Below are 144,179 nucleotides of genomic sequence, written 5' to 3' on the forward strand. Positions count from 1 at the left end.
ACCAAGTACGTACCGCACCCACGGTTCGAGGTACTTATTTCAAATTCATATAGATTGATTGACACACCGATCAATAAAAAGAATTGAGGAGCTACTGTAAGTAGGGGTGAAAAGGTGGGCAGTTATTAACCATCCGCTAATCGCATTAACTACTAACCGCTTTTGAAGGCGGTTAGAAAAAATCGCTAACTATTTAGCTGGTTACGATTAGTGATTTTAGGTTTTTTCCAAAACCACTAACCGCTATATATATACACATGAAATGGTGTCATTTTTATGTAGAAATATATATAAAAATGTATAAAAATTTAGAAACGATATCATATGTAGTAGGATATTATCGTATTACCATGTCTTTTTGTTTTTTATTTTTATTTTTTAATTTTTAATTTTAAAAAACGGTTAGCGGTTAGTAGGATTATTAATCGCTAATCACCGGTTAACCGCTTAGGCGATTAGCAGATAAGGTAGTTAGTGAATTTTACTAACCACCTAGGCGGTTAAGGTTAGCGATTTTAACCAATAACCACTAATCGTAACTACATTTGCACCCCTAATTGTAGGGCTTGGATACTGACTGTCTTGAGATGACCCATCCACTAAAAAGCCTAGCCGACTTCCAAAAGTATAAAGGATCACAAGTCATTAAGAACTCAACGGCCGAACAATTTGACAACGAGCCCAATCACAACCTAGCCAACTATCATGATTTGGGTGCACCTTCACCAAAAGGATGTCACCAAGCTAGCAGCTGATTCATGTTACGTCTATCTCCTAATAGATTAAGGGAGAGAATCTCCACGATAGATAACAACTTCTTGGCAGGAGTGCCTTAAACAATAAGGGGGACATCGACCTATGTAATAAGTCATTAGTGAACCTCAAACATATGCAATCTCACTATTAGCTAAACTCTGTCAAAATATCCTTTCAATTTTCTCTTGCTAATTTGGGCGCCAAAGTGACCAGATCCTACCAGTAAACCATTTTTCTCTCTTGTAGAACTCCTCTCTCAAGGCGGTATCCAACAAGTTGATCTAGTTCTTCTAAAGCCGAAGGAAACGTTTTTATACATTAATGCAAAATGCTGAAAAATTAAGACTCAGGCTCCGTTTACTTCGAAGTAAAATGGTTTCCAGAAAATGATTTTCACATTTTACGGTGTTTACTTCGACGTAAAATAGTGGTCAACGGAAAATATTTTCCTTTTGACCGAAAATTCTTTTTTAATTTTCCGACTTTGAATATCTCATTCTCAAATCGACGGACCTTGCCAAGAACCTCGCTGAGACTTGTCTGGGACCGGACTGAACTTGCCTGGGACCCGCCCAGGACTTGACCGGAACCCGCCCAAGACTTGACCGAGATCGGACCGGAACCTGCCCAAGACCCCCCGGGACCCCGCCAGGACCCGCCGAAACTTGACCGAGACTTGCCCGAGACCCTGCCGAGTCCCGGGCAGGTCTCGGTGAGGTTCCAAACAAGTCTCGGGTGGGTTCCAGACGGGGTTCCGAACAAGTCCCGGGTAGGTCTCGGCAGGTCTCAACGGGGTCCCGAACAAGTCCCGAGCAGGTCTCGGTGGGGACCTTACTGGAAAAAATATTTTTTTAAAAAATTATTTTCCGTGCAGGTTGTAAACGCCATAAAATGTTTTCTATGGCTTTCTTAAAAATATTTTTCGACGAAAACTATTTTATATCGAAGTAAACGGAGCCACAATAACAAATGAAGAGATGAAGATGGGATTAATTAATGGGAATGTAAGGAAAGATAGGAGAACGATAAAAGGATGGACATCCATGCAAAAGTGACGTCAGTTGATGAGGGATATATATATATATTAAGCCGCTTAGATGGAGATGGTTTCTCACATCACGTGCATGCCATGCCAGGAAGAGCTACTGGTCAACATTAAGAAACAGGCCAGACCAGTTGTTATTTGAAGTTGAAGAAAGACAACAAAAAATGACATTTTCAATGTATCCTCATCAATGCATATGCCAGCCAACAAGAAAGCAACAATGTCTCTATTAACAAACCCAGAAATGTCAACCTCTTTTTATATGCTTTCATACTTTGAATTTTTCTTTGACGACTACGTACCAAAAACCATAAACATACAAGCAAACCAATTCCTTGACGGCAACAAACAATGTTCGGTAACAATCGCCTTTTTTTTTTTTTTAAAAAAAAAAGGTCAATCATATCAATCAATTCCTTCGTTCTTTTACTTCTCAAAACTTTTTTTCAAACACGATATCCGTCGTCATTGACTGATCAACAACATATTCCTCTTTAAATTTAAAAGACAGAATTTTTTTACAAATTCAATGGTAAGAATTTCTAACCAAGTTTATGTGTCGTATATTTAGCATGTGAAAAATACATGTATTTTTTAGTAGCACATGCTTCTAACATAATTTTTTAATTGCACTAATTAAAAAAATATGTACTTTTTATATGCTCAATAAACAAATGACATTTTTAGAGACAATTTGAGAAATCTTAGAATCTAATTTATAGAAAATTTATATCCAAAACTAAAGATCGGTGGACGTGGTCGATCCCCTGAACACTCTGAACATGTTCCTTTCTTTATCGATCAGCATAGAGCATATTCCACACGCCTTAGTCAGTTAAATTATTCTTGCCAAACATGACCCAATTAGACTTTCAGGTGCACCTCTCTATGTTCCTTGCGTTTTCGACAAGTAAAACTCTAGGTCTAATCAACTCTACCTTTCCCAGCTTTTCTATATTGCATAAGGAAAAGTCGAATACGGCTGCTTTTTTTTTTTTTTTTTTTAGAAAAATACATTTTACTCCCTGTATTATCTATTCATTTGCACTTTGACCTCCAATATTTAAAAAGTGACAATTGACCTCCCCAAACTTTCAAATTGTTGCAATTCGACCATTCTGACTTTTTTTTTTTTTTTTTTCCAAAATGCCATCATCCCAAGTTAAAAAAAAAAAAAAAAAAATTTAAAATTTAAAATTTAAAAATTAAGGGATGGCTGGCCACCTCAGTTGGGTCTAGGGGTGGCTTCGGCCACCCTAGATCGGACACCCCTTAATTTTTAATTTTTAATTATTTATTTATTTATTTATTAACTTAGGATGTAGGCATTTTGAAAAAAAAAAAAAAAAAAGAGTAAGAATGGTCAAATTGCAACAATTTAGAAATTTTTGGAGGGGGGTCAAGTGTCACTTTTTAAACATTGGAGGTCAAAGTACAAATAGGTGAATAGTTCAGGAGAGTAAAATGTATTTTTTCCTTTCTTTTCTTTTGGAGCCTACGTTTAACTTAATGGGATCAATGAGGCGCATAATATTTTTGCAGGAGGAAAAATATTCCTTCCGATAGCCTCTATGTTCCTAAACTCTTTAGTTTAGATTAGGATTTAGGAGTGCCAATTAATTTATGTTTATGTATCAGAGTCAGACCGTGTCGAAATATGAATATATGATTATATAGGTCAATTTTAATCCGATCCATTAAATTAAAGGAATTGAACCTATCAACTTTAACTTACTAATCTTATATTAAATTCATCGTACCAAATTCACATATTAATAATGTAAAAAAATTAGCAAGCCTTGCGATTTACCCTCAAAACCCCTTTCAACAAGCTAGTCTTAGGTCCGACAACCCACCTTGCTTGATAGGTCATCTTTTATTATTAATTTCATTTTGTCCTTCTGAGCATGATGGGTCATCTTGATTTTAGATTAACATTTGTTCCAAATTCCAACCAATGATGTGACCCTTTTAGTTTTTGAGTCGTGCCAAATGTGTAAATCTAGGTCTTTGAGGGGGGGAAGAAAGAAAAAAGAAAAAAAAGTCTAAAGGCTTATTGTAATAGCCCTGCCTCAAGTGCACCTTAACCTGACACAGTACTGCATCCTTTCTCACGAAAGAGAGATGGGCCTGGTCCCCCTCATACCATGGTGGAAACTGGAAACCCTTTTTTTTTTTTTTGTTCTCTCTCTCTCTATTTAAAACGCCAACGTTTAACACATTCTGACAAAAATAAAAAATTATTTTAATGATTGATTGTCTTAATCCTAAAACTGTTGTACAAGGATACTTATATAAGGATGCAACAGGAAATTCAAAAACACATATAAGCATCAAGTAAGGAGTAAGGAGAGCTATTATCTAATCCTAACTGTTCTTAATATTCTCCCTCACGTTCGAGTGTAGTCATGAACACCTAACTTGCACAATAAAGTGGAGAACTATGCGGGATCGAAACTTATATCGAACGACATGAAAATTGATTTAAATGTGTTTTGTACGTTTATGATATTGTTTATAGGCATTGTTTTTAGGTTAAAACACGAGTTTAAGAAAGACCGAGAGTTTAAGAAAGACTGAGAAATGGTAAAAAATAAAGAAACTTGTACATATTAAACACAGAAACGTGCGTACGGTTTAATTCAACTTAAAAATCTATTTAATAATTTCAAATTATGAGTTCACGGCACATATCATCGGGAGAAAAGATTCGGCTGTTAAATCCATTTTAAGGAATAAGCCATCTCTTTCTTTCTTTTTGTTGGTAAAAGTATTTATTCTCCATCAAAAAATCAGAAATCTAATGCCATTACCCCCACCTAACTTTGACAAATAAAAGCCCCTGTCTCCACGTTGGACCACAAGATGATGCCATGCAGCTCAGGTCCTCTCAATATATGTCTTTCCACGTCCATTCATTTGCCATTGGAGGCTAACTACTGTTTCCACTTTTGGTGCCACGTGTAAGTCACTTGCTAAGTTTTCCATTGCAATTTTCCTATTTCGGTTTTTTTTTTTTGGTATTATTATCTCAAAATATCGATATGTCGCGAGAATTTGACGGTGACCTTGTTTTGACAATTGTGACATGATTCCAAAGGTGCGGTGGGGGCAATAAAAAGAAAAGGAAAACCAAGAGATAGAGGAGACTGTTGCCCCCACTATGAAGGGTATGTCAAGGGGCCCGTCCAATATAGGGACACGTTGGAAGATCCTTTTTTCTCAAATTCAGTATTTAATGTTAAACAAAACTCTAGTATCATTGAAGAAGGATCACGAGCATAACACCCTTACATCATAGAGAAAAAAACTCTGAAAAATCATAACCAAATCTACGAGATTACAAATCATAGATGCTTACATAAAAATCAAACATTTAAGATATATCTATGACATCAATATCCGTTAATCTATCACTACTTTTTTTGTCCGGTTTTAATAGTATTAATTAATAAGAAAGTAAATATTTCTTACATAGTTACCCCGACAAAAAGGGTTGTTGGGTCAGGTTCGGGTCGACTCGTCAATTCGATAAGGATAAACCTGAACACGATCCACTTCACCCATTTAACAAACGAGTTGAACTATTTGACCCATTTAGACCCAAATGTGACCTATTTGACTTGTTTAACCTGTTTCAACATGTATTTATTATATAAAACATATATATAATTTCATTTACGGGTTAACCGGTTTATGACACGAACTCGTTTATGCCAAATCTTAATTCTTTAATTTCGTGCTACGTTCGTAAGTTGTGTCAAAAATTATGACTTAATTCAAAAAAACATGTTACTTTTATAGACTATATAGTAGTTTTAAAGAAGTTTTTGTCTTACTTGTTGAATACATCCATGCATGATCTTTTTTTATTATTTTTTTTAAGGAATAAACTCTCAAGCTTATTCTTTAATGATTGAATTGAAATATTGGGGTCCGTAAGTTGAATTTAAATTTTGTTATATATATATAATTAGGATTGAATTTCAATCAAGGAAAAAGTTATACTAAAATTCCATATATTATTAACAAAACTTAATATAAAGTGCTCCTACTTGTGATGATGTTTGCATAATTTCAAGCTCACAAGGCATAGCAAGTGATGTGATATATATATATATATATATATATATATATATATATATATATATATATATATGGTTATTTTATGGATAACTCCAAATGATTATCTTCTAAAAACACGAACAAATTAAAGCAAAACGATCGCTGCCGACGTTACGTCGACGTCGATGTCCCTCTCTCTTGTGGTGGGTGATTGTCATTATCAAATTTTAATGTTTCTTAGCATGTAAAGCACCTGCTTTCACCTATCATTCAACTTTAATGTGCCCATCCGCCATGCTGCCACCATGCCCCATTGCCTTTTATTTCATGGACGGTGGGAATAAATTTCAACAATACTTAATTGGGCGCCACATCGCTGTTTGAGAGGTGTTATTACAATGTCAATCCAAGTACTCTAACCCTATATATATGTATTACAAAATATCAAGAGATAAGAGTTACAATTACAATGTAGAAGTAAAAGAGACATGTAATATTCATACTATTTTTCTATGAAGTGTAATACAGCCACAACTTAAATCTAACTTTGGCTCAACTTCTAGACCAAAATTTTCTCTCTCTAGTTTAAGGCTCTCTCTTCTCCACATGCAGTTTTTTATTTTTTTTTTATAAACTTAAGAGAAAAGTTGAGCCAAAATTAGGTTTAAGTTGTGTCTTTATCATTTTCATTTCTCTATAAATATTCAAATGATGAAGTGAAAAAAAATTAAAAATTAAAAATTAAAAAAAAAAAAAGTCAAACACGTGAAACGACTTGGGTAGTTCGATTTCAGTGCAAGAGAGGTGTTGAATATTTTATTGTGTTGTGTATTATTTTTCTAACAACTTTGTAGCTAGATCCATGCCTTGAAATTCAAATATGTCCCGATTAAATTGGATTCAAGTAAAAATAAGTCTTGTACAACCCTTCTTCATCACTTGCCAAAAGATTCTTACTCTGAGAGTGCAAATCTGCCTAAAGTCCTTCATGCATCCTTTTTTTTTTTTTTTTTCCTTTTCTTAGCTTTGAGATTGGTTTTATCAATCATTCAGAATATTATTATTAATTATTGTTTTGCCAAAGAAAGAAAGAAAGAAACTACCGCAATTGTCTATAGTTGTTCGTTGTCCAACTTTCTTCATCTTGGACCATGTTCTTTTCTTTTAATAACATTTGAATATGAACATTTCCCATGTTTGAAAAATGGTCAATGGTGAATTTTGTTCAGAAAAGCAAAAGAAGTTTGATTAGGCATGTCGTTTTATGCCCCCCTTTTTTTTTTCTCCCTCTTTTTAATAAAAAAAGGCATGTGGGGAGTTTAATTATTTGTTACTATTCTATTCGAATATGATTATAGTAACCCATAGTCGCTGAGAGCCGCACATAAATAGCTTAGACAATAAAAACTTCAAGTGCTCCTTTAAATTCGATGGAACAATAGCTTGATCCAATCTTACCAAAACATTAATAAAAACTAAAATAATTTACACTAATCATACATAAAGATTCTTATACTCCGTTTGTTTTACCGTAAAATGATTTAAATCTAACGTCCTAAAGTATACCTAATGTTAGGTTGATATTAATTGACTCGTATAAATGTTGCAAAATTCATAGACACGTGTCTTATATCTAGCTAGTTAAAAACAAGAGGAAACTTCTAACTTCTCAATCGGAGGTGGAAGTTAAGATGGTCCATACTCGTTAACCAAAAATAAATACCTTCATATAATTAAAGAAAGGTCAACATTTTAAATCGAAAGTCGACTATTCAAACATGACCCAAAAACCCACATGCAATAAACTCTGACCAATCTGTTTTTTTTCAATAAAAAACAAAAAATTATATAAATATAGTCATGCACGAAATATCATGATGTGATTAAATAATCTATTGAAAGCTAATGTCACTTTCCTAGTCAGAATAAAAAGCATTTAAAGCTAGTCAATGTTGTCATTGTTAAGGAGAGAGATGGTGGGTGCTTGAATTTAATCATTTATTGGACCATAATTTTTTTTTTTTTAAAAAAAAAAAAAATTTGCAGTTTGTGATTGAGATTGAATGCGAGAGGAAAGCAACCCTTTTTGGGCCAATTCCTTTATTGTTGAATTCTTCCACTGATATCCTGGCTGTTATACAATTTAATAATGTAATAATAAAATTAATATTAAATTAGTATTTGTAAAAAAAAATAAAAATTAATTTTTATTGTCATGTTATTTTAATTATCTGACAGTAGTATACCAATCTAATAAAAATGAACAAGTAAAACGCCCGCCCGGAAGTATGAGTAGCCCAATATGACCTTTTGGGCAAATGGGCCATTTTTATTAACTCTATGGGCTGGGCATAATCTATAAAGGGGGTCCAAAAATAAATTATAGAAGAGTGCCGACCTAATTTCCTAATGTAACCCAACCCTTGTTTTTGACCTTAACTATAGGAACCCAACCACCTTTTTGAAATCCTCTTGCAATCTTTGCATGGTGACATGATTTATGGAAGAGCTTCATAACCAAAATATAATAATAATAATAATAATAATAATAATAATAATAATAAAACAAAACAAAACATAACATTGTGGCCCTAAACTAAGTCCAATAGGCAGCGGGCCAAAAATATATCCGGCCTCTACCTACCTCATCTCTTCCCCTATGTTTTTTTATTTCTTTTATTTTTAATTTTTTGAGTTTGATAGCGGGTAGGATGAGCCTTGATGTATTTCATTTTCTTCTTATAATATACTATGACTAATGCTAAATATTGCACTTTTATTTCACTTTCATCCATATGATAGTATTCATTAGTTCCTTGATTTTTCTATATATATAAATAATAATTGATCCAAGAGTTAATAGACATTATCACATTAGCTCATTAGAATGAAAGTGAAATATGGGTGTGGTATTAAACAATACTCATATAATATAGAGTATGCTATATATCACATCACTATTTCACTATGCTAACGTAACACTATTAATCTACTCCTAAATTGGCCATTGTTAAAAGAAAAAAAGAAAAAAAAAAAAATTGATAGTATTGGGTCAACATAGTGAGATAATGGTGTGGTGTATACCATTACTCCCTTATTATATATATAGTAACTAGCTCATAAAAAAAATTAAAAAAGAATATAAGGAAAAAAGTTGCTTGTAGTAGGGGTGACAACTAATGTTTGTATGTCGAGTTCGGGTCGTGTTAAGGCGTGAGTATAAGACTATATAAGTCAATCATAATCTTACCCATTTAATTAAATGGGTCAGACTCTTTAATTCTAACCCTTTAATTTCTTGTTAGATTCGTATCAAATTTGTAAATCCTGTCAAAAATTACTAATCTTGACGTGTAGCAACAGCTATATTGAACCCTTTTTTAAAAAAGTGTGCGTGGTCCCTACCTAATGCCCCAAAAATAAAATTAAAAAAATGCTATACCTTCCCTCTCTGAGATTGGTAAGAATATTTTAGGCGAAAAGAGCATTTGACTATTTTCGAAAAAAAAAAAAAAAAATTGAAGAACAAGAAAAGGGTAACTGGGGTCATGAAAAAAAAGGCAAACAACTCTTTATGAATTTATATATATATATATATATTATATTATGGGGACCACATTCTAGATAGGGTTTGTTTAATCAATCAGAGAATAATCCTTTTTCCATCTCGTACGTCTAATGATCCAACAAAACTTCTCGTGAGATTGTTGGTACCATCTCACGATAAAAAATTTGAGCGTCAAAAGTACGATAAGATATGATAAATTAGTTGTCATGAGTCATGACCCATCATATCTTGTAGACCACATCATGATGAGGGTGTCATTACATGATTATACTTGACTAACTCTCCTTATTAAAATAATATTAATGATACATACATTAATTTGTTATTATATACTCTTACCAAGAATCTCATGTAGTCATGTTCATTTCAGAGGGTCCTCATTTTCAAATCTCACATGAACCAAAACTTCGATTTTCTCTTTATGATTTTTTTTTTTTTCCATAATTTTTGTTCAATATTTGATTAAATAATCCCATTACAGATTACCAAAATAATTAAGGGTTATGCTTTTTATTATTATTATTATGTCATAAGACAAGTCAAATGAGGTAGACGAAGTTGTAAGACAAACTCACTTAGCAATCACATTGAATTAGTCATATTGTACTTTTATGCAAAATGAGAATGGCTAAGCAAATGAGTAAAAGTGCTCCCACATCATATTAGCCATCTAGATGTATTTGTGTATAATTTATTTACTATTTCTCTATCTCACTCTCTCTTTCTTTAATTTATTTATTTTTTCCTTCTTTCCTTCCAACGAGATATGCGCAGATACACATCCCTGCATAATTTGTATTGAGAGTTTATTACTTTAGAAAATTATATAACATTTTTTTAAAAATAACCGGTAAAAAAAGACCGTTTAGAAGAAATATAGTCGAAAAAAATACAATCCTTATAAAAGAAATAAAGAAAGATAAAAAATAGTATAAAAAATAATATGTTAAATGATAGAGAGAAAGAATAGATAATAGGATGTATAATGCATTTCAAAACCCATTAGTCAAACTAGATAAAATGGGTTTTAGTTAACCATTTGCATAAAAATATAGATAAACCAATGTGAATGCTCTTGAAGAATAGCTCTTCCCTCTAGGTCATGGAAATTGTTATTCCAAGTGTTAAAGTATATGCTCATTTGTAACCTTTTTTCCTATTTGCTTAAGAAAAAAAAAAAGAAAAAAGAAAGTGTTAAGGTATATGTATACTTTAACACCAAAGTTATTTTATTCCATCTTCTTCAATTCTTAATGATGCTATTCATTTTTATAATGGAATAGTCATTCTGTGTACCAAACGTACCCTAAAAAAGTCAATAAAAGAGAAGCAAAAGCTACTGTTCTAGCTGCTGATCTAGCTTTTTCAGTCGATTCCAAATATCTAATCCTAGAAGGGGACTCTCTCTTAACAACCAGGGCCATTAGTTGGCCTTCTACTTTTGTGAAATTGGAGGATAGAAACAATTTATAAGGGGCATCAAACATCATATTTCTTTCTTTCCAAGATGGAGTGCTTCAAAGACTTCCAGAAATGCAAACAAAAGAGCTCACATGGCAGAAACATGGGCAGCATTCTCATCTTTGTTTTGGCTATGTTACTTGTAATTCTTCCTTATTTATTGTTTTGAACTCTTGTTAGTTGTTTGTAGCCCCACCTTTCCTGTTTTGACTGGTGAAAAAAACAAAGAAGTAAATTACCCTCATTCGCACACAATAGCAGAAACTGCAGAAATGTGAGTTATTGTTTAAATTGGGCACGTATATCATGTGACAATGATAAAAATGTCAGAAGATTAGAATACAAACACAAACAAACAATAGTTTCAGAGATGAGGAATACCTGCAGAGGCATCTCCTTGATATTGTTGAATCAATTGTACTGTAAAATAATAGTAGCATTTGGGACTTTCTTGTTAAATCATTGCTTACTTAAAAACTTAAGCCAATTAATACATATAATATTTAACTGAAATATGAAGGTAAATGACGGAAATAGAGTTCGAACTCAGAATTTCTGCTTTGATACCATGTTAAAGCACGACTTATTCCAAAAACTTAAACTGATAGGAAGAGATAGATTTAACCTGATAAGAAGGAAAATGCATTCAACATCACCCAAAAATGCCAAAAATGCATGCAATCCAATGAATTTTGAATCGGATTAGGATCTCCTATAATTTTTTTTTTTTTTTTTTTTTTCGATTTTCAAATTATAAAATTTAGGCTATTTCTTTCCATGCAATTTACATGCAATAATTTAAAAGATGCAACATTATCTATAAATATTTAATTGATAAAATAAAAATATATGTGAATATACCACTTGGTAGCTACCACCTACTTCAATTTTAAAATTTTCTCTAAATGGGTAGTTAGGATAGTCTTTGTGCTCATTAATTATTTCCAATCACAATAAAAATATCATCATATAATAATCAATTTGTGAATGAAATTTTTTTGAAAAACAAACGCACTAATATCAAACTAATTAGTATTAATTTTTTTAACAAAATAATGCATGGCACGCGTGGGTCTCTTTCGCTTATATAGAGTATGGGCCGATTGTTTTATAGAATAGACGGGATTGTTTGTAATAGAAGAATTTGGATTGGTTGGGTTAAAAACCCGACCCAAAAGCCCATAAGTCAAAGTTTAGAGATTATACCTGGCAACTCTGCTTTTTATCGAATACTCCATACTTTTTAGACCATGATTTCCCTTCCTTAGGGCTTTGCTACTCCAAAACTTTTCCACACCCTCAACACTAACTATATGCTAGGTGCTCGATCTCCTATTATTATATGAGAATATTATTTTCTAAAAATCAAGTGAGAGAAATAATTGATACTTTCTTTTTTGCTTTTAAAAAATAATATTCATCTATGATCAGGAGAGTACCTAATATTCACATTTTAGTTAATGTGATAACTTTTAGTAGATATTTTGATTGTAATTATTAATGTTGATAGAATAATAAAAATCTTATATTTCCGCAGCTTAGTATTCTCTTTTGAAGAGTAGAGGAGTTCTTGGTCTTATTCTTTGGTGAAATTAGACGAAGAGGCGAACCGCCGAACCGTAAATCGATTAATAATTTCTTGGGGCGTTGCAAATATCCCTTCAAACTAAAGGTGGAAGGATTCTCCAAACTTGTGTTTGAAAAAAATGTTTTTCTTTTCTTGGAAATGGCAGGACAGTGATAGAGGCCAAAAATTTGTTGGAGTTAGTGATGGGCGACTGCGTTGATTGAAGATGGACCTTTAATAACAATAGGCCAAAAAATAGCAAACTATGGCCAAAATGAGAGCTAACAAAGGACAATAATGAGGCGAACTATGAGCCTCAAATGTGCATGGATTTAAAAAAATGGTCCAACAAAGGGCCAAACATATGCCTCTTGCGATTTTTTTTTTTTTTTGTTTTTTTAATTTTTTTTTCACAAATTAAATCAGAACCAATCAACAACACACCAGCATTAACCAAATGATTCAATCATTTTAAACAATAACAAAAATTATTCGTCTTAAGCAGAGAGAGAGTCACTAATGGCCTTTTTGTTCGATAGAGGGAGCAAAAGAAGAAGAAGAGTCGTCGGGGTCGGAGGCCCTTGATTGCCATCTCGAGCTAAGCTTTGGGTTTACATGACAAAATTTCTCCATAAATGACCATTGTTTATTTCTTTTGGAACGTGAATCTCTTTTTGAATATGTTTACAATTTGAAAATGTGGCATGTGTTTGGCCTAAAAAGAGATCAAAGTCGTGGATTAGCTACTCTCCAATTCATTTGAACCGAAAACAATCCAATAACTAAATAGTAATGTTAACGTAACTGTCTCAACTAACCTTTAAATTAATCATCAATAATGTGAGATATTTGTGGAATAAAAATATAGTATCTAGTATTACTCTTTATATTTTAGGATAAGTAATGTTAGATACTAAATTTTTATTTTACAATTGTCCAACAATATTAACGTGACACTCCAAATCAATATTCGAATTTTTTGTATTAGACATGAATTAATTAAAACTTCTACATGAACCTTAATAAATGTTAATATAGTTACAATACCTAACATTCCCCTATCAAGATCAATTCAAGTGAGATTGAACTAATTCTTAAAGGGACAAAAATGTCCTCCAAACGAAATTTCTTTTAACCTAGTCTAATAAGTGTCAAATGTCATTTCTTACATTTTTTTTAATATTTTAATGGTTGTTTATTGTCATTTTACTAATCTAAGAATCCAAACATTAATTTTTTTAAAATTAAAAAAATATTAAATAACACTTGTTACTTATTAAAGTAGGTTGAAAGAAATTTCCTCCAAATTAGTTGAAATGAAATATATATCCTAATTAAAGAGTTTGTTAATTTATACCTTGCATTTGCATGACGTGGCGTTGTCCACGATGGAAAAACAAAATCCAAAAAAATCAAGTCCACGCTTGAAACTCCAACGAAACACACAGTCCAATAACAAAACCTATTTGTCATAAAAAAAAACTACGAATCCTCCTCATTTCTTCCTCTTCCTCTATCCCTTCCATTTCCATTGGCCAGAACAAAGAAAGGAAGAGGGATAAACCGTTGACCTTGAGATCTAGGTTTCTGTCTCCCTTTCCATTCTTACATGGAGAAAATCTTCATCCCCGAAGTCTGGTAAGTTTTCTCATCCATTTTCCTCTCTCAGATCTGCAATTTCATATTCAGATTGCTCAATTTTTATTGCACTAATTCTATCATATAGAGATGGATAGCACTTATTCCTCTATACCCAAAAAATCGTATGTAGAATTAGAATCCCACAATGATCCCCAACACGCTAGATCTCCTCCCAAAGCCCATGTCAAATTGCTACCTTTGGATGAAGAAGGAGGTTACCTACATTCTTCCAAGAATGTGGGTGATGGTGATGATGGTTTTGATAATGATCTTGATTTTGATTTTGATAATTATCCTCTTATTGATGGTGGGTCTAAAACTGGGTCTGGAATTTCTGGGGCTGTGTTTAATTTAACCACTTCGATTATTGGGGCTGGGATTATGGCCCTCCCGGCTGCAATGAAGGTTCTTGGATTGGTTTTGGGGTTTGTTTTGATAATTTTGATGGGTATTTTGTCGGAAATTAGTGTCGAATTGTTGGTGAGGTTTTCAGCCTTGTGTAAGGCCACTACGTACGGTGAGGTTGTGCAATACGCGATGGGGAGACCGGCGAGGGTGTTATCAGAGATTTGTCTGATTATTAACAATGCAGGCGTGTTGGTGGTGTATTTGATTATTATGGGGGACGTCATGTCCGGGTCGGTTCATCATGTGGGGGTATTCGATCAGTGGTTGGGGAATGGAATTTGGGATCAGAGAAAGCTGGTGATTTTGGTTGTTGTGGTGGTGTTTCTTGCTCCACTTTGTGCTTTAGAGAGGATTGATTCATTGAGCTTGACTTCGGCTGCTTCGGTGGCTCTTGCAATTGTGTTTGTTGTGGTTGCTGTTGTTATCGCATTTATTAAGCTTGTCGAAGGAGACATTGAGGCTCCAAGGATGGGTCCAGATTTTGGGTCAAAAAAGGCTATTCTGGACTTACTTGTGGTGATTCCCATCATGACGAATGCTTATGTTTGTCATTTCAATGTTCAGCCTATATATAATGAGCTTGAAGGGCGGTCTCCTCAGAAGATGAACCGGGTGGGGAGGATCACGACTGCTGTTTGCATTGTGGTCTATGCTTTTACAGCCATATCAGGGTATCTATTATTTGGGGAGGATACTGAATCTGATGTGTTGACCAATTTTGATAAGGACCTTGGGATTCGTTTCAGTTCAGCATTGAACTATATTGTCCGGGTTGGATACATTTTTCATTTGGTTCTTGTTTTCCCAGTTGTTCATTTTTCCCTACGGCAAACAGTGGATTCCTTGGTGTTTGAGGGATCTGCTCCACTCTTAGAGAGTAGGAAGAGGTCTTTAGGCTTGACACTGGTTTTGTTAGCCATTATTTACTTCGGGTCCACTATGATTCCTAACATTTGGACAGCTTTCAAGTTTACAGGGGCAACAACAGCAGTGTCATTGGGTTTTATATTCCCTTCCCTTATAGCATTAAGGTTAAATAAGCAAGGGGGTGGTTTGAACTTCAAGGAAAAGTTCTTGTCCTGGCTGATGCTAGTATTAGCCATAGTAGTTGGAGTTGTTGGAGTGATCGGCAATATCTATGGCATTGAAAGCCAATCCAAGTGATCCTTTTCATAGTGATGGGCAAGGCTTCTCTATTCAATGTTGCTTTGTGTCCACTTGAAAATTTAAATGAAATGCGGGTGATTGATGAATCTTGATAAGGCAGGTTTAATAAAACACAATTCTTCAATATGTGATGATTGGAAGATCCGAGGGGTGCACTAATGTTCCAAATACAATGTCTTTTTATGCTTCAGAAGAACTGTGACAGGCTGAGCTTACATGTCAGGGATGTTTAGAGGAGAATCTTCATTGTAGTAGCCTCCCCATGTAAGTTCTGTTGTAAATACTGCAAATTGATTCATGCCATACTTTTCCTTAGTCCCACGTTTATTTCTTGTCGGCAGGGGCTGTTGTAACTGTATGTTTTAGAAACGATACTGCTGGTTGAACGGTTACTTTAGTTTACACTGGCCAGCAGCATTTCCCATTTCTTGGATAAAGTCTGTTCTTCTTCAATGTTGGTATGTTGTTGATCCCAATCCTCCAAAACATTTCACCCTGGTTTTTTTGAACGTTATTTTCAATACGGAGGTTTGTCTCCGAAGCTGAAAAATGAGTTTAAGCCTTTTTCTATTCTTTTAGTGTAAGAATATGATAGTGAGTCATGCAATTTAGTACCGTTATACAAATGTAATACAATTTTTTTTAATCTTCATTCTCATTGAGGACTGTACATGCGAATGCAAATGCAGTTATTGCTAGAGCACTACCGGCAGCTTCCCAACCATTTTCCCTCAATTTAGGAAATAAAACTACTTTTTGATTCCTTATAAAACAAACACCCCACAATAGATTTTCTTATTTTTTTCTATATGAATGAAATACTATTTTTTTTTTTTTTTTTATCATTGCAACCAATGAGAGAGAAGATGAGAGAGAGAATTGTTGGGACATGTGAAAGAGAGAATAGAGAATTCTTTGTTTATAATTTAATAAAGCATTGGGTATTTACAGTGTTTTCCAATGCATATAAAGCATTGGGTATCTATAGTGTTTTCTAATGCATTGGGAAACACTGTAGATACTCTTTGATGTTGGTTAAATTTAGGGTTTTTGATGTGAGTGATTTTTTGTGATTTTTTTTGAAATTTTTCCTAAACATAGGGAAGGGAATAGGCTATAGAGAGTCTGTTGCTAGTGGTCTAATGTATGAAATTAGGGTTGTGAGCCGAGTAGCCGAGTTTGGCATTTTCGGACTCAACTTGGTTGCGTCATATCAATCAATGATCAACTCAGGAAATTCCTTTGCAAAGGTTGAGCTTGGCTTGAACTCCGCAAAGATCACAAGCAGAGTCCCTATTGATTACTCGATCAGCTCGAGCTCGATTTTTTTAAATTATTATTATTTACATATCAATCAATGATTGGTTCTAATGTGAATCAATGTGTATTTAATGGTTTTCGACTTTTTGTCAAACAGCAAGACAGTAGAAACCATTTTGGACAATTAACTTATCCAAGGACGTTTAGGATATTTTTGATACCTTAGGGATTAGTTCGGTTTAGCTGCGAACCCACAGATCATATAAGTAATTTAAAGAAAATTTTAGGGTTAATAACTTTTTTAATACATGTGGTAAGACTTATTATCAAATGACTACTTCGGTTTCAAAAAGTATTACAAGTGGTATATGTATACATTCAATAATCCGAATAAAAGTAGAGGTATATGCTCAGCGACCGAGCTTTTACCAATAATCCCCACAAGAACACAGGCCATCCCTAAAATGGTGGAATCTACTCCCATCTCGAATAACAATCTTACGCTGCGTAACAATGGAAATTGATTTCATAAATGAGTGGCAGTCACCACAAGTTCGAAGATTCTTCATGATCTGAATTGGCGTTCCGTTCGGCGTGCGTAAGATCCCGTAGGCAACTGCGAGCTTCTCGCTATGGTAGAGAAGCTCATCCTGTTTTTGCTCCTCTTCCACATCATGAAGAACAAAATTTGTATCCGGAACATAACCTGTTTCTCTAAACCGTCCATACAAGTTCTTTAATGTTGAGTGAATCTCCCCAATCTCATCATGTGTCTTGTCCCCCATAAGGAAGTAGTGCAGCTTGTTCTTGATCTCAATCCGGCTGATTCCGGGTTCTTTGCTCACTCCCCTATCTTTCATTGATTGCCTTATTTCCAATACTTTGTCCCACATACCTTGAGATGCATATATATTTGACAGTAAAACATAGGCTCCAGGTCTCATTGTCCCCATCTGGAAAAGCCTTTCAGCAATTCTCTGGCCAAGTTCCATGTTTCGATGGATCCTACAAGCACCAAGAAGTGCTTCCCAAATCACAAGATCCGGTTCTACAGGCATGTTTTGGATGAGAGCTTCAGCTTCAGAAAGCCTTGCAGCCCTACCAAGGAGATCAACCATACATGTATAGTGATAAACCAACGGGGTAATCCCGTAATCCCGGGTCATGGAAGTAAAATACGCCCGCCCTTTATTGACCAACCCTGCATGGCCACAAGCGCATAGAACCCCAACAAAACTGATTTCATTAGGAATAACCCCTGAGGCTTCCATTTTTTCGAAAATTTCGACCGCTTTTGTGCCTTGTCCATTCTGTGCACAGCCACCTAAAACCGCATTCCATGTGACTATGTCTCGGTCAGGCATCTCTTCAAAGACACAAAGGCCATCCAGACTGCCACACTTGAAGTACATGGTTATAAGAGCATTACAAACAGACAAACAAGAATTAATTCCAAGTTTGTATGTCAAGGCATGGATCTGTTGCCCAAGCTTGGTTGCACCAAGGCTCGCACAAGCACTTAGGAGGCTTGTAACTGTAATTTGGTTTGGTCTCATTCCTCTGGCTAACATGCCAAGGAACAATTCGAAGGCAACATCTCCTTGCCCTGCTTGCTCGTAAGCTGAAATAATGGCAGTCCAAGATACCGCATCCTGTTTTGGCATCTTTTCAAAAGTTTTTCGAGCATCATCCAACATGCAATTCTCCGAAAGCCTAGAAATGAGTGAGTTCCAAGATACAGTGTCTCTCACAAACATTGTGCTAAAAACCTGGGATACATCCTCGATGTTCTTACACTTTCCATACATGGAGATCAGCCCATTTCCTACAAAAGAATTGAATTGACACCTTGTTTTAATGGCAAGCGAGTGTATCTGTCTACCCCTCTCAAAATCTGAACTGTTTGCACAGGCAAAAAGAGCACTAGTAAAACTCGAATGATTTGGAACATTTCCTAACTTATGAAGCTCGGCAAACAACTCTAAAGCTTCTCTGTTTTGTCCATTATGCACAAACCCAGAAATCATCGCAGCCCAAGAAGCAGCACTCCGCACAGGAATACGCAAAAAAATATCTTTTGCTTCTTCAATCATTCCATTCTGAGCATACCCAGCAACCATAGCATTCCACATAACCACATTGGGGTTACCAATCTCATAAAAAATACGCCTAGCTTCATACATCTTTCCCTTTTGAGCATATGCAGTTATAATTGTTGCCCGTGCAGCAACACTCTTTGCCGGATCCCTCTCATAAAAATCAATTGCATTGTCAATTCTATCATACTGTGCAAATGCCGCAATCATCGTTGACCATGAGTACTCATTCCGATTTGGCATTATCTCAAAGAACTTAATAGCATTATCCAAACTCCCATTCCTGGTATAGGCATCCAAAATTGCAGTCCCCACAACCACATCTTCCTCGTACCCCGTCTTGATTGCCAGCGTCCTCAAACTCTCAAGCAACTCTAAATCATTCAACCCCTTTATGGCTGACAAAGCTACAACCAATACTGCCTCGTTTGGCCTCATTCCGCTTCTCACCATCATCAAAAACAGAAACCATGCTTCTCCATACTCATTTATCTCAAAAAAACCGGATATCATTACCATCCAAGACACCAAACTTTTCTCCCCCATTTTCTCAAATAACTCATACGCCTCCCTTATCATAGAGCAATTGCAATACCCTGTAATCATCGAATTCCACGACACGACGTTTCTTTCGGGCATTTCATTAAACAACACTCTAGCACTCCTCAAATCACCATTCTCCACATACCCACTAATCATAGCGTTCCAAGAAACCACACTACGTTCCGGCATTGCATCAAAGAGCACCCGAGCCTCATTGACAAGCCCGAATTTCGCATACCCAGTTAACAAAATTGTCCAAGTTCTCACATTCTTGCCATGAAACACATTGAAGAGCATTTGTGCTTCGGGTAAGAGACCGTTCCGAGTGTAACCTGAAATCATGGAGTTCCAGGATCCCGGGTCTCGTTGAGGCATTGAGTCGAACAGTTGGCGTGCCTCGGCTACTCGGCCGACCTTGGAAAGGTCTTGGATGGCTTTGTTGCATTTGTAGAGATGAATTTGTGGGACAGGAGAGAGTGTGGAGAGAGAGCGGACGTGGAAGAGACGAGGTATTATCATTGAATATAGTGGGAATTGTCGGAGCCAATAGTTCACTTTGAGCTCGACGGCGAAGACAAAGAGACAGAGAGGACCGTTCAAGTAATCCGAATTTGTCTCTGTCGGGCGTAGTATGTTTTCCGGGTTCTGGACGGAGACCCGATAGAGTAAATGGGCCAATTTGGTAATATGGCCCAACCGAACGGCTAGCCTGGTGGTCCAATAATATCTTTTCAGGGCCAATTAAGGACTTGGAAGATTTCTTGGAATGCTTTGCCTACATTATCTAATATTGGCAGATTTGTTTCCAATGCCCCTTTGGTTAGTTTAGTGATCATGACGGAAATATCATTGCTGCTGTTTGCAAAAAAGTGCCCTTGCTAGAAGTTAATGCCGGTTCAGCTCAGGCTGCCTTGTTGGCAGTTCAATTTGCTTCCTCTTTTGGTTGCCATTCTCTTTGTCTTGAGGGAGATTCCCTCACTGTGATCCTAGCTATCAACAAGGTTTTTCTTTTTACTGATTGCTCCTTTGCTCCAATAATCGGAGATATTCATTTGCAGTTCCATGGTTTTTCTACTTGGACAACAATGAAGATCTCTCTTAGTGTTAACTTTAGAGTACACCAGCTTGCTAAATGGGCCGCTTCCAATCGTATCTTTGGAAGCATTCTTATGTCTTGTGACCTTGTCCTTTTATTTCTTCGGTTAAAATATAAATAAATAATATAATCTATTTATACTTGCGAGCTAAAAAAAAACCAAAAACTTTACATATCTATGTCAGAGGAGAGCGAATTGAATAGTTATTTTTATTTTTTAATTTGGTAACAATACACATGCTTTAACTGGAATTGAATCGGCCACCCCCGACGGCCCTCAGTGTGGGTGAGGCCACCCCTAAAGCAAATTTGGGGTGGCTTGGCCACCCTCGATAAGCAGTCGGGGTGGTCACAGCCACCCGAGACAACCCGCAGGGGTGGTTGTAGCCACCCTAGAGAGCTTCGGGGGTGGCCGTAGCCACCCCAAAATGCAATGGGGGTGGTGTGACCACCCCTGACCTTCACCCACTTTATTTTTTACGTTTTTTATTTTAATTTTTTTTCTTAAGTTTAAAATAAAATAAAAAATAATATGAGTGTTTTTGAAAAATGTATTAAATTTAAGAAATAGTTATTCCTGTATGTAAGGGATTAAACATTTTCACAAGAACAACTATTCATACGAATAGACCCCTACTAGACAAAATAATGATTATTCCATAAAAGTAGTCATTTCATTCAAGGAGTCTATTTCGCAAACCAAATGGGGCCTAAGTTGATAAGAGTAATGCTAGAAGCTATTTCGCATTCTAACCATAGCTCCCTTACCATGGTTTTCAATTACATTCTAAACATTATCTTTTAGAATTATGATAAAAATTATATTTTTATCCCATAGCTATTTCACTATGTTATTAACATAGAAGTCCCAATTAACTCTTGAATCAATATTTGTTTATCATATAAATACTCAATGGTTTGTTAAGACTGCTATATCAACATTGTATGATAATTATAAAATAAAAATGTAGTATATACAATTTCACTATCTTTTATTTCGTGCACATTTTCAATTTAATCCGAGCTTTTTGTTACTAGTGTCAAAGTAACTAAAAGTCCAGTATTGCCATATGGTCACACTAAGTGCAAGCGTTGGAGATTGATGCAAATATCTTATTGGAACTGATGTAGCGAATGATAGACATGAAAGAGAAACTATGTTCTCAATACACACATTGATATAGAAAACTGATAATACTATTGACGGCAAAAATTCTAATTGTTCTAATACAACTGATCAAACTTATAGTAGTCCCCAAAGGGTAACTTAATCTGTTAGGGACCACGCTTTATGAAGTGGAGGTCACTAGTTCGAATCTCTCATTCCCCCTCTTATGTGGACATGTAAAAAAAAACTTATAGTAAAACCCTAAAAAGCTACCAAAGGTAACAAAATCCTCCCAAGAATGGAATGAAAAAATAAAAGCAATAGTTATAGAAATACTTGATACCAAAGAAATCTAAAGATGGAAAATTAACATCCTAACCTAAAATAGAAATCAATAAAATTGATTTTCTTTGTCAACCAAATATGTTCGAAAGAGAATAACTTATATAAGGTCCGGGCACAAACCAAGGCCTTTGTGCCCTCCAATAAGAAGGCGACACATTAGCGTGGAAGACTATAACAAAAATATGGTGTTCCACCTAATCTTTTTTCTAGAATACCTAAAACAAAATACCTTATAAAATAAACTTTTCATATTTTTTTCCAAGACCCACCCCAGCCACCAACCTGCCGCTGGAGACAACGCCGGTTGGTATAGAGAAAGCCGGAGATGACGCCGTCCTGTACAGAAAACGTCGGGTAAGAACGGTGCTCCTCCTCCCTCTCTCTGGTGCCTCTCTCTCTCACTGGTGGCAACAGAGATTTTTTCTCTGTTTTGCTATGCTCCCTCTCTCTCACACACAAACCAGTGCTCCCTCTCCCTCTATCTCTCTCTCTCTCTCTCTCTCACACACCGGCAGTAGAGAAATTTTTCTCTGCTGTCGGTGCTCCCTCTCCCTCTCTCTCTCTCTCAAACACACACCGGGGTGCTCTTTCTCCCTCTCTTCAGTGCTCCCCCCTCTTTCTCTCACACACACAATGGCAACAAAGAAATTTTTTCTCTGCCACTGGTGCTCCCTCTCCCTCTCCCCCCCTCTCTCTCTCTCTCTCTCTCTCTCACACACACACACTGGCAGCAGAGAAAAGATTTCTCTGCTGCCGGTGCTCCTTCTCTCTCCCTCCTTCTTAGATTAGAAATTTCTCTGTATTTCTCTTGCATTGTTAAATAAGAATAAAACTCAGATTGCCATTGAATAAAACCCAAATTGCCATTGAAATTTCAGCTGCTTCGGTATTGCCATTGAATGATAAATAAAGAAAAGTCCGGTTGATATTTGAGTTGTGTTGGTAAGGTAGGATCTATGGCTAATGTACCCTTTTTTTTTTTTTTTTTTTTTTTAACGTTGTAAATGCACTAGTTTTGGTTGAAGAATGTTATATTTATGTTTAGAGATTTTAGTATTTATGATTAAAGAATATTGTTATCTTCTTGCAAGATCTCTGTGATGAGTATTAATGTTGAAGAACTTGCTACAAGTTCATGTTGTGATGATTTTATTGAAGATGCGCATGTTGACAAAGAAATGATAAAAGATCAAAATGATTTGAAGCAACCAATTGCGAGTTTTGCCTCATATAATGGTCTTAAGGAACGATGTCTTGATATGAAATTTGATGAATTAGAAGATGCTCATGCATGTTATAATGCTTATGCAAGGCGAAATGGTTTTAGCATTTGAATAAGTCATTCTTGACTAGCGAAGGATAAGTCAGTAATTGGGATAGAATATGTTTGTTCAAGAGAAGGATTTCGCCATAAAAGTTATCAAGAGAAAACCTATACAAACCCGAAGCCTGGAAAAACAAGGATAGGATGTAAATCAATTATGGGTTTAAAGAAAGTGGGATTAAAATGGATTGTATGTAAGTTCAAAACTGAACATAATCATGATCTCCTTAGTCCTAGAAGTACAAGTTTGCTTCGTGGACATAGAGGGGTAACAAGTGCCCAAAAGAGTCTTATAGAAACACTCAATAAATATGGTGTACCTCCAAGGAAGAAATGTCAATGTTGAGTGAAGAATCTGGCGGTGACCATAATGTTGGTTGTACTGCTAAAGATGTTCAAAATTATTTGGGCAATAGAAAAAGATTTCTTTTTGGAGAGGGAGATGCACAAAAAATGTACAATTATTTTCTTGAGAGACAAAGCAAAAATCTGGGTTTTGTTTACGCAATCCAAGTGGATGAAAATGGATGCATGGGCAATTTTTTTTTTTTTTTTTTTGACATGTTCGCATAAGAGGAGGGAGGGGGATTCGAACTAGTGACATTCGCTTCATTAAGCGTGGTCCTAGCCGGTTGAGCTACCTCTTGGGGACCATAGGCAATTGCTTTTGGGCAGATGCTAGATCACGAGCTGCATACCAATATTTTGGAGATGTTGTTACTTTTGATGCTACCTATTTGATAAATTGTTATAAGATGCATTTTGTTCCTTTTACTAGAGTTAACCATTATCACCAATCTGTGATGTTTAGATGTGATTTGCTTGTAAATGAAACGATTAAATCTTATATGTGGTTGTTGAAAACATGGCTTGAAGCAATGCATGGACGTGCTCCTTCTACAATTATTACTAATGATGACAAGGCTATGGGCAAGGCAATTGCAGAGGTACTACCAAATACTACCCATAGATTGTGTTTATGACATATTTTACAAAAGGTTCCAGAACATTTGACTCATATATATAATAAATATCCATCATTTCAAATAGACTTTCGACATTGTATTCATAATACAATCACAATTGAAGAATTTGAGACGGAATGGAGTGAAATTGTAGGCAAGTATGAGTTGGGAGAGAATGATTGGTTGAAAAAACTTTATATGCGGTGTGAAAAATGAATGCCGACTTACTTGCGAACCACATTTTGTGCTGGCATGTCTACAACTCAACGGAGTGAGAGTATGAATAAGTTTTTTAAGGATTATGTTTGTTCGAGCACAATGGTGAGTGACTTTGTCTATCAATATGAAAAAGCCTTGGATGCACGTTATTTTCAAGAGAAAGAAAGAGATGTCAAGACAAAAACTTTGAAACCGATTATAAAAACATGTTACAAGATGGAAGTAGAAGAGGCAAAAGTTTACACAAGAGAGTCTTTTTCGATGTTTCAAGAAGAGTTATTTAATAGTCAAAATTACTACTCATCTAAACATCAGGAAGAAGGAGGGGTGAAGATATATATGGTGGCCCTTTATGGGAGAGAAAGTTCATTTTATGAAGTTGCATTTGAAGTCCTTGAGAAGAAAGCTACTTGTACATGTCACAAGTTTGAATTTGTTGGAATTTTATGTAGGCACATTCTTCAAATTTTTTTGAAGAAATCTTTGGTGGACACTATTCCCCAACATTATGTCTTAGAGATATGGACGATCAATGCCAAGAGTCGCATTATACATGGCATTTTTAGTGATGATATACAAATAGAAACAAAAAATTCTTCTACCTTGATGAGAAATAGCTTAATGTTGCAACTTTATGAAGTTGTAGAAGTGGATTGCCAATCAAAAAGAAAATATAATCATTTCAGCATTGGTTTACAAAAGCTTCATCACGAGCTTCTGACAATAGATGATGATTGTGATAAAGATATAAATGATGCTAATATAGGAATTGCTGAGGGTCCTGTGTTGAACAGCCAAGCACTATAAAACCTTGCATTCACTTTGCAAGATCTTCCACATGTTAGTTGTAGAGGAAAACCCAAATCTTTGAGACAAAAAAATCCGAAAGAAAACCAAGCAATCAAGAAAATGACATGTTTCATTAGCAAGAAGACGGGACATGTGAGAACCAATTGTCCTTCACATAAGCAAGCCAGGTACTCTTATAAATTTCTTTGATTTACAATAATTTACATGAAAATGCATTTTGATTTAATTAGCATTAAAATCTTATTTTTTATAGGGATATTTCGAATACAAATTTGAGGCCAACTAACTTGGGGTTGATAGATCAACAAAGTTTAGTAAAGGTAAATATTTTTTATAACTATCCTCCATCAAGATCATTTTTGTCCATTATCTAATTTTATTTATTTATGAATTATTTACAGTACTTTTTGCCAACTATGGAGTATCCCTTTACTACTACATTTGACATGCATCAAGATCCTATATGTTCATCTACTATAGTTGATATTGGTGCAGATAACATCAAAGCCTATGGAACTCATTGAAGTTACTGTGATTTATGTGGTGTGATTTTTTTTGTGAGGTTGCAATACAAAAGATATGGTTGTATGTAGTTTTTTTTTTTTTTTTTTTAATCAAATATGGCTGAATGTGGCTATATGTGATTGGTTTTTTTGACATCAACGTTTTTGGTAATCTGACAATGATGATATTTAGAGAAGTGGTAATTTAACATGGTGATAATAGAGTTTGAATTCTCAATTTATATCTTATTTTAATTAAATATTTTATGTATTGTATCTCACTTATATTAGGAGTAAGGAAGAACGTGAGGGAATGTGTTATATACCATATTGATTTAATAATTACATTTAATAATTTTTTTTTTATTGTCTTAACCTTTTGAAATTTTACACCTCTTAGAGCATTGCCAATGTAGAAACCATATTTTTATGTAAAATGGTTTCTTAATACTTACTTTTATGTAGTTTAGTTAAGTCATTTTTAAATGTCTCTACATCCGATTAGCTATATTTCTATCTATTCTATTAAAATATTATTTAAAGTAAGAAAAGTTTTGAGAAAAAGAGAACATGTGAGAGGAAAAATTGGAAAAATTTTGGGAAAAAGAGAACATGCAGAGAAAAAGTAGGAAAATATTTGGGAAAAAGAGAAAACAGGTGAGAGAAACAATGAAAAATAAAATAGCTCCCTTAAAAAATGCTGCTACATTTAGCTTTTTTTTTTAGCTCTTCCAATCAAATATCTATTTTACATTTTTTATTTTTTTTGCTAATCCAATGTAGGGAGTTTTTTAAACATTTGAAGAGTTATTTTAAATAAAAGTAACATTTGGTTCTTCCATTGAGAATGTTGTTAGTGTGCAATAAGTGCATTATGCTTGGGACAATATTGTAGAGGGACTGTAAGTACAATAGCCTAGACATTTTTTGCTAAGTAAATTAAAGCAGGACAAGAGTGGATGACAGACTGAAAACTCTAAAACGACACCCATTCAAATGTCTAGGTGATTCACAAATATTAAGCGGAATAAGATCTGACCTAACAAATAATAATCAACCAAATACAGATATGTAATGAAAAACAAGAACACAAATATTTGGTTACAAAGAGGAAACTATTTAGAGAACTCTCTAAATATAAAACCTCTCCGGGACAGCTAAACCTAGGAAATCAATCCACTATAAGAAGAATAAGGAATACAAGAAGAATCACAAAACCTTTACAATTTACTCTTCCTTGTACACGACAAGCGACCCACTTGACTTCTACCGCAGTAGCCCTTTCCAGAACATCTGGCACAATTCTTTTATAAGATTTCCTTTCACCAGAACTCCGATTGGCTTCACGTATTTAATCCCTTCTCAAATAAGCTAGAACAATATCTCTCTCTAAGCTCTCTGATTTTGCTCTCCAAAATACGTACCTTTCTATGTAGCAAAATCGTGTTTAAATAGAGATTGAAATAACAAACTAGTAGCCATGTCCGGACATGGATAAGTTGGTGTCCGGACATGGCTAGGGTTACCTATGCGTAACCTAGTGATGTCCGGACATCCAACTCTTGTGTCCGGACATCTCAGTTAAAAATGAGTTTGCTGGAAATGGGGTCTGGACCCTGCTTCTGGCGGTCCGGACCTCTCCTTCAAAACAAGGTTTCTGGAAATCAGGTCCGAACCCAGCTTCTGGCGGTTCGGACCTGCTCTTCAAAACAAACTTGCTGGTTATGCGGTCCGGACCTGGCTTCTGGCTATCCGGACTGGCCCTTCTAAACTCAATTTTTCTGGACACTTTGAGATGCTTCATTTTCACCAACTTTACATGCAAACCGAATGAGCCAAAACATAACCCAACATAGACAGCCTAGCTTGCACCTCTGGGAAAGGAATTACAACACATTAACAAGCTCGGCAAATAGGAATTTGACTAAAAGAGAAAAATGATAGAATTTCATGCGGAAAATCTACTCATTTTCTTGCCTATTTTCTAGTAGTATTTGGCATTCACTATTTGGCAAGTGCAATTTACCTTGTGGCTATTCCTTCTGGTAGGATATGTTTCATGATGTCACTAGCTAGCAGTTTTAAGGGCGAGTTTCTTGGTTTTGGTGACATCACAGTTAAGCTCATGCTGGAATCTCCCATGCCAGGAAAGGAATTCTAGATTGTTTTCCCAAAGGAATTCTAGTGTGTTCATGGACATTATGTAGCATGTCAGAGTTAGAGTACTTGATTCTCTTATTGGATTTCCTCAATCTTGTGTTAATAGTTGGTTAGTGCGATCCTAGGGTTTCTCTAATACCATTTTGCATAATCTCTAGCTAGGCTGATGGTGTGCTTGGTTGCATTGGCATTGGCCCATGGTGTTGTTCCTTCTCTTTTTGTGTTGTTTTTTTGGGTGGTTTTGCTTGGTTGCTTTATAATTGGCTAGCTTCTTGCATAAATTTGGCTCATTCTAAAAAGAAATGTTCTCCAATCAACAAGAAAACTCACTAAGCAGCTCAACTTTCCAAGCAAAGTATATCAGCCAGATCATGAACAATGTCCCACACAAACTAAACTTAATGATCGATGCAGTTCTTTAGGAATTTAAGTGAAAAGTTCATGCAAAGACCCAAATCTGACAAAAAAACAAAATTGGTCTTGCAGAGCAGCTTGAGTAGACTTTCAACAACATCACCATCAAATATTACTCTTGGAATTTTTCACAGAAGCAACCTATAATTTAACAAAAAAACATCAACTTTAAGCTTTGATATTCATCAGTCTCGTACAACATTCATCAGATTCATTCATCCCTAAACAGGGGTTGAAACTATCACAAAAGCAACCCAAAATTAAGATTCATTCATCCATGCTTTAACAGTATCTAGACAGAAAAATCATTCACAATGGGCAGTAAAAAAACAAGAAGAAAGTCATTGAGAATTGTTCCAAGACATTTTTTTTCATCTAGAAGATTAGAAAACTATACCATACTCACAGCATTAGTTTTATGAACTACATAAATTCATAATCAAAGCAAATTGATCCCAATAGCAATTCACCTTTAGGCAACCAAAATACAAAAAAGCAAATACTAGTTACCGAGTAAGATCCTATGTTAAATTGACAAAAAGATACTTCCTTTTTTTTAATCACAGCCAAACACCAACAAAAACATCATCATCCCCCTCAAAGAACTCTAACTCATCCTCACTAGAGTCACCACATTCCACATTCAAATTTATTCCTTCAATTCCATTCATCCTACCACTCATCCCTCCCCCCATTATCTTCGTAGTGTTTGTAGTGTCCCAAAATTTTCAAAGCTATTTAAATAGATTATTTTGATAATGATGTTATTTTAATATCCATTGTAGCTAAGGATTTTAATTCTTGGGAAATTTATGAGAGTGGTAATTAGAGAATGGTAATTGGTGAAATAGTAAAATGAGGGTATAATTGTAAATTGAAGATAGAATGAGGGTATAATTGTAAATTGAAGGTAGAATAGTATAGGGTTGGTGAAATAGTATAGGGTTGGTGAAATAGTAAAATGAGGGTATAATTGTAAATTGAAGGTAGAATAGTATAGGGTTGGTGAAATAGTATAGGGTTGGTGAAATAGTAAAATGAGGGTATAATTGTAAATTGACGGTAGAATAGTGTTTGATTTTCTCCTATAAATAGAGCTCTTCTCCTTCAGAATTTTCACCACTCATCTCCTCTCCCATCTCTTGCATATATTCTTCCTTCTTCCGCTTTTTACTCGGTCTTTCTTCTTTCTAAGAGTGTTTACTCAGAACAGAGAGAGAAAGGGCGAGACCAAGCGCTACAAGAAAGAAAGAACACAAGAGATAGCGGACTTTAGAAATTAGTTTCAAAAGATATACTAGTGATGTTAGTTATATTGGAGCAACTGGATTCCTTCATACCACTTTTAGCTTCAGTCTAGAGGTAAGTAAATTCACTACCCCTTCTAAAGTTACTTCATGTCATGCTATTTATTCATTCTTTAGTAAATTGTAAATGATTATTTTATTTACGTATTATGAAGTTATGTTGCATGCATGAAGGATTTCTAAAAGAATTATTTAGAAAGTTTATATTCCTTTAAAGGCTTTTTAAGCACAACAAGTTTATATTTGGAAAAGTTTCCATTTTAAGAAAAGAAAGTTGAGAAATGATGATGATTATAAGAAAGAAAAATGATGATAAACCCTCCTACATGTTGCCCTAAGATGCATCAAAAGAAGTACAAAGAAAAGTACAAGAGATGAGATAAATGTTTATGAAATGAGGGCACATGTATGGAGGAGAGTATTTTTGGCCCCAAGATAAGATAAGATGAGAGTTCGGTACCGATACTCGGATGGAGGCGAAACCACTGAAGGAGGCTATGCCAGAAGGTGGTATTCCATCAACAGACCGTTGAGTGCACCAAGAAAAAGAGTTAATTGACGGTCGGGCATGGCTGAGGCCACAGTTCAGTGCCATGGTCACAAGGACCCGCAACCCTCGTGCACAGGGGTAATAGTGTACATGGGCCTATTATGAGAAAATGATACTATATTTTCAACGATGATATGCTATGATGATTTACAAAGATTATTTATAATGATGCATTATGATGATGATTTATAAAGATGATTTACAACGATGATCTATTACTAGATGTAATAGTATGTATATGTTACGGGAGATGCAACCGTACATACAGATATTATTATGGCTAGAATTATATTTATTTGCGAAAATGATTTTCAAAACTGAGAACAAGGAGTAAAACTATTTATGGTTGTGGATGTTACTTGCTGGGCCCCCTTTGGGCTCATTCAGTTTTATTTCTTGTTTTCAGGTAGAAAGGACGCTGGAATAGGAGGCCGGAATGGGGTGGGAATAATTATTAATTTTCAAAGTCTTTTCATATAAGTTATTGTAATGATATGATATTCCGCAACTAAAGTTTAATGTTTTCTAATTTCGCTTGTAAAAAAATCTCTTGAATAATGTTTTATGCATTTTTCGTATCCTTCAAAATCAAGTACTCTGATAGACCTTATAGATCTTTGCAAGAACTTTTGTTGTAAAAGAAGAAAAGTGGCAAACTCAGCCTTAACGGGCTGGGGATGTTACAATTTTGGTATCAGAGCAAAGGTTATAAGGTTCTGGCAGACTTTTCAAAAAAAAAAAAAAAAAAAAAAAAAAATTTGGGGGGGTTAATGAGAAGCCACATTCCGGCCAAGTAGAGTGTGCATTGTTGTGTGGTCTCTAATAAATGATGCATGAGCATTTTTCTAATGGTTAATTTTTTTGTTAAAAAAAAAAAAAAAAAAACAAAAAACAAAAATCATCCTAGTGTGATTAATTTGGAGGATTTTATTATTGTGATCATGTTAATGACGGAGATGAATTTTTATTTTATAGATAGGTTGTGATCTATAGTATCTGCCTATTTGGATTTGCGGCAGTTTTCTAGAGTATCGATTGATAAGGGTATATTTTAAGGTGTCTCGAGGATTTAGAAAAGATTATTGATCATGATTTAAAAATCGTATGATGATTTTATAGATTTAGGTTGCGAGCTAATTTGTGAAATTAATTTGGTGACAAAATGGTTTTATTGATTTAGGTTGTGAGACAAATGGTGTAAGTGACTTAGTAACGAATGGTCTTATGGATGTCGGTTGTGAAATGATTCTTGAACTGAATTAATGATATAAGAGTTTATATGAGTTTTTGGTAATGGCTAAGGTTTGGTCGATGACAATAATGATACTATGATTGATGTTGTAATATATGGATTGATGAATAAGGATTACGTAGTGGCATGAAGTGAATGCCTAAGTATTGCAGGGATAAATGCAAATAAGGTATACCCTAGAATCTATAAGATATTTTGAGATATAAAGTTGTGGTTTAAGGATTTTGATATTTTCGAATGATTGTGGTGACTTTAAGGTACAATTCATGAAATCTTTAAGGTGATTCTTAGAATTTGAGGTGCTAGGTTTTCTATAATTGAGGTAAATTATATTGAAGTGATGCTTAAAGTTTTGAGGATGAATTAGTGCTCCTAGGTTGTGGATAATATTTAAATTTTGAGGCATTAGTGGATATGAAATTATGAGAAATTTTAGTTACATGCCAAAGCTTTTGATATAATTTTCTTTTACTAAGTAAAGATAATGGATTATTATTCTGGAGGTAAATTGAAGCATAAAGGTAAGAGTTGAAAGACAATATAATACAGTGATATAATATAGTGACATGATCTAAATTTCTCTTATAAGATATATGTTCAATGATATTAAAGTATTTTAGAGGTTGATAACATGTGATGGTGCATACTTAGATGTTTTATTGAGTGATTAACTTGTTAAACAGATTGTTTGTTTAAAGGAAGTTATTATAATAACAGGATGATTATATAATGAATATTGAATGAGTACTAAATGATTACGAAAAGAAATGTTTGGAGAACAAGCTCCTTATAATATTACATACCAGTGTCCATAAAAAAAAAAAAAAAAAAAAAAAAAAAAAAAAGAAAGGAATTTGTTGCATAAAGAGACACGTGGTAATGATGAGCAGATGATTCCTCAGAGCTGCTCCAGGAAAGTTATTTCTGCATAGAGAAAACCTAGTATGAGCAGAATCGTATATATTTATATAATTGAATTATCTAAGGGAATATTTATTTCTAATGAGGTACCTGACTAGAGCGTGTGCGGAGAGACTTGCAATACCCCTGAACATCGACCCGGAGTTTTTCGTGCTGTCGCTGGAGACGTTCGGTATTCTTCTCCATTTCTAGCATCTTTGGTCCCAAGTATTCTGCGTAAGATAACATCATCTTTTTCAGCTGAGTATTCTCCTGCTTCAAATCCACGTGTTTTCGTTTGTAGTATTTGAGCAGTCGCTGTAAGACCCCGATTTGGTTTCTTGAGACTTTCAGCTCAACATTTCTGGCACTCAAACGTTGTGCCATGTCAGAAACTGAAGCAGCACCTTGGATACTGAATGCCAATGAGTTATTAATAGCATCAGTATCCGACCTATCAGCTAAGAACGTTTGATCCCGTGGAATTACGAAACCTTTGGCCACTGCTACAGCAGTAGAATCATGGAGCATGACAGAATCGTGAATAGTGATAGGACGATTGTCAAAGACAAAAGTTGGCTGCCATACATTAGGATAGGTAGCAAGTTCATTAGGGTGTGTAACAGGTACGACGGGATGAATAGCAGACACTTCAGGGGGAACAACAGGCACCTCCGGTTGCACGTCAGGCATAACAATGGGTTGTGCTGCAGGAGCAACATTCAAATCGAGGTTGTTAACGGATGATGATGATGCTCCCATATTTAGGAGAGTAAGGAAAAATAGTTGAGAATACGAAGAAATTGGGAGAGATGAAGTACTGAGAAGAGACTAAGCGTTAGGAACTGAAGAAATTTTTGTGAAGTTTCTGGAAGCAGCAGACGAGTGGCTTTAAAGGAATTTTTCACTTCAGGTGAAATAAACAGTAAACAACAAAGCGTTAGGCGACCTCGGGCCGCGATGGAAACTTTGTCAAAAGATCCCGTGAAAGTAGGATCTTGTCTCCTGTCATAATTCGACTGAGCTCATTTTTCAAACCCACTGTTCAATCAACGACTTCGAATACCATGCGTGAGCAACTGAATGAATTGTCATGCCAACGCGCACCACGCGCTCGTTCATTACCAGAAATCTTTCCTATAAATTCCCACCTCTTTCTCCATTGCAACGCATGCCTTCTGATCATACCCCTTCGCCTGAAATCTTCTGTTAATAGCCTTCCATACAATGAAAGCTCGACTTTTCTCCCAGTTGAGCATATCCTCAAGAGAGAGAAAAATGCAAGCATCACGATTTGATTCACAAACCCAACACCTTATACTCTCAGTAGTAAACCATTGAAGCAAGATTATCGTTGATCATGTCCTGAGGAAGCAAGATTATCCTTGATCATGCTTCTCAGGCTAAATATCTCTCTTTTCTTCTCAGTCTTCGTAAATGACAGAAGAGAGAGAGCATCCGATATGGGTATTTTGAAAGTCTCGGAAATGAGTCACATGCACATCATGTCCTGAAATGCTTTTCAAATCTTCATTTCTAGAAAGCAACAGGACTATCTTTCTCTCTTTTCTCTTCTTGACCTTGCAAGACCCAAGGGAGAGAAATTATAACATGAGTGTTTTGGGACATCCAGCTTGGAAACTTACCCATATCCTACTTTGCTTGCTTATCAATTTCATCTCTAGAACGCAGCAAGCACAGCATGTATTAGTCAAGAATGGATGAGAATCTTACATTTGATGTAATCGTGTATTTCGTTTGAGTTGAAATCATAATTACGAGTTTCTATTGTTGAGTTATGATTTATCAAATAAAGATGTAGTACTGAAAGATTTTCGCTGATATTGTAGCATCAACACAAAAGTTGGGATGAGAAAATAGAAACGGTTGTGTATTTAGAATGAATCGAATTATGATGTCACTTCTGAGGTATATTCATGTAATGATGTTTGAATGTTGGTGCTATTTACTTTTACAGGTTTATGATGGTGAAAAGTTATTAATTATTAGAGCATCATATTAAAATTTCGTATGCATGATTTGGAATACTGAGATACTAAAGAGAATATAGGCGGGGATGATTTTTACACCTTTTTGATAAGATTGATTAAATTAGATCGAGAGAATTATTGCAGGCTTGAAATGAGGACTATGATGATTGGAGGTATGAACTATTGATCACATGATTTATTAATTTGATGTTTAAACCTTGATTGTAGACTGTTGATGAATAACTCGATTGTTGTTATTGAGGTTGGAAAGAAACAATGGAAAAGATTTTGAGGTAAGATTTTAGTGTGAATTGATGAATGATTGCAGAAATTGAGACTTTAGACTGTGAATAAGATTTACTCATAGAAGAAGGAGATGGAAATTTCAATATGATAAAAGAGAGTAAGCTTTGATGAAGGATTGAAAGGAATATTATCTGAATCCCTCAACTTGAAGATTGGACGATAATATTATAGGTTTTAATTTCGAGGACGAAATTCTAATAAGGAGGGAAGATTGTAGTGTCCCAAAATTTTCAAAGCTATTTAAATAGATTATTTTGATAATGATGTTATTTTAATATCCATTGTAGCTAAGGATTTTAATTCTTGGGAAATTTATGAGAGTGGTAATTAGAGAATGGTAATTGGTGAAATAGTAAAATGAGGGTATAATTGTAAATTGAAGATAGAATGAGGGTATAATTGTAAATTGAAGGTAGAATAGTATAGGGTTGGTGAAATAGTATAGGGTTGGTGAAATAGTAAAATGAGGGTATAATTGTAAATTGAAGGTAGAATAGTATAGGGTTGGTGAAATAGTATAGGGTTGGTGAAATAGTAAAATGAGGGTATAATTGTAAATTGACGGTAGAATAGTGTTTGATTTTCTCCTATAAATAGAGCTCTTCTCCTTCAGAATTTTCACCACTCATCTCCTCTCCCATCTCTTGCATATATTCTTCCTTCTTCCGCTTTTTACTCGGTCTTTCTTCTTTCTAAGAGTGTTTACTCAGAACAGAGAGAGAAAGGGCGAGACCAAGCGCTACAAGAAAGAAAGAACACAAGAGATAGCGGACTTTAGAAATTAGTTTCAAAAGATATACTAGTGATGTTAGTTATATTGGAGCAACTGGATTCCTTCATACCACTTTTAGCTTCAGTCTAGAGGTAAGTAAATTCACTACCCCTTCTAAAGTTACTTCATGTCATGCTATTTATTCATTCTTTAGTAAATTGTAAATGATTATTTTATTTACGTATTATGAAGTTATGTTGCATGCATGAAGGATTTCTAAAAGAATTATTTAGAAAGTTTATATTCCTTTAAAGGCTTTTTAAGCACAACAAGTTTATATTTGGAAAAGTTTCCATTTTAAGAAAAGAAAGTTGAGAAATGATGATGATTATAAGAAAGAAAAATGATGATAAACCCTCCTACATGTTGCCCTAAGATGCATCAAAAGAAGTACAAAGAAAAGTACAAGAGATGAGATAAATGTTTATGAAATGAGGGCACATGTATGGAGGAGAGTATTTTTGGCCCCAAGATAAGATAAGATGAGAGTTCGGTACCGATACTCGGATGGAGGCGAAACCACTGAAGGAGGCTATGCCAGAAGGTGGTATTCCATCAACAGACCGTTGAGTGCACCAAGAAAAAGAGTTAATTGACGGTCGGGCATGGCTGAGGCCACAGTTCAGTGCCATGGTCACAAGGACCCGCAACCCTCGTGCACAGGGGTAATAGTGTACATGGGCCTATTATGAGAAAATGATACTATATTTTCAACGATGATATGCTATGATGATTTACAAAGATTATTTATAATGATGCATTATGATGATGATTTATAAAGATGATTTACAACGATGATCTATTACTAGATGTAATAGTATGTATATGTTACGGGAGATGCAACCGTACATACAGATATTATTATGGCTAGAATTATATTTATTTGCGAAAATGATTTTCAAAACTGAGAACAAGGAGTAAAACTATTTATGGTTGTGGATGTTACTTGCTGGGCCCCCTTTGGGCTCATTCAGTTTTATTTCTTGTTTTCAGGTAGAAAGGACGCTGGAATAGGAGGCCGGAATGGGGTGGGAATAATTATTAATTTTCAAAGTCTTTTCATATAAGTTATTGTAATGATATGATATTCCGCAACTAAAGTTTAATGTTTTCTAATTTCGCTTGTAAAAAAATCTCTTGAATAATGTTTTATGCATTTTTCGTATCCTTCAAAATCAAGTACTCTGATAGACCTTATAGATCTTTGCAAGAACTTTTGTTGTAAAAGAAGAAAAGTGGCAAACTCAGCCTTAACGGGCTGGGGATGTTACAGTGTTCCTCGCCACCGCCGGCCCGCCTTAGAAACCTTCTCATGCTCCCTCTCTCTCTCTCTCTCTCTCTCTCTCTCTCTCTCTCTCTCACTGGTGTGTGTGAGAGAGAGGGAGCACAGCAGAACAGAGAAAAAATCGATGTTGCCGCCAGTGAGAGAGAAAGGGGCATCGGACGGCGTCATCTCCGGCTTTCTCTGTACCGGCTGGCGTCGCCTCCGGCGACGTCTCCGGTGGCAGGTTGGTGGCTAGGGTGGGTCTTGGAGAAAAATATGAAAAGTTTATCCAAAAAGGTGTTTTGTTTTAGGTATACTAGAAAAAAGATTAGGTGGAACACCATATTTTTGTTATAATGTTCCATGCTGATGTGTCGCCTTCTTATTTGAGGGCACAAATGCCTTAGTTCCAAAACCTTATAGAAGTTATTCTTTGTTCGAAAATAACTCGGATCTTGACAAATTCTTTCATTCTATATTTTTATTGTTTGAAATTGAATAAAAATCTCCTTGAATAGCACTTTCCCAATATATTATTTGTTATTTTTTTAAGGACATAAATTTTCTCCAAACTAGTTTGGAGGAAATATCCTCCAACTCATTTAAAATAATGTCAAGTGTTTATAAACATTTAAAACACACATTAAATCCTTAAGATCATTAATAGCAATTTACTAATTTAGACTAGGGAAATTATATATAAACTCCTTAGGTCAATGCGATTTTTTTAAAAACTCCCTGGTTTTTTTTTTTTTTTTTTTTTTTCCGGAAATTTAGTCTCTGGGTAACTCGAAACTACTAGAAACTCCTTACCGTCAATTTTTGTTAACTGTCATTAGTCCACTCAAAACTCCCCGTTTTATCTGATTAAAATATTCATTTTTTTATTAATTTAATTTAAAAAATTAAATCTTAAAAAAAAAAAAATTGAAGGGTGGCCGCCACCCCTGGCCACCCCCCCAACCCCTATGGGGTGACTCGCGGCCACCCCTTTCCACCCCATGGGGTGGCCGCGAGCCACCCCATGGGTGGAGGGGTGGCCTGCGAGCCACCCCAAACCCCCAAGGGGGTGGCTGTGAGCCACCCCAAACCCCCAATGGGTTGGCCGCGGGCCACCCCAAGCCACCCCATTGGAGGTTTGGGGTGGCCCGCAGGCCACCCCTCCACCTATGGGGTGGCTCGCGGCCACCCAGGGGTGGGCAAACCACCCCTGGGGTGGCTTACGGCCACCCCATAGGGGTTGGGGGGTTGGCACCGCCACCCCTGGCCACCCTTCAATTTTTTTTTTTTTTTTTTAAGATTTAATTTTTTAAATTAAATTAATAAAAAATGAATATTTTAATTAGATAAAATGAGGAGTTTTGAGTGGACTAACGGCAGTTAACAAAAATTGACGGTAATGAGTTTTCTAGTAGTTTCGAGTGACCCAAGGACTAAATTTTTTTTAAAAAAAACCTAGAGTTTTTTAGAAAAGCGCGTTGACCTAAGAAGTTTATATATAATTTCCCTTTAGACTAACATTTTAAATATTTATAAACACTTGGCACTATTTTAAATGGGTTGGAAGATATTTTCTCCAAACTGCTTTGGAAGAAATTTATATCATTTTTTTAATTCAAAAAACACCTAAATGAAACCTTTAAGAAGGTACTATAGAAAACAAATCAAGATTCTTGAAGTTGAGCTTAGAGAAGGTTTTTTTTTTTTTTTTTTTGACATGTCCACACAAAGGAAGGGGGAGGGGGGATTCGAAATTGTGACCACCGCTTCATGAGGCGTGGTCCACAGCCGAATGAGCTACCCCTTGGAGATGAGCTTAGAGAAGTTAAAAACATTCTTTTGGAGCTGAAAATTTTGTGCCCGTAAAAAACGATAGGATAACAAGTATGTTGTAACTACTCAAGAAAAAACGTTAGCCACATCTGCGCTATGACCCCAAAAAGACCAGTAAATTTGGAGTTTATCTAGAATTTCTTATAAAACCCAGTTTCATTTAGTAATTAACCAATATAGGACTTAACATTCATGATTACTTTTATATTCTCATATTCCCAATATGGGACCAGGGTGTTACAAACCCCAGCTCTTAAACTCCTGACGTCCTTGTCAAGGGCCATGTCATGTAATGCTCCAGTATTATATGGCTTGACGTTCAATAATGATCAATCACAAGCTCAATAGTGATTTTAAGAGTCACATCATTCTTGGAGGGACACGAGAGGCTTCTAGAATTATTATTTGGCGTTACTAAGTGACTCTAATACCATTTATAATCAAATTAGCAAAAAGGCTAGCCACATATGCGCTATATATGATGAGTGATGACCTCAAAAGAAGTAATCAATTTGAAGCTTTCTTAAAAAATTTTATAAAGCCTAAATTTATCTAGTAACTACACAATGTGAAATTTAACACTTGTGACTATCCCTATAAGTTATTTCCTCTATGTGCATTACTCCTTATCTCCCAATATAAAATCGGTGTATTACATATATTCTTTTGTGCGAGAGACATCAATGATAGTTGTTAACAGCCAAAAAAAGTTGAAAAAGGAAATCTAGATCAAAATGGTAAATGGATAGCATTATTAAAGAGAATATATGGGCACAAAAGGTGTTTGCAACTGAATCTTGATGTAGCTAGCAAAAGAGAATCATGAGTCCCCACCTTGTCACGTGACTTCCATGCTCCGAGTTGGAGAAACCATCATTTCTCAGGCTCATCTTCATAATAGAGGCCACGCATATATATATATATTCTATTTCTTTTTTCCCCACCTAACACTAAACAGCACCAAGCATATCAAGGCCTTTGTTGTAAATCTTTTCAATTTGGATTGCGCATGCATAATAAAAATAAATACAAATAAAAAAGTATAATTACATCTTTTTATGTGTCTTTTATGTTAAACAAACAAGAATTAGGTGCGAAATAAAGAAGAGGCGCACGCTAGTAAACTCCTAGGATTCAATTATGATATGTCTGCATCAGCCGACACTACAACCATATCAAATGTCAGATAGCTTGAGTAACTAATCAATGTCTTTTTTTTTTCACCTCTTTTTTTTTGTTTTTTTTTGGAAGTAGTAACTAAACAATGTTTGTCCTACTAGAAAATACTTAAAAGAAACTCATATTCTTTATTGTACTTTTTTTTGGACAATTTAATGTATATATCAATTCTTATGCACCCTTTTTTCTAAAAATTAAAAATAAAAATAATTATGCACAACTTGGCTGTGTTCACAAAGAACCAGACCGATTTGACCTAAAAACCCAAATTTTTTAAAAAAAAAATTAATTCTAACATTCTTACTTTTTACATCACATCAATCATTTTTATTATTATTCAAATAAAAAAAATCACTACAAAACAAATTTTTTCACTTTTTTTATACAAAACATTCTTACCTTTTTTTTTTTCATATCAATCAAATATGTTATAGTACCGTTGCACTCCATTTTTCCATTCCATTGCCAAACACAACCTTGTGACTTGTTTCCCTTGTTTTCTTTTATACCTCTATTTATATTGTTGGATATATATAGTTTTATTTACTTTTTTCTCTCCATAAGTAAATTAAATTAAGTTATTTCAATTCAGTAGGGTCATTGGACTAAGGTATTCAACTCTTATAATGCCACTCACACTTGAACAAAAAAAAAAGAGAAAAAAAAAAAAGATAGAGAGTTAAAAAAAATAAATTAATTACTACCTTGGACAAGTACTACATGTAAAGGTGTTCACTTACGGCATTAGTGATTTAGATAATTTTTTTTTAACGGTTCAAATTTAATTCAAAATTTTTTATGAGAGAAAGAGAAAAAGTGAAGTTAAATTTGGACAGTCGGAAAAACTACAACATATGTGATGTACTTTTTTTCAACGGTCCATATTTAATTCAAAAAATTTTATGCAAAAGAAAATAAATTTAAATCTTAACCGTTGAAAAAAACTACACCAAATATGCGGTAATTTTTCTGATTTGTGGCAACATTCATGAGACAGAGACAAAGACAAAAAAAGAAAAAGGTGACCTATAAGCTTACAAAGTGACCAAATTCGAGATCTTAAATATAATCCATGTGATTTGATATTAAAAAATCACATTGTCCTCTTTGTTTATATCAAAAACTCCAAACTTGATCATTAAAAAACATTTTTTTTTTTTTACCAAGTAAAAATATCTCTTGCTCACAAGCAAATAGTAGTAGTCTCAATTGGGGCCCGTGAAGCCTTTCATTTAAGTTCAAAGTGCAATTGATGGGGGCATGTGGAAGATGGCAAAATTGGGACACAAACAAAGCTACGTACAAGTGCCTTTGGGGACATTTGTCAGTGTTGAAGCATTTATAAATTGCTATGACCAAATTCTGACGCAATAAATCCTTTCACAAAGGCACCCGACAAGCCCTCATGTGCGACGATGCGGGTGTTCAAGACATTATTATGATTATGTGTCAGCAAGTTTTAACCTAAGATTTATTGGAATAACAAATGTGGAGTAGTACTCTTTGTTCAAACACTTCTACATGCTTGCAACCTTTATGGTAGTCAATGTAAACTCTAAATGTTTGATAACAACAATTTAAATGTGTATTTTTTTTCCTTTTTTAATGGGAAAAATATGCATACTGCCTTCGGGCTAACACTTAACTTGCAATATCCCTTCCGAATTAAGTATTGTATTAATTTGCCTCCAAACTATTAAAAAAGTTTGCAATATACTCCCTTTGTACAAAAAATAAATCAGAAAAACATTACAAAAATATTTGTTTAAAAATATAACTGGTGACCCACAGCAGCGGCCAGATCCACGGCCACGTGGGTTTTTTGTTGGGGAGATATTGATGCAATTGTATTGTATATTGGGTGTTAATATATGTATTTTTTCCCTTTCTTTTTTATACATTAAGGGTGTGTTTGTTAAAAGGTTTTGATTTGATACTGCAGCAAAAATTGATTAATGTGAAGAAAAAAAAGGTAAGAATATTTTTTTTGAAAAAGTGAAAAAGTAATAATGTTTTATATGAAAAAATGAAAAAAATTTATTTTGTAGTGATTTTTTTATTTAAATAGTAATAAAAAGTAATTAATATGATATAAAAAGTAAGATAATATTAAAAAAAAAAAAGTAAGATGAATAGTATTAAACTAAAATCATTTACCAAACGAGATCTAGATATATGACCAGAAATTAGTAAGAGATGGCAAACAACCTAATGAAAACAAGTAAAACCCACCTTGGATAGCATTCAAACCAAGCATTCTTACTTTTCTAAAAGCCAAAAGAGTACAGATTCTGACATAGATAGTTAGATACATGTGAAAGCTTTTCCACATTATCAATAGTACTGTAACCCTTAAGAAATGTGTCGTTACTGTTACAGGCTTTTTCTTTTTGAAAATAAAAAGTTTTGGACTATCCATTAACTTAAGCTAATGTTTAGGATGTAGCATTGAATGAATTGAATTCATGAGTGATTTTCATAATAATATTGGTAGAAAACTAGACAAGTCTGTGATTCCATAAAACTAGATAAACTTTGAGAATTGGAAAAATCAAAAATCACCTGCTTCTCTCTTAAAACCTCTTTGGAAAAAAATACGGTTTTTTCACCGCGAATCTCCATAGTTGAAACATTTTTTTGATCTATGGAGATTTTTAGATCTGGTTGCAACTTTTTTTTTTTTCATTTTGGTGTCTACCGAGCATTCTTTGCGGGATTAATTCCTTCTTCATCCAACGCCAAGATGATGCATTTCTTCATTGGATCCGATCCAACTATCTTCAATGCTTATTTTCTTGTTGTAGTGGTAGATTTGCTTTGGCTTTACCTGGCCACCAATCTAATGGATCAAGTTATTTATTTTACTTATTTTCAATCATTTTTAAAGCTTTTTCGGTTGTTTTGGGGCGATTGTTGGATTTGGATATTCATCGTTTTGTTCGTTTTGATGTTAGAGCATCTCCAAAAGAGTAGCTAAATTTCTAATAATAGTAGTGCTTTTTCATCTCCAATAGAATATGCAATTTAACTTTTTTTGTCTAGTGTGAACAGTAAATATATTAATTAACATATTCACTTATTCACGCTATAAATTTTGTTTATTATTTTTTGTTTCACTTTCTTTTACTCTCTCTCCCCTTCTCTTTCTTTCACACTCTCTCCCACACAAAATAATATTTTAAAAAAATAAATAATAAAATAGAGAATATGTTAGAGTATGTATAGAAAAATGAGTAGTTAATGTAAAAATTTGTACTTTTTCAGTAGTTATTTTGCCCACTTCTACCGGAAAGGCTCTTATAATCTTTCCATCCCCTTCACTTTTTTCATATTGAAGAATTAAAATTAAAATTTTTTTTTTTAAAAAAATGAAACTTCACTTTGCACTTTTGAATTACCGCGTGTTTTGATAAGTCCCTCAAACTTCAAAACCTCTAAATTTGAACTTCTGAACTTTCAATTGTAATCAATTTGAACTCATCTGTTAGATTTTAAACGTTAAAAGTGAGACAATGATGTTTATACCCCTGATTTTTTTATAAAATTTCAAATTTACCCTTAATTCCAAAACCTAAAAAAAAAAACAATAAATAGAAACAAACCAAAAAACAAGAATATTTTGGTCTTTTTAAGTATTGTATTTAGAGGTTAACAGTTAAATCTCACGGGGTTCAAATTGATTATTTGTTGAAAGTTCAAAAATTCAAATTAAGAGGTTTTAAAATTTGAAGGCTTATCAAAACGTGCTATAATTTAAGGGTTTAAAGTAAAATTTCTAAAATAAATAAATAAAAATAGCGGTTAGTAATTTAGGCTAATAAACAAGCCATGAGAGCTGTTCCATCAATCATAGGAAATTCATAGCGTCGGTTAGAACCGAAGAGGAGCGGTTGCTTTTGGTTTAACCAAACGTACACTTGTCAATCGTTGGGGGAAAAGGTTGCCAAGTTTGAAAGTGGACTGCAATTTTTCCACTTTCCTCCCAACTTCACACCCAAAAACAAGCGGTCATCGTGTCCCACACCATACTCTCTTTACCCAAGCCGTGATTGATGGCAAACATTTCCGCAAGGAATCCTTGGGTATCACTCCTCAAACTTCCATCACACCCCCTCCCTGTTTTTGGAGGGAACATGGGCATGGAGACCCCACCCCACTTTCTTCCCCTTTAGTCACTCTCAAGTTTCAACAACCACCCAATTTTCCAAAACAAAAGTCTTCCACCTCCATCTGCGTATATATATATATATCTCTGTTTTTCTCTCAATTTATCACTGAAAAACAGAGCACACACATATTTTCATGGACTGGTTCTCTTGGCTATCCAAAACCGGCCTTGAGCCGTCTCTGGTTTACGAATATGGCCTTGCTTTTGCTCACAACGAGCTTGAAGAAGAAGATGTGGTTTATTTTAACCATGAGTTTCTGCAGAGCATGGGGATCTCCATAGCCAAACACAGGCTGGAGATCCTTAAGCTTGCTAGAAAGGAGAAGGGTACAAGCCCGCGACCCATGTCGAGGCTTCTCGTCGCCATCAGGAGGACGAAGAGGTGCTTGGGGAAATACATCCGCACGTGGGTTCGCCGGGAGGAGTCGTCGGCGCTCGTGGTTGTGCCGAGGCCTGGTTACGGGTCGAGATGGAAGGGGGCGATGGTGAAGAGGAACAAGAGATTGATGACGACGACGGCGGCGGCGAAGGCGAAGCAGGGGAGGCTGTTGCTCACAAACGGGAGTCCTCGTTGCGTTGACAGTTTTTCTAGCCCTGTGGTGTATGATCTCCGGAAGGAGGAAAAGATGGAAAGCAGCGATGATGGGTACTGGCTGACCGGAGTTGAGGAGATCAGGTGGGATACTCTGTTTCAGGACTTGAAACCCACATGAATTTTTCTTCTCTTCTCTCTTGTTTTTTCTGATATCTGGAGACTGGAGTTCAATTTAATGGTGAGGGATGGGTTTTTTTGGGTTCTTCCACCAGAGGGGTTTTCAATCTTTTGATTGTGTGTTTCAGAAGACTTTTTATGTTTTTTTAATTTTTTTTTTTCATTAGTGGTGGGTGGGTCATGCGGATGACAAACTTTAGCAGCAAGGGCCTGCTTCAGCAATGAGATTGTCTCCCTTGCATATGTATGTTAATTGTCTTTATTGAAAGGTAGAAAAAGAAAGCACCAGTATTTAGGGTCTTTGTATTTTTTTTTTCTAATCAAAGCGAGAGAAAGGAGTAAAGGGAATTTAAGGTCTTTGTAAGGAGAACTATAATGTTAGTCCAATTACTTTTAACCCTAAGGGGTTGGCCAAGTGGTTGGATAGCTTGTGACTTTGAGTTTGCTCCTTAAGGTCTTAAGTTCAAAATCCATGCAACCTACTTCTTGGGCCATCTGATTGGGAGTTCGCCCCTTGAATTAACCGAAGTGTATTCGCGAAAAACTCCTTGCCGAAAGCCTATGCATCTCCAAAATTATTCAGAGCATAGACTTTTTTTTCCTTTTTTTGTTCTTGGGATTCAAGTATTGTTAAATGCAGAAATTTTATTTTATTTTTGGTGGTAAAGATAAGATGAAGTAAACTGATATAATAAAGTTTTTTCTTCAAATTCCGTCAACTTGTGATTTTTATATGCATTTTTTTACTTGTATTTTAACCACGTGTCAATTTAATAGGCTGAATTAGACAAAAATTTCCCAACCCTACTTGGAGAAAACTTTATATTCAACCGGATATTAAAGGCTTGTGTCTTCACAAAATTAACTGACATAGCAAAATGCAATTTAGACCTACCAACCTGAATCTTCTAAATCAAAATAAATAAATAAATAAGGTGGATTGGCCAAATAGAAGACAAAACCAAGAATTTTAGTGAAGGGGCAAAACTTAAAAAAAATTAAAAAATAAAAATAATAAGGATTAAGGGAGAGGAAATTAAATTTTAAAGGGTCTACTTCATTAAAAAAAAAAAAAGAGGGGGGGGGGGGGCGGGGGGGTACTCTAGCCATAAGCTAGTTTCACCCCTTACCAAATAGTAACCCACCTTACCCAACTTACTATTTTTTTTATCAGGAAGACAAAAATTGGGGTAAACACTAATTAAACTCAATTACAAAATGGTTTGAGGGCATAGATTGAAGATTTTTTTCATACTCAAACTTTACATGAACAATTCTCTCTACTCCTATCGTTGGGTAAACAAACAAGTTTTTCAATTGGAAGCCAAAGTCTGTTTGGAAGAGAAATGAAATGGTTAAAATGACACATACATTTCCTAAGATTGGATATTTGAATGACATGAGAAATATACCAAGTAAATGAAGCGAGAGGGCCACACTTCTCAGGGATCCATAATATATTTTTGCCATACCATAAATACTCGCAACAAATTTGCTGATATCCAAACAGACAGAAGAGAAGTTACGTCATTTCATGTCTCATCATTTCTTATCTTACCTAAATTCCCAAATAGTAAATGAGGGCTCAATTCAATGAGTGCAAGAGAAGGGAAGGAACAAATGGTTCAACCTTGGGGATCAGAATAACTCCTATTTTCACAAGTTGGTGAAGGTTAGGAACTCCAAGAATACAAATTGGGAAGCCTATGATTCTGTGGATTGGGAGTTTCTCTTATATTGTCTTGGGTGTTTTAGGTTTCCTTGTAAATTCATTAGTTGGGTCAGGGAGTGTATTTCTACCCCCAAGTACTTGGTTGCCTTAAATGGAACACTTGTAGGGTATTTTGAAGGAAGGAAAGGTATGAGGCAGGGGGATCCCCTCTCTCCATACCTTTTTGTTATTGCCATGGAGGTGTTAAAATGTGATCTCAAAATATGCAGTGTCTTCAAAGTAAGCTGAAAAGCACACCAACCAAGCTAAAGATACAGCAGGATAAATTATGTCAAAATTTGGAATGTTTTATCTCAAGATGGCATGTGATTGTGTTGATACATAAAAAATACACTCCCTCAAAGCCCCCCCCCCCCCCCCCCCCCCCCCCCAAACAAATTGCCATTAGCAGGCCCACAACAAACAAATCAGCTTGGGGAGAAATAATACAGAGCAAAGGCATGTGGATATTCCCTAGCTAGGCAGCTAACTTTATTGAATCATACCTCCACAAAACCCGTATGCCTCTGATCCTATCAGATAATAGTAACTCCAGTCTCAGTGGTCTGAATTCTGAGGAAGTCGGAAAGAACCGCCAGCATAAAGCAATTGGTAAACTGGTCGTACTCGAATGGTCAGAATTATGCTCAAGACGGTGCCCAGGCCACAAACGCCAGCTAGAACCAGGAAAGTGAGCCTGAAGCAATCGGCACCTACACAGGTAGACCCTCCTTGCTTAGCAGCTTCTGCATCATATACATAACCAGCAAGAATAGCTGAGAAGAGGATTGCACCAATAGGATTGCCTAATGCCATGGCATTGTAGATTATTCCAAAATGCCTTAAACCAAAAATCTCAGAGGAAGTGGGGACCATTGTAGAATACTGAACACCATAGCAGATTCCAAGCAGAGCAGTTGCAACATAGATAGTACCATTGAGGGCTGATGCAAATAGAAGGAATGATATGATCATGATTATATGTGCACATATCATCCAAAATGTACGAGGAAGTAATCTCGATCTGTAATAAACATAATCTCATCTAAGTTAGTATTATTGCTGCACAAAATAGCAAGAAAATAACACCTATCAAAAACACAAAAGGTACAAAAATTTACTCTGCAATTCAGAACTACAAGAATTTAGGTCATAAACTCCAATGTTAGAACACAATTTAGAAAGATAATTTTTTAGAAAATCTTTAATATAATACTGCAATTAACTTTGCTCTTTCCCTAAGTCAAAAAAGAAAAAGGGAAGAGAAAAGGAAAAGAATGCATGTAAGGGGCAATAAAAATTTATCAAGAAAAATCATGCTAGGTATGCTCAATGAAAAAGTGAGCCATGGTTCAAAGCCTTTTCAACCAGAGAGAGAGAGAGAGATTCATATTTCAACCTATTATATGACCAGTTAAATCACAGGAAATGAGTAATGACCTGACAAAATGTTCAGAAACAGCACCCGAGCCAAGACGACCCACAAAATTGCAAAAGCTGAAGAGTGCCAACAACATTGTTGTATCATCAACACCTACTGCAACCCCAATCTGAGCCAAATTATTAAGAACTGTTACTCCCGAACCAACCCCCAGAAAGTATGAAAACCAAAGAAGCCAGAAATCAGCCTTGATAAGAGCTTCACGAAACTTGAAATCCTCTCCCCTACGAGGTCTCCTTCTCTTCTTCACTGCCCCCTCCCCAACAGCAAGAAGTGTTTCCACATCTGAGGCATCATCGTTCTCATAGAAACTTCCAAGATGTGTAGCCGATGAAGATGGTATTAACAAAGGATCTGTTTGGGTTGAACCAACCAAATCGTCTGAAGAAGTAGCCGGGGTAGGTCCAAGTTTCTTCGCAGGAAAAAGTGTCATTTTCAGAGGAATTGCAAGGGGGGACATCAGAAGGATAACCATTATGGCAATTAAAATGTAGGTAACAGTGTCACTTAGAGAAACTGTGTCACTTATCACTGTGGTTGAGAGAAGATATATAGCAAGCAAAACACTAGCAGCTTGGGTGAAAAGAAAATGGACGTGCTCTGAAGAGTCTTCTCCAGAAGCTGGAGTACAAGCCCGTATAAAGTACATCATGGCTAAACATATAACAGGAAGCCCAAGTGCAAGGAACGCCAATAGTTTTGATGATGAGTCATTAAGCACCATATATATTACTGTATATACTGCAGCACTCAGTCCAATATAACCTTTGAGAATGCCAGCAACAGTGCCCCTACTGAGAGGGAAGTTTCTCATGTTGGTTACAAGCACGGATGTGCCAAGCCATGCACTGCTATTGGTGGCAATGCATAGTGCAAGCCATAACTGCCATAGAATTGGAGATACAGATTATACCTACATATTCTAGAAAGGGGATATGTATGTAATACTACCAAAATTCTAAATGCAAGTATAACACAAAAAATTAAAGCATGTGATGTTATGATGGAAACAAAAGAAATTAGCAGTGATTACAAACAGCTCAAGGGTCTATAAAAAATAAATAAATAACAGCTCAAGGGAAAAAGATGTCAATATTTCAAATGAATTATTGTTTATTTATAGAAACAAATCTCCTCCACTGACATAATGAACTTACTTCCATGTGGTCTTTGTTATTTCGTAAAAAAATTGACAACTCTTCATCCGAAAGACAAAAAAAAAGGAATATTAAATCTCTTTCCTGTAATTGGAAAAGATAATGCAGGACTATCTAAATAGTTATTCACATGTGGATTATGGAGAAGGAAACTTTGATTCGGAAGACTCATTTTAGTCACATTGCTGATTCCTAATAAGAAGTAGGATTGCATTACCAATAGGTTCACATAATAATTCTAAAATGACAAGGGTAGCTCCGTAGCTTGCATGAAGATAACAGCTTGACAAATCAACTAAAACCAACATATACAGAGACAGAAATGCCCAAAATCATGGGGAATCTACCAACTTGAAAAGGTGCAATCAAAAGTATCATGCTGGAAATGAACTGGTCAAACACAAATATTAAAAAAGCAAATGAAGCAAAAAACCAACATAATTGTCCTTCATAAAAGCATTAAAAAAAACTAAAGGGAAACATGGAATTAAAATGAACATGATATTAGAAAAAGAATGAACAGGATAGACACTTGCAAAACAGGAAAAATTATGGTAATGATGTCTAATTTAAAATAGGATGATATCTTTGTGTCTTTGTGTCTACATTTGAATATGAACCAATAAATCTGCATAAGCACCTCACGCACAATGATGAAGCGTTTACTCCTTTGCATTGGCCATGAGTTCATACATATATAGATGCTTGTCTGTCTATCCGTGTATGACAACATATCAATTGAATTTACTTTCTATATGACATTTTCCTTTTTCAAACATCAGCAAAAAACCTACGAGTAAGTCAAATATATGACAGGACAACAGGTCTGGTTCAATATATTGTCTTTCATTTAAGCTCATCAAATATTCTTAAGAAGATATATAAATCCCTGCTGAGAAAGGAAACATACAATAATACTTCATTCAACTCAACTCAACCTTAACCCGAATCTCAATTCAATTGGAATTTGCTATGGAACCTCATTATCAGGATCGGCCATATTTATTCTTTTCCATCATTCTATCATACTTAAATTCGTGCAATTTATCACCTCCCTAATTAGCATACCCTTTTTCACTACTTCTACCCATGTCAATCTATGCCTCTCTCCACCTCTTTTCACTCTCTCAATTTAATTAAATCACTCTTTCTCATCGGTACATTAGTCAATTTCCATTGCACATTATCAAACCATCTTAAGCCACTTTCTCTAATCTATTCATCAAAAAAGGTCTATCCCTGCCTTTGAACAGATGATGTCTTTCCTTATCTTTCATAGTATCTCACTCATCCATCTTAATAATCTCATTTTGATTAGGCTCATTTTGTGAACATATCTTCTTTATCTTATTTTTCCTAATATCTCATTCATCCATCTTAACATTATCATTTCAACTACTTAGATTTTATGGATATTTTACTTCTTACAACCCAACATTCTTTACCCATAAGCATAACAGGTCCTATAGTACTCCTATAGAATTTTTCATTTACCTCAACAGATATTCTACAGCAACGAATTCTTCGCGTCATCCAATTCCTAGTGTGAGCTGTATGAGTGAGCTATCTTAATCTAGAATATTGTGTAAACACTTCTATAAATAGAAAATTTTCTAATAGAGGACAAAGATTATGAAGCATTTCCAAATAACCTATGCAACAATGAACTTGCATTGCATATACTTGATTTTAATCCTCCTTAACCTTAAACTTAAAGCACCCTCCCAAACTTCCAGCTTAGAGTTAGCTCCCATTATTTATTAATTTTATTTTTTTGATAAGTAGAGTTAGCTTCCATTATAGTATCATCAATGTTTTCTGCAAAAATGCATACACCATGGGACCTTATCCTAAATAGATCTACTAAGTTCATCCATTACATAAGCAAAGACAAAATCACATCTCAATAACCATTTTCAAATTAAATGGTTAAGATTTTCTCACATTAGCATTTATCAATTTTAAAATGTCGTAAAATATGGTAAATGCTAAGGTGATAAATGCTTAAAATGTAGTAAACTATGATAAATATTGAGGTGATAAAACTAATAATTTGAGAAATATAATCTGTTTCAACAGTTAATTGCTTAAACATTTGCTTCCGAATCGTATCTACATAGTTACCAACTCTTTTTTTCTTGAACCACCAGCCTCCCTAAGCACCAATCATAGAGAATTTCCTATCCATTGAATTTTGCAACACTCATCAACCACAAACATTGTAATTTCCTTAGCATTTTCCTCATTAACGCCCATACTTTGGGAAGTTATTCAAATTAACTAGTTTGTTCTGTCCATTCTTCAACTCAAGTTCACATTAGACTATCTCTCTAACGAATTCCAAGTTTAGGTAAACCATCATTAAATCACCAGTGACTTCATTAATCTCCTATTATTATATAGATGTGTCTAAGATGATAACTATGACATGCAATAGCATCCCATCCACTCACCGAAAAACTTTAGAGTGATGAGTGTTTTTTTGTACTATCCACTGCCAAAATCACTTATTACCGCTGACCTGATCCAGATCCTTGTGATCAGCAAAACCCTGCCCATGCTTGGTCTGGAGAGATGAAAAGTTGGTCCAAGGGAAAATCTGAACATGGGGATCTAGTGAAACATGAGGAAATTCAAATGCAGACTTCCAAAATTTCCTGGCCACAATGCAACTGAAATCCAATTAAAGATACTAACTCCTAACATGTTGATATATAAACAATTTTACAGCCTACACCACTTTTGAGCATTTATAGGAGCTCCATTATGTTGCATTTGGACCTTTCCTCACAAGGATGAAGATTAAAAGAGGTGGGAAAAAAAATGTAAAAACAGTAACAAATCAATAACTTATCATTTGTAAGCCCAAAGTTCAAGATTTTCTTCACAATTATAAGCTATGATAGTGGTAGAGAACTGTCGCAACATACCCTTCCAAGAGTAATTAAAATTCCACTGCTTTCAGTGCAACTTTTTCAGCATAAATATGAAGATTCAACAAGGTCCACAGTATTTTTAGTAGCTCCTTAAAGTATCTAGATGACAAGTCAGCAAGTAGTAATGCTAAACCGCAGACTAATTTACTAAATTACAACACCAATTTCACCAAGCTTTAAGATATTAGTGGGCAGCTATGCAAACAAAAATTCGCAGAAAATAAGTGAAATCGCCCAAACACATGAACTGCTATGGTCATGCAATCCTCATTGAAATTTTATACATAAGCCACCAACACTCTATTTTCAGACAAACCCAGTTCAAGAAATTAATTATAATCCATTCTACGATCAAATTTACAAAAAGTACAAAGATTTACACTTTTTCCAACCAAAAATATGGAAAATATATGAACTCAAAGACAGTTATCACAGACAAATCAAATCGTATAGAAAATATGCAATAAAACAATTGAACCCATCCAGCAATAATTTCAAACAATCAAATGCAAGAGTGGATGTGCAAAAAACAATTAAACTAATTTACCAGTCAGTTCTTTCTCACAATCAATTTCAAATGGTACGAATTGAACCCACCAAACAATAATTCCAAAACAATCAAATACACAAGAGGGCATGCAAAAAAAAAAAAACTTGGGAAAACTAAGCTCACCAGCCAGTAGTTTCAGTTTCAGACAATCAATTTCAAACGATATGCGTAAAGACAAAGAACCCATCAAGCAATAACGCCAAAACAATCAAATTCAGAACCGGGGTATGCAGAACTTCAATTCCTGGATAAAAACAAACTCACCAGCTATCGTTTTAGGCGATCAAGTTCATATCGTATCCAAAAATCAGGCGGTTTTTGAAGTAAAATAAAACAAAACAAGATTGGGATAGAGTGCTGAAATGGTCGCTCACCAGCCAGTAAGGCAAGTTCTGAACAGTCTGGCTAACAACAAGCCAGAGAACACCATATCCAAAGAAACAGAGCACGGTACCAACCAAAAGCACAGACCAAGGAGGGTACTTATTGCAGGCAATACCAGGGAGAATACCCACACTCTCTCCAATATCGTTGGCCACTCCAAGGATCGTCACCTGCTGCTGGCTGTAGCCCATGATGGATTTGAGTGCTGAAGAGTAGAGCGGGAAGTTGTACGCATTGCCGGCCGCTATTTGGATCCAAACTGCTGCTGCCAAACCCACCCATGGCGGTCTGCTTCCTGCTTTCAGAACTTGCTTTGGCATTGGATAAATAAGCTATTCACTGTGTATTTCTCGGGTGTGTGTTGGAGTGGGACACTGATCCCTGTATCAATTGGAAGAGAGATTTGGTGAAGAATTCGATCAAAAAAAAGAGAGATAAAAAGGGGATTTAAAAGGTTGGGAATATCTTGTGAGACAACGACCGTGTGGTTTTCTGAAGCGTGGTCCCTTCCCGGTTGCCAAAAACAGAATAGCTGTCGTTTACCATGAAATTGACCCATCTTGGTTGATGGAGCCACGACCACTCCAAGTCGGAATGAGCCTGCCCCATACCCGCACCAATACTCTACTGTTTTTCAATACATTGGCACTTTGGACTTGGGGACCCGTGACTCACAATGCGTATACTATAGGGTATTCTACTCTCAAGCGGGCACACTTTTGTTTAAATATTATTTTTCAGGTTTTTTTTATTATTATTATTTTCTTAAAGAAGAGAAAGAAAAAAAAAAAAATTGAGATAAACAATATTTTAATGATGTAATGTGCTGCAATGAATAATCGATTCTAATTATTTAGTGTAACAAAAAAGGTATTTTGGCGAGTATGCACGATGGGAAAAATCGCTCATCATTTAGCTACTCTACCGGAGATTTTCTTAGAGTATTTACATTCGTTACCTACATTTTTTGCTAAAGAATACCTTCTTTTTATTTTTGCTTCCTAATTTTTTAAAGCACATCTGCACATACATTCAACTTAGCATTTTAATTATTAACTTTCATTATTCCATTTACAATATTCGTGCATTACTTATTTTCACTATTTTCAAACAGGAGAGAGAATAAGATTATTTTTGTTTTTAATTTAACCTTTTTTTTTTTTTTTGACATGTCTACATAATAGGGCAAAAGAGATTTGAATTAGTGACTTGCATTTCATTAGGCGTAATCCCAACTGATTAAACTACCTCTTAAAGACTATTTTTAATTTAACTTATGCATTGTTAAGTTACAATGCGCACATTTTTGTTGAGCACTATAACGGCTAGTCAAATCATTAGTCAAAGACTCAAAATTACTAGCAGGATGTAGAGCATTTTTTGGTGTGTTTTTTCTTGAGTGCTAACCAATATTTTGACTAGCCCAATGTGAGTGCTATCTGATAAAGTAAAGAAATAAAAATTAATTAATTAATTAAAAAAAAAACATATAATACATTTTCAAAATGAGTGCCGCTAAAAATTACATTTTTATTTTTCAATTACCTAACAATATCAACCCTTGGACCAATGCTTGTTAAAAAAAATTTTTTTTAAAAAAAAATCAATAATTAGTTATAATTTGAGAATTTTTTAAATTGGCCTTTTAGGCTGCCAAACCACCCATTTCCAGTTATTTTTCTTAATTATTTATTATAATTTTTTAATTTTTTTTATTCATTTTAGTTTTTAAAATTTTTTTATTTTATTTTTAATTATGTATATGAAGATATGTCAAATTGTTAGGAGTGTTGACGTGAATTTCCGTCAATTTTTTGACGAAATTTAGATGGAGGTGTCATCTCTATTTTTAACCATTATTGAGGTATTATCGGTGATACAAAAAACGAAGCTGAGCGGACAAAAAAAATAAAATTATTAAATCACAGAGGACAAAAAAGTATTTAGCCAAAACAAAAAATCGATTTCAAACAAGCCTATTAAGAGTCTGTTTGAAATTACGTTTTGAGAAATATAGTTTTTAATTAAAAAAAAAAATTAGCAAAAGTGCAGTTTTACTATTTTTTTAATTTTTTAAACCCTTAAAAACAACTTTTTAAATGTTAAACACACTTTTAACTCTACCGATTGCAATCACAAAGAGGCCTTAAATACTTCGACCAACATTCCATTACTCATCTCATCCACTACTTCCTTGTTTGTTTGATGTGATTTCCACCACCACCAGCTTCAGTAGTAAACATCATGGAAAAGTCATTGCGACGTGGCACAGAGTAGAAGGCTTTGCCGTCATTTTCGTGGTGAGGTTGTACACGTCAAAGCTCCTTTTGGACACACGTGTACACTAATTCTTGTCCCATTCTTTTTGTATTTGGTGAAATTTAATTTTAAATTACTTTAATGAGCAAAAATAATGAATAAAATTAAATTTTGAATCATTTAAAGACAATTGTGCCTTCTTATTTGGCCTAACCAGTTGGGGGTAAGTATTAAGATGTAGAGGATTTATTCCTTTTTTTTTTTTTTTTTTGACATGTCCACACAAGAGGGGGAGAGGGATTCGAACTAGTGACCACCGCTTCATTAGGCGTGGTCCTAGCCGATTGAGCTACCTCTTGGGAACTAGAGGATTTATTCCTGATGAAGGGAGCATATACCTTACCCTACGTCTTCGTGTCAAAACAAAATTGGACTGGCTGGACCCATCAATAAAACTAACACCACAAAAAATCCAAAGACAGACTCTTGTCCCTTTCAGATATTACACCACTATAATTGAAGACACCTTCCTTCCTCGTAAAGCTAAGAACTTTTTGTTTTTTTTTTCCTAATCAAAAAGCTAAAAACCAATGATATCTTATCATGTACCCAAAAGTTCTCATCTTAAAAGTAGTTCAATCAGTTTGGACCATGTTTAATAAAGTGGAGGTCATTAGTTCAAATATTCTTCACCCCCTCTTGTGTAAACGTGTAAAAAAAAAAAAAAAAAAATTCTAAACACTGTCACCAACATAGCAGAGTAGGGTTGTGGGATTTTGGGTAGGCTACTGCCACCATTTCCGAATCTAAGGGTGTGTTTGGCGAATGACTTGAAAAAAGAAGTTGACTGAAATTATAACAAGTTTGATTAATGTGAAATAAAAAAAAATAAAATAAAAAAAAAAAGGTAAGAATGATTTGTATAAAAAAATGAAAAAATTTATTTTGTAGTGATTTTTTTTTTGATAGCAATAAAAAGTGATTTAAATGATGTAAAAAAAAAAGAATATTACAACACATATGATTATATGTACTGTAACATTTTAATTTTGTAGTGATTTTAATTTTTTTTTAAATTAATTCTGGACCAATAAAACAATTACAGCACATATGATACAATTTTTATTTTTTTACAGCAACTAATCCAAATCCAACGTTAACAGCCATATCCAATCCTCCATGGGTTAAGCTTCAGTACTAAATAGTTCACCCAGGCTCACTCCGCTCCGCAATGGGAAATAAGTTTTCCCAATCTCTTAAACCTCTCTCATTGAGCTTGTTGGCCTTTGGGTTCGGCCTGGCATAAATTCTCATTTGGGCCTCCATTTTTAGAGCAGTGTGGCCCTCTATGCTCATTTGGTGTATACAAGCCCATTAATAACACAATGGGAGTTTAGGCCCTAATTTAGGCCTCAGCGAGATGCTATCAAAAAAAAAAAAAAAAAAAATTTAAAAAATACACATACACTCTTAAATTAAAATTAAAAACTTAGAAAAAACAAAAAAAACAAAGGGGGTGGCTCGTTAAGCCATTTTAAAATTTTTTTTATTATTTATTTTCTTCTTTTTTTAAAAAAAAAAAAAAAAAAAAATAGGGATATTTGTCTTATTAAAAAAAATTATTTTTATTTTTTTGTGGAAAACAAGAGGCACATTTTAAATTTTTAATAATTTGAAATAATATTCCAAATTGTGTGTTACTTTGAAAGAAGTACCGAGTGCGTGTTCTTTTTTCCAACCAAAAACTTAAAGCCTTTTTTTATATATAAAAAACAAAATTAATGATTTGTTTGGGCTCTATGGGCGAATAGAAAAGAAAACAACATACTCAAAAGACACCACCAAGGGACAATCTCCACATATGCTTAATTAGTATTAGTCGTATTGAATTTTTATTGATGCCTTGGTGGGGTTGGGTCATGTTATAACTCAGTCGAACTTGAGGGAGTGTACTCCCTACGGTTCTCACTGTATAGGCCCTTCCTGTGCGGTTCCCAGTAAGTAAGTGTTACTATAGTCACACCTAAATAGAATAAACACAATTAATTTTCCTGACTTACATTTTTTCTAAATAAATAAATAAATAACTCAAAAGGCAATAAACCCTAGATTTTCCATTAATTGCCACGTTAGCAGCCAGCAAAAGCAACCCATTTTCCTTTTTTCATTTTTCTCTTCCTTGCCTTTTCTTTTTAAATAGAACTGGGTGGATTTTACCGGACAGGCTTATTTGAAAAATAGGCCGTGGATTCTTCAACGAAATTGCAGAGAGGATAATAATCCAATGTCCCAGATTGGCTGAACAATTTCAGGTGTCCCCTCTCCTGAAACATGGATATCATGCGTATTGACTATCATTTTGTTCTTTGCCCCCTTTTGGGACATGGAACGGTAACCAAAAATTGTCGTTATTATATATTATTGCTATTGTTGTTGTTGGTGCGTCTATTATTATTATTATTATTATTAACATAAAGTTTGAGCGGGAATCTTTTACTTTTTATAATTTGAAAAAAAAAAAGAAAAAAACATTTTCACTCCCAAAATTAAGTCCTTAATAAGGGTTGGTCGCGTGGCAGACAGAGGCAGTACATTGCATTTGCAATCTAAGACTATAGTAGATGTCATTAATTGCAGTCATCATGTGAGATTATTCATTATGTATGAAGATTCCTTTTATAAAGAAAAGTATTTCCTTATAAAACAGAGTTTCCTTTTAAAAAAAACAATAATTCACTTACTAATTTATATATCTGCCAAGTGTACGTAATGTGATTTAATAACTCATTAACCACATTAATTTGTAATTGACTTGAAAAAAAGAAAAGTAAATTACAAATCTGGACTATTTGCTTTGTTGAATAAAATAGTGCAAAATCTAGTGTTTATCCTTTATTGAAGGGCACAAATAACATTTTATTAATTTTTTTTTTGTTGATTTTCGATTGCATTGGGAAAAATATTTTTCTATCTACCAAACAGCACTTAGGATCCTAATTAAATAACAAAAAAACAAGTAATTTTCTTCAAAAATATTTCTGATCAATTTTTTTTTTTTTTTTTGACAGTTTTGGTTTGGAGGAATTTTTTTTAACTTAGTCTATAAAAGTGACATGTGTCCATTAAACATGTAAGATACACATATTTTTTTAATAGCAAGAACAAAGTTGAATAAATTTTATTAAAAAACTCATATGCATCTCACATGTTATTAAAATAAAAAGACATATGTCACTTTTATAGAGTAGGTCGAAGGAAACTCCTCCAACTCAGTTTGGAGAAAAACATTATCCAATTTGTTTTTTTTTTTTTTAATAAAAAATATATGATTCACTAGCTTAGCAAATAATAGTAAGAAAACAAAAATGATAAAGGAAAAAGAGTTAAAAACCGGGAGTGTGCTTATTCAGGATAATGCATAAAATTTGAAATGATTTATTCAACGTTATATACTAAAAATAAGCAACAACTTCCTAAAATCCGGCAATAAGTTATGACACAATCAAATCAAACTCTTTGCTAATTTGCAGCTGGATTTTACACTGAAATCTTAATTTACTCCAATCACTTTTTATTATTAATCAAAATTCATCATCATTTCAATTATCAACCCTTCCAAAACCATTAGTTTAATAAAGAAAATAGAAGGTAATTAAAATCCAAAATATTTATGAAAGAATTACATAAACACACATACATGCCATACATAGATCATGTCCACAAACATCATTCCACTCAATGACCACAAAATTTAGCCACACAATTCCAAATCCAGCCGTTTCCAATATCCGGCATTTTAAAAAAAAAAAATGTTAATTTCTTATTAAACTCAAAAATAATAAAATTCTTTGATTAAAAAAAAAAAAAAAAAGGTTCAGGAGTACTAGAGTAGTTTCCATTGTTTTAAACTCTACCTGGCAGTTTGTTACCAAAAAATACAAAAACCTGGCAAATTTTCATGACACGTAGGGAGTTCTCAAGTATTTACATAAAATTCCTAATCTATCCTACCCGCTAATCTGAAATTAAATTTTTTTTTTTTTTTTTGATTCCGAGAGGAGGCCACTCCCGAGTGAGCTCCGAGTCAACTCAGCGGATGAAAAATCAAGACTCGTCAGCCTTGGACATGAGGGAGAGACGGCTAGGCCTCGGATGGAATGCGGCTCGGCGGCGCTGGTGGTGAGAGGAGGGCCTAATCAGAGCCGACAAGGCCCTCTTTACCAAGTCTCCGCCCTCCACTCCGCCGATCCTCACCAGCGAATTCGTCATTGCCGACCTCCGAAGACTCAGGTGGTACGACGCCGTTTTCGGCCGATGGCCGTGATCTTCGCCACGAGTAGCCGAGGCCTTGTGCAGAGAGCACCGGAATGAGCCCGGGTGCGTCGTAGGCGAACACGTGCACGCCTTCTTCTTGTTGGACGACACCGCATTGTTGCTGCCCTGCATCCTCACGGAGATCGAAGATCGCCCCGGAGAGGTCGCCCGCTCGATCGAGAACCGAACGGACGGCGACGGAGACGGCGACTTTGACGGATACGAATACGGCGAGGGAGAGCACGAGCGGCGTCCGTGCAAGTTCGCGGGCGTGGAGGAGCGCGTGAAGAATGTGGACGATCGGGACGCGAAGCTCGAACACGACGAAGCGAACGCCGACGACGACGAGGAGTAACCCGACGGCGGTAATATGTGACACGTGTGAGAATCTCGACCGTCATATTTGGTTCTTGGAGAAGACGAAGCCATTCTTGTACCACTCTCAGAGAGAGAGAGAGAGAGAGAGAGCGTTTCTTGTTTGATTTTCTTTGATTTCTTTTTCTTCTTTTGTGAAAGCGGTGTTTCGCTGCTTGGTTGGGCAAAACCTAGGGCGTGACAAGGAGGGGTTTATAAAGGGCGCCGGTAGTATGGGCGGATTGTAATTTCTAAGTGGTTTCAAGGGTTATATTTTCAGTTGTGCAATCTAAAAAGGATAGAGAGCCGTTTGTCAGGGGCTGAAACCTGACATGGGTTTAGGGTTCCACTTTCGGGGTGGGGGTCCACAGGGGGGGTGCCAAAGCTGTGTGCCGAGGAGAATTTCTAGCCAACAACTTCCTACGAGTGGGGATTTATAATTGTTTGAAATTGAATAAGCGCGTTTTAAAAGGATGGTTTCAGTTGTGTGCCAAGGAGAATTTCTAGCCAACGAGCATCTTAGAGCGTGCTTTCACGATGACTTTTCGAATACGTTTTCTGTTATCCATGCGCTGATTCTACGTACGAGTGGGTTTGAGAATTGTTTTGAAATTGAATAAGCGCGTTTTAAAAGGATGCATGGTTTCTTCAGTTGTGGCCTGTGGGATTGGATTGTTCTCAGAAGTCAACTTTTTTGTTTAACAAAAGTTTAACTTTAGCCTCTCTTTTTTTAAAAAAAAAATAAAAAATAAAAAATAGAAAAAATGTCTGAAGCAACCTATTTATTTTTTTTGTCTTTATTTTTTTTTGTATTTAAAAATAATGAAAAATGGTATTTTTTTCATAGTAATGTCATTTTTTTTAAGAAAATGTTATTATTATGAAGAAAAATACCATTTTTCATTTTAAAAAAAAAATACTAAATAAAAGAAAGGCCAAAAATAGATAGAGTTGCTTCAAACATTTTTTCTATTTTTTATTTTTTTATTTTTATTTTTATAAAAAAATAAGGCAAAAGTTAGACTTTTGTTAGGCAAAAAAGTTGGACCTTTAGCATTTGCTTTCTCAAAATCTCACAAATGTCATGCGTATTTCATTTTTCATAAATAAATATTCTCATAAAAGTTAGAACTTTTCTTACTAGATATCTTCTGTTTTCCTCGTTGAATTAATCTTCTCTAACTCCCAATTAGTAAATTTCCAACTTTTAAAAAAATCAAAAATACATTTTTACTTTCTTCTTTCCATTCAGACGAACAGGTAATTAATTAATAATTAATACACTTTTTTTTTTTATTATTATACAATATATTAATAAATGCACTCAATTTACTACGAAAATCTCGTCCTGATCTTCATTTGATGATTATTTTATTTATATACATCATCCACCATATTAGACAATTAGATGAATGAGACTCTCTGAGTCATCGATTTTTTTTTTTTTAATGAAAACTCTTTTTATTACTTTGTTTTGTAATATGTTTGAAATTTGAAATTAAATGCATGGGTCATGAATAAGAACAATGTGGCTAAGCAATTACCATGTTCATGCCTTTTATTATTGTTGCTAGCGTCAAAATTCTTGTTTGTTTTTTGCCGACAGAGTGTGAGTTGACAGATTCTTTAGGACTATTCATAAATTTGACTTTTGTAAGGGTTCATTGAGCTTCTTGTCGAACCGTGTTTAAAAGAACACTGGCGTGCATAAACAGTGTGCACGCCAGTATTTTCTTATTATTATTTTTTTGTTTATTGTTTAAATAATATTATATAATAAGAAAACACTGGCGTGTTCATGCATGCTAGTGTTCTCTTAAACACTGCTCATTCTTGTCTATTATTCAATTCTCCATAATGTTGATTAAATTGGCGTATTCTTATTTGTCTAGAGATGATGAAGAAATAGGATTTTAGCTGTCATTTAGCAGACGTAGGTGTTCCTATATCATCTGCCAACAACTCCAATTCATATAGTAAATTAATATTTTTTATTGTTACCGTATTCTCGAGCAATTTTTCTGCTCATTTGACTTATTCTGAAAAAATTAATTGGAACTTCAGTAACAAATAGCCTTTTACCATATGTTGTCATGAATTTTTTAAAGGATGACTCTCTAATTTATTTAGCTTAATCATAGAGAATAACTAAGCTTTGAGCCTAATAATCCATGTCTCTGCCTTTTACCCTCTTGATTATTATTATTCTGTGTTGTTGCATTTCAATCTTTTATCCCATGTGTTGGTTTCGCAATTTAAAAAATAATTTTTTTTAAAAAACAATTATTCTTAATATTGCAATCAGCTCACACCAAATAATCACAATTTATGCTCTTGTTTTGGATAAATAATAATACAAAGTGTATAATAGAATTTTTGTAATACTAAGAATATAGAAAATAAATACCACCAATGACTTGAATATAGAATTTTTATAATACTAAGGCATGAATATCTCGCTCTCTTTTAAGAGCATTCACAATAAAAAAGCCAAATGTTACTTTTATCTAAAATTGCTAATTAGATTTTTAAAAAATTTCCTACATTGGATTAGCAAAAAAAATAAAATGCAAAATGATATTTGATTGGAAGACGAAAAAAAAAAAAAAAAAACTAAATATATCAGCACTTTTCTCACTTTTTCTCAATAACTTTTCCCAAAACTTTTTCCCAATAAAGAGTAAAAAAAAAAATATTTTAATAGAATAAATAAAAGCAAAGCTAATCGGATGTAGATGCATTTAAAAATTCATTAGGTAAACTAGATAAAAGTAAGTTTTGAGGAACCATTTTGCATAAAAATTTGGCTCCTCCATTATAAATGCTCTTAAAGCGTTTTGAGCTACAACAGGAAAATATTTAGAAAATACGTTTCAATTAGTGCAATGGGTTCTCAAACCCACCCTAGAAGGTGTGATGCTTTCATTCGCTATACGTATTTCCTAAGATCTGTAGCTCTTGATTTCCTAATCCATGCCTTCAATTTCCGAATATCTCATAAACCCTAACCCTAATTTCCTACACGTTAGAGCTTCCCATGACATCCCACTTCAGTTTGTCGTCTAAACTTAAAAAAAGATGAGAAAAAGAGAGAGAGATGTACAGGCGCAAACGCACCTTGTTGCCTAAACTACACATTCCCCGTGATTTGCATTTCCCACAAAACAATCCAGCAAAATACAAAATTATATTGTATAATCAGTCAAGCAAAAGTGACATTTTCTTGCAACTGACATAAATAACAGACTACTACGTGGTTACAACGCAAGAACACTTGGTAAAACAATTGACTAATGCGACATTTTTCACCCACTAATTTACTTCGTTACAAAAACATAAATTATTCTATGCTACATCCAGGAACTTGTCGTCCCTTGACAACCAGGCCAGCTAACATGAGATTCTTATTTCCAAAAACTGTCTACCCAGTCATCATGGCAGAAGCAGAAGCAGCTGTAGCAAATTCTTCAGTCAGAACTAACTTTTGCAATAACAACTTTGTGTGGGTTGGCAAAGATGATCATGCCGCGCTCAAGCAGTCCTCCCAAGTCCCATATTTTGAGCTGAAACTACCTCCGCCACTCTGCTGTGCATGCTCAGAAATAACTGCTCGGGCACAAACATCCCAAGTCCTTGCTATTTGGCCAAGCGACATCGGTTGCGAAAGGCTTCGTAGAGATATGCTGAACCTCGACTTTGCCTTTACTGAAAGATCTTCATACTCCTTACTGTCGAGGCAGAATATCAGACCCAATTTTCTAAATAAGATGTAAAGGATTTCCTAAAATCAAATATCCTTTGTTGGTACTACGAATGGCAGATATTTTCACACCAACTTTGAGGATAAGTACACATTTAACATGAGGACTCAGAATACATAATAAAATGATCAGATTGAGAAAAAAAGTTGACTTATTTCATGAGCCATTTTGTTAGAATGCGCTTTTCCATTCAACACATAGTATCCATATTATCAAACAGCTTGGGGTTTACACCATTACCATTTGGCTGCTAAGGTGGCTGTAAGGAAAATAGTGGAAGAGAAACCTAGCGGAAACTACACTTATTCCTCTCAATCTACTACTCTATTTGCAATGTTCCCCAATCTTTCAATTTGTTTAACCTACCCTACCAATCTGCATATTGGGGGGGGTGTTGGGTGGTGGGGTTGCAATGTCCCACTGTCATTAGGATTTTCTATTAGATCCTAATGGAGGGGTATAATGAACATTTCATGTGATTCAAAGTGAAAAAAATACCCTTCATAAGATATTATTATTATTATTTTTAAAGACATCTAAGACATTTATAAATACCAAAAAAAAGAAGGGAAAATTCAGAGAGAGAAAAAAAAAACCCGAAAAAAGGGCCATGGGTCATAGCAGATCCCTTAAGGGTATAGTTAAAAGTTAAGGGTATAGTTGCATTTTTATAAATTCCATGGGGGCATAATGGTCACTTTGACCAGTTATTCTTCTTCTTCTCATTCAAGGAGGTTGGGGTTCTTCTAGGGAGGAGGGTCACATGATGCGCTTGGCATCTGACTTAACAGAAGGAGATTGCAACCCCAATTATAGATTGGTAGGGTACACTATCCAGATTGAACGATTGGGGGAACATTACAAATTGGGTGGTATATTAAGTGATTACGCATAATTTCCCAAAAAAACCTATAAAGAAAAAATCCCTAGTGTGCATAAAAACCAAGAGATTGAAATATCTGTATAACCAGAACTAGCCCATAGCAGACGTCTGAATTAGTGAACTGGTCACCTAGCCTCTTTGGCATGTACAATTTGGAGTTCAATTGGAAGTAGACTGGGAAGACATGGTAAATCCAGTTAATCCAAGCCAAAAGATTGCAAACCAGATGATTTGACTGATGGAATCCTAAGTTATACATGATTATTGATTTTAGGAGTACCTTTAAGTATCAATAAAAGGAATCTTGCCCAGGAACACAGCCAATAAGCCATAGCAGAAGTATTGCTATGAGTTTCTACAGTAGTACAACTAATGTTAGCCATTTCTAGCTTAGTATAAACTGCTGCATTACCATAAATATCTAAAATAAGTCATTTATTGAAAATTTGCTCCAGGTCACATGACTAGGTGACGTGCAAAACAACCCCTCGAACAGATTGACATCAAGTGCCAGTTTGAAACTATTGGCATATGTCATCATCCTCAAATTATTAACAAACTGAAGAATTCTTTGACTACATCCTATTAAAGAAAAAAAATTCAATAACAGAGTATGGATATCCTGCCACAATTTAAATGAAGTTTTCCAGAAAGCTTTTCAGAAGCTTCCATATCAAATAGAGGCTCTAATTCATTAATGTTAATTTTGTCATAAGGATTGCAAAAGAAGTTATTAAATCTCTTCAGTTAGACCCAAGAAATAATCTTCAAATCTTAACTTTATTGAACCAAAACAGCATATAAAAGAAAGGCATAGTGCACAGTTCCATCACCTGACTTCAACTGGAAACTTGTCTAAGAGTATTGGGGAGCAATTTGGATAATTTGAGGGAACAAGCAATCTTAATGGCTGGATCGGTGACTGCATAGGAGTGAAGTGCATATAAATTCTGAGAAGACATTTATTAGACAAAAATTTACTTCATGTTAGAAGGTCTGAACGCCTACCATTTGTGCAGAAGCGTACTGCGATTTCAAGTTTGGACTCAGAGCCACAGCACTGAAAGAGCACTTGACAATGGTTCCTTCACCCCCTTCAGCAGCAGCCGCAGCAGCAGTTGGGTCGACGTCTTCATCACTGATATCAACAACTGTGTCTATAAGTCCTTGATTTATCTCCCTTATTTCTTCCAAAAGGGCATGATTAACCTGCAACAGGTGCCACGTGATTTATTTATACTGCAGAAGCTGATGTGGGGATTCTGACATTCTAACAAAAATTAAAAGTGCCAAGATGGGGGAATCGGTTTTCTTTTATCTCTATTTTTTGTTTTCAAGGATAAGAAAGAATTTGACTGAGAAAGATAAAGGTTACAACAAAATATCACTTACACCAGCAAATCTGAGGTAGGACATGATTGCCACACAAATTAGCATAGTTCAGGAACAACAAATCTCTTTATGATAAACAGATTCATTTTGCAAGTTCACAACCAAAATCCTGTTGAACGAAACTAGTATCCTTAAATACCTATTTAAGGAGACCCTGCAGTATAACGACCCCCCTCTTCTCTCTCATGGTTATGCATTAAGTCTAGTGGTAAGGAAAGGTGTACACTTTCAAGCTTAATTGGTCACCTCATTTTATTAAGAAAGCATTTAATATCAGATTTATGAGCTAGAAATCCGCACCTGAACTCCCAGTATGCATTTGTTAACCAAAGCTTCACTATTTTGAGTACCCAAATTGATAGTATTAATGTTCAAGAAGTTCCAAACATCTTTGCACCATCGATACTGTGATTTCTTTCAGAAGCATAAATTCACCCTCCATCAGATATAAAAACTCTTTTATTTTATTTTATTTTTTTTTTAATTTTTATCTATTTAAAAGGTTTCCTCGTAGCTTCTTGGAATTTCCTAAAACAACATGCACAAGTGAAGTGGGTGAAATACAACTAGTTGTCAATTGACTTCCTGTGCCAAAAACTACAATCTTTATGAGTTCAACCATTCACTTTGGGCATTAATTTTAGAATGCATCTGCATGTGTAGACTCTCCTATTTCCACTATTTTCTCTCTTTTCTCCCCTTTCTTATGTCAAATCAGGACAAATTTTTTGTAGAAAATAGAACACAAGCAGTTACCAACTTAACAAAATGATCATTTTAATTAAACCATCTAAACTTAGTTTAAATCAAGATTGTTCCATATAAAAACGTTTGAGGTTCAATTTGTAATTAGCAGATATTGTTTTAAAAAAGAAAAGGAAAAAATAAAAAAGAAAGAAACAAATATACCATTCCCTTGAAGAAAAAGCAAACCTGGGTTTAATGTTAATATGGTTAGCAACCAATTAGATCAGTAGAATTTGGCAATTGTAATAAAAACCATTTGAAATTGAATAATAATAAAATATTTATCATGGAAGAAAGAATCCAAATGTGGGGACTCTAAAGACCAATGATCATATTTTGGTATTATTACTAATTTAGTTGTGGGAATAACGATTCACTATCTGGATTCTTTTGTAACGCTCGTGGATTGAGAGGAGGGTGATCCGTTATCACCGCTATTGTTTGTGGTGATTATGAAGGCGTTGAGTTGGGGACTTAAGTTGGACTCTTCGATAGGGTCAAGGAATAATGGAGAGCTATTAGTGTCTAATTTACTGTTTGCTGATAATACTTTGATTTTTTATGAGGCCAATTCTGTACAATGACATTTGCAATGTGGCAAAATCAGAGATAGTTCCTGTTGGTGATGTGGGAAATGTAGAAGTGTTGGTCCGTATTCTTAGTTGTAGAGTATCATCTTTGCCACTAAAGTACTTGGGTTTGGCCATTGGGTGCTTCTTACAAGATTGGGAGGTGGATGTGGTCTTCTCTTTCTTTGAGATGTTGTATTCCCTTAGAGTAGGGCAAGGAGATGTGGATAGAATATGTTGGAGCCCTTCCAAAAGGCACAAGTTTGAAGTGAAGTCATATTATCAAGTGTTAACCAATAAGCACCGAATGTTGCACAGTCAAGCCCCTTAACTCGCATATGTTAATTCCTTAGCATTGTTATTTGTTTATTTTTAAAAAAAAATTTAAAACTTTTTAATTTTTTTTTTTCAGGTTTTAAATAAAGATGCAATTGAATCCAATCCAATTTTGACTCCAATTAAAGAAATTCTGATTTAATCATTTCCTTGATTTGATTAAACTTAACCACATTATTTAAGTCCTCTATTATGATTGGTTAAGCTTAATCATATCTTTTAGGTCTTCTCAAAGCGTGCTTTAAGCCCAAAATCAATGGAATTAATTGCATCTTTATTTAAAACATGAAAACAAGAAAACAACACAAAATCAAACAAATAACAATATTAAGGAATTGATGTGGTCTTTTTCAAAAAAATATCAATAATTATTTACCACTCGCAATAAGATGAATCCTTATAGGATAAGCTATAGAGAGGGTGTCAAACCTCAAGGACTGCAGGAGTGTTGTTATCAAGTTTATACAATGTGCTAATGAGATTTATCCGATTGTGGGGATTTCGTATACGGGTCATAAGCTGCAATTGTTAGCTCTATTGACTTTTTTAGAAGAGGAACGAAGGAATAACGCGATGGTTACCAATCCAAGCAACGGCACCAAGGGCAAGAGGGAGGTTAGGAACTTGGAGTGCTTGGTGAATTATGATGCTAGAAGTATGAGCTCTAGCCGTGGTAATAGAAAGGGGAGGGGTCATGTAGTAGCCTTATGAAGCTAAGCATTCTATCTTGGAATGTGAGAGCGTTGAACAAGAGGGATAAACGTTTGAGGGTGAGTAATATGCTTAGAGACTGAAAGGTAGATATTGTTTGTCTTCAAGAAACCAAATTTCAGGGTGTCTTGCAATATTGTCCGTAGTTTATGGGGGCGGAGTCGTGAATTGGTGCTGTATGGATTCTAGAGGGGCTTCGGGTGGTATCTTGATTATGTGGGATAACAGGGTGGGGGGAAGGTCGATGTTTGTATGGGGGCTTACACCCTAGCGGTGTCTTTCAGGAATAGAAGGCTCCTTTGGGAGGAGTTGGCTGGTGTTATAAGTTGGTGGGACATACCATGGTGTATTGGGGGTGATTTTAATGTCACTCGGTTCCCTAGCGAAAGATCAGGGAGAGCTCATCTAGATTCGGCAATGATGGAATTTTCTGGCTTTATTTCTGAACAAGGGCTAATGGATCTCCCCTTGGTTGGGGGCTCGTTTACTTGGTCGCTATCTAACGATCCCCCTCTGTGGTCAAGGATTGATCGGTTTCTTGTTTTCCCAGCTTTGGAGGCCTAGCTTCCAGGGGTTAGACAAAAGAGGCTTTCTCGCCTTTGCTTTGATGATTTCCCAATCATTCTTGAGTTGGGGGATGTGTCAAAGGGGAAAAAACCATTCAAATTCGAAAATATGTAGTTGAAAGCAGAGGGGTTTGTGGCCCTAGTGAAACAATGGTGGGACTCTTATGTGTTCCACGGTACGCCAAGCTTTGTTCTTGCTTGCAAGCTCAAGGCTTTGAAGATGAATTTGAAGACATGGAATGAGGAGGTGTTTGGCAACATTGGTAGGAATAAGAGGTTGCTTCTTGAAGAGCTCCAGGTGTTAGATGTGAACGAAGAAAGTAGGGCCTTGGATGCGGAGGTGGTTCACGAGTTAGAGAATTGCACCCTTATGGAAGAGGTGAGTTGGAGGCAGAAATCTAGGGTGATGTGGTTGAAGGAAGGTGATAAGTGTACTAAATTCTTTCACTCCATAGCCAACTCTAATAGAAGACACAACTCTATAGATACTCTTATGATTGGAGACAATCCCTCTTCAAACCCGACCGAGATTAATCAGCACATAGTTGAGTTCTATAAAAAACTTTTTACTGAGCAATGCCGTTGGAGGCCTATGGTAGATGGTATTTCCTTTGATTCCATATCGGAGGATGAGGCTAGTTGGTTGGAGAGACACTTTGAAGAGGATGAGGTCAGAAAGGTAGTGTTCAAGATGAATGGCTATAAGGCACCGAGCCCCGATGGGTTTTCAATGGCTTTCTTCCAAACTTGCTAGGAGGTTGTGAGGAGGGATATTATGAAGGTGTTTAGTGTGTTTCATGCAAGAGGGTTGTTCGAGAAGAGCCTTAATGCTTCTTTCATTTCGCTTATTCCGAAGATTCCTAGTGCTATCAATCTCAAAGACTTCCAGCCAATTAGCCTTGTGGGAGGTATCTACAAAATCATAGCCAAGGTTTTAGCAAATAGATTGAAGGTAGTTCTGGATAAGATTATATCTCAGTCGCAAAGTGCTTTTATTAAGGGTAGGTAGGTTTTAGATCCTTTCTTGATTTCTAATGAATGCCTTAATAGTCGGTTGAGATCTGGGGAGCCAGGGATTATTTGCAAAATGGATCTGGAAAAAGCTTATGACCATGTGAATTGGGATTTCTTGTTATATATGCTAAGGAGGTGTGGTTTTGGGGGGATTTGGTGCTCTTGGATAGAACATTACATTTCTTCGGTGCGATTCTCAATTCTGGTCAATGGTTTTCCTAATGGCTTTTTTAGCAGTTCTAGGAAATTAAGACAGGGGGACCCCCTGTCTCTTATGTTGTTTGTTTTTATGATGGAAGCTTTGAGCAGGATGATTTCGGCGGCGGTTAATGGCGGGCTGCTACAAGGCTTCAAGGTCAGTAATACTACATTCTCCCACCTTCTGTTTGCTGATGATACTTTCACTTTTTGCAATGCTATGCCAGCCCAAGTATGCTATTTGCGGAGTCTTTTTTTACTATTTGAAGCTGCCTCCGGTCTGAAGGTTAACTTGGCTAAGTCAGTGTTAATTCCAGTGGGGAATGTGGAGCAAGTGGGCATGTTAGCCGTTATTCTAGGGTGTGAGGTTGCCTCACCGCCAGTAAAGTACCTTGGTATGCTATTGGGGGCCCCTTATAACGTTGGTTGGCTGGTTGGAAAACGTTGTATTTATCGAAGGGTGGCAGGGTCACGCTTATCAAGAGCACTCTCGTTAACTTGCCTACTTATTATTTGTCTCTTTTTCCTATTCCGATTAGCATTGCTAAGCGCATTGAAAAGTTACAGCGTAATTTCTTATGAAGTGGGCTAGGCGAAGAGTTCAAATACCACTTGGTAAAGTGGTCGAAGGTTTGCACTCCGATATAGGAAGGCGGGTTGGGTATTAGAAACTTAATGGTGTTCAATCGCGCCCTGCTAGGGAAATGGTTGTGGTGGATGTGAAGTTTGGAAGTTTATGGGGAGGGTGGTGTTCTATGGAGCCTGGAGGTACTTTTGGGGTGGGGTTATAGAAGAATATTAGGAAAGGTTGGGACACTTTCAAAGGCTTTACGCGTTTTGAGGTGGGGGACGGGACTAGGGTTTGCTTCTGGCATGATTTGTGGTGTGGAGATACGGCTCTTAAGATAGCTTTCCCTGATTTATTTAGTATTGCTTGTGCGAAGGACACCTCAATTGCGGCTCATTTGGAGGTGCTAGGTGGTTCTAATCAGTAAAAGGCTCATGATTGGGAGGTGGATGTTTTTGCCTCTTTTTTCTAGGTGTCACATTCTGCCTGAGTGAGACAAGGGTGTGAAGATAGGTTATGGTAGATTTCCTCCAAAAGAGGCCGTTTCAAGGTCAAACTTCTTTTTGCTTCCTTGGCATGTATTAACACTATTTCAGCTCACAATTATCTCTAAAACAAAAGGCGTGAACTAAAATTGCCAAATTCAAGCCTATACCTATAATGTGTATAAGTGGAGCCTCTTTACATGAACATATTAGAATGTTTGTATTTCACTTATTTATGGGTAAAGCCTCAAAGCAGAGCTTGAGCTTGACTCAATTGTTAAAAAAATAAAAACTTGTATTAGAACTGAGCTTGATTTTAAACAACTTGGATAACCCTTTCTATATTGTCTAGAACATTGTGTGAAAGTTGTTCAAACAATAGGTTGGGCAATTGTGTTAACATTAAACATGTGGGATAGTAGGGGAACAATCAATAATTATTTATGTGAAATTGAAAATAATATAAGGGTAAGCACCAGATATGTTGGTCCATGAAGTTGTTACAAACAAATAGTATAAATGCAATACACGGAGCGTAACTAACCATTAATATCTTCATAGAGGGCCTCTAAACAACCATCAAAGTTGTAGATTTTTAAATACACAACCTTACCTAGTCAGCATTTATCATTTTCATAGTTTTAAAGGTGCAAGTGTAAAACAAGCTACCTTACCCTCCACAAGTGTACATATAAATTTATGTTATATATATATTGCTTCAAGGAGGTATATGTCTCATCCATTATTGTGTTTATGCGATCGAGGCATGCCAAAAGTGTAAGTATGGACTCCTACCAAATTTTCTACACCTACGTGTGTGATTCTCCACCTGAGGTGCACCTCAAAAACACCTTTGTAAAACTATAGTCAACAACTATCATTCATCTTGAAGTAGATACCAAAAGCAGAGATTTATACCTCAATCCTAGGCCTCTTGATACTAGAAGTCGCAGTTGACTCCAAGTCAGATGTCTCTGAACCCATCACCTGCTTGAAACTATCATTCATACTGCCAGCTGAGGAAACGACATTTAGGGGCATAGCACTTGTGTAGCGCCTCATTTTCCTTGTCCCATTGGTTCCATCTTGTGTGATGAAATTTCTTGCTTGGAGGCGACATTTCGTCATGGCAACCAAATCCTCACCAACAGCAGCCCTGGATCCATTACCTGGAGCTGACCCTGCTATTCTATCAATCATGCTCACAACTGAACCAATGTCACTGACAGAGGCACTCAATGCTTTAGGTGACATTGATTTTACCTGAAAATTACAATTACAATTGTATTATTTACAACCAAGATGAAAGGAACCAAAAAGATAAAAGAAAGAGCCATATGAAGTTTTTTCCTGTTTTGTATGAAAAATCATTAAGAACCACAACGATCATGGTGTGACAAAAAAATAAAATAAATTCAACTGACCGCTTTAATTAAACGATCAAGAGGCTGCTCTGTAATGCTTGACTTTGGAGGACCGTTCGTCAAAACGTTACCATGATTGCCGTCTGGACCAGTAAACTCAGCAAGCAAAGGTGAAGCTGATATCCCAGGAGTTCCAATGGCAAGTGATGGGGCTGGTGCTGCCACACCACTTGTCTGTTGATGTCCAATATTTCCAACATTTGAGAGCGGGGAAACACCAGCAATAGGTTTCTCAGAATCCCCAGGCATAGGAGAAGGCGCCAAAGGAGTTGAAGGAGATGGGACTACAAAAGGAGAGTTCACAGATTGCAGCGGTGTTCCAGCTTTTGTGAGAGATGATGCATTTTGCTGGTCAACCTGTGGAGAAGAGTGCTGCGGCATCTGTGGGGACGCCGCCTGAAGGAGTTGGGGTGAAGAAATAGGAAATGAAGCTCCTTGTTTTAACTGTTGATGGGAATAAGCAGAGCGCTGGTTTGCTTGTAGATGTTGCTGAAAGACCCCAGTCTTAACACCCAACCCCTGTCTCATTTTCATTTCATTTACATCATTGATTTGATGAATTTGTGGCATTTGGTGTGTCTGCAACTGTGCAGACAGCTGCTGCTTTGGCTGTTGGTGCAACTGTTGCTGCTGTTGCTGCTGCTGCTGTTGTTGCTGCTGCTGCTGCTGTTGTTGCTGCTGCTGCTGTTGTTGCTGCTGGTGTTGCATTATCTGCTGCTTCTGCAAAAATTGCTGATGCATCTGGCGCTGTTGCATTTGCTTGAATTGTTGAGAATGCAGCATTTGCTGTTCCTGCTGTTGTTTCAGCTGCTGTTGTTGAAGCATATTGGAATTTGATGGAAGAGGATTAATATTTGGCTGTAGCACACTCTGTGATGACAAGGTGTTGACATTTGCCTGTTGGGCAGCATTCACCGGATTTTGTTGTAGAGATCCCATAGCCACCTGCTGCAATGAGCTCAGTCCATTTCCTTGTCCTGAGTCCAAATTGGACCCAGGCTGCAGTGAGTTTATCATGTTTTGCTGTGCTGTTGAAACCCCAGACAAAGATGACAGAGAATTATGCTGCAAGTTTGTCACATTGTTCTGCTGCAAGGTTGCTACTGAACCTTGTAAGTTCATTGATTGCAACTGAGGGTTCATTTGATTTTCATGAGACTGCATTTGAGTAATTTGAGATTGTGGCTGCTGCATAGAGTGCATATGTGGTGGGGGAAGCTGTCCTGGCTGCAGTGAAGAAACAGGCTTCCTTGGCCTATTTGTGTTTATAAAATTCAATATCTGCTTCTCATAAGACCCCAACTTCTCCTTGAAATTGGGTAATATGTTATTTTTAGAAACCTGTAAGAATGTTATAATACGCTCCAACATGGTCCTAAATATTTTCAACTTGTCAAGCTGATCTGACTTTGGTTGTTGTAGAAGAGAATCATGCTGGAGAAACCAATAACAAACATAATAAGAACAAGAACACAGGTAATGGACAAAGATCAAGTTAGAAACTTATCAATAGTTATGGTGGAGGCCACTATCACCATAAGTATGATTGAAAAGCTGACTAATGAGTAAACTCAGTCAATGAATTGCACAAGGAAACGTTTGAAGTTTAAAATACCTGCTGCAATTTAGTAGCAATTTTCTGGTACATTTCATTTATTTCAGGTAAGTACAGCTCCTTCATGGCTTTGATCTGCAATATAATATTAGCAACATAGATTATCAAACTCTTCATTTCTTCAGGTTCCATATAGGAAATTTGCTACATCTACACAATTGTGGATAATATATCACTAGACATTAGTTGTATACATAAATATCAAGCCGCCATTAGGAGTTTACAAGGTATATTCAGATACAGCAACATCCATACATCATCCACAAACACAGTCCTCTCTTGATTTCTTGAGACACCATGCCAACATTAATCAAACCCAAACCGCATTCAGCCAAACTACAAAAATCATCTTTTTCTTTAACATCATGTATAATGCCATGCAAAATACACGGTTCACACTCATGCACAAACAAGAATCCCTGGTTGTCCATTTCTTTTATGCTGAAGCACCCACATCTTTCTTGAATAGGCACACCACCAGACCAACTTGATAGGAAAACCTTACTAAAGTAGATCAAGTTGTCATCTTCAAGAATCTATTTTTCAATTCTTTCCTCTTTGAAATGTCTATATATTCATCAACTTATTAACTTAAAAGAACAATCCAAATATAAAAATTTAGAAAGATAATTTGATTAATTAAGAGTAAATTGAGAAAATAAGCCCATACAAATGTTTGACAACATATCTGAAAACTTTCAAGAAGTTCTATGTGTGCCTTTTGATTTCTTTATAAAATTATTACAGTATCTAGGCTTGATGTAGGACGATATTTATCTTTATTTTCGGTAAAAACGAAAATAAAGAAAATATCAAAAATAATATTGGAGCAGCGCCGCTTGATCAGAATTTTAGCTATTCTCAAACAATGGAAGTACAAAAGGAAAGATTGCCACGATTCCCGCTGATTGTCAATTTTATATTAAGATTTTATTTTATTTTATTAGGACTTTATTTCCTTTCCTTATTAGGATTAGGTTTACTACTACTATAGGATTATGTTTACTTTCCTACTAGGATTAGATTTACTTTCTCTACTAGGATTAGATTTACTTTCTCTACTAGAAGTAGGTTTACTTTCTCTACTAGAAGTAGGTTTACTTTCTCTACAAGTATTTCTCTTCTATAAATAGGCTTGCCTATTATGTAAAACTCAATCAATTGAATTATAATCAAATCAGAGAATTCTCTCTCAAATACTCTGCGGAGTTTTATTTTTTCTTAGCCTGCGGGCTTGTTTTATCTTTTGGGTAGAAGACGAAGACGCTTCTCCTTGCAGAATCAAAGACGCTGCTCTTTGATTAGTTACCTTAGTCTTCCGCTACGTCAGTTGGTATCAGAGCAGGCTTTATCCTGATCATGGCCAATCAGCGCAACGGTGACAAACTTCTCCAACAACGCCGCTTGTAGGGGAGGGGCTCTTTCGAAAGCCAAATTCATGGGGTATCCGAGCCGGCATTATCCGGATTCGATGGCCAACTTATACTACAACAACAACTTCTATAACGACGCCGTTCGTGAGAGGGATGTTGTTTCGAGATCCGACTACCAGCGATACATCAAGCGATCAGAGGCTCCTTGGAGAACCGAATTCCAAGAGCTTAAGCAGACAGCGCAGATGATGCAACAGGAGGTGCGCCAATTGTGGGAGTCGTTTGAACGCAGGCAGATGCGTGCCCATTGGAATCATAGAGACACTCGGGAGTACCGGATGAATAACGATCTCCCTTCATTCGATGGTTATCTTCACATTGACGATTACCTTAACTGGATAATGGAGGTAGAAAGATTCTTTGAGTACATGTGTATTCCGGAAGAAAAGAAGGTGAAGTTGGTGGCTTATAAGCTCAAAGGTGGAGCATCCGCTTGGTGGGAATGGTTGAAGCTCTCTCGATCCAGGGAAGGAAAAAGACCCGTGACATCTTGGCCTAAGATGAAGCGGTTACTCAATGCCCGGTTCCTACCACCAGATGACTATGGGATCCGAAGGGAACCCGTTCAATATCTGTATGTTGACCGATTCCGTGAGGATGACGTAAGCCACTTTCGTCATGTCCATAATCATCTTCATAACTCTCCAAATAGGCCCTTCGCCTATGAAGAGAATTTTAATTATGGTGAAGAAGTTGTGGAAGATGTTAAGTTGGTTGAAGAAGTGGAGTTGCCATCAGAGAAAACATATGTGCAGCCACCATCATTGATTCCAACGACTACATCAATGGAGGAACAGCTACCGCCTCCTCCACCACAAGTGCAACTTCCTCTACCACAGTTACAACCTCCTCCACCACAGATGCAACCTTCTCCACCACAAGTGCAACTTCCTCTACCACAGATGCAACCTACACCACAGGTGCAACTCATCACGATCATCACAAAAATTGACGATTCTTTTGAAGAAAACAATGAAGTTGAAGATGATACCCAAGAAGAAATCGTTGGAGGAATTTTGGTGGAAGTAGACGAAAAGGAAAAATCATGTCTTGATTCTATCTATATAGATTTCTCCAAGTACTTTTCTTCAGAGGAGCCACATGTGCCATGTCCCAAAGAAAACTCGAGGACGAGTTTTTTTCAAGTGGGAGTGTCTGATGTAGGACGATATTTATCTTTATTTTCGGTAAAAACGAAAATAAAGAAAATATCAAAAATAATATTGGAGCAGCGCCGCTTGATCAGAATTTTAGCTATTCTCAAACAATGGAAGTACAAAAGGAAAGATTGCCACGATTCCCGCTGATTGTCAATTTTATATTAAGATTTTATTTTATTTTATTAGGACTTTATTTCCTTTCCTTATTAGGATTAGGTTTACTACTACTATAGGATTATGTTTACTTTCCTACTAGGATTAGATTTACTTTCTCTACTAGGATTAGATTTACTTTCTCTACTAGAAGTAGGTTTACTTTCTCTACTAGAAGTAGGTTTACTTTCTCTACAAGTATTTCTCTTCTATAAATAGGCTTGCCTATTATGTAAAACTCAATCAATTGAATTATAATCAAATCAGAGAATTCTCTCTCAAATACTCTGCGGAGTTTTATTTTTTCTTAGCCTGCGGGCTTGTTTTATCTTTTGGGTAGAAGACGAAGACGCTTCTCCTTGCAGAATCAAAGACGCTGCTCTTTGATTAGTTACCTTAGTCTTCCGCTACGTCAAGGCTTTTGTACTTTTTATCCTAGTTTTCATTCCCAAGCATTAAAATCTGCATAAAGAGAAAATTGTAAAAAAATGTTGCAATTTTGTAGAGACAATTTCTTTCAAAAAGAAATAAGAAATCAAATCGAAAAAGTTGGACACCTTGTTTAGCGGCATCATCCAAACAGCCATACCACCCTTTTTTTTTAACATTCTAAACAAATACCCTGAGATTAAATATTTTACGTGTGTGTTTTTGGAGAGGGGGAAATAGAATACAAAAACAAAAAGTAGTTGACCCAAGTAGGAGGAGCATTATTATGAATTGGGAGAGGGAGGGGGAACCACTTTGATTTCCATAAAGTAATAAATTTTATGTGTTCTGAAGAGGCAACTAAATAAAAGAAAAATAATTAATCTAAGAGGGAGAGACATTATTTTGAATTAGAGGGACAAGACCTTTTTATTTATATTTTTTTTTTTTGAAGTGCCAGGGTGAGCAATTGCCCCTAGCTCTACCAATCTATACAAATCTTAGGACCTAAATATTTGTTGAGTTATTGTACTCCCAAAAAGTAAGAGGAATATTATTGTACTGGAGTGGTGCTGCCTGTGTACGAATAATGGAGAGTCCATTGAGCACTTATTACTTCGTTGTAAGGTTGCAACAGAGATGTTGAGTGTGATTCTTCAGATTTTTGGTGTTGCTTGGGTTATGTCTCACAACGTGAGCAAGTGTTTGGGAAGTTGGAGGGGACAGTTGGGAAACCGGACTGCGTTGCATCTATGGAGGATGGCCCCTTTGTGTTTGATGCGGTGTCTTTGGCGAGAGTGGAATGCCCGAAGCTTTGATGACCGTGAAACTGGTTTGCTCGATTTGAAGAAGTTGGTGCTACTTACCCTGTATACATGGAAAGTGGCATGAACTACTTTGCTTGTTTATACTTTTTTTTGAATTTTTAGATTTATGTTCTTCTTTCTATATGGTTAAGGGTTCTCTTGTATACTTCCTTTGTATTTGAGTTGCGCCCCTCTGTGCTTTAAATGAATATACATTATTTATCAAAAAAAAAAGGACTTTTATATCAATCCTTAGGCCTCTGTTCTGATTGTGTTCTCTCCTATGCACCAAAAGCACTTTTTGTCAAAACGAGCAAGCAGTGAAATCAATCAATCCATTACACGACCTAAAAAAACACTATTGTTTAAAGCACCACTAGATAATTAAAGGGCAACAACTAAAAAAAAATCTATTTCATGGGTATGCCTCGTAGGGTGAGCGAGTTGTTAGTGAATTGGATGAGAGAATTGGGCACCATACTCTTTTGAAAATGTGGAAGTTGGCTCCTTTGAGTTTAATGTCGTATATTTGGAGAGAGCAAAACACAAGGAGCTTTGAAGATCATGAGACAGTGATGTTAGAGTTGAAGAATATTGTATCCTCATACATGAAGAGTGGTATGGAATAGTTTGTCTGTTTCTAATTTTTGGAATTTTGTTTTTGTTTTCTACACTTGGTGTTCTCTTACATACTTTCTGTGAACTAGGGTTGTGGCTCTTTGCACTTTTAATGAACTTGCATCCCTTAAAAAAAAAATAAATAGATGTATCGTCTCATGAGTAAAAAAAAATACATTCTAGATTGATAGAACATAGGTCCTTATCAACAAGAAAGTTCCATCGTATCCATTTCTTCTTCTTTTCTTTTTAATTCTGGTAGGTCCTTTTAGACATGAAAGTCCCTCCAAGTCCAATACAGACCTGATCTTTCACTATCTTTCATATTTTATGATCTTTTCAGAGCTAAACCCTACTTTTGCTAATCAAAAGGTACCAACTACAAATCATCTCTCTCTCTCTCTCTCTCTCTCTCTCTCATTCTTCCAAAATTAGCATTAGATTCTTCACTAAGAAAGCTAAAATACAATTATGAATAGTCAACATAAACCAAAACCAGTCAAACTTTCAAATAGTTTTTTTTATTGGAGCTTAACAAGAATGGTTTAGCTGATTGTCATTAGCATTGCAGACTACCATCTGAATTCCAATTTCAGTGCCATGTTCATATGTGCAGCACTATTATCCTCTCTCTCTCTCTCTCATTCTTCCAAAATTAGCATTAGATTCTTCACTAAGAAAGCTAAAATACAATTATGAATAGTCCACATAAACCAAAACCAGTCCAACTTTCAAATAGTTTTTTTAATTGGAGCTTAACAAGAATGGTTTAGCTGATTGTCATTAGCATCGCAGACTACCATCTGAATTCCAATTTCAGTGCCATGTTCATATGTGCAGCACTATTATCCTCACTAATGCAAGACCATATACACCATTATAGCATCAGATTAATGAGTATTTTGACTCTTTATCTTCATTTTCTTTTGTTCTAAAAGTATGATTAATAGCACTTTTCTCAGGATGGTAAAAATTCCATAAGCTTCAACAATGTCCTTTTTCTGAAAAAAATCTTTCCTTTGAAAAAAAAGAAAGAGTTCACATTCTCTACAGCTAAGATAATTCTTCGAATACTATAAAGATGGGAAGTTTTGTTCTCTATTCAATATTCCATATCTATATAGTTTTAAAATTGTTATGTCCTTTAATGGGACCTTTCTTTCTATACATTCTATGTACTAGGATTGCGCCCATTTCCACTTTTCAATGAATTAATTATTTATCAAAAAAATTAATTGTTATGTCCTGTTGTTCGGCAACTATAACATTGCAATTAAGCCCAAAATTCACCTAGACCCAAATCCAACAATCCCCACAAGAAACTTTTCCTCCAAAAATCTACAGGTGAATTTCATAAGTCATCTCATATTACCTTTTGATAAACCTCCTCTTGCCAATCGCCCCCATTTGCATGTCCTGTCTGAGCCGTGGAATCTAGAGACGCTACAAAGATATCAATGTGTTAATATGAGCACATGAATGAATAGCCACTTAGAAGGGAAATAATTTAGAGAAGGCCAGCTAAGACAACACTAGACTAGTGAAAAAGAAATTGATAAGACATACATTTGATATCAAAGAATCTTCATTCCGAAATATCATGTCCAAATAAAATAACAACTCTTATGTAAACATGTGAAGTAAAAATAGGGCATCCCAGGATTAAAGGTGAATTACTTTACACACTCTCTGCACGCTAAATTATCAAGACTCTTCATCTAGTTTCAATTGATCCACTGTGCATCGCTCATTGAACATAAAATTTCTTATCCATAGCTTGCTTTCACCTTAGAGTTCAATATAACATTCATTGGCTACTGTGGATAGGAATTTGATCTCTCATTTTTATGTATGAGGAAATCAGGTTGGGATAAGGATGGATTTAGACCTCTCATTTGGCTTGTCTCAGCACAACCCAGGTGAACTAAAACCAAGCAGGTAAAGGCAACTTGAGGGCTATGCCCTCAGGAGGGTTGAGGCACCATCAGTGACCATGAGCACAATCTATTGGTTAAACCTTTTTTTTCTTTAACTAATCGAGATATTATTAAAAAAGTGTAAAGGCGCAACCCAAGTACATAGGAGTAATCTATCGGTTAACCTTGCTATAGTATATTGCAAAGTTTTAATATGCGAAATTAGCTTATTTATTCTTTGATTCTTTTACCAAAACACCTAAAAAAGGGAAAAACACACACACACACAACCGGTCTAGTGTGCCTTTTTGAGTCTTTCCGGATGCCCTTGGACCTAGAGAAAATTTTGAAACAATAAATCTAAGCTGGCCAGTCAACAAGCCAGAATCAGAAAATTGACAGCATGACAAGAATCAAATATATATGTTCCAAAGTTAAACAATTACCCAATTTTGATATAACCGTTAGGAAAAAGACAATTTCTGATACACTCATATGCTTTTCATTAAAAAAATCCTTGATAAATATTATAAATCCCCTACCATACAAAGCAAACAAGAAATTGATGAGGAAAGCAATGGTTGCCAAAAGAAAAGATTATCAAATCTCTCTCTCTCTCTCTCTCTCTCTCTCTCTCTCTCTTGGTAAGGATCAAATCTCAAATTAATAACTGTAAATTATCAGTGTTACAGATTTACATATGATGATTAAACCACTACAGAATTCATTCACTTCGAAGGCATGGGTAACTAAGGGGCTGTCAGTGGCTTGAGAAACAAAAACTCAAAAGGCGATCATGGGTACAGAGATGAAAGTGGTAACTACTGTGGCAACGACCATGATGTGGTGGTAGCAGTGAAGACCCCACCCATGGCAAAGACTATGGAGATGGTTGTGGTGGGATCAATAACAATGACATTGACAACAAAACTTGCAGCAGGACATATAAATACATAAAGAGTGGTGGTTAAGGTGGTGCTGGCGGAGGGCAGTACATTTTCACCAAGTCTTTTTTACCTAGACGTGGGATTTTGAACCAAGAAAGTTCTAGAGTAGCATAAAATGAATGCATCCTTCAATCATTCCCAAAACTTCCAGGTATTACATAAGTACTTACAGCAAAAAGTTCCATTTTGAACCACAAATCTACTAAACAAATGCAAATTTACATCAAAAACATGATCAACCACAATGCATTTTGAAATATAAACCAGGCACAGTTGGAAAGTAGGGCAGCAAAAAAAGGGGGAAAGAGAGAGATAGAGAGAGAAGCAAAAAGAAATGTGTAAAATTTCAGGCTGATAGTCTTGCAAGAGGAATGTATGATAAACTAAATAACAAAATCACCAAACAGAAAAAGTGCTCTGGGAACAGGTAAGAAAACTGCATAGTCGCAATGACATACTTGATGATGTCTCTGGAAGAGCTCTTTGATATAACTGCTTTTGCTGATCAATTACATTCTGTGGTTGAAGCAAGGAACCTGATGCTTGAAGCCTTTGTAATGGATTTGACTGCTGTTGCAACTGAATCTGAGACATCAATTGCTGCTGTTGCTGCTGTGGTGGCTGTGGCTGTGATTGTGACAGCTGCCCTTGAGTTGGTAACAGATTAGATGCACTCTGTTGTGATTGTTGCTGCACTGGAACCTTGGACTGTTGTAGCATGTGTACTGGGTGCTGAGTAGTTTGCATACTTGAGTTAACAGACTGAGTTCCAAGCAACTGTTGCTGCTGCTGCTGTAACCCAGAAACATTACTCTGAGAGCCCAGCTGTTGCTGATGCATATTAGAGAGGTTATTTTGCTGAGCCATTAACTGTTGTTGCTGCTGCTGCTGTTGCATGTTTTGAAGATTATTCTGCTGGCCAAGCAGCCTCTGTTGCTGCTGTTGCATGTCCCCAACACTGTTCTGTTGTGCAATTAGTTGGTTCTGTTGCATATTTGTAGCATTTGACTGTTGCCCTATCAGCTGCTGCTGCTGCTGCTGCTGCTGCTGCTGCTGTTGTGGAGGCAATATTGGCAGCTGCTGCATCGATGTTTGCTGTTGATGAATAACAGCAGCCTGTTGTGGCTGTTGTTGTTGCTGCTGTTGTTGTTGTTGCTGTTGTTGTTGCTGTTGCTGTTGCTGTTGCTGTTGCCTGAGTTGAGAATGCTGCTGAAGCATGGACTGTGTTGCTTGTTGAATAGATGGCTGCTGATTCTGCTGAAGACCAGAGAGAGGAGACGATTGCATCACGGATGATGTTTGCATGACTGATTGTTGAGAAGATTGCAATTGATTGGGTTGTAATAGATTTTGCTGCTGCTGTTGTTGTTGTTGCTGGATGTGAGATTGGAGGAGTGAGTGTGGGATATTTCCCTGCTGGAGCTTCTGCTTTAAAAGCTGCTGTTGTAACTGCTGCTGCTGGTAAACATACTGCTGTGAATTTTGTGGCTGTTGTTGCTGCAAAGGAGCAACTTGTTGCCTTCCTTGCATTTGCCGCGGATTATTTGCAAACATATTGGAAGGCACCCCTTGCCCCATTGAATTCCCCCCTGAATTTTGTGAAATACCAGATATATTCTGCACGTTGGTATTCTGGCCAACAACATTTGACATAGGAGTCTGGTTTAAACCAGAGACAGGAGGGAGTGCAGATGGTAAACTGGCACTGCTTTGGACTCCAGCAGTGGCAATGCTATTCTGAATGTTCTGGGATAACAGTTGTTGGCGTGTTTGAGACTGACTAGTCGACAATTGGATAGGAAGTGATTGCCCTTGGTTGTGAACTTGGGATGGCATACCCATCAACCCTATTCAATGTGAAACAAAATAAAAAATAAAAAAAGACACCAAGTTAGAGAAAAAAATTGAAGGAAAATGGTGGGTTGGGGGGATGAACAGAGAACATGCATAGGCAACTTTATTCCTTGTATCACAAATTCAACAACTCATTTCTTTTTGATAACCTGTTTAAACGGTATAGCCACCCAACAAATGCTACACATACATATTCAACTCCATGTAGTATCTGCCTTCTCCCCAATATCATCCCCCCCCTCTTCATATTGGCAATACTACAGGATGTTTAAAAAAAAAAGGAAGACAATCTTTAGACCTTTCAGAAGAATTGCATCCTTGTTCAAAATGATAAAGTCACATAAACATAACTATGTATACGTACAATTTTATGTCTATATACGTACCTATGCAAGTAATGTTTGTATGCATATAATGTGTGAATGTTTGGAAATATCCATTTGCCAGTGTCAAAAGCACGAAATTAGAGAGAGAAACAGGATGGATACTAAATATGTAAGTAAAATCATGCACAATGCTCTATATACCTGGATCTGGGGCGTTAATGCTAGTGCCAGCAGCATTGGATGGCAAAGAACTGGCTATAGGATTCTGAGACTTAGTTTCCATTGTAAGCATCTTCAGAGATATTTTTCGTAGATAATCTGACTGAAATGAGGGATCAACAAAAACAAAATTAAAATCTCATGGCACTATAAGATGCAAAAGAGAAAAAGAAGTATCATGATATTATCTATTCTACAAGTACACATGCAAGGGAATGTACATATACATCATGAAAATTATGGGAGCATTATGATGGAAGTACCTGGCTTGTGGCAGCAGTATAAATCTTTTCCTCAAACCTTATGGCTATTTTCTTGAGTTCATGTAAACCCTCTTGGCCAGAAACGGGAAGATGCCTCTTCAATGTGTCCATTCTATAAACATAAGATGTACTCTTAATAAATACCAGCCATACAGGGATCCAAATTGGTAAACTATGCTGACAGTGCATGACTTAAGCCACAAAAACGCCAAGAGAAGCTATAAATACAATTTCATGAAATTTAAAATGAATACAGAACAAGAAACATATACTTTTTCCAGGGAAACAAAATAGAAGCAGCAGCATGACTTTTTAAGCTTCACCATCTGGAAGTCACAAAGTTGGAACTCCGATATATGTTCTCTAAACTTTATTTTTCAGTTTAGAAGTCCCAAAGAAAATATAAATCATTCACAAAGGCCAGAAAACCTACACCGCTAATATTCAGTTACATTGTAGGAAGACCAAGATTTTTTTTTTTTGAGGGGGGGGGGGGGGGGGAGGGGGAGGGGGTAAGTAAGACCAATATAACTTGAGATTACAGTGTTCCAATCATTAGTCACATGACAGTACACCTTGCTTTCACATGATAGACCCCCAAGTGTTCCTGAGCAAATTCTATTCCCAATTCTTTTGTTTCTAATTTCTGATATAGTATTAGCCATTGCTGTCCAAACTCCTATGCCAGACACCTTGTTTTCACATAGTTATCTACCACTTTAAAATTAAAGTCATATTTGTCATTCTTATATTTTTAGATGCATTTTTACAAACTTCCAAGGATTTTCTCCCCAAGAGTATTCTTTTTTTTTTTTTTTCCTTCGCGTGATGATCATCTTGACCAAAACTTAAGCAACTACCTACCCTTTTAAGATGATACCACATAACTTCACATGAATAGCTCCACATGAGGAGGTTTTTGGCAATGTAGAATGGAGGAAGAGATCCTTATGGAGGGCTTTAGATGTTGAAGAGAGTATGAAGAAGGCAGAAATTGATAGTAATTTAGAAAGATCCACTCTCATGGAGGTGGTGAGTATGAGGCAAAAATCTATGATCTTGTGGCTTAGGGAATGTGACAAGTGCACGCATTTTTTCACACAATGGCTAACTCTAACAAAAGAAGGAACACCATTGACTCTTTGTTGATTGATAGTACTAGTTCTACCAACCGATCAGAGATCAATGAGCACAGTGTCCAGTTTTATAGAAGTTGTTTACCAAGCTGTTAAGTAGGAGGCATGTCATGGATGGTCTTTCCTTTGATTCTATTGATGAGGTTTTTTCACACAATGGCTAACTCTAATAGAAGAAGGAACACCATTGACTCTTTGTTGATTGATAGTGCTATTTCTACCAACCGATCAGAGATCAACGTTCAGAGTGTCCAGTTTTATAAAAGTTGTTTACCAAACTGTTAAGATTCGATTGATGAGGTTGTGGCTAGATGGTTAGAGAGAGATTTTGAGAAAAAGGAGGTGCGGGAGATTGTGAAAACAATAAATGATGATACGGCACCAGGCCCTAATGGTTACTCTATGGTGTTCATCCAAGTTTGTTGGGTTGTTTTGAACGACGACATCATGAAGGTCTTTGTGAGTTCCATGCTAGTGGTAAGTTCAAGAGAGGCCTTAATCCTCCGTTCCTCGCCCTCATTTCAAAGACTCTAGGGGCTTCGATTCCAAGGATTTTCGCCCGATCAATCTAGTGGGTAGCATCCACAAGATGATAGCTAAGACTCTTGCGAGCAAGCTTAAGATGATGCTGGAGAAGATTATTTCTAAGTCACAAAATGCATTCATCCGAGGTAGGTAGATTCTAGATCCTATTCTTATTGCCAATGAATGCCTTGATAACATATTGAGATCTGGAGAACCAGGGGATATTTGTAAAATGACTAAGAAAAAGCTTATGATCATGTTAATTGGGATTTCTTGCTGTACACGGTGAGAAGATACGGCTTTGAGGGGAAATAGTGCTCATAGATAGCACATTGTATTTCCTTAGTGCAGTTCCCGGTTTTGGTGAATGGCTCTCTCACAGGCTTCTTTAGTAGCTCTTATGGCTTGAGGCAAAGGGATCCTTTGTCTTCTCCTTTCCTGTTAGTCATAGTGATGGAGGCGTTGGGTAAGATGATTTCAGCTATAGTGAGTGGACGTTTGTTGTCTGGTTTTTCTATGGGGACATGGACTGATATCTCCCATCTTCTGTTTGTAAACAATACTTTACTTTTCTGTGCGGCCGACCCAAATCATCTACACAATTTACGAATTTTATTCTTACTATTTGAAGTCGTGTCGAGTTTGAAGACGAACTTAGCCAATTCGGAATTGGTTCTTGTGGGATATGTTGATAATGCAACTGGGTTGGCTGGGATTCTAGGTTGTGGGGTTGCGTCACTGCCCTTGAAGTATCTTGGTCTTCCGTTGGGGGCTTCCTATAAGTTCCCCCAACGAATTTTATTCTTATTATTTGAAGTCGTGTCAGGTTGAAGACGACCTTAGCCAATTCGGAATTGGTTGTTGTGGGATATGTTGATAATGCAACTGGGTGGGCTGGGATTTTGGGTTGTGGGGTTGCGTCCCTACTCTTGAAGTATCTTGGTCTTCTGTTGGGGGCTTCCTATAAGGCTGAACATATATGTGGCGGTGTTATTGAGAAGATAGAACATTGGTTGGCTAGTTGAAAAGTGTAGTATTTGTCTAAGGGTGGTAGGATTAACCTTATTAAGAGCACCCTATCCAACTCACCTATGTACTTCATGTCCCTATTTCCTCTCCCTACAAGTGTTGCAAACAATGTTGAGAAGCTCCAACATGATTTCTTATGGAGTGGGCTAGGTGAAAAGTTTAAATATCACTTGGTGAGTTGGCCAAAGGTGTGTACATCAATCTCTGAGAGAGGGTTGGGGATTAGGAACTTGTTGAGGTTCAATCATGATCTCTTAGGTAAATGGCTTTGGCACTACGGGTTTGAGAGAAAGGCTTGATGGGAAATGGTTGTGGACTCTAAATATAGAAGCTCATGGGGAGGGTGGTGTTTTAGTGAGCCTGTTAGGGCGTATAGAGGTTAGAGGAAGTTTTGTGGTCATACCGGATTTGAGGTAGAAGATGGCTCCAAGGTTAGATTATGGTATGATCTTTGGTGTGGAGATATGACCATTAATGATTGCCTTTCCTTTTTTTTTTTTTTTTTTTTTTTTTTGGCTAGCGCAAAGGATGTTTATATTGCAGTACACATGGAATTTTCTGGAGGTGCTATTCAATGATACGTGAGCTTTGCTAGAGCAGCTCATGATTGAAAGGTAGATGCCTTTGCTTCATTCTTCAAGGTGCTGTATTTAGCAAGAAAAAGACAGGAAGGGGAAGACAAGTTCTGGTGGGTCCATTCCAAAAGAAGGTGGTATGATGTTAAATCTTTCTACAATGTCATGGGTTGTAATGATGGCTTCCGTTTTCCTTGGAAGAGTGTTTGGCGGACTAAGTTTCTGTCGAGAGTGGCCTTTTTTGTGTGGTCAGCGGCCCTAGGAAAGATTCTTACCATGGATAATCTCCAAAAGCAACGTGTCATTGAGGTTGATAGGTTTTTATATGCAAAAGGGATAGGGAGTCCATAGATCATCTTCTTCTTCATTGTGAGGTTGCTTGTGCCATTTGGAATGTTTTCTTCAGTCGGTTTGGATTGTCTTGAGTTATACCTAGACAAGTAATTGATTTGTACTCTTGTTGGTGGACCGTCAGCAACACTCGGAGTGCTACTGTAAGAAAGATGGTGTGTCTTCATGCCTTTTGTGGTGTCTATGGAGGGAAAGGAATGATAAAAGTTTTGAGGACCACGAGAGGACTTTGGAAGAGATTAAATCTTTATTTTTCAACACTTCGTATCTTTAGACAGATGCTTATGTTTCTCCTACTATGATAGTTATCATGATTTTCTTATTCTTTTTACCCCTACTAGTTCGATGGCTTTTTTTGTATACTTCTTGTGTACATGAAGCGACTTACGCTTTTAATGATGTCTCGATTACTTATCCCACAAAAAAAAAACACCACTTTACCGTTTAAATGTTCATATACAAATATAGCTTGTTAAACATCAAACATGCACATACATTACAAAGCCTACATGTGTTTTGGCTCCTCCAGAACCAACAACGCCTAAATTAAAAAACCAAGCTTCCACTTAATTCTTCTCCATTTAATATTGCAAAAACTCAAATCTCAAGCTTACCACATGCCTTTGCTCTTTTTTAAAAATAAAAAATAAAAAAATTGGAGTAAAACATTGTTTATGTTGTAAAAAGCTACTACAAGAACACACTTCTATCGAGCATACTAGAGAGAGACGAGTCCAACCGGCAAGCCAGGGAAACTGACCCTAACAGAAATAATTACATCTTAATTCAGTCACAAAAGGAAGTCAAAACGATGAAGGTAAAAAGTTGGTCAAACGAAAAAAAACACGAGAAACAAGAAACCAAGCATAAAGCAATTATAAACCAAGAAACCAAGCATAAACCAAGAAACCAAGCAATATCCAATAACATCGAGAGCGCAATCACTGTACTTGTAACTGTATAACGCGGCATACACGGAACCTTACAGCTAGAGATTAGAAACTATTTCTAGTTTTGATCATATATAAAACCGAAACTCTCAAATCAAACACAATCCGTATATATATCAGGAAAGCGCAAAATATAATTTTATTTTATTCGTTAAGAAGCGAGAGAGAGAGAGAGAGAGAGAGAGAGAGAGAGAGAGAGAAATCACATTTTGTTCACAATTCTTTGACGAGAATCGGGCGGCAATTGGTTCCTCCAATCGCCGGTGTCCATGGTGGGTTCTCCTCCGCCTCCGGTGCCTCCTGCTCCTGGTCCTCCTCCTCCCCCAACGGGGGCTTGACTCGGATTGGGCCTCCAATTATTGGTATCCATTGAATTTCTCCAAATAATATCAACTTATAAGCGAATAGCTCTTACCACCGTTAAACTCAAATCCAAATCGCTCAAACTAGAAAGAAGCGGATAGCTATGAACCCCCGATTATGATTCTTCATAATCTGGACCCAAATTTTGAGAGAGAGAGAGGGTGATCGTAGCATCGTAGCTCCGGATAGAGTTTAATTGGGAAGGGAAGGGAATATATGTGGGATATATTGGGGGAGGACTTTACATGTAGGGTCTGTTTGCCCGCACAGAGAGGGAAAAAAAAAAAAAAAAACGCAATTTTATAATGCCGAAGCATCAAAAATAATAAAATAATTTCTGTCATTACTCAAAAATAATTTTCATCTTATTCTTGTAACGCTTTTTTTAATAAAAAGTAAAAAATTATCTCAAAAGACATTAAAAAATATAATTATGTTGTTTTAAAATATATTTTCAAATTAAAAACAAAAACAAGAAAACGTCTCAAAAAATTTAACAAGCATAAATATACTTCTTTTTTATAGGTAAAGTTAATAAGAAATTTTATAAAGAGTATTGATTAATATGGATAAACACGGTTAATGCTGAAGACTCGGACTAAATTAATCAATATGGTCCGAATTTAGTTCAGTTCTCCCATTAATTGGGATTTCTGGCAATAATTCAGCATTTCTCCCTTAAAGCGCTTTTTTTTTTTTTTGTTTTTTTTTTTTTTGTTTTAGTTCCTTAAAGAATGCCTATTTAACTTTTCAAACTTTACTTTTCTTTAAAAATTGAAAAGAACTCATAAAAAATGTCATTTAAAAAACTCTCTATTCTATTTAAATTTAACTTTGGTTAAGAATGTTCTCTCTCATATACCAAGAATAAAGAAATAATTAAAAAATAATATTTAGGAAAAAATGCAAAATAAGTCTGTATGGTTTACTTGATTTGCAATTAACTACACGTGGTATCAAAATGAATTTGAAAGTTCCTCAGGAATGCCAAAAAAAATAATTTAGTCTCTATCGTCAAATTTGGTTCATTGACGACTCGTAACAGATTTTCATAGCGTGAAATGTTAAAGAGCTAAGAAAATGATGACACTTGTTATATTTAAGTCAAGAAAATTGTGAAACTTGTTACATTTAAGTCAATGATGTTAAATTAGTTGACGAAATTTGACTATAGGAGTTTTTTTTTTTTTTGATATATCTTATGAACTTTTGAGTTCATTTTCATATCATATGAGCTAATTGTAAATCAGGTAGACCACAAAGATTAATTTTGCATTTTTTTTCCTATATTTAACTAATATAGAGAAAAATGTAAGGAGTTTGACGTTTGATTCATTTTAAATCTGGTTCTCCAAATTAGAAAAAATGAATTATACCATTCAAATTTAATTTTTATTTGAAGAGCTTAGGGTGTATTTAGTATTGCGATTTCATGGACAAAATAGAGCAATTTTAAACCAAATCGCAAAAAATTGATTGTTTAGGATTGCGTTTTTTAAAAAATTGTGATTTGAGGTCAATAATCTACGCAAGTCTAGCCCACAAATATTTTGGTCTCTAACCAACCCATAGTTCAACCATATCCAGAAGAAAATGCTATGGGATGATATTATAGGTCTGTCAATGCGGGCTAACTGCTATAATCGCTAGTCGTTTAACCGCTATAACCGCTAACCGCTTAACCGTATTAACCGCCTAACCGCTATAACCACCAAGCGGTTAGCAGTTAATACGGTTAAGCGGTTAGTAGTTATAGCGGTTAAACGGTCATAACCGCCTAGCGGTTAGCGGTTAGAGGTTATTGAGTTTACTAACCATAACCGCTAACCGCATTTTTATATAATATATTTTTATAATTATAATTATAATAATATTTATAAATATAACATAATCACTTGATCATTAAATCACAATTTTTTTAAAATATAATTAAATCACAATTTGAATATTAATATATTATCATTATAATTTATTTGATTATATCACATAATCACTTGATCATTAAATCACAATTTTTTAAAAAAATAATTAAATCACAATTTGAGTATTAATATATTATCACTATAATTTATATGATTATATCACATGATCAATTGATCATTAAAGCATTTGATTATACAATAACAAATTATACATATGTAATATGGCATAACTCATAAGTGTACTAATTCATACTAATACAACAATTAAGTATCTAGAGACTTATTTCCAATGTATGTTATAAACTTATAAGTCTATATATGTTATAAGTCTATATAAGTCTACATATGCATATGAATAATATAAATGTATAATACCAATACTTAATCATATGATTCAATGACAATTCAAATATTTTATTCAAGACTTCAAGTGAATCGTATTATTAATGTACAATGATGATGTGATTCATATAATATCAAATCAAGTAATTGACATTGAATTAAACAATGTATTACTTATAAACACAATTTAAGTATTAATGTATTATCATTATAATTTTATATATTATCACTATAATTGATATGATTATATCACATGATGAATTGATCATTAAATCATATGATTATATAATAACAAATAATACATATATAATATGACATAACTCATAAGTCATAAGTCTACAAGTTAATCATATGATTCATATTATTCATGTATAACGATAATCACAATTGATTCAATTGAATTAAACAATATATTACTTATAGCAACAATTTAATTAAAGCATTATTATATACTTTAGGAATTTAGGACTTAGGAGTTTGAACTTACCATTTACCATTAGATATTAAGTTCAATTCAAAGAAAAAAAGATTATAAGTAAATATGATAATAATTTAAATCATTAATCATATGATATAATTTAATGAGATCATATGATTATATAATATCAAATTAAGTAATTGACATTAGATTCAACAATGTGTTACTTATAATCACAATTGAAGTATTAATGTATTTTTTGAACATTTTTTGGAAAAAGAAAAAGAAAAAAAAAATTAACCATTTTTTGAACAATTTTGAATTTTTTGAACCATTTGTAACAATTTTTTTAAAACTGAATCATTGATAGTTAATGGTTTTACCCTTTAACCTTTTTTTAAAAATAAAAAATAAAAAATAATTGAAGGCAAAACTACGTTGTTTTGCACTTCTATATATTCATCTCTTCTTCTCAACCCTAAACCTCAACGAAAATCACTCAGCAGATAGCAGCCTCTCTCACTGTCTCAACTCTCGTCTCTCAAGCTCACCCGCTACTCACGCTCGGCTCAACGAAAATACTAGGCAAACCTTATCGTTTCTTTCTCAAATTAAACAGCTAAGGTCAGTGGCTTTCTTTCTTGCTCATACCCAGATTATTTCGCGTTCGTTTTCTTGGAGTTTTTGAAGTGCTCTGTGTATTGTGTAGTTGCCCGAGCTACTTTGATTTTTGATTTCCTACTATTTTACAATTCTTTTCAATGATTTTGGGTCGTTTATTGTGTATTTGTTGATTATTGGGGTATGATCGAAATGGGTTTTGGATTATATTGGTGGGTCACTGGTTGGGGTTGGTATGAGTTGTTCTAGCTGTGCTTGGTTCAATTGAGGTGATGATAATTTGTTCTCTTGGGGCATGGGTGAGTTGGAAAACACACTATTTATGTATGTGGACCAAGAGGGTTGAGGAATTTCAAGAAGCAACGAAGAATGATCCATGGTGAACTAGTTCTGTTCACGAGCAGATGGAATTTGAAGGAAATGGGCACTAGTTAATTAGCTCTACATGTGCGTTGAAGGAAAACTATGGCAGCTGTATGGGGTTGATTTGGTTTATATAAGAAGAAATCGTTGACTTATTATACCTACGGTTAGAAAAACAAAAACATAGATGCAAACTTTGAAGACCTGGTCTTACTTTAAAATTAAATGTATGTTTGGGGTGCAACATCATATATATATGTATCGAAGCCTAAAGGAAAGTGGAAGTGGAGGCTGGCCGGCAAAAGTCAAACTATGGCAGCCGTATTGGCGGGGTTGATTTGGTTTATATATTAAGAAGTGGTTCATTATTATTTGCTTAGAAAGAAAAAAAAAATTGCTAAAGGAGAGCTAATTTTGTAAACTAATTTATTGATTTTTGTGATTTTCCTTAGTTTTCTTGGCAACAGTAAGGCTTCAATCTTGTTGATTGAGTTCTTTAAAGGAGTTGACGACTATAGAATTAGAGTCAAGAGAATAGGTACTAGATAGAGCTGGTAATCATGTTTGTTTATTAATATTTGTGTTTTGGTTGATGGTTTGTAGGTTTGTAATGATGGCTTGGCTTCTTTACTGATAAAATATATTAAGGCTAAATTGTTGTGTTTTATATTGGCATTTTTTAGGTGTGTTTTATATATATACTTTGGGATTTTGTCAAGCATTAACAAGTTTCAGTAGATTATTGCTAATCTCAGGTATGTTATATGTTCTCTTTATATATATATATATATACATATCTATTATAAACCCATTGATCAATGTTTTACAGCTCATTGTACATATCTATTAATTTAAGTAGGTTTTACAAATAGAAGTATGTATATTAAATTGTCTACTGGTGTTTATTAACTGTATTAGATGGAGGACACTTTGAGTGATGCAAGTATCTCGCCAACGAGTAACCCTCCCCCTGTTATGGAAGTGCAAGATATTGAAACACATTCCTCTGAAAATGTTAGAAGTTCATCACCTTCCCAAAAAACCAAAAAACCACCTACAAATCAATTTATTGTGTGAGAGCACTTCAAGAAAGTGGAACCAATTGACAATGACAACCCTAAAGCTAAGTGTAATCATTGTAGCAAGTTGATAGAGTGTCACTATAGGAGAAATGGTACTTCACCTATGATGACCCACCTTACCCATGGTTGCCCAACATCTTCACTTTTGAAATCGAAAGTACCCAAAAGCCAAACTCTGTTGCAAATATCACTTAAGAAATCGGTGGAAGGCACTACTGACAACCAATTGGGATTCAAGAAGTATGATCCAAAAATTTTAAGGAATGGGTTGGCTGAGTATTTCATTGAGAGTGAGATGCCTTTTAGGCATGTGGAGAGTCATTCGTTTAGAAAATGGATGAATTTAGTTGAACCTAGGTTCAATGTACTAAGTCGTAATACTCTACAAAAAGATTGCATGAAAGTGTATGGAAGAGAAAAGCTTGCTTTGAAGAGTGTTTTGCGTGGTAAAAGGATTTGCATCACTACTGACACATGAACATCCGTTCAAAATTTGAACTACATGTGTGTTATCGTTCACTTCATAAATAGAGATTGGATACTACATAAGAAAATAATCAAGTTTTGTCTAATTTTCAATCATTCAGGTGAGCAAATTGGAAAAATGTTGGAGAGTATATTGCTAGAGTGGGGGATTGGTGGTGTTTACACTATTACAGCTGATAATGCCTCGGCCAATAAATTGAGGATTGATTATTTAAAGAGGAGGTTGAAGGATAATAATTATACTGTTTTGGGAGCTGAATTTCTTCACATATGTTGTGCTGCTCACATTTTAAATCTTGTTGTACATGAAGGCTTGGATGAGTTGGTTGATTGTATAGAAAATATAAGGAATGCGGTAAAATATGTGAGATCTTTACTGTCTAGGATGACAAAGTTTAAAGGTTGTATAGAGCGGGAAAATATTACATATGCGAATATGGTGTTTCTAGATGTTAAAACTATATGGAACTCTACATACTTAATATTGTGTACCACTGAGAAATATGAAAAAGATTTTGAGCTGCTGGGTGAGGATGATTATCAATTTGTTGTTCCTTCTATTATTAACTGGGAAAATGGTAGGGCATTTGTGAAGTTTTTGATAACTTTTTATGATGCCACATTGAAGTTTTCAGATAAATATTTATGAATTAGTTCTTTTCGAATTCACTTTACTTTTTATTATGTATTAATTCATTTTAGTAATATCATGTTTCAAGTTCAAATTGTGTCACTTCCAATTCATATTTCATGCAACTTTGTATTAGTCAATATACATTGAATGATGAGTGTTTTAGTTGTGATCCTATCATGAGGAGTGTGAGTCTTAGCATAAAAGAGAAGTATGAAAAGTATTGGGAGGATATAGAGAACAATACAAATATCAACTTCTTGATGTTTGTTGCTTTTGTTCTTGACCCACAATCCAAAATAAAGGCGTTAACGTATTGGTTGATAAAATGCCATGGGCCTAAGCGGGCGGAAGCCATAGTGAAAATAGTGAAATCCCTTATAAAACGTTTGATGGACCAATACGATAAGTTTAATGCTGGTGAGTCGTCTACCATTCAAGCAAATGTAGGAAGTTCAAGTGGTAATTTGAATGTTGGTTGTGATGTCTTGGAAGATAGCGACTACCAATTTAGGAAGATGTTTTCCCAACACGTTGAGGAAGAGGATGATTTGACATGTAGGTCGGAGTTGGATCGATATTCTTTGGACGAGTATGAAAAAACAATAAAAGATTTTGATATTTTAGGTTGGTGGAAGGTTAATGCGTCCAAATACCCTATTCTAGCAGAGATAGCTCGTGATGTATTTACCATTCCTATTTCTACTGTTGCTTTTGAGTCTGCATTTAGCACAGGTGTGCGTGTATTGGATTGCTTTAGGAGTTCATTGTCTCCACTTACCACTGAGGCCTTGATTTGCACACACAACTGGATAAAGAACCGCATAAGCGATGCCGAGTTGGAGGAGTTTTTGACAGAATTTGATGAGTTAGGTAAATGTTTATAAATTAGTTATTTGCAACTTCATTTAGTTTTCATTATTTATTAATTTATTCTAATTATTTATTCATAGATGTGACTCAACCTTCAAGTTCAAGTGCTGCTTCATCTTTTGCCTAGAGGTTTGTTAGTAACAAAGGTTATCATTTTTTGAATTATCATAGTATTTTAATTACAATGCAATTAAAATGTACATGCAATTAATTCATATATGTGACTCAACCTTCAAGTTCAAGTGTTGCTTTGATATGTGTACATGCTTGTACCTTAATATTATTATGTTTAAGTTTATAACTTTTCTTCTTTTGATGTCCACATGATTTGCTAGAGGACCAGATGAGAGGATTGATGAAGTTTTAATGTTTTATTTGAACTTCATTTATATGTTGTGTTGAACTTTTTTTATATGTTGTGACAGTTGTGTGAACTTTTTTTTTATATGTTGTGTTGATTTTTTTTTTATATGTTGTTTTTTTTTTAAAAAAAAAAAAATAAAATAAAATTAACCGGTTATAATTTAATATTTAAGGAATTTTTTTTAAAGAACAAGTCAATGTAAATTTGGGGTCATTACACCCTCACCATGGTTTTGAGGGTGTGGCAACATGTCCAATATTTCTATGATGGTTTGACGACTAAAAACCATGAGGGTCATTCATGAGCAAAAGTGATTTTGAAGCTTGGAATTTTTTTGAGAGTTTAGGTGAAAATTCATAGTAATGGGATTATTAACTATAGTTGAGAGGAATTCAAAACCTCAAAAAAAATGGTGGTATGTATGAGATAGGGATTACGCCGAATCTTCATGCAAAAATTGATAGTTTGGTAGAGAAAGTTGATGGTGTTTTTGTTACCCATACGAGGATATCCTCCGTTGAGGCCTTTTTCAAAGCCTTCGACATCCCCTAGACTAGACTTGCTGTCAAAACCTTTGGCTTCACAACAACGAGGAAGCTGGGCTTGATCTGGGCATTGGACGAAGAAGGTCAGAGGAACGAACCCCTTTAGCCTTCTTGGATGCTATTGAAAGCTTAACTACAATCTCTAATCTAGACCACGTAGCATCAACAATTACGACAATTGAATCAAAGACTAATGGCTAGGAAGAGAAAAACAAGCTCTCACCAGCGAAATCTAATCTCAGCGGAGAAGGCACATGTTGCCGAACGACAAGACCCATAGTTGTAGACGAGAGCTAAGCAATGACCATCATCGACGAATCAACAAACCTCTCAGAAAACCATCAACGACTGCAGGTGTAACAACCCTGATGGAAAAATCAATTAATTGGTAATTAATCTTATAGTTCGTCTCCCAGCCCTATCCCTCACGGGACAAGACTCAAAGATCATAACATCTCCTATACGAGAGAATTTAGCAGAAGACTTTTAAACTATGGGGATAGAGAGCAGTAACTAAAAAACCATACATTCATACACCAGAGTAATCAAAATGCCTCATAATATAAATACGTCACCAAATGTATCGGTCAACAGACCATCATAAAATATTACAAACCACAAGATAATTTTCTTACAAAAAGATAAAAATATCAAATCCTAACTTTGAGTAGTGCCAAAGAGATGACAATCTCGTTCATTGCCTCCCATGTGATTCCTCCATCATCCCACATGGACGTCAGCCAAATAAGGTCCATGTCTTCAAAAACAACTTGGATCAGGTCCTGAGCAATCACCCAAGTCGGGTCCGTAGGCATCCTCTTCTAGGCTAGCTAAATAGTGCAATTATTCATAATGGAGAGGGGGAAAACATAAAAATAAGGGGGTAAGTCCAATGACTTAATGAAGATTAATGCAACATAATACTCATGTCATTTTAGTGATGAACTCCATTTGATAAAGAATGCAACCGTTTAATAATGAAAATTATCCATAGATGTGATATAAATATAATACATGCTTATAATCATAAGTAACATTGATAGTTCAATAGTATGGTCTACTCGAAATATTATCTCTTCTACGCTACCATCCATATACTAGCAGCCCTGACCGAGTCCGACCTCAGGTGGCTCATGCTACTAATGATGTATGTCCCATAGTGACCGCCTATTAAGGCTGTGCCGATCACAAAACAACTATTGGATTTAATGCCCATATATCACACAAGCATTCTAACTATCAACTTGCTACAATTTATTCTCTACAGATTGGAATGCAAGGCATTTGGAATGAGCGGTGTTGGGAAAATAATATATTGGTAATCAACATTAATTATTGACTAGTACTATGCCTATATATATATTTTCTATCAGGAAGTGAGCGACTCACCCATTTCAAAGGAAAACGATTTCCACACTATTTAAACTCAATTTGGTGAAAAAGTTTTCAAAAGGTAGCTCAATCGGTTGGGATCATGCCTAATGAAGTGGAGGTCACTAGTTCGAATCTCTCCCTTCATCTTGTGCGGATATGTCAAAAAAAAAAAATGGTGAAATGTTGTAGTTGTTCTGGTATTAAAGGAAGTTGAACATTTATTACCCCATTAATATTTCGGAAAATATTCCGGAACCCCCAGTTCTTTCAAATTTTGAGTTTTTGATTGAGTGTTCAATTTAGTTAATTTAACACTTGAGTTTACAAAGAATTTAGATCTAAGACCTCTAGTCATTTTTCTTTTAAATTAATAACAAAAATTACATGAAAAAACTATTACTATTCCATTCTCATTAAAAGTTCAAAAAACAAACAACAGCAACACTAGGGTGGCCAGATATTTGAGGGAGCTGATTTTATTGTGCTATTTAAGATTTTGACTTGACATCTATCACCGTCAATAGAAATCCAGTGTGGGTGAGTCTTGCTTTGGCAGCTATATCTTATTTCACTTGGTTTCACCATTTAAAAACATGTATTTATTAAGGGTTAAATACCTTATCCACCCTTGTGGTTTAACAATTTTATTTTTTGCCTCATAGAGCTTACTTTTTATCACATGAGGTTTTTAGCCGAGCACAATGTAAACCTTAAACTATTTACACTTTACATGCTACACATATTTTTATCCGGTTGATCTTTACTAATTAATGTTTTTTTTTTCGAAAGAAAATATTTCCACATACCTCATTCAAACTACTACCCAATTGAAAATGTTTTTCCCAAACTTTAAATTGGGACAATCTCCCCCCCCCTCCCCGGCCCCCCAACTACCAAAAATTGTCAATGTTTCCCCAGTGACGAAACTACCATTAGTAAAATTAAAACAAAAAATATTAAAACTTCTAGAAGAAACCTAAAACTTAAAAAAAAAAAAAAAATCCAAAGTGTGGCAAATTTAAAATTTAAAATAAAAATCCTTTTTATAAGAAAGAACTTAAAAAAAATCGATTTTTTTGTTATAAAAATTGAAAATTTTTGTTTTGTCTTTTTATAACTTTTTTAAATAAAAATTTTCGTTTTTAAAAAATTAACAATTTACGTTGAAGAAAATAAAAATTTTTGTTTTCTAAAACAAAATTTTTAGGGTAAAGTTCACATACCTCCTCAAACTACCACCCAATTGACAATGTTCCCCCCAAAATATTGTCAATGTTCCCCAAGACTAGCAATAAGACAAAAATGACCCTATAAATTTCTCAATAAGACAAAAATACCACTAGAAATAAAAAAAAAAGATTTTTTTAAAAAACAAAAAATTTTAATTTAAATAAAATTATAAAACAAAAATAAAAATAAATAAAAAAACGAAAATTTTCAATTTTTATATAAAAAAATCGATTTTTTTTTTTTAAAATTGGCCAACGGTTGGATTTTTTTTTTTTGTTAGTTTTAGGTTTTTTCTAAAAGTTTTAGTTTTTTTTTTTTTTTTTTTTTTAAAAATTTTACTAAGGGTAATTTTGTCATTAGGGGGAACATTGACAATTTTTGGTAGTTTGGGGGGGGACATTGTCAATTGAGTGGTAGTTTGAGGGGGTTATGTGAACTTTCCCCAAATTTTTAATTTTTCTTTAAATAAAAATTTATGTTTAAAAAAATATATATTCGTCTTAAAAAAAATATTCGTTAAAAAATTTTTTCCTTTTTTAAAAACAAATTAAGAAATTTCGTTTAAAAACTATTATTATTTTTTTTAAAAACCATTATTTTCAAATTAAAAATTTTCCTTTTTTAAAAAAAAATTAATTTTTTTTTGAATTTATAAGAGTATTTTTGTCTTATTGAGAAATATATAGGACATTTTTTATCTTTTTGCAAATTTTGGGGGATATTGACAATATTTTGATAATTTGAGGGATAATATCACAATTGAAAGTTTAAAGATACATTATCAATTAGGTGATAATTTGATGGGATATATAAAATTTACCCAAATATTTAAGAATATTATTATTCACTACAAAGACCTTGCTACTCACCTATTCTCATCGAATAGGACTAAAAAAGATTTTATTTTATAATTATATCCAGACTTCAGGGTCGGGCAAATACCTGACTAAGTTTTCAGTTACCGAACTTGTCGGGTCGGATTGCGAGTTGTGTTTAAACCCGGGTACCCGCCTCGCCCCGCCCCGCCCCGCTTTAACCTAAACCTGTTAACCCAAATATCTCAATCTCCCTAAGTTTCTCTCACGCCTCCATCTCTCTCAATTCTCTGAGACTCTCACGCCTCCCACTCACTTCTCCCAAACTCCCTCAGTTCTCTCAAGTCACGCCTCCCTCTCCCTCAGCCTCACTCTGCGCTGAGCGCTTTCACCGGAGCTCCGATCACAAGGTTTGTTTCTTTCATTCTCTCTCTTCCGCTCTCTCTTTCGTTATCTCTCTCCGTCTCAGTCTCAGCCTCAGCCATCGACCTTTCTCTGTCTCAGCCATCGAGTGTTATTTCAATTATTTCAGATCGAGTGTTGTTATTCGTCTTTGTTTCTAACAAGTTTATTTCAATTATTTCAGATCAATTCTCACCGAATCAATTCCGAGTTCCTGCTTCCCACCGAATCAACCTCTCTCTGTCTCAGCCATCGACCTCAGGTAACAAATTTTCTTTTCACACAAACAGAGAGAACAGTTTCTGAGGGATCGGGGAGTCGAATATATTTGTAGTAATATTGTAAAGGTGGGGTTTTGGGAATCTCGCAAAACAATTGAAATTAAATCAAATCTTGGGGTGAGCAATACAACCCCGTTACCCCAGACTCATTGGCAGTGTTTGCCAATGGCGCTGGGCTGGTACAGTACCAGGGTCGGTACTGTAGCACTTTTTTAGAAATATGTGTTTGATTGGTTTTAGTGAAAATGTTTTGTGGGAAAAGTGAAAAAATATATTTTATATGGAACAATGTAAAAAATTTATTTTGTAGTGATTTTTTTATTTGAATAATAATAAAAAAAACGATTTATGTGGTATAAAAAGTAGAGATGTTGAGATTAATTTTGAGGTGAAAAGATTTTTTTTTTGGGATTGAGAGAAGGCCAGTTACAGTACCGGCCCAGGCCAACCACAAACACAGCCATTGTGACAGTGGCACTGCCGCTTCTGCCGCCACATCATCAATTTAAATTGATTCTCATCATTTCACTTAAAAAAAATTAATGGTCAAATTTATAATTTAGAATGTCTAATCACGTATATATTGCTTATATTGTCATGTAATTTAAAAAATTTAAATGACGTAAAATTATATACACTATCAGATATTGTAAAATCTAATATAAATCATGAAATAGTTCATTTTCATTTCACTTAAAATGAAGATAATCATATTTCTTAATTACTAGTAAATTTTTTAATTATTAATTATTATTTTTATTGTTTTGAAATCATAAATTTCAAAATATATGATGAATTGGGGACTCTTAAGGTTTCAAAAGATTTTTGAGGATCGACCAAGCAGCTCAAAATTTAGTATTGTACTTCACCACATCACCTTAGTCGAACGAACATCAACTTAGTATCTTAGGTTTTTATATGGAACATGGTGCACATGCTTGGTTGATCGAGCATAGGTTGAGGGGATCGACCAAGCCCTTCTCAACTTCGATTTTTGATACATCTTCAATTGCATTTCGACCCTGACTTAACCCTAAACTTAATGTTTATAACAAAATATGTTTTGATATTGAATTCGCCAATATTAAAAACCTAATAGGATTTCTATTCGTTCTTATCTTGCCTAAAACTTTTAGGCTGCTTGACATAATGGGTACATTTCTCTATCATATGATGGTAATGCCAACCTAGCTTTACTTTTGTAGCTCGAGACCAAATAAAGTAAAAAATGCGAGCATTCCTAACGACAATATCTTTGGCTGAATGTTCAATACTCAACCAGTTCAACATTTATGCACATGCTAAGCATGATTTGATTTGATCAAAGTCAGGGTTTTTCTTAGCTTGTGATCTCCTCCAAATAGTCTTCTTCTTGATTTCATCCGGACACGATAGCAAAAACCACCAAGTAAAATAGTAATTAAAACGACACCGGATCTCTAAGCCCAAACCAAGCTATCGACAAAATAACAAAACCCTTTTCTCCTATTCATTTATAATAAATCCTAACCACACGGAATCTACCATAAACAACCCATCGCACGCCGGTCACTGCCTAACACCCATTCTTCGCCAGCCACTGCCCAACACTGCCGTAGTTTGGGTTGCAATTCGTTATTGTTTTGTCTGTTTGGTTTGTTCCTTTAGGCAAGGTGAGATTTTTGCAAAAAAGAAGTGAAAGTGATTTGTCTATTTGGTTTGTTCCACTGCCCAAGCTTTGTTTTTGCAATTTTTGCTGAATCATTATGTTTGATATTGATAGAGTAAATTTAGTGTGCCACTGATTGACCTTGCTTGGCCTTGCAATTTATGCTTGTTCCACTGCCCAAGAGAATGGATGAATAGAGTTATATGGTAATCAAACCGGAAAAGTCTTAATGATAAAATACCCAAAAAAAAGAAAATTACAAGAAAAAATTGGAAAAGTAAAAACTGACTTGAATCACACGCTATGTAAATTACATATAGCTGCTTTATTTGTTTTTCAGCTCAAATGGCAGACGCCGTAGAAGATACAACCCGAGCGCCGCCCCAGAATGCACTGCCGGAGAACGCTCTGCCGAAGCGGTGGGGAGACGAAGAGGATGATACTGTGGAAGAGCCGAGTGCATCTTCTTCGAATTCAGAGGAGAAAGCCGCCTCGGAGCTCAAGGTTGAGGCCTTGACCATCAATGACGACGAGAGCAAAATCAACAAGTTCCTCGATGAGCCCCAGGACTCTAACATCACAGCGGTATGATCTCTCTCTTGGCTTTAGGTATAAGAAGTTTGATTGGTTGAGTAGTCTCAATCGATGAAAAGATGATATTTTTGGGCCATAATCACCACCCAAGAGAAAATATTGGAAAAGTACAAGAGCGGAAAGATATTTGTCCGAAACGAGAATTAGGGTTTCGATCAACTAAATACGTCGGCTACATTTAATTTTGGGCTGTTTGGTTGTTGAGAATATATGCATGAAAATATCAGAAATGGAATCTTGAATCTGAATATCTTATTTCTGTTTAGATTGAGAGGTTATATGACAGTTGGGGTTTTGGCCAACTAAGAAAAAGACAAAGAATATATGATTGAGGAGTTATAAATATCATATGTTTCATATTTGTCCTAAATGAAAATTGGGGTTTTGACCAACTAAACACCTTGCTATGGTTGATTTTGGCGGTTTGGTTCTTGAGAGTTGCTAGAAATTAAAAAAGTGGATGTTAGCCTCAATCTCTTGTTTTTGCTTTGTTTTGATGTAATACGAGGAAGATACATGTTTGCTGTGTTTGATTTTGGGGGATTGGTTATTGAAAATATGCAGGAAAATAAAATGATATGAATCTCTTGTTTCTGTTTTGGTTTAATATAACAGAAGGAAAATAGTTGTACAGCTTGACTTCATTTTTGGATACTAAATGAAAGCTTTAATTTTGGTGAGAAACCAAGAATTAGGGTTTTGACCATATTAGTAGTTTGCTCCTTAGGGATGCTTTGGTCTCTTGTTGCTGAGATCAATTTTACTTTTGATGCAGGTTACTGATACACTGTATGAATCTGCTAGTAGTTTTGAGGATTTAAACTTGTCACCAGAGTTGCTAAAGGGCTTGTATGTGGAGATGAAGTTCCAGAAGCCCAGCAAAATCCAAGGAATTAGTTTACCGATGATATTGAATCCTCCACATAAAGATTTGATAGCTCAGGCACATAATGGCTCTGGTAAGACTACTTGTTTTGTGCTTGGGATGTTGAGTCGTGTTGATCCCAACCTGAAGGCTCCTCAGGCACTTTGTGTCTGCCCCACAAGAGAGCTGGCTATTCAGGTCAGCTTTTGCTCTTGTTATTTTGTTGCTTGATATTTTTTTTTCAAAAAAATGTATAGAAAGGCCTGTTATGGGTAAACATTAAATGTTTTATTTTTCTACGTCCTTATTTCCAAAGCTCAGCAAAGAACCAAACACAGCCTTTGATGAAATACTTTTGATGGTTCTGTCCTAAATATGATTTAGAAATGATCCGATTTTCTTATAGTGCATTTTTGAAACTTGAACCAATGTGGTTGTTGAATTTCATGCTTTTCAACTTGAAAGAATTTATTCTAGTATGATATCATTGGTTCACATTTTCTGGAGCTCAGATGGAATTTTTTGAAATGTATTCATTTGCTTCTGTGTCATACCACTAAACGAATTTTAACTGTATCTATCTGGCAGAACGTGGAAGTTCTTCGGAAGATGGGGCAGTACACAGGTATAACTTCAGAGTGTGCTGTGCCAATGGATATCAAACATTATGTGCCAATATCAAAACAACCGCCGATCTCAGCACAAGTAGTCATAGGAACTCCTGGTACGATCAAGAAATGGATGTCAAATAAGAAATTGGGCGTGACTCAAATCAAGATTCTTGTTTTTGATGAGGCTGATCACATGCTTGCTGAGGTAGATTTTATCTTGGTGATTATTTTTATATTTGGTGAAATTCAAAGTATTATCATTACATCTAAAAAACTTCATTACTTGATTTTGTTTGTATCTAGATCTTTGGTTTGCTTGGGTAGGCAGATTTATTTGTTTGGGACTATATGGTTAATCTTGTGGTATCTTGATTTTTGAACCATTTGGTTGAATTGCTTGTGTGCACTATTACTGCATGTGAAGATTATTATATATTCTCTATTTGTGTATAAACTTTGAACCATGACAACCTATAATTGGTCCTAGTTAGTTTAATTCAAGAGCATATCAGTATTTTGGATCACCGAAGGATTACATAGTGTTTAAAACCAAACTTTGCTTCTTGAACATATATGAAGTTCATAAACAATGGTCACCACATCGTACATATTGATCTTTAGATAGAGATGCATAGGCATCAAATTGTTCCCGTGTTGGGTTGGCTAATGCCTAATTGTGAAATATCAGTTGCTTGTTGAAGACAGCAGTGCTGGGTGGACGTAAAAGGCCTACATTCACATTCAAATGAGATGAGTAGTTAATCTGTTTTTTTAACCCCAGGGGGTTGGCTCAGTGGTTGGACAGCCTGGGACTTTGAGTATGCTCCTCAAGGTCTTAGGTTCGAAACCCACTGAGTGCAAACTGCTTCTTGGGGTCATTGGACTAGGGGGTTCGCCCCTTGAATTAACCGAGGTGCACTTGTAGAAAACTCCTTGCCGAGGGCCAGTGCACCCCCGGGATTAGTCGGAGTGAAGCTCCGGATATCCGGTCCCAAATAAAAAAAAAAAAAGTAGTTAATCTGTTTTTTTGTAGTAGAAGTATTTATGGATTCCTGGGGAATTATGCCAGTCTAGCAGAAACCATTAGAGTGCACTAAGCTTGATACTTTGTTGGATGATCTTGGGTTTAGTTCACTTGCATTTATGGAAATGTTATTCCATTGTCTCAGTACAGTTGGGGAAATGAATACCAATTACATTTACAGTTTGGGAAAAGTTTTGGGGTGGTCATTTTTTTGGTTTTTTTTTTTCTTTTTTGGGGGGGGGGGGGGGGGTGGGATAAGGGGGCTTCAGTTGGATCATAAGGTACTAGGAAGTGTATTTGCTGGCCGGTACCATGTTTATTGGAACTAATGTAATCATGTTTATTGGCGCTTTTTTATAAAATTTCCTTTACTTATATAAAAAAAATGAATACCAATTACATGCATGTTACTTCTTTCAAATGATTATATGCTTTATTGTTATGGTAATACCTGCATGTGGATAATTGCTTTAGCTAAATTTTGTATGTATTCTTTTAATCTTTAGGTACATAAAATTGATTATTCATGCTCGTTTTGTTGATGTAGGACGGATTTAAGGACGATTCCTTGAGAATAAAGAAGGATATTGAAAGACTTAGTTCTCACTGCCAGGTTTGTTCAACTAACATGGTTTATGTGTGCGCATATGTTCCTAATGAGCTTTGCTTAATGATTCCTTGAGAATAAAGGATTGATAGTTTTTTTTTTTTTAAATATATATATATATACACACACACACACACACACAGATATTGATTATTTTTAAGTAAAAGATTGCATTAGATCTGTTGCAAGCTTATTCATTACTCCTTTTGTTAGGTAGGTTGTAGCTAGATTCAGCATAGGTGTAGTGCAAAAGTTCCCACAGAGAATAAAGGATTGAGGGTGTTATATATATATTATTTTAAGCAAAAGGTTGCATTATATCTGTTGCAAACTTATTCATTACTCCTTTTGTTAGGTAGGCTGTAGCTAGATTAGAGATTGATATTTGCAATGTTATTCCTCTATAAGTTGCTTTGTATGTAGTTCTGCTTGATAATATCTCCCTTATTGCTATTCATCCTCAACTAGAGCCGGTGGCCATTCATAAAATCTCCTAATAAAAGGCAGTACATGTTTCTTTATTTACGGGCTTTGTATGACTGTTTCTGTACGATGCTCTGATTAATCGATCATGCACAAAAGATTATGCTATTAGTTATGTTGACATAGATTTACTCGCATATGCAAGTTTCGATTTATCAGATATTTGATTGGTTATCTTGATCAACATGATTTTTTTTGTCTAATTGAAACAAAAATGGTTGACTTGTTTTGATAACCAATTTGTTTTCAGGTTCTTCTGTTTTCTGCTACGTTTAATGAAAATGTCAAAAATTTTGTATCAAGGATAGTCAAAGACTACAATCAACTTTTTGTCAAGAAGGAAGAACTGTCTTTAGAGGCTGTGAAGCAGTACAAAGTTCGTTGTCCTGATGAACGCACGAAGACTCTTGTGATTAAAGACAGAATACTTGAATTGGGAGAGAACTTGGGGCAGACAATTATATTTGTACGTACGCGAAATAGTGCCAGCATATTGCATAAGGCACTTGTTGACCTTGGTTATGCAGTTACTACCATTCAAGGTGCTGCCAGTGCAGAAGACAGAGACAAAATAGTCCAAGAGTTCAAAAATAATCTAACTAAAGTTCTTATATCAACGGATCTCCTTGCCCGAGGCTTTGACCAACAACAGGTGCTCCCCCCCTCCCACACACTCCTTTTTGCAGGAAAAAAAAACTCCCTTCAACTCTTCTCTGTTAATGTGATGAGGTACTTTAAATTTAACATGCTGGGAATTTTTTTCTGCAGGTCAATCTGGTCATTAACTATGATCTTCCAGTGAAGTATGAAACCTCGGAGCCTGATTATGAGGTGTACTTGCATAGGATTGGAAGGGCAGGGCGATTTGGCCGCAAGGGTGAGTTTTTCATGTTTCAGAACTTTGTTTTCTTCACAATGCTTGGCTAGCTTGACTCAAAGCATGATCTTTTAGTTCTAGTTCATTTTATTTGGAGCAATTTTCTGTAAATCACACCTGTGTGATAATTATCAAACATTCTGTACATTATATATATAGTATGATACTTTGGGTATATTATATATTTTAAGGAGTTGCTAATACAAATCAGGGAGAGGTTAGCATGCCCTAAACATGTTTATTGCATGTCCAGGCCGTGTCAGATCGGTATCTAGCCTCAAAACATTATCAAATAATTCAAAACACTCATCGGAACACAAAAATAGTTTTCACATTTATGTGTATCAAAACACTTTTTTAAACAAAGAACAAAAGACACCACATTTTCTCTGGAGTGATGGGAGCTCTCTGCCGCATGACTTTGTTAATTGATCCTAACTCTCCTAATATTTTTAACTTTTAATTTCTGAATATACCGTTGAAATGTGAAATGTGAAATGTGAAATCGAATAGCTAACGAGGTCTATTGTACCTTACAGGAGCTGTGTTTAACTTGCTATGTGGTGATAGGGATGAGATGCTCATGTCAAAAATTGAGCATTATTTTGGCTCTAAAGTCGCAGAGGTAATTTGTACTCCCTCTTCCTTTTTCCTATTTATGCTTTTACACTATTTGGCTTCTGTAGTTCTAAATTATTTTTGTGCACTATTTTTGCAGGTGAAGTCCTGGGATAGTGATGAAGATTTCAACAATGCCCTTAAGGCGGCGGGATTGTTGTGATGATCAGTTTCACTTAAAGGGCCGTATCCCTCGGATTGTTTAATATTGTTTTTGGTTAATGTTTTCACTTTTTTATTGGAGCCCTATTCTGTATATGTTAACACAATAGGAAGTTTTTTGATCTACAATTAAGTTTGTATTTTGTAATTTGGCTTCTTATGACATTATTTGTACATCAAGTTTCTACAAAGAAGTTTTGAGTTTTGCAATTGGGTTTCTTGTGTTTCATAATATATTGAGTAATGCCATAACTCTCATATAATTGGCGTACAATTGAGATTGAGATGACTTTGTTTTTTTAACAAAGTGAAATATTGGTTTTTTCAATTATTTTTCTCAAAATTTTGTTTCTCAAATGATTACCATCTCATAAATCACATGAGGTGGTAATATATCATTTGGGAATAAATTTACCTTAATTAGCATTTTGCTTTCACAAAATCTTTGGTGAATCAAAGGCCAGCCAGCCTATTATTTTTTATTTTTTGGCAAAACTAATTTTCATTATCATGATATTTTAGTTTTGGTATTTAGAGGTTAATTACATGGTTAGATTACTAACAAAAGCAAAATAATGTTTGATACTTTCTTACTATATGGACGAAGTTATTCTCTAAATTTGGTTGAAAGAAATTTTTTCAATTCAATCTGTTAACCTCATATGTATTCTTAGAGCATGTGCAAATTTAATAGAGTGCGTGATTATAATTTTTTTTTTTCTTTAGTCTCTCTTTTCCTCTAATGACATCTTCTCATTTACTTTGCTTCCGAACTTCGAAGTCCATATGGAATATTTAATTATTATTATTATTATTTTTTCTAGATTAACAATAATAAATCTTGAGAGCCCGTTAATAACGGAGCCGTATGAGCAGAGATTTTTAAATGTACGTATTATGTTAGACACACTTGGTGGATTGCACGTCCTAAGTAGTGCCCTCCCACTCCTAGACAAAGACCCCTCTACCACTCCTACATATATGTATCCCTTTGGAATGCTGCTCGATCATCTCTACCCAATTTTGGAGATTCTTCACAAAGAAACACTTGCTTTGGAGAGAGAGAGGAGAGATGGGAGGTGTGGTGTTGGTGATAATTATTGCAGCATCACCTCTAATGGGTTGCACCAATTTAGGTTTAGCTCAGAAGGAATCCGGGGTCATGCATGTAGGTGGAACGGTGAAAGATTGCTAGGATCGTGTTCTACCTCTAATCGCAAAATAATCAAAACATGGAACTAAGCCATATAGTAAATTAAAACATGCACAACAGAAATAAACAAACTTCACAATCACAACACAATATTTGTTTACGAAGTGAAAAACCCTTTGAACACATCAAAGGTAAAAACCACTGGGGCAGTCAAATCCGAAAAATCACTAAATAAAGATTCAGAGGAAGAGGAGGAGAAGAAGAAGAAGAGGGTGAGGGTAATACCTCCCCAAAACCCCTTGAATTTTGAGCCCAAGAATTCCAACCATAGTACTCGAGAAGATGGAAAGTGTAGGAAACTCGTGAGGGAGGGGAAGAAGCCGGCAGAGGTGAAGCAAACGGTTGAAGAGCAACCACCCAGTATGCCAACTGAGCTCAAGGACAAAATCATGGGGCTGCATGGTTGGGAAAAAAACCAAACAGTCATCACGTGTGAGTCACGTGATCATTGTTTCGTCAGTCAAAACGGCTTTGACTGACGGAATGGTCGAATTACAAAAATTTGGAAGTTTAGGGGGTGCATTGCAAAAATTGAAACATTGAAGGTTGAACTGAAAATCGCCCAAAATTTTGGGAGGGTAAAGTTTAATTTTCCCTTTATTAAAACATGCACAACAGAAATAAACAAACTTCACAATCACAACAAAAGATTTGTTTACGAAGTAGAAAACCTTTTGAACACATCAAAGGTAAAAACCACTCCGGGGCAGCCAAACCAGGAAAATCACTAAATGAAGATTCATAGTTACAAACTAGACAATACTCACTCCCTGGAAGACCTCTAGACTTTGTAAGAACAACAAGCCTCCCAACTTGTCTCTATCCTGACCATCTTCATCAAGTGCATTTTCTTACCGACCCTTCGGTAGACTTCTTTCTTCAAGCATCCAAAGTAGCAATCTTTATGTAGACGAATGAACAAGGCAACACGCCAAAATCAAGAGTCAAGGACAGCCCGAAGCTTTATCACATCTCTTCTTGAATAAGTACTCTTGAGGAACAGTGTTCGTAGAGAAACTTTGAGACTTCAATGAACAATGCATAGAGAAATATTTTTCAGAAGTCTGAAATGAACAGTGATAGGAAAACGATTTATAGGGTAAGCAATTTGCTCTTCGCGTCCTAACGAGACACTTTCTCGTTATGACGGGATGAACAGATTCATAGATCTGAGAATTCAACGTCCTAACTAGAAAGCAGTTCCGTTATGACGGGAAGAACAAATGTTACATTTTCGTCATATATCCTGTCTTGACGTACCATCTGACGGGAAAACAGGAAACTCAACATTGGTCCCGTTACATGTCCCATCCTGACGAGGAAATAGTAGCTTCAGCTTCAATCCCATCACATCCCTGTTCTAACGCAACTCCTGACAAGGAAACAATAGCTTCAGCCTCAATCCTATCACATGTCTCATCCTAACGACATTCCTAACGAGGAAACAGAAACTCCTCGTTACATGTCTCGTTCTGACAGAACTCTTGATGAGGAACCAGAAACTTCCAAGCTTAGCCCCATTACATGTCTCGTCCTAATGGGACTTCTAATGGGGAAAGAATAGGCTCTTCATATAGTCCCGTTACACATCCTGTTATGACGGGGCTTTTGACGAGAAAACAGGGGACTCTTCCAAAACCCCTGAAAACCTATGTGCAACTCACCAAAGTCTAAGTGCAACTCACTAAAGTTTTAAACAAATAAACAATACAAAAAATATCATTGAATTAGGCGAACCTAAAACCTAACAAAAGGTATTGTGCCAGGATTGCACTAAGGGATGGCACGAATGGGTTCATGGTGGCAAGCCCATCAAAGGTATGTGATTAAGTAATTATAACTAACCTCTCTCACATCCTCACATTTTTGTTAATTTGGTGTCTAATAAGGATGGAGATTGTCCCCAAGGAGATAGCTCAATTAGTTGGAAACCACACATTATGAAGCAGAGATTACTAATTCGAATCTCCTTCCCCCTATCCCTCCCCTTGTGTGAATATGTCCAAAAAAAAAAAAAAATGATGGACATTGGCTGCAATTTCAATTTGGATGGCCCTAGATGGTGCCAGAGCACACTTGTTCTGGGTAGATAGGCCTTACACCCAAGCTACCTAGGATAAGTAGTAGTCTCACACTTGCCCCTAAGATTAGCAGGTCTTGCATCTGCCCATAGCAGACGAACCCCGTACTTGTCTCTCACGGAGGGTTGTTCGAATTGACTACAATTCGTCAGCAAATTGCAGTCAATCCTCTCGTTCGTCTAATAAAGTATTGAGTCCATTGATTGACTCAAATTTGGCTTAGCTACTAAAAAAAAATTACAAAAGATCTTCTGTAATGTTTTTAGCATAATATATTTAATTTCAAATTTTTTGCGAGAAAGTGAAAAGATGATAGAGTTATTATATCTAGACTAATGAAAAAAAAAAAAATCTATAATTTTTTTTACAGCACCTAAGCCAAATCTAATTGGCCTTGTCAATTAATAAAGGGTTGAAACCATTGATTGACGCCATGAAATCATGTGTAAATTGGGCTCATTGCAGGTTGCAAGGTATCAATAACATGCATGGATGAAAGAAGTAGAGTTGTGTGTATTATGCGAGTGATTTGACCGATGAATTGGGCCAATTTGACATCGCTGTAAACAAGTACGTACACAGGAAGGAACTCAAAGCCAAGCTATGCTCTGTGAGACTGGTGTCATCCCCGGAATCAACTTGCACTAACAGGTTTATTTAAAATGCTCTATCTATTAATTCACTACAAACAAAGACAGGTGATCGAAGAGCCTTTTTGGCAGATTGGACAATGGTGGAGAGTGTGAGAGATTATTACTCTGTAGCAGGTTGACAACTAGTGGGGTTCGATTTGGAGGTTTTGTGATTTCCCACATAGGAGAACAAAAAGTCCAAGGACTGAAAGGCCATGTTGTAGTAGAAGATTGGATTTTTTTTTTTTTAATAAATATATTTCTGCAGCTCTGAGTCATTTTTGTTCCTTCGCTTTCTGTTTATAAAAACAAGATGAATTTGCCAAGTTGATTGAATGGCTATTCAGGGAGGCTTGCATGCTTGGAAGATCATATGGAGTGAAAGGTATTCTTCTAGTCTAAGATTGTCTATGTATGTTTTATATCCTTTACAATAGGTCTTCTTGAATGATTTAAATCATCCTGCAAAAACATCTGTAATTTACATCATTGCTAGCATAGTCATGAGAGGTGGACATATTTCAATTCCATGCATTTGGAGTATCCATATGCATGGCTTTCTATATGGTTTCCGTAGGGGGGAGTGATACTCATAGAATAACATGCAAAAGATCTCTATCCAATTCACATACCACAAAGTTTTCTTAATTATCACAGTTTAATTAATTAAATGTACTATTTTGTTATGAATTTAATGTTTGAGATAAATGATAAATAGACTAAAAATAAAATGTTTGTCTTTAAACTATATTTTCTATTTAGATTATATATTTTACAGAAATGATAGAAATTATTATATTTTTAACCATCTCTATAGTGAATGTGGATGAATTCACTATTGAATTTGTGCGGAGTCTACATGAATTAACAAATTTAATGATTGATATATTGAAGAGAAGTTCACTGCATTACATTACATGATTAGCAAACTTTACTGGCAAACAAATAAGGTAAGAAGTAGCACTAAATTACATGATTAGCAACCTGTCATTTGTCATTCACATGGTAAACAATAAACATAAAGTTGTGGGCCTAATTAGAAGAAAACAAAAAGTTATGGACCTTAGTTCATATTCAAGATTCATTGATATTACCCATTCCTACCATATTGCTCTTCCTCCTCAATAAAGTTGTGGACCATTTTGGAACAATTATTATTGCCACCAGGCCCAACACCACGTTACCAACCCATCCAATGACAATAGATTTATTTTATTCTATTTTAATTGAAATTGAGATAAATTATTTTATAATTAATATTTTATTTTATTACATTCAATAATGTACATAATGTCGTATTATTTTGGGTAAAGTTTCACTTAATCCCATCAAACTATCACTATTAGGGGTGCCGAACCACCCTTGAATTGTGGCCGGACCACCCCTAGGTAACAGAGGATGGTCTGGTCACCCACCAAGGGGTGGATCGGCCACCCTTGTCTCATAATGGGGTGGCCGGCCACTCCCAAGATGTTTTTGGGGGTGGCTCTAACAGTTTTTGAGGGTGGTCAAGCACCTGGGGGGCAGCTCTTCTGCCCCATGCCACCCATGGGGTGGTTCTGTAACACCCCACCTTAATGACACACAATATTGTCTGCTTTTGGCTCCCCCAAATCAGACTTCTCAGGAGGTCACCCATCCTGGTACTACTCCAGCAGAAGCACGCTTAATTGCGGAGTTCTGATCCGTCACCCATCTTGGTACTACTCCAGTTGAAGCACGCTTAATTGCGGAGTTCTAATGGGATCATGAGTCATGACCATCATGGCTTTTAAAATGAGTTGTTGTAGCAGAAGCACGCTTAATTGCGGAGTTCTGATCCGTCACCCATCTTGGTACTACTCTAGTTAAAGCACGCTTAATTGCGGAGTTCTGATGGGATCATGAGTCATGACCATCATGGCTTTTAAAATGAGTTGTTGTCATTAAGTGTGTAGTATACATTTAAGCACATCCTCATCTCCATATCCAGGCGATGTGGGACGTCACAGTAACGAACCACCCCATTTTAAAATTTTTTTTTCTTTCAATTTTTTAATTTTAAATATATTTAATTTAATAGTTTCTAGGGGTGGCCAAGCCACCCCTAAGCTGTTTTCGGGGGTGGCCGGCCACCCCTATTAGATTCAGGGGTGGCCGATCCACCCTCTAGAGCCACCCCAAGCACTTGGGCCGCCCCCTGCCACCCATGGGGTGGTTCGTTACGAACCACCCCAATTGTTCCTTGTTTTGTTTTTGTTTTTTTATTTTTATTTTTTTATTTTTAAAATTCTTCTTCTTCTTATTCTCTTATGAGGTTTTATCCGTCGTCTTGTTCTTCTTCTTCTCTTATGAGGTTTTATCCGTCGCCTTGTGCGACTTATCCCGCCCAAAACCTCAACCGTTAGCCGGATTTATCAAGGTTTTTCCGTTGTCTTGTGCAACTTATTCTCTTATGAGGTTTTATCCGTCGTCTTGTGCGACTTATCCCGCCCAAAACCTCAACTGTTAGCCGGATTTATCAAGTTTTTTAGATCGGATTTCTTTAGATCTAGATCTACTCTCCTCCAATGGATTCAGCTATCAACGTGCCATTGCACCACCTACACCGTCGCTCCAGCTTCACGTAGCCACCGGCCGGTGCACCATCCGCTAGCTTCCACACGCATCCTTCCTCCGTCTCACCTTCTACTGCAGCTGCTGATTTTTGGGTTTTTTTTGCTGTTATTATGTTTATTACTTGGGTTATTGTACTGAAATTTGGAGTGATTCTTTAAGTTCGGATCCTATTGATCTTATAGTGCATACCCTTCTACAGCCTCCTGCTAGAGGTTGTCGTTACCTTGTAGGATTTTGAGCAGTGTTAAAGCTACCCATTTTTTCTATTTTGGTGTTTAAAACACTTTATGCGGTCCCCTTTGAGCTGCCTGGGACATTTTATGACCCATTGCCTAATGTATATATTGCACTGTAATTTTCTTTTGGGTCTGTTGTGGGAGAACCCATCCTTTTTTTTTTTTTTTTAGTGTTTTAATCCTTGTATCTTTCTCTTATTTGCTCAGGAAAAAATAAAAAATAAATAAAAAAAATTTATAAACCAAGTCCTTTGTGCCATCCAATAAGGAAGGGACACCTCAGCCTATCACACCAAATAACAATAGGGAATTCATATATAAACTCCTTAGGTTAACCCGCTTTTATTAAAAGCTCTCTAGTAGTTTTTTTTTTTTTTTTTTTTTCCAGAAATTAACTCCTTGGGTCAATCGAAACTATAATAAACTTCCTATCGTCAAAAAAATTTAACAGCCGTTAGTCCACTCAAAACTCCCCGTTTTATCTGATTAAAATATTAATTTTTTATTAATTTAATTTAAAAAATTAGATCTTAAAAAAAAAAAGAAAAAAAGTGAAGGGTGGCCAGGGGTGGCGGTGCCACCCCTAGCCACCCCCCCAACCCCTATGGGGTGGTTTGCCCACCCCTCGGGTGGCTTGCGGCCACCCCCAGGTGGTATGGAGGCCACCCCCCCACACCCCTGGCCACCCTTCACCTTTTTTTTTTTTTTTTTTTTTTTTTTTTCAAGATTTAATTTTTAAATTAAATTAATAAAAAATTAATATTTTAATCAGATAAAATTGGGAGTTTTGAGTGGAATAAAAATTTTTGACGATAGGGAGTTTAATATAGTTTCGATTGACCCAGAGAATCAATTTCCGAAAAAAAAAACACCTAGAGAGTTTTTAATAAAAAGCGCGTTGACCTAAGGAGTTTATATCTAAATTCTCATAACAATAACACAAAAACACATGATCAAAACCCCTTTTGCTCCATTTCAATCGACAAGAATCTCCTTCCCTATTCAATCGGCAAGAACCCCACCGAGCCACCACCGATTCACGCAGACGGTTTCTTGCCACTGCTCCACTAATGGGTCGTTCCTTGCCAACGTTTATGGCCATGAGGTTGCTGGATCGGTCTTCAAGTCCCACACCCACCACAGCAAGGGGAATTTGATCTTGCCTCCAAATTGTTTTGTACACTTTGGATCCCTTGTCTCACTTTGAATCTTTTCACTGATCCGATCCTTGGACAAACAATTTGGGGATGGATGCTTTTTTAGTTGAGGTTCGCTTAACCTCACAAGCAACTCTTTCTTGGATGAATAAACCAATGTAGAGACTAATTTGGAGAGGATTTCTTCATAGTTAGATGGCTTTCTCCCACATGGTGTCTGAATAAGCCATGGATTTTGATGTTTTGGGTATTGGGTTTTGGCGTTGTTGGGAGATGAAAATTTTGGTTTTTCATCAATGGGGAAAATGGGTTTTTAGTGGCGGAAGACGAAGAAAAAAAAATTTACGATTGCTGGTGGTGGAGTAGCGGCGGAGGAACCGTCGGCGTTAGGCGGTGTGCTGGGGTTCTTGCCGATTGAATAGAGAAAATGGGCTTATGTTCCTTTGTTTTTTTGTTATAGACATTTGGTGTGATAAGCTTTTGTGTCCACTCTTTATTGGAGGACACAAAGGACCTGGGGAGTTTTAAGTAGGAGAAGATAATACTGAGACATGTGGCGTTCTTTTATGCTGACAACTGTCCATGTTTAAGTGTAAAACAAGCATTTAGTTTTTTATTTTATTTTTTATTTTTGATTGAAACGAAAACAAACTCTGGTAAAACGTTGTGCCTTTAGTTATTTTTTTAAAACAACGTTTCTAATAAAATAGCGGATCTAATCTATTCTAATATCTAATCTAATCGTATCTAATATCTAATTAAATCTAATATATATATCAACTGCCAATTTTAAGTGCAAAACAAGCGTTTAGTTTTTTATTTTATTATTTTTTATTGAAACCAAAACAAACTATGGTGAAACGTTGTGCCTTTAGTTATTTTTTCAAAAAAACGTTTTGAAAAAATAAAATTGATCTCAGCAACAAGAGACTGGAGCATCCCTAAGGAGCAAACTACTAATACGGTCAAAACCTTAATTATTGGTTTCTCGTCAACCTGTACAACTATTTTCCTTCTATTATATTAAATTAAAACAGAAACAAGAGATTCATATCATTTTATTTTCCTGCAAATTTTCAATAACTAATCCCCCAAAATCAAACACATCAAACATGTATCTTCCTTGTATTACATCAAAACAAAGCAAAAACAAGAGATTGAGGCTCAACATCCACTTTTTAATTTCTTGCAATTCTCAAGAACCAAACTGCCAAAATCAACCTTAACAAAGGTGTTTAGTTGGTCAAAACCCCCCAATTTTCATTCAGGACAAATATGAAAGATACGTCATTGATGGTCAAGGCCTCGACCTTAAGTTCTGAGGCGGCTTTCTCCTCTGAATTCGAAGAAGACGCGCTCGGCTCCTCCACATGATCATCCTCTTCTTCTCCCCATTGCTTCGGCGATGCATTTTGGGCGGCGCTTGGGTCATATCTTCTGCGGCGTCTGCCATTTGAGCTAGAGAGATTGTAGGCGAAGGATCTAGAGGAATTGAGTGAGTGATCGCGCTAGCGACTGAAAAAAAAAAAAAAAAATAAAGTCGCTATATGTAATTTACATAGCGTGTGATTCAAGTCGTTTTTTACTTTTCCAAATTTTTCTTGTAATTTTTTTTTGGTATTTTACCTAGGGCTGGGCGCGGGCCGAGTATTCCCCATTTCGGCCAACCGGCCTGCAACATGTGGGTTTGCAATGTAACCCGTCACCCAACTATATTGGATTTTACTCGTCAAGTATCAATTCTGCAGGGCGGGTGAGAACGGGGCGGGTTTTGCGGGTTGGGCAGGGCGGGTTCAGGTATTATGTTATAGAGAGAGAGAGCAAAAGAGGGAGAAACAAACCTTTTGAATCTGTGATCGGAACGCCGATGGACGCTAAGCGAGCGGGAGCGGCATAGAGTGAGGCTAAAAGAGAGGGAGGCGTGAGAGATCTGAGAGAACTGAGGAAGATGTGAGAAGGAGGCGTGAGAGAACTGAAGGAGACGTGAGAAGGAGGTGTGAGAAGGAGGTGTGAGAGAACTGAGGGAGATGGAGGCGTGAGAGAATTGAGGGAGAGGGAGACATTTTGGAATATGGGTTATTAGGTTTGGGTTAAAGCGGGTTGGGTCGGGGCAGGTTCTCAAACCGCATGTAATCATTTTAAATGCCAAATAGCAATTTTATCAAACGGGTTTTCATGAACTAATCGATGTCTTTTCAAACTACACGTTTCGAAACCCGCTCATTCAAAATGGCATAGTACTAGTCGATAATTACCAATATATTATTTTCCCAACACCGCTCATTCCAAATGCCTCCCATTCCAACCTGCCGAGAATAAATTATAGCAAGTTGATAGTTAGAACAGGAAAAAAAATTGCAAAATTTTAACTGCCCACAAACATCACTTGTTTGGACAACGAGAAGAGTCACAGTAAATTTAAGAAACCTTACTTAAGCATGTGCATCAAATGTGTTTGAAATATGAGGAATGTAAAGGTTTTACTCCAAAGAAAAATATCATGAAAAGAGGGGGTGAAGCATGACATTCTCTGAAAGTGTTGTGCTTTATATAAAGTTTGTTAAGTAGACCAGCTGTCATCTCAGTTCATAGAAGGGCTGTTGTGAGTGAGGGAGGGACCACGACTCTGTTGTGGATCAGAAATCACAAGTCTTTCGTGAATCAACTTGTAAAAGATTCACGAACTTGTAGTAAAAGCTCCTTTGACAGTCAAAGATGTGAACAGTCAGTCAAATTCACCTCCTTTGTAAAAGCATCTTCAAGAGTGTTAGAGCTAGGGCTGTAAACGAACAAAACTAGGTGTGAGCTCCCTTGGGATCGGCTTGATAAAGCTTGGCTCGTGCGCGACTCGATTATTAAATGAGCCGTTTGTGGACACAAAACTATACTCGATTATTAAACGATACATACTTGTATAAAACTCGGCTCGCTCGTTTAAAGTTCGTGAACATACTCATATAGGGGCTCGTGTATATATATATTAAAATAGCTTATATGGTATATAACTTATTAAATAGTTTATAGCTTATATGGTATATAACTTATTAAATAGTTTATAGCTTATATGGTATATAACTTATTAAATAGTTTATATATTATAAATAGTATTTATGCATACATAGTATGTAGCTAGGCTCTAGTAAGGTTTGCCTTCTAACCTAACAAGCTATGAAATTCTTTCATATGGTTAAAAAGGTTGATGTGCTTTCATTGTTTACTATTTTTGTCCATTGCTTAGCTCTTGATTGAGGTTTACCACACACAACATATATAGCATGGACTGTGATTGTACATATTGGCTTTGCATGAGTTGTGAAAATAACATTGTTCATTCATTCTTTGATACTTTTGCATGCTTTGAATATTCTTAGCTCATTAAACAAGGGTTTATCTTTATTTGCACTTCTTGATCATTCATTGGATTTATTTTTCTTAAGAACACTCTTCCTGTTGAAGCAAATAGATGGATTGAAGTTAGGGGGGAATTTTCAAGTTTCTAATTATTTTGAGGGGGAGCTATGTCATGTTCTTGGGTCTTTCATAATGCTTGCATTTCATTATAATTGTTATTGTGTTTCTCTCTCACTCACCATGTATTTGTTAAAATGCCTAATCAAGGTTGTTTCTTGTTACTTTGTTGGTACTTAATGACATGTCCGTGTATGGATATGATTTGTCTTTTATGGTGTATACAACACATGTTTTACTCCATATCCGGCACAACTGGTTCAAAGAAGTGTACTAGAGAAGAAAAGGAGGCTTCACAAGGAAAACTCTGGGTTTCATGGTTTTGTTTTGTCCATCAGTGACAAAAAGGGGGAGTTTTATTAACTCATTTTTAATGTGTAATGTTTTGTCCCTGAATGGCCAAAGGGGGAGTTTGTTAGTTTTAGATTACCTCATTCGGTGTTTCCATTGTAATAAGTTGAAAATGAGTTTGTAGCATGAAAATTCTAGTGTGTCCGGACAGCTAGGAGCTATGTCTGGACACGAATTCCAGAGAAATCTATTTTGTAAGCCATGTTTGGACAACCAGAAGCCGTTTCCGGACACAAATTTGAGAGACATCTATTTTGCAAGCCATGTTCGGAAAGCCAGAAGCCGTTTCCGAACACGAATTCTAGAGAGCTCATTTTTCAGTAGATGTCCAAACAGCTTGGTTTCATGTCTGGACATGTAGAGTTTACAAAGGCGTAACTGTATCCGTGTTCGGATATGCACTTAACTGTGTCTGGACACAACTGCTTTATTTTAACCTAATTCTGTTGTGAATAGGTATGTGTTGTAGCCTATGTATAGGGACTGTTATGCACATTTGATTTTACGTATTCCAAGAATGAATATGGTTGTGCTAAGAGAGCTTTTGAGATTCAGAGCTTTAAGTCTCTCTCTTAGAGTTAGAGGTTGTGTCTTCATCCACAGATCCAAAACAACCGAAGCCTATCGAAGTTCCGGTAAAGGAGATCACATAGAAGAAACATTCCAGAGGTTTTGAGAGAACAACTATGGTAGCAGGCAAGAGGGTCGCTTGTCTAGTACACGGGATTGTAGCTGCACATGTTTTGTTAAGTGTTGACATTGTGTAATTTCTCGTTATTCTATTGTGAGTGATTTTCTGGGTTTGGTTGCCCTCATAGAGGTTTTACTTTTAGAGAGTTCTTTAAAATTTTTCCTCTTCGTAACCAAATATCCGTGTCTCTTTGATTTACAGCTTTTATATATATATTTGGTGAATTGTTGCATGCTTAATATTTTTAACTTCCGCATATTGTTGGTGAATACCTATTCGATCCCTTTCTAGGTGTAGGTTTGAGCATATTAGATTTTTCAAATGGGATCAAAGCGGGTTCACTCTGTGAAGGATTTAGTTCCTGAGTGTGATCTTATCTAATCTCTAGATGTCTCAAACTCTAGATTGTTTCCAAATTGTTGATAATACTTTTTTGTGAAAATATGTCTTTTGATAAACAATATTATTCTGATTATGACTCTGATAATGAAAGGAGAAAGTCGAGTGCATCTTCTTCGAATTCAAAGGAGGAAGCCACCTCGGAGCTCAAGGTCGAGGCCTTGACCATCAATGAAGACGAAAGCAAAATCAACAAGTTCCTCGATGAGCCTTAGGACTCTAACATCACAGCCGTATGATCTCTCTCTCTTAGGCATTAGGTATAAAAAGTTTGATTGGTTGAGGAGTCTTAGTTGATGAAAAGATGATATTTTTGGGCCATAATCACCCACCCAAGAGAAAATATTAGAAAAATATAATAGCGGAAAGATATTTGTCCGAAACGAGAATTAGAGTTTCGATCAACTAAATACGTCGGCTACATTTGATTTTGGGCTAGTTGGTTGTTGAGAATATATGCATGAAAATATCTAAAAGGGAATCTTGAATCTGAATATCTTATTTATGTTTAGATTGAGAGGTTATATGACAATTGGGATTTTGGCCAACTAAGAAAAAGAAGAATATATGATCGAGAAGTTATAAATATCGTATCTTTCATATTTGTCCTGAACAAAAATTGGGGTTTTGACCAACTAAACACCTTTGTTATGGATGATTTTGGTAGAACTTGTTGAAGGCCCAAGACCCGAAGGCTCAAGACCCGCATCAGGAATCGCAACCATCCCATGGCCTATGTTAGCAAAGTGGCATGTGCTCATGGGCAGTTAACATGTAGTGGATAATTATGATATGAGAAGTTAGAACATAATGGGTGGTTAATTTAGTGGGCAGTTACTGGGGGTTACTTTAGTGGGTAGTTAATAACTGTAAGAGTTGTGTTTGAATTGTTTAAATAGAGCTGTAGCAGACTAAAGGAGGAAAAGAAAATTGATGTGTAATCAGGGGTGTAATTAGAATATTTAGTTTGAGAGGGCAAATTTTTTTTTTTTAAAAGAAAAAAATTGGGGGCATGAGGGGGGAAGTTAATTTTTAAAGGTATTTAATTTTTTTTTTTTTGGGACCACCCATTGGCTTGGGGGGGGCTGGGTCCCCCCAAGCCCAGGGGTAGTTCCACCCCTGTGTGTAATGTTGTTCATAATCTTTGTTTGGAGATTAGCTACCTATATTTTATTCCAATAGAATTTATATTCCAAAATCAATCCCATTATCCAATTTCTCTATTTTCATAGTCATTTCCATTTAGAACTTTACAATTGGCATCAGAGCCATGTTCTTGGCATGGCGGAGGGCAGACGCTATTATCGGTTGGCTGATGCATTGGCTAGTCTAGACAAACACATGCATTTAGAAAGTTAAGGTAGCAGAGGAAGCTGGGATTTTCAAGATTTACAGGTAAATATCCTCTCATCTGGGTTTTCATGGAAAACTAGTTTTTTGAAGACCATAACACACCCCAATATCGCAAGATTCTTGTGGCCTCATGCTACAAGGAAGGGGATGCACAACTTTGGCTTCGAGAGGCTGAAGAATCAGGTTATTTCACAAATTGGGAGGCTTTTGTCAAAACGTTACAAAAAAGATTTGGACCTGCAACAACAAATTCTGACAATACTTCAATAGAATTATCGGAATCAGTCAGAACCCTGTCTAAGGAGGGTCTTTCGAATGCGAAAGTTAGTGATAATCAGGAGACCTTACGCCAAATGGTGGAGACTTCACGCCACATTGAGAATGAGTTGGAAATTGCAAGCAACGACTATGAGGGCATGCCTGGAGAATATCTATAAGAAGTTGTGCTTGAAGGACAACTACAAGTGCCAAGTGAAAAGACCATTAGAGGTGGTGATGGTGCTTTCAACCCCTTCTCTAGTGAACCTAGTTCAGTTATGGCCACTATAAAGACCAAGTGCACCATCCAAATTGTTGATTGGTGCTCCACAGGCTTTAAGTGTGGTCTCAACTACTAGCCACTACCTATTGATTATGGTGGTGAACTTACCAAGGTTCAGAGGGCTCATGTGGAATGGTTAACAGCTTGGGCTGAATTTGGTTAGAAATGGTTTGTATTCAAAATGCACCTTGTGGGCAAGTGCTTTGAAGGGGTAGAGTATGTTATGGGCTCATGGGCAATTAACATGTAGTGGGTAATTATCATATGAGACGCGAACATAATAGGTGGTTAATATAGTAGGCAGTTAATGTGGGCTACTTTAGTGGGTAGTTAGTAACCGTAGGGTAGGAGTTGTGTTTGAATTGTTTAAATAAAGCTGTAAAAGATAGAAGGAGGAGAAGAGAATTGATGTGTAATGTTGTTTGTAATCCTTGTTAGGAGATTAGCTATCTTGAATTAGCTACTTATGTTTTATTCCAATACAATTTCTATTCCATAATCAATCTAATTATCCAATTTCTCTATTTCCATAGTTATTTCCATTTAGAACCTTATATAAAGCCTTCCATTTATAACCCGAAACCAAACCCGAACCAAGCTTCGATGAAGGCCCAAGCCCCAACCCAGAAATATGCTTTGGATCCAGGCCCGCAGGATTGTTCCCAAACCCCAAATCAGCACCAAACTTCTTAGAAAGAAGATTAAGCCCAACCCTGGGCCTAAAACCATGACAAAAATTGGGCTTGCCCAGTCCAATGGCAAAGGCTCGGTCCACGACAAACCTAATGAGCTCAAGAAGCTTCTTCCACGAGCAAAAGAAACCCCTCGTCTTCTTCCTATGATTCATTGTAAAGTAGCAAAAGAGTTATGGACCTTTATTCTTAATCTGTTTGGTGTGGATTGAGTTCTGCCTAGAAGTGTTAGAGATTTGATGGTGTGTTGTGGAGGTCAGGTAGGGTGTGGTATTCGTATGGAAGTTTGGAGGTTGGTTGCCCAATATGGCTTATTTGGAGAGAGCAAAATGCTCAGAACTTTGAAGATGTGGAGATGTTCAACAATTTATGTACATGGATATCCGCACATCAGAGCTTGTTATTTTCTAGTTTTGCAGTTTTTTTAAACCTTTGATCGTCCTTGTTTTTTGTCATGACGAGGAACCACTTCAAGGTAGGATCACTTTATGTATCAACCCTTGTTGGGTAAATTTTGAACCCCGTATAAAGCACCCATTCCACACTGATCGAATAATCCTTCGATATCGCCGGCGGGCTAATTCTAAGAAATTGTTTGCACCCAAGAAAATTTGAACCTTGAACCTAATGAATTATATTCATCATTCTCTTGATTAAGGGTTTCTTTCGTATATTTTATGTGTATCAACGCTTTTTTAGTTGCACCCCTAAGCGCTTTTAATGAAATTGATTTGCTTCAAAAAAAAAGAAGAGGAGAAAAACTCCACTTAGACCCCTGAACTACCGCGCGTTTTGAAAAGACTCTCCAAAGTTCAAAAACTCTCAATTTGAACCCTTCAACTTTCAATTGCAGTCAATTTAAACTCCTCTATCAAATTTAGCTATTAACTTCTAACGACAATACCAAAAAAGACCAAAATACCACAGATTTTTGTTTTGTTTTTTTTTAAAAAAGGGGTCGAAGGTGACCCTACTGTGGGTCACCTTGTGACCCATGGGTCAAGTCAGACCCACATGGGTCTAGCCATGACCCACGACTGGGTTTGACCACGACCTGCACGGGTCTGGCCGTTAGCCAGCATGGGTCTACTAACCCACAACTAGGCTTCAGTCTAGACACAGCGTGGGTCGCGGCCATTTGACCCACGATGGGTCTTTGCCCGAGACCCAACCTGGGTCATAAGGTGACCCACAGTGGACTTTTTATTTTATTTTATTATTATTTTTTTTTTAATTTGAAATTAAAGGTAAATTTAAAATTTTATAAAAAAGTCAAAGATACAAACGTCATTGTATCACTTTTAACGTTTAAAAACTAACATAAGGGTTTAAATTGATTACAATTAAAAGTTGAGAAGTTCAAATTGAGAGTTTTTTTAACTTTGGAGGGTCTTCTCAAAACGCGCAGTAGTTTAGAGGTTTAAAGTGAAGTTAAAAAAAAAAAAAAAAAAAAAAAAAAAAACCAGTCAAACTTTCAAATAGTTTTTATTTATTAATTTATTTATTTTTTTATATTGAAGCTTAACAAGAATGGTTTAGCTGATTGTCACTAGTATCGCAAACTCCCATCTGAATTCCTATTTCAGTATCATTTGCATATCTTCAGCACTATTATCCTAACAAATGCAATACCATATACATTATAGCATCAGATTAATGAGTACCTTGACTCTCTATCTTCATTTTTTTTTTCCCCTAAAAGTATGGTTAGGAGCACTTTTTCAGGATAGTAAAAATTCCTTATAAGCTTCAACAATGTCTTTGTTTCTGAAAAGATATCTTTCTTTTGGAAAAAAGAAAAAAGAAAAAAGAAAAAAAGAAGAGACTGTACAGCTAAGATAATTCTTCTAATCCTATAAAGATGGGAGGCTTTGTTCTCTATTCCATTTCCCATATCTATATAGTTTTATAATTGCTAATGTCCTGTTGTTCAGCAACCACGGACATTGCAATTAAACCCAAATTTCACCTAGACTCAAAAATCCAACAACCCCTCAAGAAACTTTTCCTCCGAAAATCTATGAGAATTTTGTAAGTCATCTCATATTACCTTTTGATAAACCTCCTCTTGCCAATCACCCCCATTCACATGTCGTGTGAGCCGTGGAATCTAGAGCTCCTGCAGAACCTTGTAAGTTCATTGAGCCCCTGCAGAATTTTGAGGGTTCATTTGATTTTTCTGAGACTGCTTTTGAGTAATTTGAGATTGTGGCTGCTGCATAGAGTGCATATGTGGTAGGGGAAGCTGTCCTTGCGGCAGTGAAGAAGCAGGCTTCCTTGGCCTATTTGTGTTTATAAAATTCAATATCTGCTTCTCATAAGACCCGAGCTTGTCCTTGAAATTGGGTAATATGTTATTTTTAGAAACCTGTAAGAATGTTATAATACGCTCCAACATAGTCCTAAATATTTTCAACTTCTCAATCTGATCTGACTTTGGTTGTTGCGGAAGAGAATCATGCTGGAGAAACCAATAACAAACATAATAAGAACAAGAACACAGGTAATGGACAAAGATCAAGTAAGAAACTTATCAATAGTTATGGTGGAGGCCACTATCACCATAAGTATGATTGAAAAGCTGACTAATGAGTAAACTCAGTCAATGAATTGCACAAGGAAACGTTTGAAATTTAAAATACCTGCTGCAATTTAGTAGCAATTTTCTGGTACATTTCATTTATTTCAGGTAAGTACAGCTCCTTCATGGCTTTGATCTGCAATATAATATTAGCAACATATATTATCAAACTCTTCATTTGTTCAGGTGCCATACGCTCTATAGGAAATTTGCTACATCTACATAATTGTGGATAATATATCACCAGACATTAGTTGTATGCATAAATAGAAATATCTGGCTGCCATTAGTAATTTTAAGATATAATCAGATACAATTCAATATCTCACAGTTGACCCACACGCAAATCCAACAACCCCCACAAGAAACTTTTCCTCGGAAAATCTACAGGTGAAATTCGTAAATCATCTCATATTACCTTTTGATAAACCTCCTCTTGCCAATCACCCCCATTTGCACGTCCTGTCTGAGCAGTGGAATCTAGAGCTGCCACAGAACCTTGTAAGTTAATTGAATGCAACTGAGGGTTCATTTTATTTTCATGAGGCTGCTGCATAGGGTGCACATGTGGCGGGGGAAGCTGTCCTTGCTGCAGTGAAGAAACACGGTTCCTTGGCCTATTTGTGTCTCCAAAATCTAATATCTGCTTCTCAAAAGATTCCAACATCTCCTTCACGGCTTTGATCTGCAATTTAATATTAGCAACATATATTATCAAACTCTTCATTTCTTCACAGGCCATACTCTCTATAGCAAATGTGCTACATCTATGGATGATAGATCACAAGACATTAGTTGTACACATGAATAGAAATATCAGGCTGCCCATTAGGTACTTCACCAAAGCAACTTGCTAGGTAAACCTCATTTAAATTGATTAAATTCTAATTTTCCAGAAACTACTCTCAGTGCCCAAGATAATGGGTGTACAGATTTTCCAACAGTCGATTTTTGTAAGAAATATTTTACATATACAAATAGTGGCGGAGCCGAGATTTTCGTTTAGGAGAGAAAAGATTAAGAGAAAGAGCTCAAACAAAATTGATTGTCAAAAATATTAAATAATATAAGTAACAAAAGAAATGAACAGGTAAACATTATTTAATTATCAATTAAAACCTTAAAAAAAAAAAAAAAAAAAAACACTTGTAATTTGTTTAATTAGTTTTTTTCAACAGTTTTTTCATATTTTGAAATGTTTATATATTCGTCAACATGTTAGCTTAAAAGAACAATCAAACTATAAAAATTTAGAAATATAATTTGGTTAATTAATAATAAATCAAGAAAATAAGTCCATGTGAAAGTTTGACAATATATCTGAAAATTTTCAAGAAGTTCTCGATCTGTGTGCCTTGATTTCTTTATAAAATTATTACAATATCTAGTTTTTCTTTCTAGTTTTTATCCTATTTTAGTTCCCAATCAGTAAAATCCGCGAATAGAGAAAATTGTTACCAAAAGCACTTTTTGTCAAATCAAGTAAGCAGTAAAAGCAATCAATCCATTACATATGACTAAAAAAAACATTATTGTTTAAAGCATCACCATATAATAAAATGCATCGTCTCACGAGGAAAAAAAATACATTCTAGATTCAGTCAATGTAAGTTCCACTGCTTTGCGAGAAGCTGATAGATCCCGACAAGAAAGCTCCTTTGTTTCCATCTTCTTCTTCTTCTTCTTATTTTTTTATTTTTTATTTAATTCTAGTAGCTCCTTTTAGACATGAAAGTTCCTCCAAGTCCAATGCAGATCTGGTCTCACACTCTCTCATATTTTGGATAACTTAATACTTCCAAGTGTTAGATTCTTAGCTAAGAAAGCTAAAATACAATTATGAACAGTTTAAACAACTACATAAACCAAAATCATTCCAACTTCCAACTAGTTTTTATTTTTTATTTTTTTTAATTGAAGCTTAACAAGAACGGTTTAGCTGATTGTCACTAGTATCACAGACTACCATCTGAATTCACTATTATCCTCACTAATGCAATACCATATACAGCAATTTAGCAACAGATTAATGAGTATCTCGACTCTTTATCTACATTTTCTTTTTTTTCTCAAACTATGGTTAACTTAGAAGCACTTTTTCAGGATAGTAAACATTCCATATAAGCATCAACAATGTAGTTTTTTTTTTTGAAAAAAGAAAAAGAAAAAGAAAGAGTTCATATTCTGTACAGCTAAGATAATTCTTTTAATCCTATAAAGATGGGAAGCTTTGTTCTCTATTCGATATCCCATATCTATATAGTTTTAGAATTGATGTGCCCTGTTGTTCAGCAACTACGGACAATGCAATTAAGCCCAAATTTCAGAGACTCAGATCCAACAACCCCCACACGAAATTTTTCCTCCAAAAATGTATAGGTGAATTTCGTAAGTCATCTCATATTACCTCTTGATAAACCTCCTCTTGCCAATCACCCCCATTTGCACGTCCTGTCTGAGACGTGGAATCTAGAGCCGCTGCAGAACCTTGTAAGTTCATTTGATTTTCATGAGACTGCTTTTGAGTAGATTGAGATTGTGGCTGCGGCAGTGAAGAAACAGGCTTCCTTGGCCTATGTGCGTTTATAAAATTCAATATCTGCTTCTCATAAGACCCCAACTTCTCCTTGATATTGGGTAATATGTTATTTTTCGAAACCTGTAAGAATGTTATAATACGCTCCAACATAGTCCTAAACATTTTCAACTTCTCAAGTTTATCTGACTTTAGTTGTTGTGGAAGAGAATCATGCTGGAGAAACCAATAACAAAAATAATAAGAATAAGAACACAGGTAATGGACAAAGATCAAGTTAGAAAATTACCAATAGTTATGGTGGATGCCATTACCACCATAAGTATGACTGAAAAGCTGACTAATGAGTAAACTCAGTCAACGAATGGCACAAGGAAAGGTTCGAAGTTTAAAATACCTGCTGCAATTTAGTAGCAATTTTCTGGTAAATTTCATTTATTTCAGGTAAGTACATCTCCTTCATGGCTTTAATCTGCAATATAATATTAGCAATATATATTATCAAACTCTTCATTTCTTCAGGAGCCATACGCTCTATAGGAAATTTGCTACATCTACATAATTGTGCATAATATATCACCAGACATTAGTTGTATACATAAACAGAATATATATATATATATATATATATATATATATATATGAATAATAATTTATTAGAAAGAAAAGCCCATGTACACGAAAAGTATATAAGAGAAGCAACCACCGATTGGGATCGAAAATCTAGAAAGTCAACAAGACCTACAAGATTAGAAGAGGAGAAATTAGGAACAAACGTTACAGCACAATCTAAGAGGGCACTCAAGAAAGAAGATTTTAGTTGAAGCACATTAGATTTGCAGTCCTAGAAAAGACATCAATTTCTTTCTCTCCAAATACTCTACATAAGTAAAGTGGGATGACTTTCCGTATGGCCTCTTTGGATTGTCCTTGCCCTTGTGTCTTCCCAACATTGAAGTAGCTCAACGATATTGTTAGGCATGACCCACCAGACTCCGAGAAAGATGAGAATAAAATGACATATCTCCCTAGTAAACTCACAATGGATGAGAGGGTGGTTTATGGTCTCCTCGCTCTTCTTGCAAAGACAACACCAATTAACAAGGGTAAGACCCTGCCTCCGAAAGTTATCAATCGTAAGAATTTTACCCAAAACTACCGTCCAAGTGAAGAAAGTGATACAAGGAGGAGCCTTCACCTTCCAAACACTCTTCCAAGGAAAAAGGGATGAAGTCACCAATCTGTAAAGTATAGTAATAGCTCTTCACTTTGAACCTATGATTATAGGTTGGGAACCACAACATTTTTATTTGTTTCTCTTGAAGGGTTTTCGATGAGTATAAAAAGATCGAGGAATGCTACTAGGGACTCGAGCTCCCAATCCTGGACCGCCATGATAAAACTCACTTTCCAATGGACATAGGTGCCAGAATAGTCCATATAATCTGACACTAAAGCCTCTTTATCCTGACCTATAGAATAGAGTTCTGGGAAAATATTGAGAGTTGCTTCTCTACACCACACATCCTGCTAGAAACAAAGGTTTTCTTGTGAATTGGGGGGGCCATGACCTATACCAGCCCCCCCATTCCTCCGTCACTGCCTTCAACCATCCGAAGCAAAGACCCCCTTTCTAGAACTGATAACTTGTAGGTTTTGGACTCAGCATAAAACCAACTCAAGAACCCCATTTCAAGATCAAGCACAAGGGAAAAACCAACGCCAAGCGCCTACACATGCCATCAAGTTATTCATTGGTATACATTTTTTCTTTGTTCTGCTAATGGCTGGTAAATTCCAAATTCAGTGTCATTTGCATATGTGCAGCAGTATTATCCTCACCAATGCAATACCATATACATCATTATAGCATCAGATTAATGAGTATCTTGACTCTTTATCTTCATTTTCTTTTGTCCTAAAAGTATGGTTAGGAGAGTTTTTTTCAGGATAGTAAAAAATTTATAGAAGCTTCAACAATGTCCGTTTTCTGAAAAAATCTTTCTTTTGAAAAAAAAAAAAAAATTATATTCTCTATTGCTAAGATAATTCTTCGAATCCTATAAAGATGGGAAGCTTTGTTCTCTATTTGATATTCCATATCTATCTAATTTTATAATTGTTATGTCCTGTTTTTCAACAACTAAGGACATTGCAATTAAGCCCAAAGTTCACCCAGACCCAAAACCAACAACCCCCACAAGAAACTTTTCCTCTAAAAATCTACAGGTGAATTTCACAATTCATTTCATATTACCTTTTGATAAACCTCCTCTTGCCAACCATCCCCATTTGCATGTCCTATCTGAGCCGTGGAATCTAGAGACTCTACAAAGATATCAATGTGTGTAAATATGAGTACAAAGATATCAATGCATGAAAATATGAGCACATGAATGAATAGCCGCTTAGAAGGTAAATAATTTACATATGATGATAAAACCATTACAGAATTCATTCACTTTGAAAGCATGGGTAACTAAGGGACTGTCAGTGATTTGAGAAAAAATAACTCAAAAGGTGATCATGGGTGCAGAGATGAAAGTGCTAACAAGTGTGGCAAGCAACCATGATGTGGTGGCAGATGTGGTGGTAGCAGTGGAGAACCCACCCATGGCAAAGACTATGGAGATGGTTGTGGTGGAATCAATAACAATGACATTGACAACATAACTTGCAGCACTGCATATAAATACAGGAAAAGTGGTGCTTAAGGTGGGGCTGGCAGAGGGCAGTGATATTTTCACCAAGAACTTAGGTCTTTTATCTAGACGTGAGATTTTGAAACATGAAATTTCTTTTGAGTAGCACAAAATGAATGCATCCTTCAATCATTCCCAAAACTTCCAGACTTTACATAAGTACTTACAGCAAAAAGTTCCATTTCCAACCACACATCTACTAAACAAATGCAAATTTACATCAAAAACATTATCAACCACAATGCATTTTGAGAATATAAACCAGGCACAGTTGAAAAGTCGGACAGCAAAAAAAGAAAAAATAAAAGAGAAGCAAAAAGAAATATGTATAAAATTTTCAGGCTGATAGTCTTGCAAGGGGAGTGTACGATAACTGAATACAAAATCACCAAACAGAAAAAGTGATATGGGAACAGGGAAGAAACATGCATAGTGGCAATGACATACTTGATGATGTCTCTGGAAGAATTCTTTGATATAACTGCTTTTGCTGATCAATTACATTCTGTGGTTGAAGCAAGGAACCCGATGCTTGACCTAATGCTTGAAGCCTTTGATGCATATCCCTTTGTAATGAATTTGACTGCTGTTGCAACTGAATCTGAGACATCAATTGCTGCTGATGCTGCTCTGGTGGCTGTGGCTGTGATTGTGACGGCTGCCCTTGAGTTGGTAACAGATTAGATGCGCTCTGTTGTGGTTGGTGCAGCACTGGAACCTTGGGCTGTTTTAGCATGTGTACTCGGTGCTGAGTAGTTTGCATACTTGAGTTAACAGACCGAGTTCCAAGCAACTGTTGTTGCTCCTGTTGTAACCCAGAAACATTAGTTTGTGAGCCCAACTGTTGCTGATGCATATCAGAGAGGTTATTTTGCTGAGCTATTAACTGTTGTTTCTGCTGCTGCATGTTTTGAAGATTACTCTGCTGGCCAAGCAGCCTCTGTTGCTGCTGTTGCATGTACCCAACACTCTTCTGTTGAGCAATTAATTGGTTCTGTTGCATATTTGTGGCATTTGACTGTTGCCCTATCAGCTGCTGCTGCATTGGTGTTTGCTGTTGATGAATAATAGCAGCCTGCTGTGGCTGTTGCCGCTGCCTGAGAACTGATTGAGAATCCTGCTCAAGCATGGACAGTGTTGCTTGTTGAATAGATGGCTGCTGATTCTGCTGAAGACCAGAGAGAGGAGACAATTGCATCACAGATGATGTTTGCATGACTGATTGTTGAGAAGATTGCAACTGTTTGGGTTGTAATAGATTTTGTTGCGGCTGTTGTTGCTGGATGTGAGATTGCACGAGTGACTATAAGATGCAAAAGAGAAAAATAGTATTATCTATTCTGCAAGTATACATTCAAGGAAATGTACATATACATCATGAAAATTATGGGAGCACTATGATGGAAGTACCTGGCTTGTGGCAGCAGTATAAATCTTCTCCTCAAACCTTATGGCTATTTTCTTGAGTTCATGTAATCCCTCTTGGCCAGAAACGGGAAGATGCCTCTTTAATGTGTCCATTCTATAAACATAAGATGTACTCTTAATAAATACTGGCCATATAGAGATTCAAATTTGTGAAGTATGCTGACAGTGCAGAACTTAAGCCACAGAAACGCCAAGAGAATCATGAAATTTAAAATTAATAAAGGACAAGAAACATATACTTTTTCCAGGGAAAGAAAATAGAAGCAGCAGTCAATGACTGTTTAAACTTCACCACCTGGAAACCACAAACTTGGAACTCCGATAAATGTTCTCTCAACTTTATTTTTCAGTTTAGAAGGGAGGGGGGCAACACTGGACTGGCATTTTAGCAAGTTTCATTGGGACTCAACTTAGACATAGGAACCATTCACAAAGGCCAGAAAACCTATACCACTAATCTTCAGTATACATCGTGGGAAGACCAAGATAACCTTTTTTTGGGGGGATAAGTAAGACCAATATAACTTGAGTCACGCGACAGCACAATTTGCTTTCACATGAAAGACCCCCAAGTGTTCCTGAGCAAATTCTATTCCCACTTCTTTATTTGGGAATTGTGCAACATCTTTTGTTTCAAATTTCTGATATAGTATTAGCCATTGTAGTCCAAACTCCTATGCCAGCACACCTTGTTTTCACAAAGTTATCTACCGCTTTAAAATTAAAGTCCTAATTGTCATTCTCATATTTTTAAATGCATTTTTTCAAACTTCCAAGGATTTTCTCCCCAAGATTATTCCCTTTTTTTTTTTTTTCCTTCATGTGAGATCATCTTGACCAAAATTTAAGCAACCATCTACCCTTTTAAGATGATACTGCATAATTTCACATGAATAGTTCCATTTTACGAACTAGTTTGTAAAACAAACTAGTCTAATAAAGTGACATGTATTTCAAAAGCATGTAAGAAATACAAATACATGCTTTCTTATTAATGCTATTAAAAAAAAAACACATGTAAGAAGCACATGTTAATAAAAAAACATGTTCCCCAAATGTGACGTGACTTTTCAAATTCCCATTGAATTTGAGATGATCATTATTGAATTTTGATCTATTGGTGGTTTTAAATAGCACATCATATTTGGGAGGACTCTATGAGGACTCTGGTCCTCCTTATATCATTACTCGTGTTTCTCACATGCTAAGAGACACTTACAATTTATTAGACTAATTTGTAGCTAATTTTGTCCATCAAGGTACTTGTAACTGTATACCGCTGCATACACGGACCCTTAGAGCTGGCGATTAGAAACCACTAAATTAAACACAATCCGTAAATATATATAATCGGGAAAGTTAAGCAAAATAGAAATTTTACATTATTCGTTTAAGAGAGAGAGAGAGAGAGAGATCACCTTTTGTTGACAATACTTTGACGAGAATCGGGCGGCAATTCGGTCCTCCAATCGCCGGTGTCTATGGTGGGTTCTCCTCCGCCTTCTGCTCCTCCTCCTACGGGGGCTTGACTTGGATTGGACCTCCAATTATTGGTATCCATCGAATTTCTCTAAATAATATCAATTTATAAGCGAATCGAAGCGGACCTAAAGCTTTTACCACCGCTAAACTCAAATTCAAATCGCTCAAACAAGAAAGAAACGAATAAATGGAGTCTTAATGGTCTTGACACAAATTTTGAGAGCGAGGCAAAGGGTAGATTATTGGAACTCTGGATAGAGTTTCTACCATGTGTAACGAATATATGTGCAAGAAATACCATAGACACCGGCGATGGTGTCATGGTGACCTGTACGTACAGGTTCTTTCGAGGTAAGCCTCTCCGGTCGGTGCTTTTGAACAAAATGGGTTGACTCTTTTATATAAATAAATAAATCAAGAAATTTTCATGAAATCAACAGGTATTGGAAAGGGCCGAGAGGGATGTGTCCTTGCAGTTAAGAGTCTTACAAGAAAGATGAGCTACCCAGTGGTGGCGGAGGCTGTGGGAGCTCTCTACGCGGCTGAATTTTGCAGTGATTTGGGTACGAGGAAAATCATCATAGCAAGTGTTCAATGCAGTGAACTCCACTGGGGAGGAACTGAAGCCGATTTGGACACTGGACACGCGAGTGATGAAAAGTTATCAAAAGTTATGCCGCCTACTTTAGCTAAGGTGGCAGTTTGCGGCGCCCAGTCGGTTTCACATTTCTAAAATAATAAATCTGATAATATAATTTGGAAAGTAATTTCTTCTTATTTATGACATTAAATTTTTTAATATATTAATAAAATCATTATGGTATCGGAACCTAACCATAAACCATAAAGTATTTTGAATGGGCGACCTTTCGTGTATGATAAAAGCAGGCTTGCGTCCTCTTTGTATGCCTTTTCCTGCATTTAATTAGAAAAAAAAAGGGCATGCGACGTGCGTAGAACAAAAATAAAGCAAGAGTACTTATAGACACTTCAAAAGTATCTACTGTGATAAATTCTCCATTTAAAGACCAAATTGCATAATTACGATATTGGAAAAATGTTTCGTTTGTACCATATAAAATATACGATATAGTAAATATTGTTATACATGAATTTGGCTTAAGTACTGTTATATAGGAGCGACTTGATCGTGTGGTGACAAATGCATCTTGGTGTACAAATTTCCCGGGAGCGGGTGTGGCTATTGAAGCAGTGCTTAGCTCTGATCATGCTCCTCTGAGATTGAGATTATTTGACCACTGCAGGAGAAGAAAAATGGAGAGAGCTTTTAAATATGAAGCTCAGTGGTCCCTACACAAGGACTACAAAGCCATTATCTCCAAGGTGTGACGTGTGAAGGCATATCAAGGGAGCAGGTGGGTGAGATTACTAAAAAGGCTGCAGGCTTGTAAGGAAGAGTTGACTAATTGGAATAATAATACATGCAAGGCAAATGAATGGGTAATAAAACAAAAGAGGGACCACTTGGCTATGATTCAAGGAGGAGTGGAAGATGACTATGATGTACAGCAAGTGGGGTACCTTAAAGAGGAGCTCATATTTTACTTGAATAGGAGAGCTTACGGTGGCAAAATTTTTATAAAACGTGATTTTTATAACATTGGGCAAAATTTTGAGTTTGTGAATTTGTACCAAATCTATTTACAAAATCAAAAAAATATGAATTTGAAAACAAAACAAAAAATGTGCCAAGCCAAACAAGGCCTGTATTTTCAATCTAGTACCACTCAAAAAAAAAAAGGAGGAATAGGATTGTAAAAATTATGGATGAGAGGGGTTGTACGTGGGAAAGGGAGGAGGATATTGAAAATGCTTTTATAAAATTTTTCAGGAAGATGTACACATCTGAACCAACTGGTGACAAGACACAGTGCCTGCAAGGAGTTACTGGACGCATCACTTTAGAAATGAACTGTAGCCTCACTAGACCGTATACTACTAAGGAGATCCGGGAGGCTGTGTTCCAGATGTCCCCCTTGAAAGCCCCTGGTCCAGACGGGTATTCTACTGGCTTTTTCCATCATAATTGGCCCATTGTGGGAGAGGAGGTCTGTTAAGCAATTTTTACTTCTCTTAGTTCTGGAATTCTTAATACAGACTTGAATTTCACTTATATTGCTCTGATCCCAAAAAAGCAAAATGCTACAGCTATCTCTGATTTTAGGCCTATAAGCCTCTGTAACATTTTATACAAGATCGTTTCCAAAGTGTTTGCAAACAGGTTGAAGGCGATTTTGCCAAAAATTATCTCAGCAACCCAAAGTGCCTTCATTCTGGGGAGGCTTATTACCGACTACATCCTGGCCGCTTATGAAACACTCCACACGATGCACTCTCGCATGTATGGGAAGAAGGGATACATGGCAGTTAAGCTTGATATGAGTAAAGCTTACGACAGAGTGGATTGGAATTTTTTGAAGGTTGTGATGGTGGCGATGGGTTTCGCAGCGAAGTGGGTGAAATTGATAATGATGTGTGTTTGTACCACGAATTATTTTGTGTTGGTGAACGGTAACCCGGTGGGAAAAATTTGGCCATCTAGAGGAATACAGCAGGGTGACCCACTATCTCCCTACTTATTTCTTTTATGTGCAGAGGCTTTGAGTTCTCAATTGTCACGAGCGAATGAAATGGGTGAGTTTACGGGGGTCCCTACTTCCAAATATGGACCACGCCTGAACCATCTATTTTTTGCAGATGATAGCTTATTATTCTGTAAGGCGGATTTAACCCATTGGAAAATCGGCTATCAACGATTCTGAACAAGTATGAACAAGCCTCGAGTCAAAGATTGAATAAGGAGAAAACGTCTATATTTTTTAGTCGTAATACATCTATGGAGATGAAGGAAAAAATTGTAGAAGTTGCGGGCATCCCTTAATCCCAAATGTACGATACGTATTTGGGGTTACCGGCGCTAGTTGGAAAATCAAGAGTAAGTGCATTTTGAAGCCTTAAGGATCGGGTCTGGTCAAGGTTACAAGATTGGAAGCTTAAGTTTTTGTCCCAAGCCGGAAAAGAAATCCTTATCAAAGTGGTTATCCAAGCGATTCCAACATATACGATGAGCGTATTTCTGCTCTCAAAGACTCTTTGTAGAGAGATAAATTCCTTAATGCAAAAGTTTTGGTGGAGTCATCAAGAAAACGACACACGTATACATTGGATGCGTTGGGCGAGGATGGGGATATCAAAGGATCAAGGAGGGATGGGTTTTCGTGATCTCCATGTTTACAACAAAGCGTTGCTTGCTAAGCAATGTTAAAGGTTATGGGCGAACACGGATAGTCTCATGGCCCAGATAATGAAAGCAAAATACTATCCGAATTGCTTGATCCTTGAAGCACAATTGTGAAATAAGCCGTCTTTTGCATGGAGAAGTATACATAGTTCTGGATGGCTGCTAAAGAAGGGATTGATTTGGAGGATTGGTAATGGCCAAAGTGTTAAAATTAGGGGTGAGAAGTGGCTGCCAATTCCCTCAACATATAAGGTTCATTCTCATTTGCCCACCAGTTATGAGGAGGCTCGGGTGTGCGACCTAATAGATCAAGATACACATTGGTGGAATGTAAACCTGATCAAGGAGATGTTTAATGATGAAGAATGTAAGGCAATGCAAACGATACCACCCAGCTTGACCAATTGGCCGGATGTAAAAATTTAGAGAAGGACCGCCAAGGGAAAGTTTTTTGTTAGTAGTGCTTACCATATGGCAAAAGAGCTTGAAGATTATGACAAGGCAGAATGCTCAACTCGCAGAGATGGGGGTAAATTATGGGCTGGTATTTGGGCTTTGAACGTTCCAAATACGTGGAAAAACTTTATGTGGAGGTGTTGCCATAATTTACTCCCTACAAAAGAGAATTTGGTTAAGAAAAAGGTTATCATGGAGCCTAAATGCCCAATTTGTAATCAGGTGCCTGAAAACCCTTTCCATATCCTTTGGGAGTGCCCTTCTGTTGGTGATGTTTGGGAGGCAAGTAAGATGATTTCCCTGAAGGCTCGGTGTAGGGGGACTGATTTTTTTAACCTGGCAGAGGATTTCTTTTTGAGATGCGAGAAGGAGGATTTTCGGATTTTTGTTGCAATCTCACGTAAGTTATGGTTCCGTCGGAATAGTCTGGTTCATGAATGGAATTTCTCTCATCCAAATGAAGTGGTATGGGGAGCAATGTTAGCCATTGAAGAATTGGAAAGGATCCATTGTGAGGGTCAACCACACCTTTCGGAAAGTGGGATGGTAAGCCCCACATCCTGGATGAAGCCTCCTATGAATTGGGTTAAAGCTAATTGTGACGCAGCCTTGGATAGAGCTCGGGGACGGGTTGGGCTAGCGTCGTGGTAAGGGACTCTACTGGGAGGCTACTGGCAGCTCAAAGCTTATCTAGAAGCGGCAATTTTGAACCAGTTGTGGCTGGAAGTATGGCAAGTTACTTTGTTGTGAACTTATGCAAAGCTTTGGGCCATCAAAACGTTTGGCTAGAAGGTGAGGCCAAACTGATCTGCGATGCTCTGAAATACAGGAGTTCTGATAACAGCAGGTATGGACATTTGATCGTGGACATTAGAATGGTTTTGTTGTCTTTCAATCAATGGAAATGTACACATATAAGCCGTGAAGGAAATAAAGCAGCCCACATCCTGGCCAGAGAAGCTTTGATTTTTTCAGGAGATAGAGTTTGGGGGTGATGATTCCAAATTGTATCAAACAGATCATTGCCACGGAGCAAAACGCCTCTGGCTTGACTATACCCACAAAGTGTTTTCTCACTTTTGTGTTTCTTTGATTATTATCAATGAGAAATTTCGACATTTTACTTAAAAAATTAAATAATAAAAAAAAAGTACTGCTATATAGCATTACTCTATATCAAAATTTGCCTTGACTATAGCGCATAGGTTATTCGAGCGTTATAGTGTTTATAGAACTGGATATTAAGAACTAAATTAGTAGTTTGAGAAATATGTTCTGAATTTAATCATATTGCATATAATTGATAATAGTTGAATTCCAAAATTACAGCGAGTCACTCTAATGATGGAGCCATACTCTTCTGTCCCCTCTTTCCTTTCTTTCTCTCCCTTTACTCCTCCGGTTTGTTTTCTTTATTAGAAGGGAGAAGATTACAAAATCATGTCAATAATATTATTCATCAAAAGCTATCGAGTACAATAACAACTATGTTTAAATAGACTAGAAGTTAAATCCTAACTCTAACCGTAATCGTACTTTGGTTATTGGCCCACTAAAATAACATAAATCCGAATTAAAATAATACAACTTGTCTGAAAATAAATAATAGAAAAAAGAAGGGTAAAGTCTATTTAACCCCTCAAACTACCATCCAATAACAATTTACTCCTTAAAAGCCCAATAATTATCAAGCTCATATGATTTGTCGCTCATGCTTCACATCATTCTCCTGAGAAGAATTCGACTTCATCGAGTTTAGCTCATGAATGCCCGTGGGGATCCGTGCATGGTCTGAATCTGGTTGGCCCAAGTGGACCCTGTTTGAATCTAATATGGACAACGTTGACATAAGTGGAGGCTTCACTTTTGTCTTGGGCATGACGTGCTTGAATTTGTTGGGCAACAACGGTGGATGACTAAGCATTTTCCTTAGATGATGTAGATTGATGTGAAAAAAAGTAAGAATGTTTGATATAAAAAAGTAAAAAAGTAGTATGAAAAAGTGAAAAAAGTTTTGTTTTGTAGTGATTTTTTATTTATTTGAATAATAATAAAAAGTGAATAATATGATATAAAAAATGAAAAAAAGTTAAAATACTTTGAGAGACATGCTACACATCTCAAATTTTCTTCCCAAAAGTTAGTTCCTAAATGATGTGTTACCATTTCGTGAGATTTATTATTTTGAGAAGTGTGTCACCAACTCATAGGATGGTGATACATTATTTGGAAACCAACTTTTGAGAAGAAAATTTGAGATGTGTAATATTTCTCATGTTTTGATATTGATTTTTTTGAGAAAAAGTGATGAACAGTAGTAAAGAAAAAACAAATTCTTTGCCAAACAAAGCCATTGGAACTCTAGCATGCAGGGACATTAGAAAAATGTCTGAAGGTTTGTTAGGCTTAGGACAATGCATGACTTCAAGGGCACTCACGCTTGTAGACCTATTGAAAGGATCACAAGGTAGGTTGGAAGGATAAAAAAAAATAAAAATAAAAATAAAGACCAACTTAAAGTCATCTAAGGGTCCAGTACTTTGCTCATTTGGTAGCTTTACTTGAGAATCCACGTAATACACTTTACCGTATCGTTCTATCAAGATATGGTATACAATTTTTTTTTACAGCCTTCAATAGAAATTTGACATATTAGGTAAAACATCAAATACAATGAAGATAAAAATATTGTATCTTTAATTCAAAGTAATCTCATGGACTTTTCCATTTGTTCTTACCTAGCGTCCACCACCCATCATAGAACCTTACTCACTTCCGAGCCCTCAACATCGAGGTTTCCAAAACTAATCAAGATGATGGCTTTGGTGGTTTTATCGATGGATATTTTGCTTATAAAGTATTTTGTCAAGAGAGAAAAAAAAAAAAAAATTTATTTGATGTGAAATGTTATATTGAAAGTTTTTGAAACAAAAACTTTCTTTTCTTTTTTCTCTATTTTTAATTTCATCCCTGTGTCGGAGTGTGGGTGGCGCGTGAGAGTGATTTGGGGTCAGTTTAGGCTGTAACATGGCAGACCCGAGGAGGTGGTCAGTGGAATCCAAGGAGTTTGAAGTGCTGATTAAGGTAGGGGTATCAGGGGTGAGGATTTTTGAGAGGAGCAAAAGACTTCAAAGGTCCATTTTCTTGAAGAAAGATGAGCTAGCTTGGGTGGTGCAAATTGTGAAGGATTTGATTGCAGTGGATAATTCAGAAGTCTTTTGGGATCAGTCTAAAGCTGGGTATCCGAGAATAATTGCTCATAAGTGTGCTAATAGGCATGGTTGTTTTCTGACAGTGGAGGAATTTGATGGAAGAAGAAGGTGTGGCTCGATCATCATTCCAGAAGGTAGGCGTGGAATAGGGTGGGATCGTTTCAGTAAGGAGATGAGAGTGGCAAACTCTTCTATACGTGAACCTCAAGTGATCAGTGAGCTTGGCGTGTTGAGGGGAGAAAAGAGTGATAAGGAGGTCAAGGGATGCAGGAGTTACACGGAGGCAGTGAGACTATCATCGAAGCAAACTAAGGAGGGCTAGAACTCCGGCTAGGAACAGTTCGAAAAGATACAGAGATGACCAAAAACTGCTTCTAGTCATATGGGACAGAAAACCCATGAATTTGGACGAAGACTCTTGATTCGGAGAGGGCTCGCGGCAATCCCGGGGTAATTCCGACAAGGATTTTATGTCCGGCGAGGTACGTTCAAGCACCTGTAGAGTCTGGAAGACGAGGTGCGATGGATGATGGTCGCATGGGGCGTTCGTTTAGAGCTTCAACGAGTAACTCACAAACGCCGGCGACGTCCCAGGTCTCGATGACTGCTTCTGATCGCATGACGGGACAGGGGGGAAGGGGCACCATGCTGCTGGGCAGACCTACTCCAACGTAAGTCTCAAGCTCCTCAAAGTCAGGGAGCTGTTGAAGCGTTTGCAACAAGATTGTGACGTGGGGTTGTCGCAGATCGACGTGGCGCTCAAGACTATGGAGGGTAGTGGGCTTGGGCTTGGGCAGGGTGACAAAAACCCAGCGGGTTAGAGGAAGCCTGCTTCGAAAGGGATAAAGGGGTCTGGGCTGAAAAGGAAACTTATAAAGCCCAAAAAATGGTGGAGGGTGAAGAAGACTTCAGTCTTTAAACCTAAAGGAGCGGTGGGCTCGGGTATGGGTTTTAATAACCCAGGACATGATGGTCCATTAGGAGAAGCTTGCTCAGAAGAGATGGCATCAACGAAGAAGGAGAAGTTCACGTATGGCTTGTGTCCTGATTTAGATAGGTCGGCAATCCCTTCGCCGGTGGCCACAAAGGTCTCATCAGAGGTCAGGGGGGTTGGGTCAGCGGCTGAAGAAGTTTCCAAGGCGGTTGTCGACACTGGTGGCAAGGATTCTATAAGTCCGGCGAGAGAGGCACAGTCCACCGGAAAAGAAAAGGCAATGGTGACTTATAGGAGAAGGAAACGTGGGCTGCAGAGGTGGAAAGCCGCAATGATGGGCTTGCTAGAAGCCTCTTCTTCGGCTTCTGGGCAGGCGAAAGGAATACTAGGGTCGTGGCTGGGAACTATCCAGAAGGTGCCGGAGACGCCTTTCTCGTTGGAGAACACACAAAGTGTGCCAGAGCGCCATATGGAGACTGGAGATGCTGGTGGGGGTTCGCCAGAGTGCTCTGTGGAGGTAGGCGGTGTAGGTGAGGACATGGGCTCTGCCTCAAATAAGTCTCCGATGGCCTTTTCACCTCGTCGATACTCTGGGATGTTGACAGGGGTATGTCGGGGGGAGGCTACAAATCTGTTTTAGTCAATTCATAGCGGACAGAAAGAAATTAAAATTGGGACTAGGTCAAATAGGGAGGAGGACAGTATCTCAACAACTATCGGTTTAGAAGAATTCGGATCAGAAAAGTGTTCTCCTAAATGGGTAGTAGAAAGCTGTCTCAATTTTTGCCCAAAAATTGGTGTTTCAGATAAGGGGAAGAAGGAGGAGTTGGTAGCTCTGTTCAAGTCTATTGAAGATGCCAAGAAGCAATATGACTCTGATTTGGGGGATTTTTCAGGTGGTGCTATTATTGTTGATAGGGGCCAGACGATCTCTATGCAAGGTAGGGGTCGTGGCAAGGGTCAAATTGGTGGATCATGAAGCTTAACATCGTAGCATGGAACGTGAGAGGGTTGAATGACCTGAAAAAAAGGTTGCATATTAGGGGTCTTTTGAAGGAGTGGAAAGTAGATATAGTTTGTTTGATTGAGACCAAGATGGAGACTATCTCCCGGGAGGTGATTTACAGTCTTTGGGGTGGTCAACATGTGGGGTGAAAGTTTAAAGGGTCTAATGGTTTGTCAGGGGGGATGTTAATGATGTGGGATAGGAGGGTGGTGGAGTGTAAGGAGGAGTGTGTGGGGTAGTTCACCCTGGCATGCTCTTTTCAAAATGTGGAGGACAACTGGGTTTGGGCGTTTGGAGGGGTTTATGGTCCGAATGAGGATGTGGAGAGGAGGGTCCTTTGGGAAGAGTTGGCTGGTTTGATGAATGTGTAGGAGGTTCCTTGGTGTTTTGGTGGGGATTTTAATATTGTTCGATTCCCTAGTGAACGCTCTAATGCTTCTTATCACTTTGCGGGCATGATGGACTTTTTAGACTTCATCTCAGAGAACAATTTGGTGGACTTTCCAATGATGGGGGGGACAATTTACTTAGTCCAATAATATAGAAAACGAGACCTAGTCTAGAATAGACCGGTACTTGCTTTCCTCGGATTGGGAAGATCATTTCCCAGCAGTGTCACAAAGAAGACTTCAACACATGTTCTCCGATCATTTCCTTATTTCTTTGGATTGTGGGGTTCATTGCGGAGGTAAAAAGTATTTCAAATTTGAGAACATATGGCTCAAAGCTGAAGGTTTTATCGACAAG

At 36.1% G+C, this 144,179-nt stretch overlaps 9 protein-coding genes and 2 pseudogenes across 13 annotated transcripts; 6 read left to right on the plus strand and 5 right to left on the minus strand.

Annotated features, from left to right (window-relative positions):
- Positions 1-13,941: 13,941 nt before the first annotated feature.
- Positions 13,942-16,131, plus strand: LOC132186775 (Transmembrane amino acid transporter family protein). The gene has a single exon (XM_088517768.1). It carries the CDS (start codon positions 14,191-14,193, stop codon positions 15,673-15,675), a length of 1,485 nt encoding a protein of 494 aa, XP_088373894.1. The 5' UTR covers positions 13,942-14,190; the 3' UTR covers positions 15,676-16,131.
- A 1,153-nt stretch (positions 16,132-17,284) lies between these two features.
- Positions 17,285-20,171, minus strand: LOC132188150 (pentatricopeptide repeat-containing protein At4g14050, mitochondrial pseudogene; annotated as a pseudogene).
- Positions 20,172-23,385: 3,214 nt separating this feature from the next.
- Positions 23,386-25,968, plus strand: LOC148585045 (protein FAR1-RELATED SEQUENCE 5-like; annotated as a pseudogene).
- A 17,802-nt stretch (positions 25,969-43,770) lies between these two features.
- Positions 43,771-45,065, plus strand: LOC132187407 (uncharacterized). Its single transcript, XM_059601708.2, has one exon. It carries the CDS (start codon positions 44,178-44,180, stop codon positions 44,754-44,756), a length of 579 nt encoding a protein of 192 aa, XP_059457691.1. The 5' UTR covers positions 43,771-44,177; the 3' UTR covers positions 44,757-45,065.
- A 1,774-nt stretch (positions 45,066-46,839) lies between these two features.
- On the minus strand, positions 46,840-53,427 carry LOC132188271 (Major facilitator superfamily protein). Its single transcript, XM_059602692.2, has 3 exons — positions 52,925-53,427; positions 47,907-48,790; positions 46,840-47,490 (listed from the first exon to the last, which is right to left on the minus strand). Exons 1-3 carry the CDS (start codon positions 53,252-53,254, stop codon positions 47,025-47,027), a joined length of 1,680 nt encoding a protein of 559 aa, XP_059458675.2. The 5' UTR covers positions 53,255-53,427; the 3' UTR covers positions 46,840-47,024.
- A 5,644-nt stretch (positions 53,428-59,071) lies between these two features.
- LOC132188446 (uncharacterized) lies at positions 59,072-60,077 on the minus strand. The gene has a single exon (XM_059602893.2). The coding sequence runs from the start codon at positions 59,934-59,936 to the stop codon at positions 59,298-59,300; it is 639 nt and encodes a 212-aa protein (XP_059458876.2). The 5' UTR covers positions 59,937-60,077; the 3' UTR covers positions 59,072-59,297.
- Positions 60,078-63,033: 2,956 nt separating this feature from the next.
- NRB4 (mediator of RNA polymerase II transcription subunit 15a-like protein) lies at positions 63,034-89,407 on the minus strand. Of its 3 annotated transcripts, none has more exons than XM_059601799.2 (11): positions 89,027-89,407; positions 84,255-84,366; positions 83,974-84,094; positions 82,051-83,439; positions 80,102-80,163; positions 74,131-74,205; positions 72,516-73,949; positions 72,010-72,354; positions 65,514-65,714; positions 65,339-65,427; positions 63,034-63,619 (listed from the first exon to the last, which is right to left on the minus strand). In XM_059601799.2, the coding sequence occupies exons 1-11, from the start codon at positions 89,188-89,190 to the stop codon at positions 63,382-63,384; spliced, it is 4,230 nt and encodes a 1,409-aa protein (XP_059457782.2). In that variant the 5' UTR covers positions 89,191-89,407; the 3' UTR covers positions 63,034-63,381. The 3 variants fall into 3 exon arrangements, with proteins under 3 accessions (XP_059457782.2, XP_059457781.2, XP_059457783.2); XM_059601798.2 differs by having other exon boundaries at positions 80,102-80,172; XM_059601800.2 differs by having other exon boundaries at positions 63,034-63,589; positions 80,102-80,172; positions 89,027-89,406.
- LOC148585046 (uncharacterized) lies at positions 74,248-78,123 on the plus strand. The gene is made up of 2 exons (XM_088517224.1): positions 74,248-76,716; positions 77,943-78,123. The coding sequence occupies exons 1-2, from the start codon at positions 75,569-75,571 to the stop codon at positions 78,121-78,123; spliced, it is 1,329 nt and encodes a 442-aa protein (XP_088373350.1). The 5' UTR covers positions 74,248-75,568.
- An 11,106-nt stretch (positions 89,408-100,513) lies between the features above and the next one.
- LOC132187479 (DEAD-box ATP-dependent RNA helicase 38) lies at positions 100,514-108,631 on the plus strand. Its single transcript, XM_059601801.2, has 10 exons — positions 100,514-100,659; positions 100,836-100,913; positions 102,921-103,165; positions 103,950-104,237; positions 104,628-104,855; positions 106,222-106,287; positions 107,015-107,416; positions 107,533-107,641; positions 108,181-108,266; positions 108,360-108,631. Exons 3-10 carry the CDS (start codon positions 102,926-102,928, stop codon positions 108,420-108,422), a joined length of 1,482 nt encoding a protein of 493 aa, XP_059457784.1. The 5' UTR covers positions 100,514-100,659; positions 100,836-100,913; positions 102,921-102,925; the 3' UTR covers positions 108,423-108,631.
- A 17,036-nt stretch (positions 108,632-125,667) lies between these two features.
- Positions 125,668-135,227, minus strand: LOC132187480 (mediator of RNA polymerase II transcription subunit 15a). 3 transcript variants are annotated; one of them, XM_059601802.1, is made up of 10 exons: positions 135,052-135,227; positions 134,499-134,650; positions 133,063-133,174; positions 132,100-132,955; positions 131,208-131,278; positions 129,348-129,422; positions 128,822-129,166; positions 126,833-127,099; positions 126,476-126,550; positions 125,668-126,294 (listed from the first exon to the last, which is right to left on the minus strand). In XM_059601802.1, the coding sequence occupies exons 2-10, from the start codon at positions 134,639-134,641 to the stop codon at positions 125,971-125,973; spliced, it is 2,268 nt and encodes a 755-aa protein (XP_059457785.1). In that variant the 5' UTR covers positions 134,642-134,650; positions 135,052-135,227; the 3' UTR covers positions 125,668-125,970. The 3 variants fall into 3 exon arrangements, with proteins under 3 accessions (XP_059457785.1, XP_059457788.1, XP_059457786.1); XM_059601805.1 differs by lacking the exon at positions 129,348-129,422; XM_059601803.2 differs by having other exon boundaries at positions 134,499-135,227.
- Positions 135,228-138,295: 3,068 nt separating this feature from the next.
- LOC148585047 (uncharacterized) lies at positions 138,296-138,931 on the plus strand. Its single transcript, XM_088517666.1, has one exon. The coding sequence runs from the start codon at positions 138,296-138,298 to the stop codon at positions 138,929-138,931; it is 636 nt and encodes a 211-aa protein (XP_088373792.1).
- The last annotated feature ends 5,248 nt before the right edge of the window (positions 138,932-144,179 follow it).

This window comes from Corylus avellana, chromosome 6 (genome assembly GCF_965113065.1).
Source record: "Corylus avellana chromosome 6, dhCorAvel1.hap1.2, whole genome shotgun sequence".
Classification (NCBI taxonomy): Eukaryota; Viridiplantae; Streptophyta; class Magnoliopsida; order Fagales; family Betulaceae; genus Corylus; species Corylus avellana.

Coding starts and splice junctions, on each gene's coding strand:
- LOC132187407 (XM_059601708.2), top strand. CDS start 44,178: ATGGACTGGTTCTCTTGGCTATCCAAAACCGGCCTTGAGCCGTCTCTG.
- LOC132186775 (XM_088517768.1), top strand. CDS start 14,191: ATGGATAGCACTTATTCCTCTATACCCAAAAAATCGTATGTAGAATTA.
- LOC148585046 (XM_088517224.1), top strand. CDS start 75,569: ATGGGGTATCCGAGCCGGCATTATCCGGATTCGATGGCCAACTTATAC. Junction 76,717..77,942: donor AGTTTTTTTCAAGTGGGAGT/GTCTGATGTAGG, acceptor AGGTTGCAACAG/AGATGTTGAGTGTGATTCTT.
- LOC132188271 (XM_059602692.2), bottom strand. CDS start 53,254: ATGCCAAAGCAAGTTCTGAAAGCAGGAAGCAGACCGCCATGGGTGGGT. Junction 48,791..52,924: donor AGAACTTGCCTTACTGGCTG/GTGAGCGACCAT, acceptor ATTCTATGGCAG/TTATGGCTTGCACTATGCAT. Junction 47,491..47,906: donor GTTTCTGAACATTTTGTCAG/GTCATTACTCAT, acceptor TGTTTATTACAG/ATCGAGATTACTTCCTCGTA.
- NRB4 (XM_059601798.2), bottom strand. CDS start 89,190: ATGGATACCAATAATTGGAGGCCCAATCCGAGTCAAGCCCCCGTTGGG. Junction 74,206..80,101: donor AAGAGGAGGTTTATCAAAAG/GTAATATGAGAT, acceptor ATTATATTGCAG/ATCAAAGCCATGAAGGAGCT. Junction 65,428..65,513: donor AGTACGCTTCTGCACAAATG/GTAGGCGTTCAG, acceptor ACTCCTATGCAG/TCACCGATCCAGCCATTAAG.
- LOC132187480 (XM_059601802.1), bottom strand. CDS start 134,641: ATGGATACCAATAATTGGAGGTCCAATCCAAGTCAAGCCCCCGTAGGA. Junction 133,175..134,498: donor CAAAGTATTGTCAACAAAAG/GTGATCTCTCTC, acceptor TTATGTTTATAG/AATGGACACATTAAAGAGGC. Junction 129,423..131,207: donor AAGAGGAGGTTTATCAAAAG/GTAATATGAAAT, acceptor ATTATATTGCAG/ATTAAAGCCATGAAGGAGAT.
- LOC132187479 (XM_059601801.2), top strand. CDS start 102,926: ATGGCAGACGCCGTAGAAGATACAACCCGAGCGCCGCCCCAGAATGCA. Junction 103,166..103,949: donor AGGACTCTAACATCACAGCG/GTATGATCTCTC, acceptor CTTTTGATGCAG/GTTACTGATACACTGTATGA. Junction 104,856..106,221: donor CTGATCACATGCTTGCTGAG/GTAGATTTTATC, acceptor TTGTTGATGTAG/GACGGATTTAAGGACGATTC.
- LOC148585047 (XM_088517666.1), top strand. CDS start 138,296: ATGGCAAAAGAGCTTGAAGATTATGACAAGGCAGAATGCTCAACTCGC.
- LOC132188446 (XM_059602893.2), bottom strand. CDS start 59,936: ATGGCTTCGTCTTCTCCAAGAACCAAATATGACGGTCGAGATTCTCAC.